At 47.3% G+C, this 140,775-nt stretch overlaps 3 protein-coding genes across 9 annotated transcripts in view; all 3 read left to right on the top strand.

Annotated features, from left to right (window-relative positions):
- MMP17 (matrix metallopeptidase 17) overlaps positions 1-14,223 on the top strand; it is a gene marked incomplete at its 3' end in the record, with an annotated part of 23,590 nt that extends 9,367 nt beyond the window's left edge. Inside the window, exons 3-9 of the mRNA XM_082491741.1 lie at positions 3-286; positions 3,239-3,415; positions 3,550-3,649; positions 5,812-5,894; positions 9,973-10,125; positions 12,416-12,673; positions 13,895-14,223. Of these exons, the coding sequence (XP_082347867.1) occupies positions 3-286; positions 3,239-3,415; positions 3,550-3,649; positions 5,812-5,894; positions 9,973-10,125; positions 12,416-12,673; positions 13,895-14,223 (1,384 nt within the window). The remainder of the gene's footprint in view (positions 1-2; positions 287-3,238; positions 3,416-3,549; positions 3,650-5,811; positions 5,895-9,972; positions 10,126-12,415; positions 12,674-13,894) is intronic.
- A 24,028-nt stretch (positions 14,224-38,251) lies between these two features.
- ULK1 (unc-51 like autophagy activating kinase 1) lies at positions 38,252-121,836 on the top strand. Of its 5 annotated transcripts, none has more exons than XM_082491682.1 (30): positions 38,252-38,419; positions 38,585-38,788; positions 39,683-39,775; positions 39,865-39,906; positions 54,944-54,976; positions 55,760-55,796; positions 58,109-58,186; positions 62,697-62,870; positions 64,593-64,666; positions 67,453-67,554; positions 75,788-75,846; positions 79,673-79,755; positions 84,519-84,569; positions 91,839-91,927; positions 94,019-94,184; positions 95,491-95,551; positions 95,861-95,950; positions 100,057-100,182; positions 103,777-103,928; positions 104,774-104,857; positions 105,448-105,710; positions 106,385-106,569; positions 107,384-107,499; positions 108,088-108,231; positions 110,606-110,793; positions 113,555-113,733; positions 113,876-113,994; positions 116,216-116,373; positions 116,590-116,725; positions 118,645-121,836. In XM_082491682.1, exons 1-30 carry the CDS (start codon positions 38,366-38,368, stop codon positions 118,698-118,700), a joined length of 3,396 nt encoding a protein of 1,131 aa, XP_082347808.1. In that variant the 5' UTR covers positions 38,252-38,365; the 3' UTR covers positions 118,701-121,836. The 5 variants fall into 5 exon arrangements, with proteins under 5 accessions (XP_082347808.1, XP_082347809.1, XP_082347810.1 ...); XM_082491685.1 differs by having other exon boundaries at positions 38,321-38,419; positions 38,638-38,788; XM_082491683.1 differs by lacking the exon at positions 58,109-58,186.
- A 6,085-nt stretch (positions 121,837-127,921) lies between these two features.
- On the top strand, positions 127,922-134,964 carry PUS1 (pseudouridine synthase 1). 3 transcript variants are annotated; one of them, XM_082491468.1, is made up of 7 exons: positions 127,922-128,072; positions 128,402-128,626; positions 130,108-130,245; positions 130,962-131,064; positions 131,331-132,028; positions 134,393-134,447; positions 134,556-134,964. In XM_082491468.1, exons 1-6 carry the CDS (start codon positions 127,977-127,979, stop codon positions 134,441-134,443), a joined length of 1,311 nt encoding a protein of 436 aa, XP_082347594.1. In that variant the 5' UTR covers positions 127,922-127,976; the 3' UTR covers positions 134,444-134,447; positions 134,556-134,964. The 3 variants fall into 3 exon arrangements, with proteins under 3 accessions (XP_082347594.1, XP_082347593.1, XP_082347595.1); XM_082491467.1 differs by having other exon boundaries at positions 134,393-134,964; XM_082491469.1 differs by having other exon boundaries at positions 127,923-127,990; positions 134,393-134,964.
- Positions 134,965-140,775: the final 5,811 nt, after the last annotated feature.

The following is a 140,775-nucleotide window of genomic DNA, read 5'->3' as shown; positions in this document are numbered from 1 at the left end:
AGAGTTCGCACTTTCCCGAAAGAGTCCCGCCTGGGCCACGACACAGTCCGAGCCCTGATGTACTACGCCCTGAAGGTCTGGAGCGATATTACCCCACTGAATTTCCACGAAGTGGCAGGTAACAACGCTGACATCCAGATAGACTTCTCCAAGGCAGATCACAACGATGGCTATCCCTTTGATGGACCTGGTGGGACAGTGGCACATGCTTTCTTCCCCGGAGACCATCACACGGCAGGAGACACTCATTTTGACGATGATGAGTATTGGACCTTCCGATCATCAGGTAGGTCAGGGTGGGGGAGCTGCAGCCAAACTCAAGGGCTCCCAGTTTCCCTCTTCTGCTCTGGTGGTGAGAGTGGTTTAGCCTCTGGTACGCCTTCACCCCGGGCTTGGGGACCCCAACACCTTCTGGTTCCCCAATCAGCCTCGCTAGCAACATGACAAGACCCAGTGTTGAGGACCTTCTATGTTCCTGGAAGCTTCAATGGCATCCCTGTGTTTCTCCCCATTGTATCGGCAGTTGCAGAGCTCCCCATCACCCACCCCCAGTCCTCATCTCTTCTGGGACCTGGAAGGTCACAGGTTGGGTGTGCGGCTGTTGGAGCTCTTGGATGGGGACTCTCTGGCTTTGGTGTCTTTTGGGTGGCTTCACTGCCACGTGTCCTGGTTTCCTATTTTTAAAGCATATTTATTAGCTGACCTGCTTGGAAAGGGCTCTGTGTTCCGCAGGGAAAAAGCCCCCTGTGAAGGCTGGGTTTTTCCTGCCATCTTGTGTCCATTACCTGACATCAGGATGGTTACAAGTTACAGTCTTATTATTTTTTTCTTTTATTTCATCTTACCTGGCTAGAGCAGAGTTTTAATGAGCAGAGGGACTTTCAGAAGCGTGTGTGCCTCAGCTGCGCCAGCCATCTGTGGGGATCAGGTCCCCAACCTTCGTGTTGAGCACGTTTTGACAGAGTATCTCCTCTGCAGTCGCCAGCTGCTAATTTACTTGTCACACCACCTCCTCCGCCAGCCTCCCCGTGGGCTCCTGCTGCCTCAGCTTAATGATTTCGTTTAGACCTAATCGTCTTCTCTGAAACCAGCTAATACCTTCTTTCTCCCCACCCTTCTCCTCCCTTCCCACCGGCTGACCTCTGTCCATCCGCACTGAGTGTTCACGGGCAGGAGCATTCACCAGACATGCTGGAGGAGGTCTGGGGTTAAGGCTAAAGGTCTGGACAGGCCAGTTCTTCAGGATTCAATCTGCTCCTTGGTTCCTGCCGCTGTGCCAACGCCAACCGATGTCTTCTGGGGAAGGGAAAAAAGAGCAGCTCTGCTCTGCAGACATACAGGGCAGAGGGAAGTGCTGAGGTCTGGTAGCTTGCTGTAGCAGATGTGTTAGGTGATGAAGTAAGGAATGGTGCCCCTGTCGTAGCTAGTGGTTGGCAACGCTTGTTGTGAAACAGGCTCGCGTGGAGGAGGGAGCTCAGGGCCGGCAGGATCCCTCCAAGCATCACCAAGGGATGAGGGGACGAGCCTGACGGGGAGAAAGTTGCCCTCTATTTTGAAGGTCTTGGAGCCATCCGAGCTTCATCTTTTATTTATTTTGTTCTCCCTAGCGATTCAAAAATAACAACTTGGTAGGTGATATAAAAATATCCCCAAGGTTGTCAGTTTGGCATTAAAATGTCAGAAAGCATATGTCTTGTTCTCTCCTAGTGCCGGGGAAAACAGCACAGGTTATAAAAATCCTGGCTGTTTACAGACACTGTAAATAATAGTCATCAAGGAAAAAGCAGAATTCAGCAAAAATATCCCCCCACACACCCTCTAAGCCCGGTGGGGAGCACTAAGGACTGTGCAGGATCAGTCATAGCTGCTTCTGCGCAACGTCTCCTTTGGCCCCAGCCACAGCTCAGGGAGCATGGGGCTCCCCTGAGCTCCACCGAGACCTCTCCCACCTCACCGCCTTTTTATTACAATACTTGCAGTCGTGATTTTTGTAAGAACCGTACTTAAAATCATTGCCACCCTCTGGTATCGCTCTGCAGGGCATTGCTGTGCAGCGAGGGGTGCTTGGCCCAGCTGGTCTGGGGCCGGGTGGTGGGAATGCACCGAGCAGGATCTGTCCCAGCCAGCTCCTGGGAGCAGTTCCTCCTTTGCTTTGGCAGCGGTGGTGTCGGTTTGGAAGCGGACATTAACCCCCATTGGGATTTGACCTGAGCATCAGGTTCTGAAGAGTATGGGATGGCTCCATGTGTGGGTCTGAGGCACTTAGGGTTGGGTTGCAAATGAAGTAATTTGGGGAAAGAGAATATAGTAGAGAGAGCCCAGACTGAGGAAAAAAAGTCATCAGAGGAGGTATCAGTGTCAATAAAGTCTCTCTGATGCCCAGTGTGGTGTGTGAGGATCAGAGTGTCTGCCTAAGGGAGCAGACCCCAGAGCTGTGGCCCCACCAGCACAAGGTGGGGAAGGGGAGAAGATGGGCAAGTCCTCTGGAAACAAGCTGGACGTGGCCACCTTCTGCCATTCCCTGTCAGGACAGCAGTTAGATGAGCAGGGTTGGTGGTGATGAGCAGGCCAACAACTCTGCATCTCAATACGTGCAGGAAGGCGCTTGTGGTGGACTTGGCCAGGGCAGCAGCGTGCGAAGCCAGCGTTGGGCAGGCAGGGAAAGCCCCGCCGAGCGCCGTGGGCAGGCGGGCACTGCCGGGCGCTCACCGGTTCCTTGGCACGTGGCTTTGCTCATTATCACAGGCTTTGACGAGCTTCTGGCTAGCGGCTGCAGAAATTTGGTATTCTGGGCATGACAAAGACTGTGTCGGCAGCTGCTGCAGGGCAGGCGGGAGATGCGGGAGACGGCTGCTCTGGCCCAGCTCCCGCAGTGCCGGTTAGTGGGGATGACGGATGGTTGTGCCGAGGTCGCGCTCTCAGCCGTTTGTCCAGCTCTTTCTCAGGTGCCATTGGCTATCTGGAATAAGAGGGGTGATTCCCCAGCCTTGTGTGGGGCTGAGGACTCCACTGCGGGCTGATGTCTGCCTTGCTTTCCATTTTCACATGAGACACTTCAGTCTCCTTTTTCCAGCTGGAGAAAAATGTCTTTTTCAAACTTCACCTATTCCAAAGATTTTCTTTCCAGTTCATCCAACATATACCCATACTTTCTCTTACAGCCCTTAGAGCCTATCTAACCCCCCAAAATATGATCAGCATGTAGTAACTTCTATTTCGATTTTGTCTTTGTTTCCAGATGCTCACGGGATGGACCTATTTGCTGTAGCTGTCCATGAGTTTGGCCATGCCATTGGCTTGACCCACATCTCTGCCATAGAGTCTATCATGAGACCCTACTACCAAGGTCCAGTGGGGGATCCTCTGAAGTATGACCTACCTTACGAGGACAAAGTCCGAATCTGGCAACTCTACGGTAAGTCTGTGTCCCTCAACTGGCTACGTCCCATTTCTGCCATGGGGCACACAGGAATAGCTCTTTTCTGGGGTGAGTGGAGCTGTTGGGGAGGATGGTGTTCCCCACTACTGCTTCTTTGTCTTTGTGCACAGGAGTCAGGGAATCTGTGTCCCCCACAGCCAAGCCTGAAGTAAGCAAAACCGATGACCATCCTATCCTGCCAGAGCTGCCAGAGAACCGCTCCACTGTCCCGTAAGTCAAGTTTGTTTCTGTCCTGCGAAGAATACGTAGTAATGAAGCTCCACTTAAGCATCAGTATCTTGCCTGCTCGCTCTGTCTTCGATATCTCCCTCTTGACCTCTTGTCTTCTGGAAAACATATGCACACACAGAGGGCCCCTTCTTCCTCACGTCTCCTGATTACCTCCTGCATACGCTGTTGCTTTTTCCAGGCAGTGTGTGCGGAGACTGGCCAGCCAGCCCACAGCTGAAGTGGTTAAGAGCGAGAACAAGCAACAGTTGCTATTTGTCCCTTAACTAATTTTTATCATTCAAGGCATGTCCAGAAATTCTGTATCATCTTGGAATTCTTTGCATTTTCCTAAGACTCAAAATTTTACTCACGTTAATGGAAATTCGTCCCCATCACCTTTAGGCAAACTCATCCTTGCTGAAATTTTAATCAAACTTCTTCTGCAGTATCCTGAATTGTGCAAGCGTAGCTTACCTAAATCTTTCCACTCCCTAATGTACCTGGGGGGGTGAATATTGGAACAAGTGGACCGAGAGTCTGACTCCAACGCAGGTTTGCATTGGCAAAGGACTGCTTACGCTGAGTGTCATCAAGCAACCAGCGTGCCCTCATTAAGGGAAGGTCTGGTTCTAGCTCATTAATAAACATTGGAGTTACCAAATTGTTTTACTACCAGGGCAGCAGGACAGTTACGAGAAGAAGGGGCACTGAACAAAAAGGCTGGAGTTTGTGGTCATGCACATTTTTGCCAGATACCAGGAGCGCCCCGAGGGAGAGCAGCAGAGATGGAGCAGGTCACCTTCACCTCCTGGTCTGCCCCCATCTGGAGTGTGACCTCGAGGAAGTCACTTCATCTCGCTGTGCCTCAATGCCCCATCTGCAAAGAAAGGATAACAGCACTGACGCATGAACAACCGGATTATTCCTACAGTAATGGGACCAAGAAGAATCTCATCTTGAAAAAATACTTCTGTGCTGCAGTTGCTTTTCCCACTTCAGCACCTTCTTCACCCCACTTTGCCCTGCTTGGTGCGATGCCCACAGTACAGAGGTGCTGAGCACCTGCTTGTGGTGGAGGTGTCCCAGCTGCTGGGGGTTGCAGAAAAGCCACGAGGCTCCTACAGGACCCTTTTCCTTGAACCTGCTGGATGCCATTAGTTATCTTTCTTCCCATGTAGCTTCTAACGGAGCTTGTCCACAAGACTCTGTACTGCTGTGTTTTGACCTAGAGACGTGACAGCATTTCTCCCTGCTGCTGTAGGACACCATCGTCTCGCACCAGCAGCAGGAGGAGCAGGAAACTTGTTTGTGCCAACCCCTTCTTCCTGCCCCATGTGTGACTGGGAGGGTGGATGGGGTTCACCTCCACATCTCTCATTTTGTGGCCAGAGAGGACTGAGAAGCTGGTGCTGGTAGCCCAGCACAACCCTTCTATCAGCAAATTAGATTTATGCTTCCCTGTCACCCACAGCAGCTTTTCTGTGTGTGTCCTCAGCATCCTCTCCTTGTCCTCCATCAATCATCATTTCTCACATGGGCTTCATAGCTTTTTTTGGCCCTTCATACTCTGTGCCTCCCCCATCCCCTTGTTAAATGCAGCTCAGTTTCTCAGCGGTGACTTGCCAGGTGGCTTTCACCAGGTGTCACATGGCATCATCTCACACGTGCCATCATCTCCCCGTGTTTGGTCCCGGCTGCTTTCTGCTTTGCAGCTCTGTCGCTTCTCAGTGGCATTTCGGAGCTCAGCCTTGGAGCAGCAACATCCCCAACCGCTGGAGCGAGATGCTACTTGGCTGTTATCCATCACGTGTCCTGCTGCCCGGGAGCAGCCAACCGAGCCACACAGTGCCACCGGGGAGCGGCAAGCCAGCTCTGCCCTCACCGGTTACGCTAACTGGTAGATGTAGAGCATGTCCTCGCGTGACTCCCAGCGATGGTCTCCGGTGGCCCGGGGAGTGCGTCTACCACAGAGCTGTCTTCAGGCTGAGGGTTGCCCAAGCTCACCTTGGAAATCCCTGTGCATGCAGTTGGGTTTGAGCGTGAGGAACGACAGACCTGACGCAGCCTGTGGTTTTCTGGGGACAGGGGAGAGGCGGTCCATGGGATGGGGGACACCAGGGAGGACACAGCCCCTCGTCGCTCACGTGGGCGTCTCTCCGCAGGCTCAGGCGGGACGTGCCCAACAGATGCAACACTCACTTCGATGCGGTGGCCCAGATCCGGGGAGAGGCTTTCTTCTTCAAAGGTAAGTGCTCACTGCCGGCCCTCTTTGCCCGTGTCACCCTGTGGTGGCATTCATGTGACAGTGCAGTGGCGGTGTCAGACGGGCTGGGGCGGGCAATGAGGATAAGCTGGCTCGGGGCTTGCAGGGCTCCGACCTTTAATTGTCCCACAGAGGCTGAGGATGGGTGATAAGGAAGTGTTAATGTCAGTGCGAATCCCGCCTCCGACGCAGAAGGAAACTGCCCGGCTCGTGCCTGGTCTGTCACAGCACAGTGGAGGAGGTGCCCATGTGGCCGATGGCCGGAAACATGCGGTGGCATTGCTGGGGGACGGGCAGAGACCGCAGTCAAATGGAGACTGTGAGGGAGAAGGAGGAGGAGGGACGTGGTCAAGGTATCCAAAAGGCTGAGCAGTAAATTGAGCATTTCTTTTATCAGTGGCAGGAGCAGGTTGGGGCTCTGGTGGGTGGTTTAGGAAGGAGAGGCCATTGGAGACAAACCCACCCGCCCACCCAAGTCACCGCAGGGCACAGCCAGTGTGGTGCCCACGAGGGATGTGTGTCCTAACACCAGGGCAGGTGTGTGTCCGTGTGGCATGTCCCAAGGTTTAACCCTTCCCTCTCAAGTGGCTGGGCTGGTGACAATCCAGCACGGCACTTTGTACCGTGCTGCACTGATCCATCGCACTGCACTGTCCAAGTGAAGATCTAAAATCTGATATTCGCGCTATCCGAGTCAAAGTCTGGGTTGAACCAAGGATGAGCAGGGCAACAGCTCTCCACTGTTTTTTTCCCTGGATGCCTCCAACTTTCCTTTCCTCCCACGCTTCACCTTCCCTAACGCTGCTTGCTGTGCATCACTCAGACACCCCGTGTGCGATTGCAGAGCCGTCTGGTGGCATGTCAGCAAACACTTGCTGGCAGCGTGTCCCCGGGGGGGCCGGCTGTTCACGAGGGTCCCATCGGCGCCTTCTCAGCTGCACTGAGCCCGTGGAGGCTGGACTGTGTGGGCTTTCTTCCCCATCTTTCCATGATGGAAAAATGCCCACTGGGTGCTTTTTTCCATCCCTGGCCACTGTCTGGCCACCCCAAAGCCATCCAGCAGGGAAGCAGAAGCATCTCCCCCAAGGATGGGGAGCAGCGTCCGGGCGTGTGTCACCCATCTGGGTATCACAGTGCGAGTCTCGGGTCGCAGGCAAGAACGGCAAAAGGGCTCCAGAGAATTCGACGTTGTCTGTGCCCGCGGGGGAGCACAATGCGGCGGCTGTTCCCCTGCGGTATTTGTTCAGATGTCGGCTCCAAAAAGCCACAGTGAAGAAGGGAAAATAAGAAACAAGAACTGCTGTCCAGGATAAATGGCTGGCTGTCTTTCAGAGGGGGGGGGCGGGGAGGAAAGGGTGAAAAGTAAAGAGAAATCCATCTCAGTGTCTATTTTTGGATATATTTATTGTGGGCCAAAATGCAAATGTGAAGAGCACAGCGGCTGTGGGTGCCAGCTGCACGGCTGCCTCTGGAGCCCGGCATCTCCCTCGGAGCCCCCATCACTGCCACCAAACCAACCAGAGCACCAAGGAGCGGGGATGTCACCTCCAGAGCAGTATTTTAATGACCTCCAGTGATGAGCTCCCTCCATCGATGAACGTTTTATTCTGAGCTGGTCCAACTGGTTCCCTAGCCAGAGAAGAGCCTCTCCCACCGCAAAGGCACTGCGACTGGAGCTCCCCGGGGCTCCCAGGTTTGTTGGATTGAAGGCGACGGTGGGTTCTCCGCACTTCGGAGACGCCGCTTGCTTTGATTTAGGTGCCTCACTACGGACTCCTGAAGTTTTCAAACGACTTTGGCCTGCGTGTGTGTCTGCACGGAGCGTGCAGCAGTCTTGCCAGAGGCAGCCAAAGTACAGAGAGCGCAGTACACAGCTGGGATCAAAATCACCTGGTATTAAAGAAAGCAATTGCCTCGACCCATCATCCATATAAAACGAGACGCTCGGGACAGCAGGACTTCACACTTGGCTTTCATCCTGCTCAGTTTGCCAGCTCAGAGGGTGGTTTTAAATTAAGCTTTTTAAACAAACACAGGGTTGGGATTTTTTTATTTTTCTTTTTGTTATTATTATTATTATTATATTTCTGCATGCTAATGGCAGCAATTCCCCCACGGCTCTGGCTTTGGCTGATGATGGTCCGAGCAGCCGCAGCACTTTGGCGAGCAGGCTTGGCCGTGACAAAACGTGAGCACAGGCAGGCGGGGGGCCATCACGTTAAGAACTCCTTGCTACTTAATTGCTTTATTTGGGGGCTTTTTCCTGATAGCTTATTAAATAAAAAAAACCCAAAACAACCAACCAAACTAACCAACAGCCCAGGCTTTGCCTGACTGTGAGGGCAGATTTAAAGCTTGCTCGCTGCAGTTGCACACCCGCTGAGCCCATCGCTGGCAAAGGGTTGAAATGTCAAAGGCACTGAGGCTTTCCTCCCTGGCTCAGACGAGCCCAGGGCACTCCCGACTTCAGATGCTTATCTGCTAAAGAAGGAATTATGCCGAGCTGTATTTCTTGTTAAAAAAGTGAAAACCTGGCTTTGTCTAGTGCCTCACTAATTAGAGATGCAGAGATCATCTTTATTTAATTACATGTGTTTCCATCGATGTACAATGGCCACCAAATTTGAATCCTCTTTTTTTTTTTTTTTTTACATTCTTGAAAAGAATCTGTAATTATGGCAATTCCTACGACATTTGAATGTATTATTCATTGGTGGGTTTCAGTCAGATAGAGCAAATATGCAAACTGGAGCAGAAGAACAAGAATATGATATAAATCCTTATAATTAGAATAAAACCCCCTCTCTGCAGATGTTTAAGTGTTAGAGTTTCGCCTCCTGTATTATTAGGCTAAGATCCAATTTCCATAAAATTTTAAAAGACGGTGTCACAATCTGCTGGCTCTGGAGAAGGGGCTGAGTGTCGTGAATACAAATCTGAAGACGCATCTTTGGTTTCTGTTGCTTATCCCTCCTTGGGAATCCATGCAAGAGCCGATGTAAATAACGTGCAGTAATTTCTAAAAGGCAATAACAAATATGAGACAAAGTTGAGAGTTGGCTCTTAGACTTCTTGCTCCGGCTCAGATCTCGCTGTGTGGAGCTCTCGGGGGAAAACGCAGCACGAATTGTGCTGCAAAATCTCAGGCTGAGAATCCCAGAGAGAGCGCAGAGTCAGGTTTTGAGTTGCCCCTAAAATCATTAAGACTCCTCAGGAAATCCCACGTAAGGCTCCTTCAGCATCCTTCCCACAGAGGACAAACCTGTTTCCTTTTCCATTACCCAAAATATTCCAGAAATACCCCCAGAAAGCCACACTTTTTTCTAGCTGGGGCAGCGTTGCTGCAGGTGCTGGAAGAGCGTTCGCTTACACCGCTGGTACTTACAGCCCCTGGGAGCACCACGGGACCGAGGTCCCCTGCTTATCCTACACCTCGAGATGGTACCAAACGCCTTTATTGTGCCTCCTTCCCCACCTCAGCCTCTTCCAGTGTTATTAATATAGTTTCTTCCAGCTGTATTCTCTTACTCCCTTTCTTCATTAAAAAAACCCTCTGATATCTCCATGTTTCATCGTAACGTCATACGCATTTATGAAAGCAGCTGGGCACCCTGTGCCCAGGAGGATGTGGGTGCTTCAGGAGAGGAGAAATAGCGAGAGATGTTTCTTCGGAGGTTCTTGCTAAGAGCTGCTGGTGCCTGGTATAGCTTCAGCTGCTGCTTGGTCCCACCAGCTCCCAGGAGGTCCCAGGGAGGGGGGAGATGAAAGGCTCCTCTCACCTGCTCCGGCTCAGCGGTGCAGTTTCACACCACAGCCAGCGGTACGACGGCTCCAGCGCAATGACCGGAGGATTATTTTGATCCCGAAAAGGGGATTTCTTCTAATGCCTGCCAGGAATAGAAAGCGCTAGCAGCTGCTGCTGGAAAGCAGGACGCCTGTAATGCATAGCTCCCATCTCACGCGCTTGGCTTTCTGCTGCTGCCCTGTGCCCGGCACTCGCCTCTCCCCCGGCGCAGGTGGGTTGCAGTGTGGTTCAGTAATGTCCAGTCTGTTCCTCCAGGCAAGTACTTCTGGAGACTGACTCGCAATAAGCACTTGGTCTCCCTCCAGCCGGCTCAGATCCACCGTTTCTGGCGGGGCTTGCCGCTCAACCTGGACAGCCTGGACGCGGTCTACGAGAGAACCAGTGACCACAAGATCGTCTTCTTCAAAGGTGAGAGTGAATGCAGTGCTGGAAGCAGCACTCCCCGGTGTAGAGCCTGATGCCAAAGTATCTTGGCAGCATTGTGACTTCTCCCACAGGAGACACCAGCGTCAGCCGTTGAGCATCTCCCGGGGCAGGTCCAAGGTCTGTTGCCCATGAGCAAGGCGAGGAGAATCGTAGAGTAGAAAACAAGCTTGTAGGGAGGGCAGGCAAAGAACAGCAGTTGAATTCCCCAATAATGAGGGAAATGTCATTGAAGAAAAACTTCAGCCAAATCTAAATGAAACCTTAGCCTTTCGAGAATAAAATAAAGGCAGGAACCACCCACATACACGCTTTACGGGGTTTGTGTTCCTTCTTTGGCCTTTTCTCATTTTAGTATTTGTTGCTGAGAAGTGAAGAAGCTGCAGAGGAGACAAAAATGAAAACCTGAAGAGCTTGGTTTTGCTGTTTATATTTGTTACTTTTTTTTTTTCTTAAAATAAGTGTTATGATCTGCTCTGTTTTTTTTAAAACATCTCACAAGTTTCTTTGACAAGAGCTGGAGGAAAGAGATTAGCTTGTGGTTCCTACACAAATGTCCAAGTCCCCCACAAACTGTCCGCCCATGCTGGTTAGATGTTACCCATGTGCCGAAAGTCACCCAAGCCCTCGGCAGGCACCGGCTCTTGTTTCAGAAAGGTTGTGTGCTTGAAGAGCTAAAAACATCCCGGCCCTCCGTGACCTCCAGCTGGAAATTGCTTTTTTGTCTCCCGACCACTCTGCTCTGAGCGCGGCGCAATTATCGGTTTCAGAAGTGCTGAACCAAGCACTTCTGAAAGCAATAATTTGGGTTTGATTCCTCCAGCAAGGCTGCAGGGATGGGTTACATCCTGCGCAAGCCTTTGCGCTCGCAGAAGCATTTCCAAGCGCAGCCGAAGCCCTTCCAGGCTGCCCGAGCACCCCAGAGCCGTGCCAAGCCCTGCGTCTCCCCGAGGAACGGCCTTGGGCAGCCCTTTTGGCTACTCCGGAGGGAATGGGGCCAGCTGGAGCGTGGCAGCCCCTCTGCCTGGCACCAGACCCTCCCAGGCAGGTCTGGGGGCCACAGCGGCGCTCGCCCACCTCCTTCCCTGCTGGGGCCGGACAGACTCCCGCAGCTCAGGTCCTGGGGCTCCTCCTGCCTGCTGGCTAAATTTGGCTCGTAAAGCCAAAATTACAGCTGTGCCACAGCTGGGGTCTTGCCCCCGCAAGGCACCACAGCGCTCCGTGGCCAGGCGTGATGTCTGCATTAGTCCTGCCTAGCTCCTAAGATTAAACTTGAGATTTTCTTTCCAGCTATAAAATGCTGTCTCGTTCTCTCTCTCCAGCGCTGTTTCATTGATCCCTGGACAGAAACCAAAGCACACAAATTACCCCGGCCTCGGAGGTTCTGCTGCTGATACATGGGCATGTATTTAAGTGCCTCTTCAGATTTTCTAGAAAACCAAGGGAGGAAAAAGCCTGATCTTTAAAATAGGTTGTGCGATACCCAAAAGGAGACTGCAGGTTCCCAGAGAGATACCGTACAAACAGAAAAATCATCCTTTTCAACAGGAATTGAGAGAGCTGGGTTTGTTTTCTTCTTCTGCCACAGACCATGGGCCGATCATGTCATGCTTAATTTTTATCAGAAAAAAAACCCACATTGACAGTTGTCTCCTGCCCAGGGCAGGGCTGGGAGATGGCTGTGTAGGACACTTGCCGAGCAGGGAGCTGCTCAGATGGGATTTCTCCAGCCCCTGCGCATCCTCCTTACAACGCCCTTAAAATCCAGAAGTCCTTCAGCCCGGCTGGCTCTAAAAAGTGTGGCAATTTCTCTCCCAAAGTGGGACTACACTTTGCTGCTTAGGAGTCGAACAGCAGGCAGGTAGTGCTCAATTTGCCCACAAAAGCTGCAGGTAACTTGCTGTTTCTTGCAGCTGGATATCGGGCAGAAATCAAAGGGGCAGAAAACCAAATGCCACCACCAAATGCATAAAAGTGACAACCGTACTAACGCCGTCGGCGTGTTCGTGTCCCAGGACCGTCACGCCTGCAGCCGTTCAGGAGGGGAGCGGGGCGATGCTCCGTGGAGAGCCTGACACGTAAAAAAGCAACTGTTCAAAGACTGAGGTTCCCCACCGGGCTGCTGCCTCCCCGTCCCCATCCTTCAATGCCAAGAGCTCAGTCCTGAGGATTGTCACGGCAACAGATAATGAAACATCAGCTCGTCTGCAGGGGAATGCTGGTTTCAGCTGTGAAACAAATGTGATTTTGCTCTGTGCTTCTCTCCTTTCTGCAGGAGACAGATACTGGGTCTTCAAAGACAATAACGTGGAGGAAGGATACCCACGGCCGATCTCGGACTTCGGTCTGCCACTGGGAGGAGTCGACGCCGCTTTCTCCTGGGCCCACAATGACAAGACTTATTTCTTTAAGGACAATCTCTACTGGCGGTACGATGACCACGAGCGGAGGATGGATCCCGGGTACCCTTCAGAGACCATCCTGTGGAAGGGAATACCAAGCCCTTTAGATGATGCCATGAGGTGGTCAGATGGTGAGTCTATGTGCCAGTTCAAAAAACACAAGAAAAAAAAAAATCAATGCTTCATTTGCAGTTGAGCTATAGCCCCTTCTACCGTGTCTGCTGACATAAACTGCTCAGGCCCAGGTGGGACGGCAGATCCCATTGTCTGAAAGCTGAAGAGGGAGGTGGGCTTCCAGCCAGAGCTCCCTGCGCTCCTCGCTGAAAGACTTTGTAATTTCAAGCAGGCAACAAAAAATATCCTGAGGGCCTAATAATTTTATTTTATTAAAAGAACACATTTTATGTTGCTTTGCCGTGATTTTCATCCTAATACGTGCTGGTCTGCTTTTCACTGAATTTGTTGTCATTGGATTTTTAGCTAGATACGTGAGGATGCGCACAGAAAAGATTTTTAAAGGAAATGCCTTCCCCAGAGTTACCACTTTTTTTCCGGGGATGGGACTTCTCAGTGGTTTCTTCTCCCTGAAAACACTGCAAAAATTTTGTCACGGGAGATGTTTAAAACCAGCCATTCGCTCACAGCAAAGTGGCACTTCCAGATTTTATTTACCGGCCACCTAACAGTGTAATAGCAACTAATAAACCAGGCAAGGGAGGAACATTTCCAGAGGCTTTCCAAACTGAATTCCTGAAGCTTTTGAGAGATACCGGCTGTTCACACAGGTAGGAATCCTTCCTGAGCATGGGACCTGCTTAGAGAATGCACAACCCTCCAGTTCAGAGTGGAATAAAACGCACCCAAGAGCAGAAGGTTCCCAGGGCCCTGCCAGGCTCAGGTTATTCATCTGAGCCCAGGGGCAGCAGCACCCCAGATCATTAACAGACAGGTGAGGTCTTCTTCAGCCTTACCATGTCTTGTTACAAGATTGTCCACTGATGCCCATTGCGAGATGTGTACGGTGTGTGCAGCCGTGGGTTTACCAGGGCTTTCACCCCGCACACCCTCAGTACCAGGGGGATGCATCTGCTCTAGGACCCACCACAGAAGAGGTGACATCTCACTGTCCACCTCCCTTTGGTGGCTCCTGCTTGGTGTGAGAGATCCCAGACGGACACAGCATCATCTTGTAGAGCATCCCACCAGCAGCTGGTGTGTTCCTGTGCCTCTGCTCCCCAGGGCTTGGCTGGGGTGGGAGGGCTCCTCTGCTGCTCCAAGTGCTCCTCAGCCCTTTCCACTGGGAGAGTAGCCATCGCTGCTCATTTTGCCTTTGGGTTTTGGTCTCTTCGCAGGTGCAAGTTACTTCTTCAGGGGCAAGGAGTACTGGAAAGTGCTGGACAGTGACCTGGAGGCCCAGCCTGGTTATCCCCAGTCCATCGCTAGAGACTGGCTGGTGTGCAGCGACATGCAGTCCGACTCCCCAGAAGCAGCCGGGAGCAGCAGGACTGGGGCACGCTCCAAACCAGGGCAGCACGACGAGAGCCGCTCAGAAAACGGCTACGAGGTCTGCTCCTGCACCTCGGCTTCCCCGTCCCTCCGGGCTTGCCCCGTGCTCAGACTGTCAGCCAGCCTCCTGCTGACGAGCGTGTGGACAGCAGCGCTGATGCGCGCGGCCCTATGACATCTCATCCCACAGACAAGATGCTGCCGCGGTGCTCCAGGGAGGGGAGGTGGATACGATCCCGTGATGCGAACTGTTGCAAGCAGAAAAACATTCCTAGGAACATGCCAGCGAAGGGTTCGAATTCTCCATGAGAAATGAACAGTGGTTTTTGGTTTTCTTTTCTTTTTAATTTTAGTTTAAAGGCCTAATATCAGATTTTGAGTTCTGCACCTTCTTATTCCCCCATCCGGTTAAAGATGAGAGCAGCCTAACGTTGAATTTAGAAATGTTCCATAGAGATGCGTTGCTTCGGGTGATTAAACACAGCAAACGAGGGAGGGGAGAGCCTCTGTGATTGAATGGGAACAGAAGAGATGCTGCCGAGACAGATGGCAACGTCCCGGAGGAAAGGCAGCAAGGCTGTAGGCACGGGGCGGTAGTTATATGCTGACACAACGTACACATCCTATTGGATGTACTAGGTAGAGAGAAACGTTGACTCCACTAAGATTTACTGCGAGGCGATCATTTTACTGTCAAACCTGCTGTGGCCACTGATGTCTCGGTAACCTGTATCAGTTTCTACGGGGCAGAAGCACCTTTGCCTTTCAGAGGGCAGTGCAGTTTATCTTTGTATCCGAGTCATTTGGATTTAACAATTTCTCTAATAAACCTTGGCTGCCTACGGAGAGATCTCCCGGTCCTCTGCCAGACCAAGCCTGCCACCTGCAGTAAGGTGCTGACTACTGAGGCTCGGGAGCCGTCTCGCCTTCACAAGGACCAACCTTGCTTGGGTGCAGCCAAACGAGATGTAATTACACCCCTCGCCCCAGCCTAATCCCTGCACGTGAACTCCTGCTCTTGGAGTTCCTGTTTTATGTTGTTTTGGGAGGGATCGAGATGTATCATATTCATCTGTGACTCTGTCAGACCCGGCTGCGCTGCGGAAGATGGGCCAGCGGGGGGAGGGATGCTGCACAGTCAGCCTCAAATGCTTCTCGATGCCTCTGCCAGGAGTTTGGAGTGACAGAAGCAAGGTCAAGGGCTGCATTAGGATGTTACAGGGTTTTTTTCTCACTGCTAATCCATTTCTTGTGGTATAATTTGGGTATCTGAGAGTCCTTGAAAATGGTGAGTGAGAACCTGAGCTGGGAATCGTAGAATCACAGAATCGTAGAATGGTTTAGGTTGGAAGGGACCTTAAAGACCACCCAGTCCAACCCCCCTGCCCTGGGCAGGGACACCTCCCACCAGCCCAGGTCGCTCCAAGCCCCGGCCAGCCTGGCCTTGAACACCTCCAGGGATGGGGCAGCCACAGCTGCTCTGGGCAACCTGGGCCAGGGGCTCATCACCCTCACAGGAAAGAATTCCTTCCTAATACTGAATCTAAATCTCCCCGCTTTCAGTTTACAACCATTACCCCCTGTCCTATCACTACACCCCCTGATCAAGAGTCCCTCCCCAGCTCTCCTGTAGCCCCTTTAGCTACTGGAAGGTCCCCCTGGAGCCTTCCCTTCTCCAGGCTGAACCACCCCAACTCTCAGCCTGTCCCCATAGCAGAGGTGCTCCACCCGTCTGATCATCTTCGTGGCCCTCCTCTGGACTGGCTCCGACAGGTCCATGTCCTTCTTATGGAAGGAACTGCAATAGGATGTCAGGAAGGTCAGGGTCCTCCAGTCTGGTGTTGTCAAGGGGTGTTCAAGGAGAGAAATGGGCACCCACCGCTGGGACACACTGTTCCTCTCCGTCCTGCTTCTGTAAAGCTCCCACAGAAATGCCTCTTGCTGCCTTTGCCAGGGCCAGCTCCCGAGGGGGACCCGGCAGCAGGCAGTGTCACTGTGTCATTGTGGGCCCAGGGCTGCTTCCCTGGCCCCGGTGCCAGCCAGGGCACTTGCCATGGGGCCAGGTATAATGCAAAGCCCTCCGTGGCACAGTGCAGAAGTGCAAAGTTGCCTCCTGAGAGAAGAAAGGGGTCACCTTGAGTTTCCCTCTCTGCTGTTTATATTTTTCAAATAGACCAAATCATTCAGAGCACAGCTGTTTGCAGGATGATGTGCTGCAGTGTGATTTGATGGGGCACGAATCCATGCAAACCTCCCATTAAACCATTAAATATCCTTAAAAAAAGATACAAACCAAAAAACCTCACACATAGGAGCTCCCTCTGCTGAGTAAAGTTGCCTCTGGTGGTCTCATTGCATCGGTCCTGCTCTGCTCAGAGCAGGTCCCCGTCCCACCTCTGCCTGCCAGGCCAAGCAGGGGCCACAGGGACAGGGCGTGGGGGGATGCCATCATGGCAGATGGGATTTTTCCTTCGGTTCACATCGCTTTTCTTCTTCTCCCCTCTTGAATCAAGAAGACATGGCTTTTAGTCCTCGCTGGGGTGACACTGCACAAATGTCAGCATGTTATAGATTCCTCTTGGAGATGAGGCCAAGTGGGAGCACAGCATCTCCGGGAAGACACCTTCCTCTTTTTTTTCCTTTTTTTTTTTTTTTTTTTGTCCTCCTTCACAAAAGAAATATCCAGAAGCTGCACCTGAAAGACCAGAGGAGGCAGGGACGTGACTAGCACTGCTTCCGCAGCTTCTCCAGCCCAACCAAGGAGCTTGTTGTGGTGACAAGGACCAGTGGCCCTGCAGCCATGCTGGTCACAGTGGTGCTGGGACCCACACTAATGGGATGTCAAGATAAATTAAGCTTATTTAACATGGGGGGGACTGTGATTTATAAATAAAGCCTGTGGAAAGGCTTTCAATACACCCTTCTCTACTTCAAATGATACGTTTTGATGATGGAGCTGGAATCAGGGCTCTGCTGCTGCCGGACAACCCTCAGGGAGGATGGAGAAACACTGCTGTCTCCTCCGGGCATGTGGCTTGCTTGGCGCTTCCCCTGGCCACTGGCAAAGCCACCCTGCATCAGCTCCGGATGCGGCCACAGGAGGCTCAAACTCCCTGGGGATGGAAATGGGAGCCAGCGCGTTTCCCGTCGAGGTCACCAGTTCAGCGCAGGGCGGCTGGACTGGGCTGGGGCATCGGGAGCAGATGTCTGCTCCACGAAGACCCCATTATAGTGGGCGCCCCAGTTCTCTGGGTGCTGCACCATTCTCCCATGGGAACACAGCAGTCCCACGTGGGCAAAGCAGTGCAGATCCATCGGGGAAAGGGTTCTAAAGCAGAGAGCCCTGTGCCCAGCAGGGTGGGGGCTCTGTGGCACCCGGGGGGCGGCTGCAAAGGCTACGAGGGCCCCGAGGTTCCCACACGGTGCCTCTGCAGCCGCCCCTCTGGGCACAGTGTATTCGGAAACCCCTGGCCAGTTTCCACCGCATTTGCAGATCACTCTTAGGATAAGGCAATAGGTGCAAATCACAGCACGAACCTGGTACTTGGGGAACTTATTTTGTTTTCTGGGGTTTTCCTCTAAAGTCAGGCTCACCACGTGGTCTTCTGGGTCTGGGGAGGGTGGGCACTGTCTCCAAGAGGGGCTGAGCGGGTGCAGAGCCAACGAATGGCAAAGCCGTGCATGGGCTGGGGGAAGGAGCGCTGCCGGCGCTGCAGACCCCTCTCCCGGGGCCCGGAGGAGGTCGGAGGCTGCAGCCGGGTCCGGGAGGACAGCAGAGACAGTCGCTGGCACCGCTCCCGGCCCCGAGAGCTCTGCCTGCATGGACACAGTCAGGCATCCTAGCGGCTTAAAAATAAGAATGTAACATATAGACGCAGTCTTTGTACCCAAAACTGTTGGTGATGCTCTGCTGCCGGGCTCCCTGGCACTGCCCCTGTGCCTGGATTCCTCCGGTCCTACCCAGAGTCCCTGGGCCAGCTCTCCTCCACAACAACATCCTTAGTCTTAGCTGGAAAAGCCACCTCCATCCTCCGAAAAAAATAACCTGAGCATCATATTGCTATTGCACATTGCCCAGTCTGGATATTTTCCAACTATTTTAAATTCTCAGAGGATCTTGTGAGGTCATTTCAGAATTGAAATACTTCTCCTGCGTAATAGGAGGAATGGGAAGTTAAATGGGGGTCACTGGCCATTTGAACCCACAAGGACTTAAAGCTGAAAACCTGAGTTTATGGCAGCTGTGCTGGCTGGGGCTGGCTCCAGGGCCCCAGTCAAGGTTTTTCCTGGCTCTCACTCCCACCCATCCCCAGGCTCAGCCGACCCTTGAGGCCTTTTATGTTTTGCTACCATAAAGAAAAGCAGAAGGGAAAAAAAAAAAAAAAAAAAAAGAAAAAGAGTAAGGTGGGCAGGAGCAGCTTTCAAATGACAAAGCCATGGCAATACCTGGATTAAAAAAATTAATAACAAGTCATCTCAGACAAGACCTGGGATTTAACATCTTGAGAAACACAATAAAGTTATTGAGAAGAGGCTCATCTTTACTTGCTGATTCAAATCAAGACAGGCATGTGTGCTGTAAGAGGTTCCTCCCATAGCCCCTTATAGCTGAGGGGAAGACTCTCAGCCCTTACCCCAGAGGGCTTTTCTAAAATGGGACTTTCTGCTTTATTAAGAATGACATTTCTCTCCTCAACCCCCAGTTTAACCAGAAAATGCCCTTGCCCAGCTGTGGGCCTGGAGAGTGGGTGGTGGGGATCAGCCCCAGAGCTCACTCAGGTGGAGCTGCTCTGGATGATGCCCTATATCAGCAGGTGGGTACCTGCTTCTGACACTTTCCTGCAGCTCCTGGAAGTGGAGCTGTCTTTTGTTTCTCAGATGGCAGTTTGGGAGAGGACAAATACCAGAGTTGCCTCCAGCCCTGCCACCTTGCTTTTTCCATCTTTTCTGCCAGGTGAGTGTGCTGCACGAGCTGGGGCTGAGCCTGACGCTGCTGTAAGCAGCCCGGGGGATGTTTTGTCCAGGGGGAGGGGACTTGTCCTGGCTCTCCATGTCCCGGCAGTTCCTGGTAAGCTTGGTGCTGTGGATCGCTTACTTGCTTTTCTCTGAAATTTCTAGACAGGGGGAGTTGGCTGGCCTCGTGGGACTGGAACAGGGGAGGGATATAGGATGGCCAAAACCAGGGAGTGTGTAGCTGAGTAATAGTCTATAAGAAGACCAGCCTGGGCTAAGAATAGGAGAGGGTATTAGAGCTGGATGGTATGTGGAGGATTTCTGTAGGCATGTGCTAGGGCTGTAAATGGGGAAGCGGAGGGGCTGTCTCTGGATCCTCTGTGGTACAAGTGCTTACTGACCTAGTGGCACTAACAAAATTACTACAAGAGCTGCCAGAGCAGTTCTGTGTCCTCCACCCAAATTTTTGGTCCATGACTTAAAAAAGCAAATCCCAAACCTCTGGGATTTATGATGCTGTCAGCAGTGAAACCCTAACTCAGCACTAGGTTGCCAGCTCTGGTGGGCTTATTTCTCAATGTTACGGAAGGATCGGGGCTTCTGTTTTTTAAAGGGCTTCGGGCTTGACTGCACACCCAAACCAGTCAAATAAAATGAGACCCAGGCCTGGCTTTTGCTGGGACAGTGATCAGTCTGCTCTGAGCAGCTTTCAGCAAGCACGGCTTGGCCGCGGAAGAGCTGCGTTGACAACGGGACCCCTTTGTTGCAGTGAGGACAAGACTTCACAAGCTTCCCAAGGAACCACGTCAAGATTTATATGTTGTGCTGCTTGGGTTGTGGTAACTCATCTTTGGGCTTTGTGTGAGGAAATGCACATCCTGGGGAGAAGCCTTCCCACCCCACATCTGTCAAGCCAAACCAAGCCAATGTGTTGTACAGCTGGAAACCTTGAGAGCAAGAGGGTCTCTCACCCCAGATCAGACATTTGGTCTGTTCTTTTCCGTCAAAACAAGAGGAGGGGTTTCGGGGGGCACAGGTGATGATTGTGAAAGCAGGGCCCCTCCACTAAACTTCAAAGGGTGGAAATGCCCTATTTTGTTTCCCACCCCATCCATACTGCAGAAGCAGCCAAGCCAAGATGGCCCCTGGCATGCTCTCCCTGTGGAGTAGGGCAGGGAGCTTGGTGGTTACAGGACAACTCAGTGACAACATCTTCCTCTTCCCAGCCTGAGAAATGGGTAGTTATTCTGGATCTAAAGCTGTGTTTGTCTGGGGAATAGAAAATTATGGTGTTGGGTGGTCTTTGTGCGGCAATTGTCCATCAGCTGTCTTAAAGCACTATGGCCATCTCAATCCTGCAGCTCCTCTGTTCCTGGGGACTTGCCCTGCTACTCCGTGTTTACTTGGATGACAGCTACACACTGCACGCATCAGCCCCTGCGCCGTGGGATGGGTTTGCGTGCTTCCAGAGTTGCCAGGTAATGGAGTAACTGTGGCCAATGAGGGCTTGTTGTGACGAAGCTGTGCTCCTGCCTTGGCACCCTGCCTCTGAGCGGAGCTCACAGGGAGAGGTTTCCACGCAAGCGTCATAACTCTTTGCCCCGCTTATTTGCATTGCTGTGCTTGAACTTATCTGAAATGTCATTGCTAATGCTCAACCCAGGCTCTTAACTGCTCTAATTTCCTGAGCATGCAGAAGCAAAGGGCTCCACGTTTTGCATCAATTATCTGCTTTCACCCTCCCTTTTTTCTGCTGCTGTGTTTGTTCTCCTTTTTTTCCCTCATCTGCTGCTGTGAGGTTCTCCCTCCCCATTGCAAAAACGCACAGGTCAGGCTGGAGTTGATGGTCTCTTAGGAAAGAAGATCCTGGAGCTCTGCAGGCACCAGTTGGTAGACAGCTTCTCGTATGTCTGTATAATGGATGACCACCACCCATCAGAGGATAGCACGGCCTTAGGCCAGGGTTGTGAGGATCAGAAATACCACATCATATTTGGTGGATCTCCAATAGTCTGACCTGGGAATATGAAGTTGGGAGAAAGCAGGACTGGAGTGACCTGGGAACATCTACAGAAGGGAGATCTGCATGATAGGATTTAACAGATGTCAGACATCTGTCCAGATGTGCCTGCTGGGCAGCAGCAGAGTTTCTGGGCTGTAATGAATGTGTGTGTAAGGAAACAACGGAGCGGAGCAATTTGCCTATATCTCTAGGTGCTCAACTGTCTTTCTCCTGAAGAACCCCTGCAAGCGAGTGAATTCCTGCTTCTCCCAGCCCTGTGCCTCAGAGGGGTGCAGATATTTGACTTCCCAGGGAGGAGAGAGCATTTCTAGTACTTAGCAAGAGGCTGCACTGTGCCCCCATGCCCAATCTCCCTCATAGTCTCCCTTCTGTCATGGGGGATGTGACAGGGGGACTCTGGGGTGTCCTTGTCATGTAACTGCAGCTTGCAGTAGGTCCTGTCTGGAAACAGGACACAGATCCTATTCTAGTCTCGTAAGCTCCACAATGCCTCATGTAGGCTGCCAAGTCTTCCCCTGGAAGAGAGGGGACTGACTTGGGAGGGAGCAGCTCATCAGGAATGCAGTTCCTTCATCTCTGTTGGCTCTGGAAGGCTTTCATGATCATGTACAACCAGGATAAACAAGTGAGATCAGAAACCCCCTAAGCAAAAGCCACGCTCAGGCGAGTAGCTCTTCACAGGGCCCACGCTAATCCTATTCTGCACAGCACATGCCAAACACTTGGCACCCCTTGCGCTTATCGGAATGAAGTCATGTCCCTACTGGCCTCCATCTCCTTCAGGGGTAGTGGTGGGCCCTACCTTTCAAAGCTCTTCTCCCTGCGAGCCTGTCAGGGCAGCAAGCTCATGGCTGCCCAAGGAAGCCTGCCTCTAAATAGTTTCATTCTGGCAGCACGAGGCAGTGGAGCCTGATTGTTATTCTTAACCCTTGGGTCAAGCAAGGTAGCAGTGACGTAATGGAAGAACTTTGCTCTGCGTGCTCTGTCCCGGCAGCTCTGAAGTATGGCTCATCCATCAACTGCCCCGCTGTGATCTGCACCGAAACTCGTGGTGTTCTGTTTGCTGCTGCAAAGGGGGATGGCTCCAGTGCTTCTCTTCCACTGGCAGAAGCCATTTCTCATTAGCAAAGTGAAGCACTCTTCTCCACGCTGCCAAAGGTGATCTGTTTATTTACCGTTAACCACCCTGCTGGGAAGCCAGCGCAGGCTTCTTCCTCGCCTCCCGTGTTAGCGTAGGTGCTGGGCTTTGTGGTGTGCCCTGTTCTGCCGGTCCCTCTGGCATGGGCAGATGGGGTGACTGCAGCAGCGTGAGCTGGCACGTCTACAGGTCCTGGGCAAAGCCATTCAAGGATAACGTCTCTCCCTCCACGAGTATCTAAAGACTGATACAGGCTGACTTGGCAAGCGCTTGCTGGGGGACGTTGACCCCTTAGTAATTCCTGTCTCCTTGGGTCCCCACAGGAGGCCGCCAAGAGAAAAGGCCCTGACAAATATCCAAAGGGGCCGCTTTACTAGTGCCTAAGAAGAATCTGTCTCCGCTGCGCTTCCCAAAGCGTAGGAAACGCTCTAATGCTATCCTGAGCCTTGCAAACGCAATTAAGGCTCTGCTTCCAACTTGCTTCTCTGTGTCGCTAAGGGTGAGCAAACAAACAATTGCCAACCGACTCCACCAAAAGGCACAGCCGTGTGACCGCCTGCCCGGCCTTGTAACGCGTGTGTGTTTACGTACGCGCTATCTCCAGCTCTGTTTGGCCGGGGCAGGTGTGCCCGGCCGAGCTCCTGGGGCTGTAATCCCGTTGCAGATAGCAGAGAGAAAGTGCGGCATTGTTCTCTGCCTGGTGGCAGGGCTCTCGCCTCACTTGAACCTGGCTTCTGAAGCGTGTCGGCAGAGACGGATGTGAAGAGCTCTGATAAATGTTAGGAAATAATTCAAACGCGTATCGGGGAGTATCCGTCACAGCACTGAACTTCTGAAGGCTGGTATTTCGGGTTGCTGCTCCCAGCGCTGCAGAAGCAGCTGAGCCGCAGTGGAAGACCGGTTTGTGCGGCTGCCGTGCCTGGCTGGGCCCGTGGTGCTGTTGGACTTTCTCCTTCACGTCTTTCTTCCTGAAGCCATGAATGCAGAGCAGACTTTTTTTTTTTTTTTTAATGCCAGAACAAAAGCCTAAATGCAGCATTTAGCAAACCATGCTGAATTAGGGCAGGGTGAGCAGTAGGAGAAATACAGTAGGAGTTAATTATAATCTTGCTTTTTATATTGATGACAAGTTATGTCACTAGGGACTCGCGCCCTAAACTGGCGACAAGCAGCCCCTTGTGATGGCTGGTGAAACCAGCGCCAGGAGTGGAGCGTCGGCCAGCTGGGGAGATGGTGCCTTCACTGGTGCTCCTCGGCTCAGTCCTTGTCCCCTGTGCAGGTCACCAACCTCTGTGGTGGGTGTTTGACTTGAGGGCTGTCTGCTGGCCCCTTTGCTCAGTGCTCTCCAGCTTCCCGCCTTGGGCTGGGAGCCAGGGAATTGGGCCTATCCACCGACAGACTGTTTGTTTTTCCACAGGCTGTTTAAATTGCCCCAGTGCTATCGGTGAGACCAAGTCTGCTCATGGCCTCTTGGTCTGCAGGTGGTGGAGGCCTCTGGTCTCAGCTCCTGTGCTTTTTGAGGGTGGGAGAATGTCTTGCATATGGTTTCCACAGCACCAAACACAAGGAGTGACCTCACTGTAACTACTTGTAAAGACAAACTAGTCCTACAACACCAGGGCTGTGTACTTGGACTTCTAACAGATGTAGAAATGGTGGGGGCAACAACCATGTGGTCGTGCAGCTGTGGTCACTGAGCTTTCCAGTGGTTCTGCCCTCGCTCTGAAATCAGGACAGGAAAATGCCATTATTCTGAAGGTGCTGTTTGGCTGGTGAATCCTTTGCTCTGGTCCAGTGGGATGTGACCAGGCTGGAGCAGTTCTGAGGAAGGTCCAGGTTTGGGCCACCTGGCTTTTTGCTCGGATCTGGGGTCTTTTGGGGGGTTGGTTCAGTTCTGCTCATACCCCGCTGGCCTTTCTGCCCTGTGCTGCTCTTCATGATCAACAACCACCTTTGATCTATACCCTGATAAGGTTCCAGGAACCAACTCACTCTGCCTTGATGCTCCAGCCCTGGGAACAGCATCTGCCTCTCCGGTGCGCTGGAGTCAGCTCATACCCAGCTCGGTGTCTATTGCTTCTCCCATCCTAGCAAAAACAAATGCAATCTGCCAGCGTGTGTGCTGCAAGAGTCCTGCCAGGAACAAAGAGATGTTCAAATATTTGCGTTGGGTTGTTACTCTTTCCATTCAGGCGATAAATGACAGGCTTTAGCAGAGTCTGTTGGTGCGGAGTGCAGGATTTCCACCGCACTGGCTCCAGCTTCACCACCTCACCGAGATGAAACACCCACGATTAACAGTTGGGTTTTAGCTGGGGGGGGAGGAGGGGAACGACGACACACAACTGAGGGTGATTAAAATATGACCTTTAAAAAAAACAAACGAAAAACAAACAAAAACAACAAACACACAACCAAATGTCAAAGTCATCAGACTTTCCTTGTATCAAATAAGAAGTGTCTGGTCCTTGTGTGCAGTTTCACACAGAACAGCATTTTCACCACGAACTTTGGAGCTCTGTTACCGGTTTCTGCCTGATGCCTGGGATGCAAGCTGTCAGTCTGCACGCAAACCTTTCGGAGCTGCCTTTCTTTGGGAAGTCCCAAGCTCAAAGCCACGTGGAGGCCCGAGTTCCTCTAGGACGGGAGCTCTTGTTTCCCTTTGGCTAAGCTGATCAAGGAGCCAAAGATGTTTGCAAACAAATTAATTAATGAACTTCAGATCTCTCCTTCTTAGTATCTGGGAAGCTGCTGTGCTTCAGCACTTGGTAAACCCAGGAACAGACTGGTGAAGCAGCACCAGGTAGGAGCTAGACCCAAAACCAAGCCGGTTTGGTGTCACTGGGCCTGTTCAAAACTCAGGGGATAAAGAAAGGAAAGGCATAATCCAGCCTTGTGGGTTTTCATACACCAACAAGCCAGATCATAGCAAAGCATCGCAGGGAACGCAACTGTCCAACGCCCTGGTTACAGCAATACAGAAATGTTATGTAGGTTAAATTCTGTCTTAACACGGCAGGACAAGGTAAGCAGCCATCAGGGCCATGACTGATATTTTGATTTTTTTTTTTTTCTTTTTCCCCTGTCATATTAAAATAGATGTTGCACAAGGCATTCATGAGTTGAACATCTGCAGTTCAAAAAAAAAATCCTAAGGAAGCCCATGCTGCTCTGTCTTTTGGGGTCTGCTCGGCTCTGCGCAGCTCAGGGTAGTGGTTCGAGAGCAGGGCTCCACCACAGAGGATGCCACAGCGGGTGTTTCTGCCCTGGGGCAGCGTTCGTGCTCCACCTGGCTCAGTTCAGAGGGACAGGTATGATGTGCTGATGGCACTTTGGCTGTAAAATTACCTGGGAAGGTCTCACTTGTTTGGTTTTGTAGGATACGCAAGCAGTTTTTGCCAGTTGCTGCAAAAATGATGTAATCTGTGGCAAGGCTTGATCTCTGACCAGCTGGCATACGTCAACAGCCCAGGCTTGCAGATCATGACATGCTGGTTTTTTGTGAATTCTACTTTTCTTTCGTTTTCGCCTCCCCTTTTTGATCTCTTTCTCTGTATTACTTTGGATCTTCTATCACGCCCGGACTGTCAGGGTGCTGCTGGTATTTCCTAGCATCAGTCTGGACTGGATAACTTCACGTGCTTGACAAACTTTGATTGCCTTCTCAAGTTAATTTGGGATTTTCCATTAGTCCCACCATGAGTTTTCTGGCTCAGAAATTTCTTATCATGAATTCATTAGCCCTGAAACTTAAAGAGCTGACTCTTCAGGCTTAAATACCTTCCGTAATTACCTTCTCTTTGTGCTGTACTTTAGAAGATCTCTAGTGTTTCCTTTTACATAGCAGGCAGGAGTCCTAATATTATAACATGAAGTTAAATCATGTCTACTTCAGGTAACTGAAAAACTACCAAAAAATTTCAAGAGCTTCAGAAAAAAAAAACCCTTGTGTCAGAGATGAAGCTTTTTCTGGCTTCCTTTTTTGTCCTATTCTTTATATGCAACAGGGATGAGAAAGGCTGTTTGAGTCTGCTTCAGCTGCTGTCTGTATTTCCAAAAAGGATCCATTTTGGCAGGCTCTTTAAGCTCCTTCCTTACTTAGGTCGCTTCTGAGATCGTGTAAGAGCTGAGGAATCTCCCAGTAGCCCGCTTCTCTAAGTGCTCCCTCCTGTTTTGCTTCCAGGCTCAGCCTGACGCTTGACAGTCATGCCTATTGGGGCTGGAATAAAAGTATGTATGAAAAAGTAGATATTCCAGGCAGAGAATAGAAGGTGGGTAGATGGTATATTGTCCACATTAGAAATGCTTAAATTCAATTTATTAGTATAGCCTGACCCTAACATTCACTGACTGACGTTTTTGAGGGGTGGGTAGCAAAGGGCTAAATCCTTTATTGTCCCTGGGTCTTTAGCACCGGCAGAGGGTAGAGGTCAAAGACACAAGGGCACAAGGAGACAACTTTGCCAAACATATTTCCTTTTTCAAGATAAATGAAATGCAGGTTTAAAACAAGCCTTTGCAGAAGCTATGTATGCATCACTGTCTAGTTAAAAACAGTTGATTGATAACAGTTCTTGCAGTCAGTACAAGGAGTACCACTGGAAACTTCCTGGAAAGCACATGTACACAACAACCTGGTATAATGAGCTGCACGATAAGAGGTATTACACTTTAATGAAGTTGGTGGGTAAAGAGCAAAGAGGCCTTGGTATCTTGGATAACAGGAGAAAGAAGAAAAAGCAGGTATTATGCAAGTCAGCAACGTATAAGCCAGTCATCTTGTGTAGTTACAGAATCAGTTTACTGCTGGCTTTAATCATTGCACACTGAACCTGCAACGTCTTCGTTGCTTATGTTCTCCTGAAACTTTCGCCTCTTCTCCCCTGCTAGAAGTAACCGGGCAGGCGTTCCGGCAGCCTTGTGGACAGCAGCCCAGTGGTTTTTCATTCCCACTTGCAACCTCTGGCATGGAAGTGAGGAGGCGTTTGTATTGAAATGGCCAAATGTCGGCGAGTCTCCTCTTAAAAGCTAAAGAGTTGGCAAGAGCTTTGCTGAGGAAAAGCAATGAATGGTTAGCCCAAATCCCGAATATGGTGTGCTATTCGGGACCTGTCGGCAGGGAGGGTAAATAACTGGCTGCTGCTGCGATGTGTAGTGCTGCCCTGACACGGCCGATGCTGTGCTGACAGCCAGGGAGAGGCAGGACGTTTCCCGTGGGATGCAGATGGCGTGTGCCTCCTCTCTATCACAAGGGAACTGGCTAAACGATTACAAGGAGGACACTTGATTCATTACGTAACAACAGATCCTCTATGATTCAGATAAGAGTATACTTACGTTCTTAAAATGGTACAATTTGCTCCAGGGCCTATATGTGCATGGTCTTTCCAACTGAATCCAACCACAAAGAATTCTTCAGATCAAATTAGGCAGGTTGGCTTGATGTGGGTGGGACTGTGGGTGGCAACTCTCATCCCCAGTGACAGTGCTGACTTGCAGTAACTGGTAATGTTTGTGTTTTGATTGTTTCTGGTATATTATTTCTTTCAGTGCTGTTGTGGTATCCTATTTAGATACGGGATGATCAGAAGGAGTATGCGTGCATGAGAGAAAATGAGTGTGCATCTTGCTACAGCTGTTCTTCCTACTCACATACAACGGCTTATTGTGTGTCAGAGTCACAGGGTTAGCCCTTCTGTGCCTTACCCATACAGGTATCAGACCTTTTTTTATCATGGCCTTAATTTGGTGTCCTGTGACACATTAAACTGATGCCACAGTGGTTACACATGTCTTTCAAGTTGATTCTCTTCCTAAGCATGTTGGCTGTCATTAGCCAGATCCTCTGCTGGTACAACTCAATATAATTAGAATTGTTTCATCTGGCTCAGGCTGTCGGCCCCTATAGGAGTGTGACATTAAATTGAGACTAGTTGACTGTAGTCTTAAAACACATGACCTGAGGACTACGAAGTGCTTGGAATTTTTCATGAAAGATACTATATTAGTTAAAAGATTAAGACTGTTGACAGAAAAATCTGATTCTCAATATAAACCCTGAGATCTGAAGGAAGTTATGCCAGGCAAATCCTAGTCTTATAAACTACAGGATAACATCATCAAAAAATAAACAAGTTCTCTTAAAACAAATAGTTCCAGTGTTCCTCTCTTTCTCTTAGACGGCATTTAAACTGTTCTTCTGCTTATTTTCTTCTCTTTATTCATCACATATAGCTTCTAAAGGAGAAAATCTCTTAACCCGTAATCAGTATTGTTGGAATGCTACAATGCATGTTATTTAAACCAAAGTGACTGTGATGTTTTCAATGTGAAATGTATTGTATTGCTCCCTAGACTTAGGTCTGTATTACGTCTATACATGAGAATTCAAACAAGCCACCAGGATCCCAGATACGCCAAGGGTCAGGCAAGACTGAATGCCAAATTAAAACTAACAGGGCACTTTCTATCCCTTGTAAGTCTCACAGTGAACAGGCTTTCCACTGCCAATCCCTTTGGGCTCCTCTGGAACTTATACCAGTTAAACCAGCAGCATCCCAGGCCTTTCTATGGCCTCTGCTACTGCAATCAATCACCGGCCCCACGATACTTAATGTATTTCATCCTCTCTACTCCGCAATTCCACTCACCCTATTTTACAGTGAGAACAGAGGCATGGAGGGATTAGAGAGGTTTGTCTACGCTATTTAATTTACCAGCATGATTATCTTGCTGTAGTTGCAGAGGTGCCCACAGATTCCCAGGCAATTCATTGCAAAGCAGGGAGCATGAATGCACCCAGGACTCTGGAAACGTACATTCAGATTCCCCTTCCGTGCCCTGTCCATGGGGTCAGACTATTTGTATTAGTGTTAAGCAAGTGCATAACGTTTTGGCAGAAGGGGAGACAGTTAACCTTGTTTACTGTATTTTATCATGTGGTTTACTTAAGGCTACATTTCTATGCATTTGTCTGGTAAACTTGGTTTATTTGCAGTAGAATGGAAAGGAACTGCATTTAAATATAAGCTAGTATTAATAGCTTGTTGCATGTGGTCATGTTTTCTGTAACTGGATTACATTAACGTTGCTATTCGAGCCTTGAAGCTGCAAAAAGTGTCCCATCGTAATTACCTAACCTCAGCTGAGGTCCCTTGGTAATAAGTGAGTGGATAAAACCCTTCCTTACGAGTTTCTCAAGAGTCAGAGAATGGTGGTATCCTGCTTATTATGCCATGTTAATTTTAAAAGGCTCTTGTCAACAAACTACCCAATAGCTTTTCTTCCCTTTGGGTTTTGTTAGGTTACTCCATGAGTCATGGAATATTTGACTACAGTTTCATGAGTCATGGGAAAGCTCCATAGCCCTCATAGCTCTGGATGATCTTGCTGTCCGGTATTGCCCGGTCAGGTGTCTTCCCAATGCCTAGATATACATCACAAATGCATCCTGCAACGTTTTATAGTGTCGGTAAAAACAAAATCCCCTACTGGGAAACATTAGGGTTAACCTGGCATATGAGCAGAACAGCTCTCGCAGCTTCTACCTAGCCCAAGGGAGAGCATTAGTTATGGACAGAGAATTCCTAAATCAGAGTTAGCCTTTTTCCTCCTGCTTTCATTCAGGTGTTTGTTTTTATTAGTGATAGTACCTTGTTGCATTTGACAAAGGGCAAATGGCAAATGCTGAGATGTGTACTTTTCTGATCTTTAATTGGACGTAACCATTACTGTGCTACAGTAATACCAAAATCAAAGTAGTACAGAAATAACTATAAGAAATTAGGTCTTCAAAGACCTTGCCATTTACACAGATGAGGGAAAGGAAGACAGTAATCTAGGGGAGTTAAGTACCTAAATACCTCTCTGAAATGCATCTCTGGTTTGTCAGGCAGGAAATCAGGAGCTAGATATCTTCAATCCCAGTGAAGTTGTTCAGCTAAATTGCATTTCTGGGCAACTGCCATGTGAATTAATGGAGCAGAAAAGTCAGATGTGCAAAAAAGAGGGAAAAATAAAAAAAATCAGGTTAAAAATAATTCTTTTTTCATTGTCTCATTGCCTTTGGGTCTTCCTCTTTGCTGTGGGGCAGTAAGTGCTGGGGTACAGATATAGGCAGGTCTGACATCTTAGCAGATCACTGGGGTTTGGGTTTGGTGTTTGTTGTTTTTTTTTTTCTTTTTAACAAAATGAGTTTGAATGCACTAAAAACTAAAGAAACTTCTCTGATACTCCCCTGGAAACTCTTCTTCCCTGTCACTCATTGCTTCAGGCTTCCATGCTGGAGAACTGTCCCTCTGGACTTCTAGAAATGTGCAAGGACGAGGGATCATTGGTTTGGAGTGTTGTGACGCAGGTACGGATCCCAGCTGCTGCAAACAGCAGTGCCCAGACTCACTGCAGGGTGCGTCTCTGCCGAATTTTGCATCTCTGTGAGGCAGCCTGTCCTTGTCAGTTGAAAAAGCTGGCTGATAACGGGACCAGAGGAAGAGCTGGAGTTGGTGGTGTTTTTTTTTTTCCCCAAGTGTTTGCTCTTTGTATCCGTAGGAGTGGGACTGGAATGATAACTTCCAACGCCTGAGTTAGGAGTAACTGCTCGTCTTTGGCTCTTACGGGGAGAAACTCTCAGCCTCTGACCGAAACCGCAACACTGAAGGCAAATCACAGAAAAGGGGGACAGAGCTGGGCGTGATGTAGCTTGCTCGTCCAAGGCCACGGTTTGACCTTGCTTGTGTTGTTCCTGCCAGGTGTTTGCCCAACCTGTCCCCAAAAGGTTCCTGCAGTGACAGTGCTCTGCTGCTCGCTCCCCTCCTGAGGTGTCTGGGGGAGGAAGAGAGCTCCTTCATTGCTGCTGAAACTCATTATGTCTTGTCCTATCTCCTCTGGACATTCCTCACTGTTACAGCTGTTATTTACACAGGTCTGTAAATAAAGGAGACTATAATTTCTGCCCTGGCTTTACATGGGATGAGTAAGGCCTTGGCTGGAGCAATGCCTACTTGAAATTGTATATGCTACCGGTCTACTTGAAAACATAGACACGGCCAAGCCAGTTAGTCATAAAGAGGAAAGTTTCATTAAGAGTGCCTTCCCAAGGCGAAGCTGAGAGCTTGCTGGTAGCAATTGGCCATCCCCAGGGAGATGGGCCTGGGGGGCTCCCGGCCGTGCCTCCCCTCCCCGGGGGCAGCAGTGCTGATGCACCAAACCCCAGGAAGAGCCCAGCTGCAAAAAAATGCCTGAGAATCCTATTTTTAAGCCATTACAGGTCTTGGCACTTCTCAGGTTCACATCGGAGAGGAGTAGGTGCCTGTTTCTATAAGCACTCGTGCTTCTGTGGCTCTTTGCCTTAAACCAGCAGGGAAAGAGTGTTAAACCTACTTGCAGATGAGCAGCTTTTGGAGCAGGAAAAACAAGGAGACCTCTGATTCCTAACAGGACAGGCGCAGACTGCTTGGGAAATCCCTGCTGGCTTCTAATATTTTAGTTTTCATAGGTGATTTTTATCCTAAGGCTGCTTTTAAGAAGGTCAAAGACAGATGAGGTGATAAATGTGATTTCACTGTTCACCTGGACTGCTTTGGAAGGACTTTCTTGGGCTGAGAGGTTCTTTCTGACTGTGATTTTTTATTTTTAGCTCTTTCCTGGAGCAGCAGGTGATCCTTAAACCTGGAGATTTCCCCTATAGGAGTCATGCCCCCTCCTCATTCCGCTCTGGCCCTGCCCTATGGGGCAAGAAGCCCAGGCCGAATGCTGAGCAACCTTCTTCCAGCCTCCTAAACTTATGACTCCATGGATGTGAAAGATAAGGGGTGTGACACTCCTCCTTCTCGTCCCCCCACGAGGAGAGCAGTTATTTTTAACACAGGTCACCAAAGCAAGGGCTAGTGCTGAACCCCGTTGGAGCTGCTGCAGCGGATCCTGTTGACTTGAGTGGGCATTGGAGGGGGTCCCAGAGGACCAGGGTGCTGGCTGAAGAGCGGCCTGTGCCCCCTCCCAACAAACCTTGGCTCCCTCAGGACTGATGTGAGGTGGCCCATGGATGGCATGGACCAAATTGTGTGTACAGAGGGGGAAAGAGGCTGAGGGGGTGTCTGTTCTCATCTGGGACGCAGATATGTCTTACAAGGAACTGTGTGATGATACCTCCTGATATACGGACGAGCAGTGCTCTGGCAAGAAATAGCTTCCAATTAGCCTGAAAACAGACTGCTCTGGGCGGAGATTTGCAGACTCTCTTATTTATTGGCAAACCTCATTTTAATATAATCAGCCGCTTGACAGGCGGGTTAGGTAATGGTCCTTGATGTGAGCACTAACAGATCTGAACAGTGAGTACAGCCTTTAGTGCCCAGAGCCCTCTGCCAGTAGCTGAAATGCATCTGATATTAAAATGCAAGGGGGACCTGGGAAGCCCCTTGCCAGAGCACCTTGCTGAGTACATTAAAATGGCACCTTCAATAATTCATAAAATCTGTTCAGTGAGCTCGTGTGTATGTGTGGGGAGGGGGGGTAATAAAACATCTCAGACCTTGCCTGCCAGGATAATTGAGTGGCTAGTTAAATCTCTCAACAGTATTAATCAATAAAGGGGCCCAGAGCGTAAATAAATCCAGACTGTAATGTGATAGGGCTATGAAGGTGCATGGAAAGCGATTCCTCCTCTCCTGTGCACGAGGCTAGGTGCCATACTGCTCCAGCAACTGGTATTTGAATAACCTCAATGCTCTGATAGTTCAAACATCCAGGCTTTCCAGCTGTGTATTCCATGTTTGGATGTCACCTAAACCCCTTTAATTCAGCTGTGCCTGTGAGGGAGGGAGCAGTTGGCTGTGAAAGGTAGGGAGCAGATTGTAAACTCTGTCACTTAACTGAGTGTCTCCAGTTTGACTGATCAAGAGCTGATGTCATGAGCAAAGGATCGCTCCCTTTCTAAGATAAAAGCATTTTGCCAGAGTTGGAGTGCTGTTTCTGCAGATCCCCAGTGAGGTATGAACAAATACTGTTGACATAACTTATACCACTACTGTAAATTTACAGACGTTTTCAGGGCTCCAAATTAATCTACTCATTCAACCTCTCCAGGAATGCAACAGAACGTAGCTGTGTTCAAAACTCACTTATCCTGGTGGGACTTTGGTGCCATTCTACTGTAATCTGTGTCTTACCCTACTGTAACTTGAGCCAGAATGTAACCTACTAATAAACATCTGAAATGGGTATGATTAAAAGACATAATTTTAATTTTCCATTAAATTCAGCCTGCAGCTTGCCTTCTATTCATTAATGCTAGACTAATATTTACTTCCACCATTTACAGATATTTATAGACCTTCCACATGTTTCTTCCACCAAACTGATTTTCAGCCAAGCACTGCATATTCAGTTCCTTCACTCCTTCCTGATGAATCTGGCAAAAATTCCAGCATTCAGGTTAGTGTGGTCTCTGCCCAGATACTGGCGATTATGCTCAGCTATTAGCATGTTGGTGGAAAGCAGGTGTGTAACTGTCTTAACATGTCTGAATTTGAATCTGATTTTGAAACCGCTTGAATACAATGTCTTCATCCAGATGTACTCTGAAACTAAGCCATACTTGATCTTCCTTCTGCTGCTCTGTCCATCTTTTTTTGGCAATAAAGTATCTGGAATAAGTTTCAAGCATCCATTTCTGTGAAGAAAATAAATTACCCAGCAGCAGCACTACCTACAACTGTACTACAGCTCATCTTGAAGCTTAAGCTTTCATTTCATGCAAAGAGGAGATGTGTGGCCAATTAACACGCGCAGTCCATGTGCATAACTTGTTCAGTCACATCTTGCTCATGTGCCCAAGCCTCACAGCTTGGCATTTCCCTTCCTCCAGAAACACTGATTTGTTTTCCTGGCCCTTAGTGCCTTTGTCTGTGTGGCAACCACTGTAATAAAACGATTACACAGGAGTGCCTTGGAGAGTCCCTCTCTGTCGAGCAGAACTTTGATTTCAAAATAGATGTATACAGAACTTGTTCTTTGTCATTGTATCTGGCCAAGGATTCCCCCACGCCTTCCAGATGCAGTGGTTCAACTCCGTGGGTGGCTGCTGTGAGGCTTCTGGTGTCTCATGGGACAGTGTGGGGAACACTGGGATGGAGCCACTGAACTGGAAAACAAAGAAACATTAGGACCCTGGGAAAGATAGCTGTCTGGCCCACAGAGGATGCTTGTGGTATCCAAAACTGTCTAGAACAGCAACAAGAAACATCTGGCACAGGTTCTTTGGGATATGTGAACACAGGTCTTTCCTACATAGGAGCAAATGTAAAAATGTCACTTGTCCTAGAAGACATAGTCAAATGGATACATCTTGCTCTTTGGGTATATCAGGATGGGACTGAAGTCTCATGTAAGTATTCATAGAAGCTCTGGTACCTACAGCAAAGTACATACAGTAGCAAGAAGCCCTCCGTAGCATCCACCCACCTTCCAAGTTAGGCTTTGCAGTCCAAAATGAAGTCTATATTGGTCCCGGTTACTGGTAAAAAGAGTTAGCTTGCTTAAAACTAGTGTAGTTGTACCTACATGAGCTTCTGTGACACCTTGAGCTACTGGTTAGGTACATACATAATGTATTCCATAGGTTGGACTATGATGGGAACAACTTAGTCCTAGATGGAAATCTTTATTCTGCCTTTATTCTAAATCTTTATTCTGAGTTTGATTGTTCTTGCATAATTCCCTCATACTTCTGTAGCTTTAACCAATTCCACAGCATAGATGTGGTGTCAGAGGTAATTATATTGTACCTCTGCAGCCCAGAGGTAAGGATGGCACTCTTGGATTCCGGTAAGTAGAAACAGCCATATTTATGACTACTGATTAAAACATGGTATTGGAAAAGAGTATCATGTGAGTCATCAGGATATCAGTTGTCTGTTGCTTTCCTTCATGTGTGAAATAGAAAAAAGATTAAAGCTGCATTAAATTAAAAAAAAAATTAAAGAAAATATTCAAAGGTTTCCCACAGTTGGGTGTATGCTTATATTTTTCTCCACCCATCATAAATCACAGCAGTAGATCTTCCCCCACTCATGTTTTGCATTAGTAAGTTGAACTGTCCCCTCAAAGATTAATGCCTCCATCTGAGGAAGTAGTTGAGTACGTGCTGGTGGTAGTACTTTCATCATTAGCAAATGGGAGACTGTGGGAGGAGAACAGAATTTGCATGTGTTAGATGTTGGCCTAAACATTCTGGACATCAGGGAAAAATTGATAGAGCATAAGTATTTAATCAGCAAACCACAGGAAAAAAAAAAAATCAAGGAATCCTACTTTTAGTTAAAAAGCTTTTCAGCTGCCATTGTTCCAAAACAAACAAATATTTTGCTAATACCATGTGTCTGCAGCGTGCACTCAAAACCACATTTGCTGTCAAGTGGCATTACATTTATTAGTTGTCCTTGGGTAAGTTTTTTAATCTCTGAAGAAGTCTGAAATCTTTTCACTAGCCTGTTTTTGGAAGAGACATTTGGGAGACATTTAAGTGCTACAAACGTTAAACTCTCAGTTCAAAGAAAGTGTCATGCCTCATATGTGCTCATGGCACCCAGTACAACTTGGTCCTGATCGCTGAAGAGACCTCTGAGTACCTTCACAATACTTACGCTCCTTTGAAGTTCCACTTATTCACTAGACAGCTACCCAGTGAGTCTGCTTAAAAGCAAACCCAGTTTGCTTAGAACAAAAATGAAATGTCACCAGAGAGGATGCTGACTTTGCCACCTGGCTCTCTCTATAGCTGCCTGCAGAAAGCTACCTTAGAACCCACGTTTAATCAAAACTGATTTAAGTTAAACATTTTTTTCACAACCAACAGCGTGTGAAGGAACAAACAAGCACACGCAGTACAGAACAAAGAACATTCATCACTGTGATATTTTGGCCTCTAATTGAACAGCAGTCGTATCAACTTCCTCCCTCGCCCTGTGCTAGAACTGCGTGTCTGCTGTGCTAGGAAAGTAAAGGCAAAAACACCTGTGGTCACTAGAGATTTTACCGCAGTTCTTGCAAGAGTACACTTGCTAACCATGGTGCCCTGGCTGTTTTCCAGCAAAGGGGGATACAAGATTTTGTCTGCCTAGAAATCATCTAAGAAGTTTCAAAACATTTTTTTCACTTCCTGCCTTAAACTTTTGCAACTGTTAACGCTCTGCATTACAGACGGTGGGTTTTAACAACTGGTAAAATAAATTCCTGTGCCTGTCATTTGCCAAGCAGCTTGATTATTTTTTTTTTTGCAGGTTTGATGATGGTTGCCATTTTTACTGGTTTCTGTGTTAATTTTTTAATTAACCCCTTGTGACCACTAAAAAAAGCCAGAAATTTTAAATCTTGTGGATGGCACGGGCCTGGAAGTGAGAAAGAAAACAAGTAGTTAAGTATATTGTATTTTTTAAAAAAGTAAATTTTAAATTCATTTCTGCTGAAATCACAAAGACACTCTAGTCTTGTTTTGGTTTAAAGGCTACTTCAACAGATGCTGTTATCAAATTCCCATTGAAGGATACCCTTATCGCTTTTACAGTTCTCACCAAGCACTAAATAACTGCTGGAATTTGAGATGCAAATTACCACTGGTCAGGCAGTGATACTTGTATATCAGTGTTTGGTATATGCTGTAATTTTTTCAAGAAAATGGTAAGTGCAGGATGGTACCCGAACATGAGTTATCTAGCAACCAGGGGCAGCAGACCACAGGCCAGACGTTGTACCAGTCACCCGCTGTTGTTGTGTAGAAAACAAGGTCCGACACTGTGAGGTGTTGCTTGTTCCTAATTTTTGCTGAAAACAGCGATAACTGCAGACGCTCAGCGTCACAATACTGAGCACCCTTTGCATCGTGTCCCTGCAGAGCCGCCGGCATTCTAAGAGCAGTTCGTGTTTGGTATTGCAGTGCCCATACAAGGCGATACACAGGTCGATACCACGCAATTGTGTAAAAAGCAAACTTGAGACTGGAGCGTGCAAGCAGGGGTGCTGCCCGTGAGGTGCGTTATCTTCTCTGCAGCTGGAATACGATGTTCCGCTTTGGACCTTTTGATAAGGACGCAGACGAAAGACGCAAAGCGGTCTAGATACCACCACGGCCGGTGGGAGTGGGTTTGGGCAGCCAGGCGCGGGTCGAACTTGTGAGAGGTTCCTGCGATGGAGGGAATGACCCCCGTGAGAGGGGGCACCCGCACCCCCAGGGCACAGCCGGTGGGTTACTGCACAGATGGCCAGACCGAGTACCGGGCTCAGGCCGGGAAAGGTTTCTCATGGCATCAACGCTCGCACACCGAGCCCTGCAGCGGGGCGTCGAGGGGTTTCTCAGCGCAGAGCCTCCTCAGGGCGAGCGGGAGGTCTGGGTCGGCCCCCTCAGAGGGGCGGCGGGGCCGTGGGCCCCCACCATAGCGGGCTGTGGAGAAGGGCCGGGGCCTGCGGAGGACCCGGGCCGCTCTGGGGTGCTGCGGACGTGGGGCCCACCTCCACCCCAGCCCCTGGGGTCCCGCCCGGGATCCGTCACCCATCCTGTGGTGAATTTGTAACAATTCGCCCGAGCGGCCCCATTTCTTTAGTTGTTGGGATCATTTCTCAAAGGGCGCGGGTGGGGGGCAGTGACAGGAGCCCTCCTGTCACCGGCTCCAGGGGCACACGGGGCCGCGCCGCGCCGCTGACTCAGGGCCGCCCGCGGGCGGCGCCTTTAAATGCGCCGGGCTCGGCCCCCTCCGCCTCAGGTGCCGCCGCCGCCGCTCCGCGCCTGCCTCCCCCGCTGCCGCGCACCGCGCTTGCGCCGCGGCCGGCACCTTCCTCCCGGCCGCACCGCGCCGCGCCGCGCTCCGCAGAGCTTTGTCTGGGCCCGGGCGGGCGGTGAGGCCCCGGGAGGTCGGCGGGACCCCGGGGGTAATCCCGGCCCCCGCTCTGTACCGAGAGTCGGGGGGCGCAGGCGGCCCTTAAGGTGGACTCGCGCTTAAGGTGGACCGCTCCCGTAAGGTGGAGCGGGCGTTAAGGTGGCTCGCGCTTAAGGTGGACTCTCGGCCAAGCCGCGCCTGCCGGGCGGGGAGGGCCGGGGCTCGGCATGGGGAGCCCCGCCTGAGGCGGCCGCCGGAGGAGCCGCGCCGGTCCGTCCTGAGGAGGAGATGGGGAAGGCCCGCTGCTGAGGAGCCAACTTCTCCCCGGCCTCCAACAATGACCCGCTCCCGGCCGCTCTGCAGGAAGAGGCAGCCCATGGAGGAGGGCGAGGTGGGGGAGCGGAGCCCGGGGCTGACAGGAGAAGGGGCTGCGGCTGCTCCCCGGGGGGAGCTGACAGGAGCGGGGCCGCGGCTCCGGCGGGGGATGGGGGGAGCGGTGTGAGGGGGGGGGTGACCCGTTGCGTTTGGATCGGGAGAGGTTTAATTTTCTTTCAAGGCAGCTCCTTCATCACCGCCATCCTCCTCCTCCTCCTCCTCGTCCCTTTGCAGTTCTGAAGCCCTCCCGGCCGCAGCCCCCCCGCCGGCTCCGGGGACCCCCCGGCGCAGCGCCATGGAGACGGTGGGAAAGTTTGAGTTCAGCAGGAAGGACCTGATCGGGCACGGAGCCTTCGCCGTCGTCTTCAAGGGCAGGCACAAAGAGGTGAGTAATCTCGTCTTTATCTTCTTCTTTTTGGTTTTTTTCATCCCCTCTCTGCTTTTTATTTCCAGATGTGTGGGGTTTGGGCCGAGCTGGGCACCGCGTCCCGCTCCCCCCCCCTCCGCGCTGGGCCTGCTATTCTTAGCCTGGGCATCAGCCCCGGGCTCTGGGGCAGCTCTGGGGATGGTAGACATATTTATTATTATTTGTTATTGTTATTCGGGAGGGTTTTTTTGGGAGGCAGGCGTGTGTGCCAGCAGGACCCGGGCAGGCGGCTTTGCCTTGCCAGAACGGTGACCCGCCGCAAAGCCCTCCTGGTCGCCAAAACTGGCCCTTGCCTTGAAAACGAGAAAAAAAAAAAACCAAAAAAACAAAAAAACAAAAAACAAACAAACCACCCCAAAAAACCACCACCACCACCACCCCCGTCTGTGAAGTGTGTAGAGGGCTCTTGCTTTGGGTTTGGTTTTTTTTTTTTTGTTTTTTCTTTTGTGTCTATGAAGTTTTCTCCTTCTCCACTTAATTTTTCCAAGAGTAGGGGGAAATCGCCCGCTGGTAAATAAAAGGAAACCAATCCGGCGGTGGATTTTCCATCATTAGGGCTTGGGATAAGCCATGGTTCCCACAGTGCGTTTATTTCTAGTGATTAAATAAGAGGATAATCGTGGTATAAAGGAGTAACAAAAACCCAAACCTTGGGCTGACAAGCATAATTCAGGAAAGGGCAAGTCTGAACAAGTGAGGGATAGGCATTAGGATATAAAGTGAGAGGCCTTTACCGGTGCTGCAAGACACTTCTTTCAGTAGCATTTGTGATCTGTTAAGAAGCTGCTTATCCTAATGTAAATTAATGGTGAAATTTACATTTATTATTGAATTACATATTCACTCTTTCAGAAGCCTGAGCTGGAAGTAGCTGTGAAATGCATTAACAAGAAAAACCTTGCAAAATCTCAAACTCTGCTGGGCAAGGAAATAAAAATACTTAAGGTAAAAGTAGACTGACTTGTTTTCTTCAGTCTTTGTTCTGTATGTCCTTTGTTGCTCCTAGCTTATGGCCTTTGTTTTACTTTTTCTAGGAATTGAAACATGAAAACATCGTTGCCTTGTATGACTTCCAGGTAAATACATTCAGTTATGGCAAAGCATTCTGGATTTGGGAGAGGTTGAATGGAGTTTGTGGAATTTCAGTTTTTAACAGATGTTTATAATCAAATGTGTTGTGGGGGGGGAAGTCTTCTGATAAGTTAGGGGAAGATAAACAAACATGGCTGAGCGGATCATGTATTAGTTGTTGTCTGGACCACAGAACTCTTATGCAGTTGGGAGTTGGGGTGGGAGCTCCTGCTCCCAGGATGTTATGCAGTGTCTGGTGAATATATCTGTGTTGGTACCTTATAAGTTCTCAAAATTTTAGAAATAAAATTACAGTAGTTATTCTTGGCATGCCTACCTTTTATTTTCTTTCTCTGGTCTGGATATAATCCCTAAGAAAATTTCTTTGTTTCCTGAGTGATGTAAAAATAGTGTGAGCATGACTTTGTAGCATATGATTGTCTTCAGTTCCAGAGGATTTTCAGTTGCATTTTTCTGTTGTCCTTGTGGCAATCACTAAGTGTTAAAAATTGCAGCAGACATTTTTAGATTATTGTGGTTTCCCACAGTTGCTTTTTCCTTCAAAGTCAGCTCTGAAGATCTAATCTAAGGGGCTAAAACTGATCTGCTCTGAAACCCAAGTTATCCAATGACTTTTTTTTGTTTCCCCCCCTTGAATTTTTAGTTAGAAACAATACTGCTGGGTCATGGCACATGTTTTCTCTGACATTAGCAATGCTTTCTTTTTTAAAAACAAAACCAAACCAAACAAAACCACCGCAGGATCAAAAAGCCTAAAATGGAGCCCTCATGTTCCTGGATGGAGGGGCTGGCGTGTGGTGCATCGGTACAGCCTGTGTCGCCTGAAGGTCTGATGTTTGCCAGCGATGGCTGCGTGACCGCTGGCTCTGATGGACCCCCCCCGGGTGGCCCTGGGGTGGCTTATCGGGAGCTGCCTGCCCTGTCCCTGATATCACATGTCCCGCAGGCCGCCGTGTTTGTTGACATTCCTCCTTCTCCCGTGGATTGGCTCTGGTGGCCTCCGCGTCACCCCAAACATGAGTCCCAGCCGGTTGGTACAGCCTAATTGCAATGCCTTCTGGGTGCTGTAGTCTCCCCGCGTCACCCGGGTCCCTGCAGCCCCCCCTGGGCTGTGTCACCCACTGTGTCGTCTCTGCTGGAGCAGGGGGTGATGGCAAGGCGCTGTGGGGGGCCAGGTCCCTGGGAAGTGTGGTGTGCCTGGCGTTGTTTTGGCGAGAGGCAAATGTGGGGGGTTTCGGGCTGCTCTAGGATGGATGCAAGGCTGCCGGGAACAGGATTGCTCCTTGGAAATAAGCTTTGGTTGCTCCTGAACCACCCTTTAGAGCTGGTCGTGCAAAGCAGTGATTGCCTTTGGCCTGACGCGTGCAATCTTAATGTAGCTCAGAGAGCTGGGGAAGTTTCCTCTGGGCACAGGCCACTTGGGGGATTAGATCTCGTGTTTGTTTTCATTCTCCTCTGTACCTTCAAAGTTTACTTTAAACTTTTCAGTTGAGGGAGTGAGTGGCTGCTCCTGCACTTCCTCTATAGTTTGCATTTGTATGAAGCATTATGCTGCTGGATTTGCTTATTGCAGATCTTTCAAAAGCTTTGTTCATGTTCTGTTCCTTGTCCTGCTTCAAATAACTGCTGGGTAGGAAGGAGCTCAAAGACATTTCCTGCAAGAGGAGTGATTTCATCACGGTTACAACTGCAGCAATGCATTTTTCTCCTTATGTGATGGCAAATGAGCTTTAGTTAAATTCTACGTACAGCAACAGAGCCTGGTGAGGTATTAGCAAGAAGCTGTGTAAGATACCACAAAACAGGAACTTGAGAATGGTCCTGGGCTCAAGGCATGCCCAGGTATATGTTTAGTTACCAGCTTTGTCAGAGAGTCCTTGTGTGACCTGGGTAACTTGATTTCTTGGACAAAATGAGATGGCTTAGGTGGCAGTGGATGTTATATAGTGCTGCCAGGGTGTGGAGTCTCCTCTGGTGTAAGGTGATCGGTCACCAGACAGTCTGATGCCGTCCACCCGCCTAGGTTGTGTGTGTAATGTGTCCCAGTTTTTGGCCTCGCTCTGTGCCCGCTTAGGAGTTGTATGTGAGTAAATTACTGCAGAGGTAAAAGTGCGGTTCTGTGGAAGGCTGCCCACCTCTCCCTGCTTTGTGGAAAAGACTACTTACTACTCACCTTGTTCCTCTGATACTAGATTGGTTGCTTCATTCATAGCTGCGTATATATTTACTCTCAAAAATGTCATAGTTGCAGTTAATTGAGCCCTTACTTTTAGGCTTTCTAAAACTGAGGAGGTTAATCCTTCTATTACAACATCATAGAGCAAAAAGGAAAAAATATTTCCTGTGAATCTCCATGTTGCTCTGTAGCTTTGTCTATTGCTGCATTTTGTGTTGTCCCTTCCCCTGCACCTCCTGTCAACGGTGACTTTAACTTTTACTCGTGTGTGCTTTACACACAAGGAAATGGTTGCCAAAACCACAGCGGCTGTAAGCAAGTGATTACACTCAATGATGCTTTCGTTTGCATTTTCCTGGTTAAAAGCTAATGCTAACCAGGCCTTGTACCATTCAAGATTTTTGATGTAATGCTAGACTTGCCCCAGACAGACACTTGCAGTGCTGATAGTTAATACTGACAGCAGCTCTCACCCTGGCACACTTACTTTACCCGTGAAATCCAGGAAAACGTCTTGTTTCATAGATCTTTGTGATATTGGCTCATAAGTAGTGACAAAATAAGAAGCTTCCTAGGAATAAATGATACTGGTGAATGCTTAATGCATAAAAGTGCAGTGTCTGGACTTTTATAGATCCCCTCACTGGTGTCCTAAGAGCAGCAGCATTACATGAGAACAGCTCACAAAATGAAATATGCATATTCCCATTATTATGTGCTCATGTATTAATGAGAGGTCCTGTGAATATTCTAGGAGCCTAATGCGAGAACCCCTGCTCAAAAAGAGGATAAATCGTGTTGTGTTTCTAAAAGTACTGTCTGTTTAGTGTGTGTATGGAGTTGCGGTGTGGACCTTTCCTCGGCACAGGAGATATTGGCATAATGTAGAAACCGTATTGCACCATGTGGAGTGCGTTAGTTGCTACTGAGCAATCCCTGACTTGCAGAGGGGCTGGAGTTGGGGTCTCCAGACTGCAGAAGTTGAGGGGAGCACAGCAGTCTAGAGGGACATCTGGATACCAGAAGTCTCCTTGCTCAGTTTGAAGACAGCCAAGTGAGCTTTTAGCCCTTAAAGTGGAAATCGGTGACAACAAGGATACAAATGATAGTTTCCGCCGGGTGATGACTTGGTCGGGAAATGGGGTTTCTTGGAAAATGGATTTCCAAAACTCTGAGGATCAGCTCAACTCTTCACGCATGATGATGCTGAAAGCTTAGCAGTGTGTGGTCTGGTGTGTGGGATTTGCTTCGGTTTCTTTTGTGACTCGGGATGTTGAATCTGAACCTGTGACCAAAGGCCACTTGATTAGCCAAGGGGATTCAATGGTAGGAAAGTAATTCGTGAACTTGTGAGGACCTGGGAGCACTGTGCACTAGGCAGCTTCATGCAGCACTAATAAGAAGTAGGTTCTTACCTGTAAATAAGATTTTTAGGGCAATGGGAGGTCCTGGGCATGTTTTCCTCCCTGCGCTGTGCCAGCTGCCTCAGGAAGGTTGGTTGAATACATGTCAACTGAAGATCTCGCATGTGGCTATGTTGGTGCTAGGGCAGAAAATCTGCTATTGCTGGACATAAATCATGCTTTGGATATTAGAAAGTGTTTTTCTGCATGAAATGGGAAGAAGGATTATTTTACTGGCATGTTCTCCATAGTTGTATGCTGTGATCTGAGCTTGCTTCTTAAAGCAGCCTAGCTATGACTGTGCTTGTGCGGGTATTAAGTGGGGTTTGTTTTTTTTTTTTTTTTTCTAGTTTTTGCACAGGTGAGATAGACTGGTTGTGGAAACGTGGCTGTTAATGTCACACAAGGCACTGTGCTGCTGAATTTCTGGCTCAGCCTAGGTTACCTGAGGGTCCGCTTTCTGTAATTTTATGTCGAGTTGGCTTATTGTACTCACCAGCTTGGGATGAGCTGAGAGGAATGCTTAACTCGTGCAGTGTGGACTCACCAAAAATGTTTTTGCTGGGGTGACTGTATCACCTGGAGCTCCTAGAGACAAAGAACATAGAGTCCTTGCAGTGCAGTTTTTCTTGTGCACATGGATTAAGGCATGGGTAGCAGAACAAACATGTCTCAGCTTAGCCATCAGTCACCCTGGGCTGGGCTTGAGAGCCAAGTAATAACAGGCTTGTTCTATTCCTGCTGTATAGAAGGTCCTTGTGATCAATAGGACCTGTCTGCTGGGCTGTGGTATTCTGTTGTGCTGTCTGCACCATCACCCTTTTCCGACATGGAGCCTTTAGCTGCTAGTCCACATCTTGTGTACGTGCCTCCTGCTGTCCCCTGGGACCTCCGGAGCTCCGTGTGCGGCAGTGTCCTTTGGTGTGCCCTCCAGCACCGCTCGCTTCTGCTGCAGCACTTTGCCGATGAGCGTGATGTTGGATGAATCAGTGTTGCTGCAGTGTCACCTCCTTGCCTCGCCACCTCTCGTGCCACCTAATGCAGGATCTTCTGCTCCTCAGGCACTGCTGTTGGGGTGCCCTGTCTTAGGAGGCAGGGCTCCGCTGTGACACTTGGAATGACTGAGGAGGCACTCTGTGCCTGGGAGATCACACTCCGGGGTCAGGCTGCCTGCCTGGTTAAATCCTGTTTTAATTCCATCCCCGAGCGAAGCTGGCAAGCTGCCTGGTGAGTGGGTGTAAAGTGCAGGCTTCTCTGAACTGCCAAGCAGTCCTCTCTCTCTCTGTTTGCGCTGCGGACAAGAATGGGGTGTCTGCTATCCTGCTCTGTCAGCATCCTCGCATCTGTTGAAGCGAATCACTCTGTTACCGAAGATTGGATTCGGCTTAATTTAGAGCTAGAAGGGGAAAAGGACAAAAACCCAACCGCCCTCTGCCAGTAGTTTTGTAGGATGAGGCTTGAGAGTTTAGAGGACCAAAATGGCTGTGTTTATGGAGAGTAGAGAATTTTATAGTCTTGAAACTCTGTTTAATGTCGGCTTCACTAGCTGAGTACCCCGCTGTGCAGGTCACAGAAACATCTAGCAAATGCTGACCACTAAATACAGACCTCAGAGGAGTCATGGGCTTTTTTTAGAGGGAGTGGTCTTGTTGCATTTCTGAAATCATGATCACTGTTTTACTCATGCTGTGTGTAAAGCACATACCTGTGTTCCTCTCACATGATTAGGATGTCATGGAAGAGCTGGCGACGTGGAAGTTAATAGCCTCTAAAGCTCCTGTGGAAGGTAGCATTACTCAGACTATAATGACAGATTAAGGAATGTTTCCCAGGAGTAATCGGAAACTGGTAGGCTGTTGTGTTCACAGTTTGACAGCAAAGCTCTGGTAATGGCTGAGGTGCTAGTCGTGCTTCTCTTCTTGAAGCTCCATCAGTGTTTCCATTATGAAAATTTCCATGGTTTAAATCCTTGTGATGATTGAATGCATTTGGTTGGAGTGAGGAAAGCAAGGAGGTGGAGATTTGGAAGATGGAGGGGAAGAGGTGCCTCCTCATCAGTAGCTGAATTCAGATGGAAAACCACTGTTTGAATTTCTTTCAAATATTTATAGGTCCAAACCGAAGCCCAGTTGAAAGATTTAATTTTGTGGCTGGACTGGATTTGACCCTAAACTGTGAAACTGCAATAAAACTGTGTGTTTCAAAAGCTCATCTTAATGCTCAAGCCTGTGTAGAGAAATGAGGATACAGTTCACTTTCGTGTGTCTTCCTTTTTCCTCTCCCTTTCCTACACCCCCTGCCTTCCCACCTGTTGATACCAACTGAAAAGCTGTTGTACAACAGGCAGGCTAGCAAACAACAAACGCAGGGGTGGTGGTGGTAGGAACCTGAGTTGGATGGCTCTGGTTAGCTTTGGGGAAGCTCCTGGAGAAGCTCTGGTCTTCTGAAGTGGACTTCTGTGTCTTCCCTGAGGCAGAGTGAGATAGAGTGGGAAGTGAGAAGCCAGACACAGGGGTGGTCACCAGAGGTGGTGGTCTTTTGTCTGCAAAGTCAAGGAGAGGAGGTTTTTGGTTTTGTTTTGCTTTGTTTTCAAAATAAGTATGTTGGGTTTTTTTGCTGTTTGTTTTTTCTTTGGTTTGTTTGTTTGGGGTTTGTTTGTTTTTGCTGTTACTCATGTTTGTGTAGCAGTAGTAAATGGCAAACTTGATGGAAAGTGTGGTCTTCCAGGGCAATGTTTCTCAGGTACAGACCTAAACATACTTTGCTGAAGAGAAGCCATCTTTATTGTTCTCAGATGTTATGGTTATTCTCTGAGAAATGTAGTAATAAGTGTCCACAGCAGAATCCAGGGAATAGCTCTATCAACAGTTAGCTTTAGAACCTCTTTTGTGCTTAGTGTATAGCAAAGAGGTGCTTGAGCTGTGTGATGGCTCTTGCTTTATGACGTGCAGGCCTTAAATACCACCATAAACATAAAGAGATGCTCTCAAAATGCAAAGTGAGGATCTCAAAGCTGCATTTGTTTATTAAGCAAGGTTGTTGCAAGGGGGACTGATGGAAATGAATCAAATTCTGCATCACTGGTTGCTTCGGGCAATGATGTTCTGTCTGGCTGCGGGAGCACCTGGCTTGTCTCCTAGCATCAGAATAACAGGAGGAATTAGGTCAGCTGAGCTGCTGTACTAGAGATCAACCAGACACTGTGGTTCCGGTGGGGGGGAGTGAAAGATGCAGAATTTTAAGTCATTAGAGATCCTATTTAGCAAAGCGTCTTACGTCTCCAGGAAGGAAAGGCCTCCCAGCTGGCTTGGTACGCACTGGTGGCCCAGCGTGAGAGCTGCTGGTGGGATGGGACGGCACGGGACGGGACACCCTGGCTGGCAGCGGAGGGTGAGGTGGTTTCGGGCAGGGCTGGGACACAGCCCCCTCAGGCTGATGCCCGGGTCTGCGGCACACAGGCTGTGTGGTTCCCACGCGTGCTGCTTAATGTCACGGTGCACACGGCCGGGCAGCTGGGTGGCTTTCTCTCCGGAGGCTGCTTCATTGGTGTTTCACTGAGATTTTTTTTTTTTTTCCATTTAGTTGGCAATTGTAGCCAGCAATTGTTAAATATCTTAAAACATACTTGCTTCTCTTTGTTTTCTAAATACTGCAGATTCAAACCCATGTTACTCTGGCTACCAGTAATTGGATTTTTTCCTCTCTTAAATTAAGATCATTTTTATTTGAAAGAAAACCCATACTTTTTTCTTTAAACTCCTTGTTATAACACTTGTGGTGTGTGTTTGTTTTCTTAAATCTGGTAAATGGAGTATGAAATAGGTGGATGTAAAACAGAAGACTTGTAAAGGCCAGTCCATTGTGCAGCTGCCATAGAAAACCCCATGGAGGTTGGGCCTCTAATTTCCGAGTTCCTTGAAAAAAAAAAAAAAAGAAAAAACAAACAAACAAAAAAACCCAACACAATTCCTGCAGGGTATCAGATTGTGTTTGGGATATACCGTTAAAAAACCAAGCCATTCCCAGGTTTATTAGTAGAACTACATTAATTGGTTCTAAAATCAGACTTCCGGACTGAGTCATTTTGCTTGTATTTACACATAGGTCAATAAGTGAATATGTCTCGGTGAGTGTGTGATTAAAACCGAAATGTTCACTCTCGTAGCTTGCCTTATTGTCCGCCGGGACCCACAGCACTCCTCCACTACTACTGTTCTTTGGGCAGGCTCATAAAATGTGACTTTATGGTATGCAAGGATTTTGTTCCAATACATGTGACTGAGCTTAAGGTAATGGGGAATTCAACCTGAAATGTTCATTTTATAATAAGCCTGTGATACAGAAAGGAGATGAGGGATAAGTATACAAAAGCAAATCGGATCTTTAATATTTTTATCAATGTTTTTAGAATTCTGAAGTTTCCTCTCTTGTTAGCGTTAACATAATGCATTGCCATTTGCACAAAGGAGCTTGCTTTTGTTTAAAGAAGCTTCTGGGTCTTATTCCGCCTGTTGGCAAAGGGGTAACTACTTTTTTCCACTCCATGTCACAAAGTCCAAACTTTTTCAGGCTTCTGCTGCTTTCTTTCTCCACAATCTCTGATCCTTGCGGGGCTGCTGCAGCTGCTGCATACAGATGTGACCTGTGGTGTGTGCTGTCAGGCAGCAACGCCTCCCTGAGAGCTGACCGGCGGGGGGCACAAACTGGTGTGGCTGGTGCAGCATTTCCCCCAGACGCACACAACTGCTGTAAGAAGTGATTGCTTTTCAGTGTCCCAGCAGCACGAGTCTTCAGTTTGCTCTGATGCACGCCTTTGGCTTCATCTTGAAGCTCTGTGACTTGTGGAACCTGCCACTTTGTCTCTATGCTCTAATTATGACATTAATCCTGTATTTTGGTTTCTGTGGTTAGGGTCAGATGCCGCTCTCGGCTTTGACTTGCCGTAGTGTGTTGCTCTGCAGAGGCCCGGTCTGCCTCCGGAGGAGAGTCGTGTTTTCCTGTTTGAGTTCTCTGCAAGCGCTGTAGCCACCAGTCACCCAGCAAGTGTGTTGAATCCCAGGGCTTTGATCAAGGCCTGCCGTAAGCTTGTGTGAAGCCAACAGCAGAGTGCCCCATCAGCGGGGCTGTGACAAGCACTGCAGCCTGCTACTGCCTAGAGGTAGAGGTGGAGAGGAGAAGAGACCCTAGTATGAAGGAAGCTGCAGAAGGCTCATGTCCAGTGGAAGAGATGAAGTTTCTTCAGGTCACTTGAAGATCAAGCTGTTTTACTAGCTGTCCTACCGCTTGTCTGTGGTGGTATTAGCTGCCTGGCAAACAGTAGCTCCATGGACATGGCGTTGTCTTGTTTGTTTTTTTTTTAAGTCACACAGCCAAACTTTAGGACTGTTGCCAGGGGGATGGGAAGTACTTTCCCTCCCTTCCTGTAGCCCGTGTAGAACCAGAGGACAGCTTTCCTGCTGTTTTTAATCTGCCCTGAAGTACGACCTGTCCTGAAACAACTCATCTGTTTTTATAAGCAGAGAATACCGTAGTGCCTGGAATAGAGTAATGCTGGCCCTTGGTGTCATTGTTCTTCAGGTCCTACAGACATATACCTACTGTAAGGCTGGCCATAAACCACTTCTATGCTGCAGGGCTTCCCTTCTGCTTGGCCTCTGCATCTGCTGGTGCTCCGCATCCTGGAGTGAGCTGACAGGTCTGTAGGGAGCTGAACGCAGTCAAGAGCCAATGCAGAAGTCTGTGGGTATCTCTGGGTCTTGCTTCTTATGCTTATTCCCTAGGATCTACATGAAGAAATTAGAAGCCCTCATTCTTCTGAGAAGTCAAATATCTGCTCACCATGGTAATAATGCTTTCCAGTCAGTAGCACTAGGTTTTATTGCTGGACCTGGATGTGCCAAAATGGGCAAAGATACTGAGTAGACTGTTGGATGATGGTATTTGTTGCTTGCATATCATCTCCTATCATGCTTACACGTGACTGCTACTGTAGCCCAAGATTTATCACTTCCAGTGTAGCCCATACACAGGAGGAAAGTGGCTGCTGGTTCCTTATGTGCTAAATCTCCTGGTGCAGGACCTTGCTGGCTGCATGACTTGAATCCAAAAAGTCTGTCCTAAAATGTGCTTTTCTCTGGCTGTGAAGCTGTGTCTGGGTTTCAGAAACATCTTGTGGTATTGCATGTCTGTACAGACAGGAGATTATACTGCAGTGAATGAGTACTTTCCTCTTCTTTCCTCCTTTTTTTCCTTCATCTGAGTTAATTGTTGTCTCTTGAATTGGAAACCTGCTTGAGATGTTCCCAAGTTCCTCATTGGTATCGTTCAGGAATGAAGAGAGCGATGAGGGCCAGAGAACAGAGAAAAGCAATAGGCTCTGAGATGTGGTTTTCTTTTTGCGTGAAGTCAAAAGGCATGTGAATATCTTCTAGCTATTTGCTTTAGATCTGTTTTCCAAAGGGTCAACATTGGTAGGTGCTCCCACAATTCAGATTGATGTTACTATTGTCTTTTATCTTGCTTCCGTTCAAATAGTTGCGTCAGGAGATAATCCTTGCATAGCATGACGGTTTTCCTTTTTCTCTTTAGAGGTTAGCCTGCTCAAGCCAAGCTATGAGCCAGTGTGAAATAATACTTTCCAAACAGTAAAATCTCTTGGTATCTTCCCTCTCTTGAGAACCGTGGGTTCTGTTTCCCAAGCCCAGCCACCCTGGGAGCCCCTGCTGCAGCTAGAGGTTTTACAGGTGCTGTTGACCTAGGAATTGGTTTCTGTAAAGCAAAATTGTGTTCGTTACAGCCCGTGTTTGTGACTCCAGTGTCGCTGTCAGAAGAGTGATGACTAGAGAGCGTAGGCCAAAAGGGCAATGGCTCCATGAGATCCTACTGGCAAAACAGGAGGATGCGGTGTGCTGTGGTTCTGCTGCAGTGAGTGGGGGAAATAACATTAAAAAACAACAAAAACCAAACCCCCAAAAAACGCAGAGTGGAAAAGCTTCGCTTTCCGTTGGTGTCGAGTTTATCTTTCACTGTCAGATCCTCAGCTTTATTCTGTGCTTCTGTTGGGTTGGTACAATTGATGAGCCCTAGCCCCGTTTACAGAGATCTGCATGCAGCAGTTATCTTTGCTCAGCAGCTGCTCCAGGTGCTGTTTGAGAGGCAGTGTCGAGCAGCTCATGGTGAATATCTTCTGAGGAACCTTTGCCATTGGAGGGGCGACAACAAACAAATGGTGGTATTCTCTCCTTCAGGAGAGTAACAAAACCAGTTTTGAGGACTCGATTCTGTAGGGCTCCTCTTCTGTGGGTGGTAGGAGCCTTGTCAGTGATGTGCTCAGCACATGGGTGTAGCAGTAGAGCTACGTTCATCTTCAAAGTGTTCCTCCTTCATTCTCCAGTCTTCCTAGAAAAGAGGATTTCTGTAAGGTGGAAGCCGTTCTTTGCTGTTTTTACCCCGGTGTCTTTTATAACACTGGTCCCACACAGATTGGTGAGAACACTGCACTGCTGAGACAGTTTTGGAGTGTTGTGTAATTAAACTTCAACTTTTTTCCCTTCCTAAATGCCTTTCTAAACTCGGTGGCAGGCTAGGTGCTGGGGTAGAGTGCAGAGGAGGATTTCTCTAAGGAAGTTTCCTCTCGTGAACTTTTTAAGCTGTGGTAGAAGGATGACTAACTGTGGGTACACCCAGACATTTCCCTTTGGACACACCTAAACACACACTTTCCAAGAAGAGGATCATGCCACCTTCCAGTATGGGTGGAGAGAAAATTTAAAGGGAGACAGGACTGCTGGATCTCTGTCTGTAACGCCATCTCTCCGAGCGTCCCAGTGAGGCATTTTAACACAGCGCTGTCCTGGGGTGATTTATGCTGTACTGCTAAATGAAGTTTCTTCATTTCTTTGTCCTCTGTCGGCAGATGTGCGTTATTTGTAGACAGTAGAGGCTGTTGCCTATTTTTACACTCAATTAAATTGTAACTTCATCGCTGGGTCTCTGCTGCAAGAACTACGAGTCAGGCAATGATCCAGACTGATTATCAGCTTAATGTCTTTGGCAGAGGCAGTTTGGTGCTGTTGTGGAGCATGGTCAGGGTACTGCTGCACTTTGAGAGGAAAAGTTAGGGGGTTGCCTCTATGCTGTTCCCTTCGTCAAGCTTGTTTAATGACAGGATTAGCCTTGGCTGCATGGACAGGCATGTGTGAGTAAGAGGTCCGGAGTAAATTATCTGTAGTGCTTCTTGGACATCAGCCTCTGCAGAAATACAACAAACATTATTCTTATTACTGATGTGGAAATGAGTGGGTTGCACATTTAGTTTCTGTTCAGAGAGACTGGTAGCCTGCAAAATTTGGCTTGCAGTATTTTTTCCTTGTTTTGTTAATGAACAAAACGTAAATACTATGGAAGGATAAAAATGGAAAAAAAAGTAGTTTCTGCTGCTGAATCAACTTGAGGGAAGTCCATCAGCCCATTTGAGAAACCAGAAGTCTCCTTGGACAGTTGTATGCGTTGTATCCACAGTAAGCTACTGGCTGAAAGCTTTTTCCAAACAAGAGCTTGTTTCCAGGGCCCTCCCTGAAATAAATGTTTAGTTTTGTTGACAAAATTCCTACAAGTCTCTATCTGGTAAGTGGGTCTTGAAATGCTGAAGCTGCAAATGTGGAAGTTGTGTCATCCCCACTAGAGGCATCTGTGATCTGACAATATGCTTGCTGAATGTCCCTCCGCTGTGGTGGGTGTGCGTGTGGCAGGCTGGGGACAGCTTCCCAGTAAGGCTTGGATGTTCAGAGGGTGCTGTGGCCAGCAAATGGTTGGGGGAGCCACCTACTTCTCTCCTAGAAGCCTCTCAGGCATTGTCCTCTTATCTCTTCACCCTGTGTTGGTGGGATAAAACCACCAACCACCAAGGTCACTTTGTCGAGCAGAGCATCTCCCTTGGCTGTGTCCGTCCTTATTTAACCCTAGTCGCTGTACACACTGGCTGCCAAAAATCAATGACTTGCTTGATGAGTTTTGTTTGCAGAGTCTTTAAATAACATACAGTGGAAAAATAACCAAACTGTGCAGTGTACATTAGATATTGGCCAATAACTTATTACAGATATCTTTTGGACTTAGTTTGTGTAAGCTAAGCTTCCCCTTCATTTTCTATATAGGTAATAATATATTAATCTTCCCCAAACCCTGCTGGCACTATACGTCGTAATGCGTAGAGGTACTGAGCTGCAGCGATCACAGCACGTTTAGACAAGAAGCGTCTCTGAAAAATGTTGCTGTGGCAGTGATGAGCTTGGGGTGGGCTGCAGAAACCACTTCAGACACTTGCCCCGTGCCCAGCAGTTGCCCTGTGGGAAGCCCAGTGGCTGCAGTCCCACAGCCATTTCCTCAGCAGCTGCACTGTGCTTCTGGGTTGTCCTTGCATCTCCTGCTGTGTCTGTGGCTGGAGTTCCGGAGAGGTGAGAGGCCTGGGCATCTTTTCTAAACCTCGGCCTTCCACTGCTCTTGCCAGGGACAGCAGGAGCTGGTGGGCTTTGAACACTTCTGAAAACTTTTTCCTGGTGCTTCGTTAGGTGCAAGGCTTGTGATGGTGCCTGGGGTTGGTTTGCTGCTTGTGCTGCTTCCCTGGGCTGGTGTTTCTAACCACAGACTGGTTTCCCACTTCATCTGAAGCGCCTGTGAAAGTGGATGACTTAATGTGTGCCGCGTTTAAATGGCGGGATCGGAAAGCAAGGCCTATTTAAAGCAGTACTCATCATGCAAGGAAATGCAGCGAACGCCGCCTTGAAGTCTCACAGAAAACTGCTTTTTTTTTGGATAAACAAGGAGACCTGCAAAAAGCTCAGTTGGGCCTGGCAGTGAGAAGAGCTGTAAGAGCGGGGATGGCCAGCCCCAGGGTCTGGTGCCTTGAGCCCCTCGGGGGGAAGGTGGATGCACACAGCTGTAGCTTGAGCCTCTTAAATCACAGGTAGTTCAGCTTCTTCCCCCTTCCCTTCCTCCAAGCAGTCTTCCAGCAAGCATCTGGAAACACAGGTGTCCCGTTGTGAGGTTGAGGGCTGCAAGAGAAATGATGGGAGGCGCTGAGGACTTGAGGCGTTGACAGAGGCAGTCAATTTGGAATGGGCTTGAGGTAGAGACCTGTGGGCAGACCGAGATGACGGGCTGAGAGCAGATGGTGGAGACTGCTTGGAAGCTAGAAGGCTGGTAGGGTGGATGCTGAGGCGTCTTGAAATTGTAGTCTGGCTCGAAAGAGGAATCAGGTGGGCAGGTGTCTGAACAGCCTGTAAGTAAAGGCATGCTGCCCTGGAGCTGTGGAAGTGAAGTCCCTTGTTCTGCCGCTGCTGTCAGAGCTTCTTCATTCACCCAGGCGATTGCTGCCTGCGCTTGTCCAGGAGCGGCCCTTGAGTTTAGGAATGACTTCTAGCATACAGGCTTCTCCATAGCAGGTCTGCTTCTGTCTGACTTCTGCTTCAACAAGAGGGTTTAGAGTCATTCACCCTTCTGGGTCTATCTAAGGTTGAAACATCTGGCTGTTCTCATGCTTGTTCTCTGCTGGTGGCTTGACGGCTCTGCTGAACAAGTGCCCGGCAGCCACTGGTGCCAGTGTGTGTGGTGCACAGCCACCAAAGTTCCTAACATGGCTCCGTGGTGTTGGATGTTTGTGGGGTACTTCTACACAGTATCTTGTGCTTGTATGGGGTATGTACTGCCTTGGACATGCTTCCTAAGGCCAGGGAGCCTGTGGAGAAGATCAGCAAAGGCAGGAGGTAAACTTTCCAGATTGGAAGAAGCATCACAGTGCAGCACCTGGTAGCAAATTTGGCCTGGAGTTTGCTGGTATTGACCCCCATGATAATCCAGAAAGCTTTAACCACCCAGTAATAGCACTCTGTTAATGCACGTGTAGAAATTCATTGGCCAATGATGCATTTTTGACCCAAGATCTGTCCTTTTTGCCCTCAAATCAAAGGTGGATCTATTAGGCACTTTTCAGCCGTGGGGTTGAATTCCAGGTCCCAAAGTGGTGTGTGGCTCTTATCTCTCTGTTCAGACTAGCGCTGTTCATGTGGGCATAGCTACTATAAAGGGCCAAGTTAAATGTGGAAATGATTAAGACTCTAAGATAGGAGTGTGCCAGCATCTGCGTTGTGTGCTGCTGTTAATCCCAAGAGCCATGAAAGGAACATGAAGGCTCAAGCCACAATACGGGAGATCTGCTTGGTTAAACAGATGCACGCTCAGAAAGCAATAACGTGCTTAAATTCCTGGCACTTTCAAAGTAAGCAATCTTCCAGGAATTAACCTATAATGAAGTTTTTACCCTCTGTTCAGTCAGAACCATAACAGAGCACGGTTCACCTGTTTAAAAGGAAATGCAGCAGTTGTAGAGTGTGTGAAATATTTCAATTCATAAATCTTTTCTTTTTCCATTTTCTCTTTCCCCAGGAACTGGCAAACTCTGTCTACTTGGTTATGGAGGTGAGTGTGTGTCCTTTTTGGTCTGGTTTGGTTTTGTTTGTTTTTTGAAAAACTTCCAGCTTGTCACACAGGTAATGCTTTCTGCTCACAGTCTCACCTGTGATGCTCTTGCTAATCTAATCTGCAGCTGTGTGCCTTTGAGAAGTGGAGCAGTGTGGGTGAAGATAGCAGCCAGGGGGATTTTTCGTATTGCCGCTGGCAGAAGGTCGTGCTGGCACAGGTTTAATAGGTCAAACACCTCACCTCAAGGGTCAAATGGGTGTTACTGGGTAGGATCTGCTTCAAAGATACATGGAAAGTAAATTATTCTCCACACAGCTTGGCTGCAAAGCTTTTGGAAGTTTTCTTTTGTCTGCAGTCCTCGTTCTGAGGTCTTGTTGACTTTCCCTCATGATACGGAACATGATGTGAGGAATTTCAGTGTTCAGCTGTGGCTTCTCCCAGGCTTTCCTCAACCAGCTTTCTGGTGGTGTCCCCAGCAGTGACCCTTCTGCTTTTTTCTGGGTCTCTCTGATGTGCATGTACACGGCTGTACACGCGCATGAGAGCTGGTTGATGCTGGTGTATCATAATGCAACGTAATGCGTTGGGGAAATGGGACAGAAGAGGAACCTACTGGAATGGGGCTTTCCCTGTCAACTTCTGAATGCATATTTTGACACGTGATTTTTTTTTTTTTAATGTTTAAATACTATGATAAGCCTGACATCCTAGCGAAGCTTACTGTTTTTCTTTACTGTTTCATTTGCCTTGCATTTACTGAGCTTTCTGTTCTGTTTGCAGTACTGTAATGGTGGTGACCTGGCAGACTATCTTCACAGTAAGTAGAACAATATGGACAATATCCTCAGTATTCAGAAGAAAACACTGACCGTTTTAGCTCATTACGGTTGCTGGGGTTTGTGGAAGATCTAAGCAAGCAGATGGTCTATCTCTTTTCTTTTAATTCCTGCAAAATAAACAGAGTATCACTGCTCCTCTTCTAAGAGGTTTGACCTTGATAATAGTTTGAAAACTGAGAATCCATGACAATAAAAGCTAGTTTTGTATTCTTTCCTATGTAGGTCAGTGGTGACTGTCAGTAGTTACGTAGTTTAGTTACAATGGCCTTATAGATTAAACATATTTTAATACTGCTAGGGACATGGTTTGTCTTTTTCTTGGTCACCGGAAAAAAACTATTTGTACTGAAGTCTCGCAGTTCTGTAGGGCTGAATTAAAATAAGATTCCCAACAGCGTATTTTGCTTTCTTGAAGTTTTCCCCTGAGGGTGTCCCCACATCTAGGATGGAACACATTTCTTTCTTCAATGTTTTGAGGGTGACTGTGGTCTAGCCAGTAGTGTTGTGAGGGTGATGACAGCTACTGACTTTTGGGCCTTTTGGAGAATATAGCACAGGTATCTGTGGCTGTGGTGCCTTGAACCTTTTGGTGAGAGTGAAGCGTGTCTTTGCCATCAAACCGAATGAAAAATGCTTTGCATGTTATCCCTCGACATTGCTGGGATGCAGACTTCGGTCTCCCAAGCTATTTTTCAGTACAGCCCATTGCACAAGTACGGGATCGTGGCCTGTGTGAAAATCACATTGCACCTGCGTACCTAAGCGGTAGGGGAATAACATGTTTAACAAGTTGCTTAGCGGCAGTCAGACACAGACCTTATTTTCTGTTGACCTGACTGTATTTTTTTTTTTTTTCTTTAAAGTAGCTTTCCCATTGTTTTGCATGTTAACTAGAAGATTACTAAATGTGAAGAGACAACTTTAATCTCGTTTCTTGTGTGGCTCTGGGTCATGGTTAAACAAAGTTTGTTCACGTTGTTCAAATTAAAAGCTAGTCAGCTGGATAATACTTCAGGCTGCTTATTTGAGGTACACGATGCTTAGAAATGGCAAAAATTGAAGGATTAAAAGCTAAATTTACATTTGCCCTGCAGCTAGTGTTGGTATCCCTAGAACAATTATTTGGGGCTTGATGCTAGTATGTTGCACTCTATTCATACAGGGTAATGAATTACGTTGGTGGACTTTAATTTTCAGAAAGGATTTAGTACTTAAAGGAAAATGAAGGAATATTCTGCCTTTCATGTGTGTGTTCTTGGTTGTTTTTTTTTTTTTTTTTTTTGTTTAAAACATGAGTGAGAGAGAAGTGCCAGGCTTTTGTTTTTTAAAATCCAGGTTTAGTGTGCTTTGTCTGAGATAAGTGGTGTTTTGCATCCTTTGGGTATTGCTGTGCTTTAAAAGGAGCATCTGTGGTGGTGGTGAAAAATTGTTAGGAATACCAAGTGAAAAGATTTTGTATTTGATACCTTCTTTTTCTACTTGAATACAAGTGCAAATTTTAATGAAATGCTTTTAAAAAGTATTGGTTTTACCCGTGCTCAGGCTTTGAAAGTTCAAGTTTTTAGCTTTCATGCACATGAAATGAACCTTCATGTTAAAGCACAGGACTAGTCACTGTTGACAAAGCTATGTATGTAAACAAGAACACAGGTTCTGGCCAAATGATTTATAGAAACATGGGCTCATAGAAAATCTTCCTGTTGATACCACTGCTTCTATGCGTACATTGTTGTCGTCTCCCTTCTACCACCCCACCCCAAAAAGTGAAGCATACTGTGCAATTAGCTAGGCTATTAATGCACCTCACTTCCTTGTTTATCAAATGAGACTACTCAGGAAAGTGGTGGCTTTGGGAAAAGGGACAACAAATTCTATTTTCCAAATAAAATTCAGTTGTACCCCAGTTTGGTTGTTTTGAGTGTTAGCTGGGGTAAGGTTTGATCCTTCTTTGCCTGAGTTAATTTGAAAATCTTACCTTTAGCTCTGTTTTTACCAATAAAATATTTTACCTTGACAACTGTAAAGAGCAGCTGCTGTGACCGGGAAATTGGTGCTTTTATTTTAACTCTGACCGTCTGTGTGACAGTTGCCAGTAAAGAAAGCCCGGGAGGCACAGAGTTCCAGAGGGAGCAGTCAGTAAGGGACTGCAGCGAGAAAGGTAGTTACTGCCATCACTGTGGCAGAGATCTGGGTCTTCCAGATCCCAGAGCTGAGGTACAAGTGTCAGCTTTTGCATCACGTGGCTTTCTCCATTCCACCACATGCTCCTTTGGGGTATCTTCTCTCCTAGCTTCTGCAGGTGCTCGGAGTGCTTTTGATAATGATTTCGTCCTGAAAGCTCATCTTGGGAAGTTCAGATTTCTTCCAGGTATTTCACTGGTATGCAGGAGGCTCATCTCTATTGAACGGTTACTGTGCTGCTTCAGTTATTTTAATAATTGTGTGATGGTATTTAATTACAACATCTACTTTCCCACTGACTCCTCAGACGTTTCTGCTGGTAGTTCCTGTAACACTTAAGCAAGCCGCGCATGCAAATCCCCTGTTTCTCATTGAAGGAGATGCTTGTAAGCTTCCCAGTCCATTCTGCCCTCTAATTACAAGCGTTAGGCAATATGGTAATTCTGTGTTGAATCCAAAGGCACTCTAATTCTCCTTCGTAACTGGAAGACGTGCTTATGTGCACGTTTCAATGCAATTTGAGTTTTGGCTGGGCTATGTTGTCCATCAGCCCCGTCTCTTTCTCGCAACCCAAAGCTGTGTGTGTGTGTTCTGATAACCATAACTTCTGTGGTGGTGTTCTTTGGTATGAAGCGATTTCCCTTCTGATAGATCTCTGTGGATGTTGCTTTCATTTAAAGCCCATCACAGGGTATGTTTTGAGCTGAGAGTGGCAGAGTGCTGCGGTGTGTGGTAGAGCTGTGGGAAGCATTACAAAAGTGACCGTCCTCAGTACGGGAATAATTGGAATTCTGTGGCCTTGGGTACTCAGGAGGTCAGAGCAGGCTGATCTAAAATTTCTTCTTGAATTCTGTGAATTGGCATTGACACAGGCTGTTAGGGACAGTTCATAAGTTTGTTCATGACCTCCTTAAAGCTGCTTCTTAGAGAGCACATCTCTGTGAAGAAAACTTCATGTCAGCAGGGCATTTCTTGGTTTAACCATGACACGTGCAGGGAGCTGTGATCTTCTAATTCATCCCGAGTGGTGTGGGGACCCCTTTCCAAACAAGAGGTGTGAGACACTGCTGTGTAACTTTTCACCCTCTACAGCTATATAATTAAGAATATAAGATAAGAATAGACCTATCTGGAATAAGCCTTCTGACTTGTACAGAAGACCACAGGAGTCTCACGGGCCACGCTCTGCATGGGTGGAGCTGGGGGCGTTACAAGACGGGCCCCAAATAAATCAGCTTGGATGTGGACTGGGCCCATCTTAAAGAGAAAATTGTGGCACCTGTGGATAAGAGAAGTTCTTTTTCTTAAATAACTTTTCCAAAACGGTGGTGTTGTGTAACATTAGCGAGTGTACTTCAATGCATCTACCCTTGGATCAGCTGACAAGGGCTGTGCACTACAGTTTACCTGGCGGGTTGAACATCCACAAGCCAACCAGGGCAGTTTTTAGGTCGATTCATCCTTTTCCTACACCTCAAGAGCTATGAGGCACACGGGCCCCGCGCTGACCCGCAGTAAACATTTGCTGTGATCTACTGACCTGCGTAGCCGCTGTTCCCGAGGCAGTAAGCTGAGTGCTTCGTCACTGAAGTGGAGCCCATGAAAATAAACACAGGGATATTATTACTTCTCAGTAATGGCAAAGTAAGGCTTGTGAAACAGCCTTCTCTGCAAGAACGTGTTGCTGACCACAGACCTCCATGGGGATACCCAGACTTCAGTGCAGGCTTAGTGTTTTGCCAGCAGCTTTCTGGTGAAGATGGGAGATCTACTTGTCCCTGTAGAAAGGGAACAAGTTCCCTATTTGGGATGTAGCGGGGAAAGTGAGTCGTTTCGTTCTCTGCATGTCTTGGTGGGTTTTTTTTTTTGGTGGCACCTAAATTGAATGAGTCTTCTGTATCTTCTCCCTCCCCCTGCCGATGGTAGCTAGTTTAGAAGATCTTTTGTGGACCAATATCCTGAAGTCGCTGAAAGTGTCAGTTGTATTTATGTCTCTGTCCTTCAGCTGGAGATTGCTGCTGTCGCACAGTAGACTGATGGGCTGAGCATGAGAGATAAGGACTTTCATTTTCCTGTGTTACAGCCTGTTTGTTCATGGAGGGAGGTAAAAGGGTATCCCCCTGCACTCCGTAAGAACTGACTGTCCCTTCTCTGTTACTGAGGGCAGCGCCTCAATTTCACAGTCCTACCTTGCTGTGCTACCTGAATTTGTGAGATTTAATGCTGCCAGAGGACCCAGCAGACCTCTGTCTAATTTTGCTGTGCTGCAACATGGTAGCTCCACTGTACCACAGCAATTGCACTGGGGGAATCTGTCCGCAGGCTTGGGACACCAGCTTAGATTCTGTGTGCGTCGGGAAAACAGTACCTTTGCAGGGCTGAGAGCTTTGTACAGACTTCTGTGAAGTAGAAAAGCTTAAACTCTGCAGAAATTAGTAGCTTAGGGGCCCTGTTTTCTTTGGGTGAATGGATTTTTCTGGTCTTGGTAGCAATGTTGTTTTCAATATAAAGAGTAGGAGCCCACATTAGGGAGGTTTAGCTGGTTTGCTGAGGGATGGTGGCCAGCACTGTGGTAGCCTTACTGCCACCGAATTATATAGAGGAGAGGGTAGCGCCTTAAAGATGTGGCGTGCTGTTGGGACTGCAGGTCAGAACAGGGCTCTCAACAGCGCAGTTTCTCTGCTAGAGGCAGAGTGCATTTATCCAGGAGTTTGTAATTGCCTGCTAGCTTAATGATGTTAACAACTGCCAAGTTTCAGGTCTTGCTTCATGTTTGGGGGAAGATGAGGCAGCCTGTCCTTTCCTGGGCTGAGCTGAATTGGGCAAAAAACTTTGGAATTCTTGTTGTTTTATTTAAATATGTTTTTTTAACCATTCCTGAATAGATTTCCTTGAATAGGAATTGCAGAAATATTGCAGAGACCTTTTGTTGGAAAGAAGATTGAGCACAGCTAAGATGCTGGACCTTTAAAAGACAGAAAATAGTACAGGACTGAGTACGCTGATGTATTTCAGCAGGAGGTCGGGGAAAGCCTTGTTAAAGATGAGGCAGTGCTTTTTTCAGAAGGTACAAGTGGGTTTGGAAAACTTGTATCTGAGCTGCCTCTTTATGTCCTTAAAATACCTTCACAGAATCTTCCCCTTCTTGCAGAGGAGTCTCTTGAATTCCAGCTGAGTGCCAGTTCATGAGCAAAAATGCCCGGTGAGGGGAGAGACACTCTATATACATGTGCAGTGGTCTCACGTGTCTGAGTCCCAGACCAGCTGATAGCCCTGGTGACATTTTAGCTCTGCTTGTGCCACCTCCTAGAACACTGAGGTTTGGGAGTGGTAGGAGTTTATTTTCTATTCTAAGTGCTGTTTAACTTATCCGTGTCCCTTGCTGTTTCCCATGCACGTATTTTAAAAGTTAGATTTTCTAATTTCCTGTATTGTGTTAAAGCCGCATGCAACCTCATCTGTGTTTTAGCAAGGATTCCTCCCTTCTAGCTGACTAGGTAGAGTAGCATTTTGAAGCTCCTGCCAATTTCTTTCAGTGTCTTACTAGAGAACAGCTGGAAAACCACTAATGAATTCCTAAGTAATTTACAGGAACCCTTTACAAAAGAAATTATTTTATTCAAGTGGAATGGTGCTTGTTTTAAGCCTGACTTGCTCAGGCCAGCCAGCACTGTTGGTCCTAGGGTTTGTTCATCAGGCTGCTCCCAGCTTTGGCAAGAGTTTCATACATATAGTTCTTAAAATAACGAGAGCTAATGTCACATCACTGATTAGAAGAGCCAGTTGAACATTATTGTAATCCCTTCAATGTTTATTTTCACACCACTGTTCTCGGGAAGCCCCTATCTCCTGAGTGCAGTTCAGAGCTTCCATATTTTCAGATTTTTGTTACTAATACTGTTTTTAAAGAAAAAAACATTGCTTATAAAAGCATTCTGAGGTGGTCTTCCTGCTCTTTCCTACCTATGGATGCAAGATGGAGGATGTCAGATGGCAGTTTGCGGGGGCCATTTGGTAGGGGTATGTTGTTAGGTGTTGGACTCTGGTTCATCCTAACAGCGGCTGTGGCATTACAGTTATGGTTTGGTCCAGTGGGTGATGGTGCACGAGGGTTGGGTCTAGACTTGGACTCGTCTCTAAAGTTACAGATCCCTGCTGGTCACGTACCCTAACTGACTCTGAACTTAACCTGCCCAGCCTGGGCCTTAATGATTCCTGCAGACATAAAGCCTAACTCTAACTGCCTCTTCTCTTAGCTCTGGGTTTAGACGTATTTTTTGTGATAAAGCTCTGAATTTATTGACCATAGCTCAGAGGTAGCAACCATAGGCCCTGCCTAGTGCACACCTAGAGCTGTCTCGCAGCTTCTGCCGAGGGAAGCCCTAAACCTCACCAAATGGTACTTTTTGGACCCAGTTGATAACCCAGTTTTAGCTCCCACCACTGGCCTGAGCTCATCATGGCAGACTTGGGGCTGAAAACAGCCATGACCACAGAATAAGATGGGAATGCAAATGCTCTCCATTGTTGCCTGTAGGAATCATTCAGAAATAGTGTCTGGAAAAAAATAGTATGTGGAAGTAAAAATGCCAAATTATGGCTAATTGCTGGGGACAGTTTGCCCCCTGGGCTCTTCAGAGAACTGGCATTGTAATTGAATTTTCATCTGTGGTTATTTTTTTTTTCCTCCTCCCTAGCTATGCGGACACTCAGTGAAGACACCATCAGGCTCTTTCTCCAGCAGATAGCCGGTGCCATGAAAATGCTGCACAGCAAAGGCATCATCCATCGGGACCTGAAACCACAGAATATCCTCCTTTCCTACGCGGGAGGCAGGAAATCAAATCCCAACAATATTCGCATAAAGATCGGTAAGACCTTGCTGCAAACGTCTCCATAAGTGCTCTCAGGGGCGTTTAGTGACGGATACATGGCAAGCCACAATCTTTCTTTGGGGAACTGTCTGGGGGGAGGAAAGAATTGCTACAGTCTTTTAAAATGCCGGAATGTTTTTCATCTCAGTTCCTCTGCTAGACATAACTGTTAGCTGGCTCCAGGCAGGAGGAGCGAGAGCTTTCGGCTCTGCCAGGACACAGACTAACCCAAAAGAAATTGGGCAGGCCTTGCTCCGCTTCTAAGCTGAACAGTGCCTTGCTTGGTAAAAACAAGTACCAGCCTGCCCTAATTGGCTTGTAAGCTCCAGGTTTACCAAGAAATGAGCAGCTGTTGTGACTTTTGTCTTCAGCTTTTTAAAGAATTGAGGTAAACGCTGCTGTCTTAAGGCCTGAAACTAGCTGCTCTCCTGAAAGCAGGCGTTTCCACAGTCCCAAATTAGAGGCAGGCTTCTGGGCTGCATCTTGAAGAAATTAATTTTTTGCACGTTAGTCAAGTGGCATAGATAGAGCAATAGTTAGGTCAAATGCTCCAGTAATCCAGTTACAGAGCACATGTATTCCCTGTGGTCCCTCAGAAATGAGAGCTGGATGATACCTCCCTCAACACTGAGGGTGGTGTCCGTGATTTTGGATTATGTTACAGTTCATGAGCTGAAGCTAACGCAAATTAGATAAAAGTATTCCTCACCTGGACCCTGTGCTGTGGAGACAGTGTTAATGCTTTCATTCAGATGAGAAGTGTGGTCTAGTGGAAAAGTTTGAAGAGTTGCTGCCCATTTAGCTGAAGCGTTTCTTTGTGAAGCGCAGAGTTACCTGGAAGGTGACTAGGAGCCACAGACACAGGCAGGAGGGCTGTGGGCACGGCTGCTCTTGTGTGATGTACCCTGCAAACCCCTCCATCCCACGGTCCAGGGAATAGCTCACTGTACCAATTCATTAAGTGACAGATGACAGTGTAAACAGCTGTGTCAATCTGCCAGCTGGAAATATCTGGTAACCTTGAGAGAACCTCTAAGTATCATATGATCAGATGCTGAGTAACCTGCAGAGAATAATTCATCTCGGTGTTCCTTGTCCCTGGCTTTTCTAGCCACCAGGTGAACTGTGTCTCAGCTTTCTGCCTTGGTGCTGAGGGTTAGCACTGTTGAAACTCTTCTAAAGGAAGAGAGCAAGACTGTTTTCAGTAGGACTGGTCTAGAAGTGTGGGTGGTGATGAGTAGTGGTTTCTCTTGGATGTCTGTTACACTGCAGCCTTTTCTATGGAGGGGAACTTTCAGTTCCCCAAATAAAAAGTTGAGGTAGCAGCAGATGAACTAGCTAGTATGAACTGGCATGCTCTTACTGTTGAGAGCTTTACCAGCTTCCAGCAGCTGACATTTTGGAGTGCAGGTAAATGGGTACTGAAAGAAGTGACTGTTTATCTCTGAAAAATGAATGGGAGTTTGTTCTTCTGAATACGTTTTGGGGTTTTGTGGCTTGGTCTATCCTTTTCTAGTGTCTGTAGTGTGTATTAATAACTAGCACAAGGATGTTATTGCTCAAGAAGAGAGCTATCAAAGTCTTTTTAAGATGGAGTACTTCACTTACTGGGAAATTTCATGAGAAGTGAAAGGAAAGTAGGGGGAATGAACTGGGAAGGGTGCAGGCTCTCTAGAACTGGTGTCTAATCCTGACCTACCTCTCTGTTTCTCTTTGTAGCTGACTTTGGGTTTGCCCGATATCTGCAGAATAATATGATGGCAGCAACATTGTGTGGTTCACCAATGTACATGGTAAGTGTGTTTTGCCTACAGGTTTTTCTGTATTGTTCTTGCTTTCCCCCCCAGAAGTAAGGCTTTGTTTTTCACTAGTCTTTCCCCCAAAGATGAAATTTTATTTACTTGTCCGAAACCAGCTATTACACAGGGGGGCTTCATAAAGTTCTAGCTGCTGGTAATGTCAGACAACAGGTGCCTGTGTTGTCATCTAACTTTCAGGTGAGCTGTTGATAAATAAAACTGAACAAAACAGAGTATTGATTGCTGTCTGCTCCCAGAAACAGCATCTTCCAGAGGGGACCAGGGCCTCTCCACTAAAGGCGTTGGGAAATTAAGTCTATTTTCTCTGCTGCGAGCAAAGAAGCAGCAAGAGAGAATGAGGGCTGGGATGATATTTCACACATCTGGCTATATTTGAGGTGTTGCCTCCTTGGAGAGGAGCCTCAGTAAATCTCTGCTTCAGCAGGCCCTTTGGAGACAGAGTGGTTCAGCAAGCCTGCTGTTACGGCAGGCTTTGCAGTTGTTTTTGCTAAGGCCACAGCATCAGGAACAAGGTCCCTTTTTAAAAGCAGTTTTGTAAAATCTCCAGCTGTTTTTAGCTCTTTGGTCTTGCAAAATCCCTTCAGAGCCATGGTCCTATGGAGGCAGAGATTTTCCCATGCTGGCTAACTTACTCCGAAGTGTGCTCTGCTGTAGAATGCAGCAGATGGGTATAAATGGAGCTCACCTGCTTCTGTTTGCAATTTGTTTTGCGCGTTCCCCACTTCCTAACCCTCCTCCCCCCACTAATTCTTTCACCAAACCAGCTGCTTCCAGGATGACTTCTTAGCTTGCGAAACAGATGTGTTTACAAAAAACCAACCAACCAAACAAAAAAACTCCTAATCCCTTTCACTCCCCTTGTACTTTCCATTCTGGGACCAGAATGTGAGGAGGTGATCTTATATGTGCTCATGGAAGCAGTCAAGATCTCGGTGTCACATCAAGTCAGTGAAATTAAAAATGACAAAACCAGGGCAGAAATGAAAATGTCAAAGCCAGCCGTGTAATAGTTCCTGGGGATGTGGGTGTCTGAGCTCAAAGTAAAAAGATGATGCTGATCAATTTAGGTTTAATTTTTTTAACAAGTGCCCTGGGGGCAGTAGGCACCTGATTTTGAACATGGTCTAATCCACTCTAAGTGTTTCTTTTTTTGCCTGTACTCCTTGGGCAGAGCTAGGCTGGGCTGTGCTGCACTGCACAGGGGCAGCGTGTTTGGTAGTCTGTTCCACAGTACTAACTCAAGAAAAACAGACTTCCTCTCTCTCCCTTTTTCTGAAGCCTGATGTTTATTTGAACTATGCTATATGTGAAGATGATGTAATTTTTCTCTCCTGTGAGAGTTTCCTGAATTGTCTATTTTTAGTGATACTTTTTCTTTCAGAGTTTCTTGTGAAAGTAAATGAAAACACCCAGCTTATTTTTTTGAAAGGGCTGGAGGAAGCTGGTGATGACCTTTTTCCATTTTATTTTTTTATTTTAAACAACTCTGGACATTACAAAGAACCTCAGAATGTTTCATCTTGTTTTCTGTTTACTGATGGATTTGAAGGAAGATGAGTAGGGAGGGTTCAGTTGGGACTCAGGAGGCGTTTGAAGTCTGTCCCTACTGCTATTGTGGATTGTGTGCGGTAGCCCTGGGAACGTTTGCTGGCGAGGCAGGTCCTTATTCCCTGCTTTAGCTTGCAGCTCATTGCTGCGCTTTTCATTTTGCTCTTTTTAAAAAGAAAGGTGTTTTACCCACACCGGAATGAGCTTTCTGTCTGATGTGATCCATGTCACGTGAGACTTGAAACCTCCTTGTGCAGTTCTTGTCCTGCTTCCTTGGCTTTGCTTGGTGTCGTGCCTGCTTCCCGTGTGGACAGGAGCTCGGTCTGTCCCTAACTTGTTTGCTGCCTTTTTTTTTTTTTTTTTTTTTTTCCCTGTTACATGTGGCCCTTACTCCTAACAGAGCTAGGAATTGATCCTGTTCCATGCTGGCAGCAATGTGATAAAATCTGTTGTTATAAACACGTGGGAATAGCAAGCCTGCCCTTCTGTCCTTCTGCTGCTACTTCTAAGGCACGCTGCCTCCTGAGCCACGGGGCTTTGTGGGCTTGCACCATCTCCAGCTTCTGGAACAAGCCCGGGAGGGAGCAACCGAGGGCATGGTGTGACATTAGAAACTGGAGTCTGAAGCACAGCAGGGCTCGAGCTGTTGGACTGAAATGTGCAGATCTGCCTTTGAACCCAAACTGTGACCTTGGCAGCAGGAGCAGGCTCTGGAGCATAATTAATATGCTGCCATCTTAGGCTAAATGAGGGAAGTGCTTAAGTGATGCAGATCAGGATGGAGGCTGAAGCGTACCTGTGCAGCATGAGACTTTGCTTTTCTTGATCATTCACCTGTTACTTTCTTCGGTTTTGAAGGTCTGTCCGTGCTATTTCAGTGGGGCTTCTGAGCACAGGTGGATTCAGCAGAAAATGGTACTCTGAGAAGGGAAAGTACTGAGTTTGCCCAAAGTAGCAAAGCAGCTTCTGGTGTTTTTCTGTGACTGAGTAAAAGTCTCTGTTTCCCCCGCTTAGGCAGGGAATTGGCCCTTTCAAGGTAGTGTTACGGTTGTCTTGGGAGCAAACCTTTCATGATTACTGGCGAATCTAGCTCGGGGGTTTTTAAAGCGTAATAGTGACTTCTATTTCTTTCTTGCAACTGCCTAAAAAAAAAACCCAACCAAAGCTGCAACTTTTTTTGTAAAACAGATTTCTGTTCTCTTCCCAAAAAGGCACCAGAAGTCATTATGTCTCAACACTACGATGCCAAAGCTGACCTCTGGAGTATAGGAACCATCATTTATCAGTGTTTGACGGGAAAGGCTCCTTTTCAGGTGAGTTGCTTAGATCTAATCTTTCTGACTCATGTTTTTTTTTCTTTTTTCCTTTTAATCCAGTTACTCTTAAGGCTTCTGTCATCTATAATACTAACTCCCATAGATCCAGACTCATGGAGGTCTGGCTGTCCAACACCTTGACAATGTCGTGCATTATATGTTGTAATGGTGGATGTATTACTACATGTGACTCTCCTTCTCTGGGTTGTATCTCAGTGAAAGGTATTTCCTGGTTAGAAATCCTTAGGAAGGCTCATCTCTTCAGAAATTACCATGAATCGGTTAAAGCAGTGTGGGCTTTTTTTCCAGGCCCACACTTAAAATCGGTTTCTGTTTGCAACTGTACTCAGTGTGTAATTTATAATTATAATTCTGTTGGGTATGGAAGGACAATAAGGAAGATTATAATTGCAAGTTAATGTTTGGGATGATTTGGTGATAATTGGTGTGTTGCAGCTAAATTGACTTTGTTTTTAGAGCAGTTAAGTATGATCTTATCAAAAGGATCTTATCTGTCATCTCACAGCAATCCCTTTCAGTCTGAAATGTTTATGTTCCTCAAGTCCAAACCCCTCCAAATATAACACAGTCCAGTAAAACTCCACCCTGTAATTTATGCCCTAGCTTCTGGATGAGCTAGAGCATATCTTTTGTGAAAGGTATTATCTGACTTTAAATTTTTGAATTATGGAGAATTCATCACAGCCTTATGGAAGTTGCTTCAGGATTATTTCACATATTTAAAGCTTATATATAGCTGGAGTTCATCTAGACTTGGTGCATTTTTCTTGTTCCAATACACACACCGTGTGTATTACTCTTCTTCCTCTGTGCTCAGTGAAATCTGCAGACTCTCCCTTGCAACCACTGTTTTAAAGTACTGTACTTGTCAGGTTTTTTTCCTTGCTGTCTTACAACAGAGCAGAGAGATGCTTGAGTTGCTGGTACTTCTTTGCTTCTCTAATGTGTGAGCTCTGTAGAGCTCGTCTCTAATCTATGGGAAAAGACCAAACCTCAAATTGGCATACTGGTGTGTCAGCTGATGCCAACTCTTCAGCTTCTTGGATCAGTTAGGGCAAATGTGAACTGTGGCCCTCTTTTCTCATGTTCTGACATCTTTACCCTGACTCCTTAACAAAAAAACAAAACAAGACAAAAACAAAACCGAACAACCAAAAGCTAACAACCCAAACAAAAGTCAGCTGGGGTTGGGGTGGAATCTGTGCTCTTGTAACAAGGCAAATTTTATGAACTGCAGGATTTTCTGAGCTTTAGTTCCACAGCTCTTTTGAATTTCACACAAGACCTTGAATGTTTGTACAGTTACATCATCAGGAAGGATAAAGTGAATTCTGAATGTGTTGCAGGAAAGAGTGGGTAAATACAGAAGTAAACTAATGGTATGTTTTGATTTTGTCTAGAGCCAAGAACACTTCTCCTTCAGGGTAATTTTTTACCTGCTGCTGTGAGAATCTTCCATTCCAGTGCTTTATATTCTGTCCACCAGCTTGCTCTGTATTTAGAGCAAGACTTCATTTCCTTTGCATGTTTCTTTTTTTTTTTTTATAAACACCCTTGCTAAGTACAGTGAAGCTCCTGAATGGCTCCTGCTTACTGGCTGCATCCACTTGTTGTCAGTGTTGGTATCTTGTTTGAGAAGAGGACTGTTAGAAAAAAGAAAATAAATATTTGCGCATTAAGAAAAAAATGTGGGGGTGGAGAAAGCAAGCTTTGATTCTGCATGCATAGGAGAGCCTTGCACTCGTTCTGTCTTGTAACTTGGTGCCTTTTAGTCTCTAAAGGCACCCTGATACCATACTCATTCAAATGATTCAGTTATCGTTTAACATGGGGACTTTATCATTCTTAGCTTAGTAGCTCACAGGCAAACTTGGGGGATCTGATTTCTTTGAAAAGAATTAGGTGGCTTTTATCATTGGTCATTGAAGAATGTCACAGAAATGTTCTTCTGGAAACGCTTCTTCTTATAGAGAAGACATTTCAGAGGAAATAAAACTGAATGCTAGTCAGCTTCATTCAGCTCTCCAGCCAAGGTTTTGAAAGGGCAGGCGGTCAGAAAACCATCAGCTCTCTGCCTGTGCCTGTGTCCTCAGGCCGTTGTGACCGGGAGAGCAGTCCTGTATGCCCGAGTCCCTCTGCCTGAGACATGGCAATACCCTGCCTTGTGGTGGGCAATGAAGGGACGTTTCAGTCCCTGCCCAGCAAGTCCTGATCCTTGTTTTGTGCTTGCCTGTCTGGATGACTTCTCCCTTCCCTGCATACATCCAATGTCTGTTGGGTGGGGAGCAGGGGGTCACTTGTTTCTCTATTTTAATTTTTCCCCGGGCTCCTTCTTCTTCTGGGGTTTGTATTTTGAAGCAAAATGCCAGGTCCCACGTGTTACTGCAGTAGCAGCTGTGGATTTGTTTGATCAGGGAGAGAGGGGAGCTCAGCCCAGATGGTTCTCTCTGCCCCATCTATTTGTTTTGACCGTGTATGTCACAAATTGCCTTCTCCTAGCTGTAGGTTTCAGGTGAGAGAAGCCTGTCTGGGGCAGATGTTGGAAAGCTAGTTAAAGGTTAACCGGCTTTATTTCTTTGTTGGCATGACTGTGTTGTAAGAATTTGCTGATGGTCATTGAGCAGGCAGAAGCTAGTGTTTACTGGGCTTTTGGGAGGAGGGCAGGGTAGTGGACGGAGGTGCTGGGGAGATGGTGAATAGGAATGAGTGCTTTTGGGAGGGACATCTACAAATGGGTGGGGAGATAACAGGCTGATTCCACGTAGTGCCACCAGCAGACCCAGTTGTACAGGGCAGCCAGGAACTGGATTTCTAACGTTAACCTCTTCGGGCTAAGTCCTCAGAGTGCCTTCCCTCCCAGGCTGGCAAGGACAGCCCCTCACCTCTGTCTAGCTGAGATTCCCATGGGAATCTGGAGCACGGTGGCCTGCGACGTGCTGCGTTTGGGTGCTGTAGCTGTTCGCTGCATGAGCCAATTAGGCACCTTCACGGGGATGCAAACCAAAAGGACTCCAGTGTTATCTGCAGCGAGGAGGAATGAGCTGTCTAAAAATAAAACAGGGCTTCAGGGGACTGGGGTAGATGGAGAAAAGATGGGATGTGTGGAAAGGCTGAGGCAGCTGTCAATCCAGAAAGTGCGTGTAAATCCAGAGATGTGTGTATGTGTGTGAATGTGATTTCTAGCTGTCTCAAAGTTAAAATTAACTATGGCCAGGTCACCCAAGGCAACTTCCCAGAGCCATTCCTGTCCCTTTCCTGCCTCACTGCACGCAGACAAGAAGCTGCTGATGCTCAGATGTGAACAGTTGGTAGGATGGCTGGTGAAGCTGTCTTAAGGAGCTTTTTGTATTAAACATGCCCATAAACAAAACAGTGAGACTGTCATAGGGATGAGATTAATGGGATTCATAATCCCTATAAACAGATTTGCTGAGCATTGTATTAATGTGGAATTGTTAATTTGCCTTGCCTAATAAGTGGATGCGCTTGCATCTCTTCATGTCTGTTGCTGAGGACAGGACTTGAACAGTGTGTTTACTGGTCTTGCTGACCAATGCTCAGAAGAGCCTTGGGAGTGTAATGGTTTTTCCTTGTCCTTACCTGAGCTGAAAAGGTTGGGACCCAGTGCCCACCATGAGGTGATGTAGGTTGTGTAGACAATGGACAACCAGAAGCAAGACTGGAGACAGATTTACACAAGTTCTAAAGTATCTCCCCAAAACAATCTGGTCTTTGTCAGATGATGTTTTGAATATGATTAGAATTAATGACCTCAATCTTTTTTGGGGGGGGGGGCGCTGGAGGAGGGGATTGGTTTGTTGTGTGACCCTTTTAAAAACTGGGCAGCTTGTGATAAGCAGGCACACAGCCAAACACATGCTTCTTGTGTCAGAGCTGTCCCTGGCAGTGGTACATGTCCATTTGGCCATCAGATCCTGCAAGGACCATGAAACCTGGTTGCCGTCTGAATGCAGTTGCGTGAATCTTCTCCTAGCTGCTTTGTGGATGTGGTACGCTATGTGTGGAAGAGTGAGCCGGGGAGCAGGGAAGTGGCAAGAGAGGTAGTGCAAGTTTTGCTGGCTGGTCTGACAGCTCTGAAAGAGTTAACCTGCCTGCGTATGTTCTCATCCCAGCTAGCTACTAGGTGAAAAATTAATTTCTAAGCCTAGTGTACCAGGTCCACTGCTTTATTTCTGGGTTAATTCTGCCTGCGTAAGCACTAGGATTATGTATCGCTGCTATGCTGTGAAACGGGCCTTGAGGAAGATGAGGGGAGGGAGGATTTTATACCCAGAATTTGAACTCCTGGTTTATTTGTTAGGCAGGCTGCTCATACGTGCCTAAAGCTGTTCCTCTGGAGACTGTCCTGTGTCAGTGGGTACAGGTATCCCTGGTGGTGGTAGGTTACTCTGCTGAAGTTGGGTGCAGTGATTGACTTGTTGCGGTAGACAGCGAGCCACTGGCTTTTGGCCCAGTGTTTGTGGGCCTGATCCTGATCTGCTGGGAGCAGAGAAAAAGGTTTGTAGTTTGTTTTGGGTTGGCTTTTTCTTTTTTTTTTCTGGTTGTGCTTTCAGGATCCTGTGAATGCCAGTCATTTAGTTGTGGGTTAAAATATCAACTGTAAGACTGCACAAGCAGGAGGTGTTTGCAGTAGATTTTCAAGCTTTTCCCTACAACTATCAAGCTAGAAACATCATTACTTATTTCTTTATTCTTTCTAACATGTCTGAATCCCCTTTCTGCACCTCCAAATCCCCAGGAATCCCAAAGGAAAGGATTCAAAGAAAAGAGCAGATACCATACACCTGCTATGAAGTGTTGACTAGACAGTGGTGTTCGAGGGTGTGAATGTCTTGAGCTCTTCGGACTGAGCACTGGGCTTTTACATCCAGCCTTTGCCCAAGCATGACAAATCCAGAGCTGAGTGCTTTTGGAAACACCACCCTGCGTGCTTTTCGTGTGCGATTCACTTGCAGGCAGCCAGAACCAAGTGGGATTTGGCAGGGTTACGCTGAATGCCTTTGTTGGCTCAACATATTTCCACTGCTGCTGAGGACAAAGTAACAGAGTGGCGGGATTGAATTTGTCCAATTGTCTTTATATATAGAAAGGACAGACAAGAACAGAGCCAGTTACACTAATGCAGCTGCTCCATGGTAACATGAGAGGGGGAATAAGGGCATGAATTGGCCTACTGCTCCGTCTCCTGTTCTGGGGGAGAACTGAGCCGTCCATTCTGCATCCCTGTTTCTGACGGATGGATGCTGTGCTACAGGTAGCAGCTGGCTCTGTGCATCTTGAATGCTCTACTTGTTAGGTGCCTAAAATGTGCTTTTTGGCGTTTTTCTTGGTGTATCTGCCTGGAAGGTAGATTCCAGATGAAGTCCTTAGCTCCCTAGAAGAAGGAATTCATGTGGCATTTTTAGTGTCTAACAAACACTTCTGCATTTTTTCCCATGACACTCAAGAGAAGCACTATTTATTGAAAGACGAGGTAAGCAAAGTGGATGCTGACAGCAGGAGAGCAGTGGGCATGTTGCTGCGTGTCTGGGAGCCTGCTGCTGGGAGCAGAACTGTGTGACCTGCTTGATTAATAATGAAGTTACATGAATCATAGAATCATAAATGGTTTAGGTTGGAAGGGACCTTGAAGATCATGGAGTTCCAACCTCCCTGCCATGGGCAGGGACACCCCCCACTAGACCAGGTTACCCAAGGCCACGTCCAGCCTGGCCTTGAACACCTCCAGGGACGGGGCCTCAACATCCTCTCTGGGCAACCTGTTCCAGTGCCACACCACCCTCACAGTGAAAAACTTCTTCCTAATCTTCAAGCTGAACCTGCCCTCTTCCAGTTTAAAGCCATTCCCCCTCATCCTAGTGCTACATGCCCGAGTAAAAAGTCCTTCCCCAGCTCTCCTGTAGGCCAGGCCCCCCTTTAGGTACTGGAAGGCGCATTTGGTTTTACCAAATTGATGGCGGTCCACACGCGTCTGTGCTAGGCACTCACTAAAATGACTCTCTTCCTCAGCAGGCAGCCACCTATATCAGAGACCAGCCTTGAGGTGTGGGCTCTTGGGGACAGCCCTCGTGAGGAAGCATGATCTGGGTGGGTAGGAGCCTGACACCCTGGGTACTGTCCTTGCAGAAGAAGTGGGAATTGTACCGAGACAGCAGAACGTGGAGAAACAACATCCCTACAGGGATATCTCTTTTAATTTGTACAAAGAGGAGGGGAACTTCATTGAGGATTTTGTTTCTATCCAAGCTAGCGCTTAGAAACGCTCTCTAATGAACTAGGCTTTGCATGTGTGCTGCTTCTAATATACTCTGTCTTTATTGCCAGGAAAATTTCTGACAAAACAGTGTTTGAAATAGATCAGAGCTTCATTGTATTTGTGAAACAATTGAGTTGTCGCGACAGGAAATGAACAGAGCAAACAGCCAAGGGTTGTATCTCTCTGATGTGAACAAGCACTTTGCTTCCCTGCGGTGGAGTTCTGTTCTCCCTTGTACATTGTGTCTGTCAGGCATATTTTTCATCACGCAGAGGGTGGTGGCCAAGCCATTTGGTGCAGTGTGTATGCTTGCCTCCTTAAAGTTTGCCAAATATTAAGAATCTAATTGTGGGGCAAGCTCTGCAAGGAGAAAGGTGTAAAATGGCGTTTTACTGAACCAAATCAAATTGAGTGGCAGTGATTGGAAATTTTGATGCAGTTTGGCATCTGTGTAGCAAGGTGCTTTGAATAACATTCATTTTGAAGGTTTTTGAATAAAGTATTTTTGCAACTCCTGTTTGGGTCCCTGAGGTGTCTGTGAATAGCAAAGGATACGCTATTGCAGAGAGGAGAACGAGGACATCTTTCTTATTTCCTTCTTTTAGGAACCCCGTAGCTCTTGTTGGTACAAATTGATAGGAGAGCCGTGAAGCTTGGGATGCGAAGACTAGGCAAGAAATACTGTCCTGACCAGTACTACACGAGTCTATTGATAGTAGCAGCTTTTGAGACTCTCCCTTTGGTTTCTCTTGAGGTTTTGTACTGAGCTCTTACAGTTATCCTTAATTTTCATCTTCAGCCAGAGGGAGTAGGTGATGTTGAAACAGCATCTTGTCTGCTTTTCCAGCCATGCTGTGTTAGGGGTATTTTGATGGCCATCTGCAGATTGCCTTGTCTGATTTGCCTTTTTAAGCATCTTAATTGACCTTAAATGCTTCTAATTTAGAAATGGAAGTAGGTGGAAGGCTTGAGGGTTTTTTGAGCCTGCCCTGAATATCAGGAGAAGCTGCCTGTTGCCTCCTCGTTCACACTTTCCTACACACTCTGCTGCACCAATAATTGATTACCGATGAATCTTTCTGATCTTCCTTCCCTGTTTGTGTACCTTCATGTCTGTGTCATGCCAACCAGTCTGCTCTGCCTTTGACTGCCTGTGCAGAAACGCTTGAGACACTAGGGTTAATTTACTGGCCTGTATTATTCATTGCATAAAAACAAATGGAGAAATGACGTTAGGAGACTTTTATGTATCTGTGCTTTTATACTGGAGATTTTATTTTTAACCTCAGCTGTAAACCTCTTGTTCTGCCTAGTCCCTTTTTTTTTTTTTTTTTTATGTTTAATCCTGTCTCTCAGAATTTGGGATGTCAACATCCCCAGCGGTTGTGTGTATTACTGCACAAATAGGAGCTGTGGCCTGAGACCTTCTGGCTTCCTGGAATTAAAGTAGAAAATCCTAATTCAGTTGCTGTTTCGCCATGTTCCTGGTCTCTTCAGAGATCCCTTGCCCATCAACAGGCTCCCTGCCCCTTTTCTAAATGCCCTGCAGCACTAATCCATGTTCTCAGCGGGAGCTGCCATTCATCATTTGGGAGTCCTCACGTCTGCAATTATTTAGCCTCCTGGGTGAGGCTATTAGGCCAGCTCAGACCTGAGCATCAGAGCCCACTGCAGTGAAGCTCAGCCCTTGGAAGGGGGGAGCAGGACGGAACCAGGTCAGGGACAAAAAGACAGCAGGCTGAAATAGTGTATTTTCACTCTAGCACAGCGCTGGCTTTTCAGCCTAAAGCAAGCTGCAGGTTCTCATTGTCTGTGCTGGTTCAGCAATTGAAAAGTGCCTCTCTGCTCTTCAGAGTAACTGTGAAATAGAAATGCTAATCCCTTTTCTTCATTGTCCACTGCTTCATGCACTGGTTTTCCTTCTCCCTACAGGCCAGCAGCCCACAGGATCTTCGCCTCTTCTATGAGAAAAACAAGATGCTGATGCCAAAGTAAGCATTTTTCCAGTGTTGCCGTTTGTATGCGCTTGTTTACTGTGCTGTATTTACACCTGTCCTCGCATGCTCCTGGCTTGTCACTTGGGGAGGTGACTGTAAAATATTTGGCCATATGCCTTCCCCCGATCCTTAAACCAGCAGTGATGTGGCCAAGAGAAAGTCAGACAGCAGCAGATTGCCAGAGTTGGTCTTCTCGCTTTCCACAGATACTACTTCTCTCTTATATTGCAAAAATTCATGATCGTTAGTGATTTCAAAAGCCAGCTAGTGGTCCTGTCCCACGTACAGCTTCCCTGAGGCTGGGAGCCTTGGAAAGAAGCCATGGCCGTTCTTGAATCACGCGAGCAGCCAAACTGCAGTCTCTCCTGTAACCTGCCATACCTGACTGCAGATCACATTCCCATTTCTCACGTGTCAGGACAGCAACTGCTTGTGTCCATCCTGCTAATAGGAGGAAATATTATAACCTTGATGGAAATGGACACGACTGCAGTTTCCAAGGGGAAGAGAACTGCTTTCATCCCATCGGGGTGTATGTTACCTAGTGAAGCATCTAGCTGCCGTTCAGCGCTGTGATTTGTCAGTGTATTTTGGTTTTGTTGCTGTGGTCTTTCCTTTTGATCTCTGAGTTCTTAAAGCAGAACCTCATGCCTGCTCTTAAAACCTGAGCCTGGTATAGAGACAGGACTGAAGTTCTAAGTTTATACACAAAAAAAAAAAAAAAAAAAACCAAACCCAAACCAAACTCCATATCAGTTTAGACAGCTCCAAGAGATAGCAGAAGGAGCGTCAAGAAGCTAGAGCTCTTATCGGTGACTTGTGCTATGCATTTAATTTCCCTTCAAGTACTTCCTTTTTTGATTTGGGCAGAAGGGGCACATTTCTACCGGGATTAAATTTGGGGCATCTGCCTGCTCTTTGGATTGAACCAGAGGGCACGATGGAGTAAAACAGCCAAACGAAACAATTCAAAGCAAAACCAGTGCCACATGGTTGGAGCCACATAGCCTGTGTGAGCAGAACGTAGGGCTTCTGTTTCCCCTACACAGCCTAAAACATGGCTGCTCACTTTTGAGGTAGTCCCTCTTACTAAGAGAGAAATTAATCTGAATAATTAATAAGCTTCCTTGTGCTGATCACGCTGCCCGGCTGCTGCTTTGGCTTGTGGGGCAGGCAGTAGGAGGCAGGCAAGGGGAGAAACGAAACTCAGCTGTAAGAGGAGAGCGTGTCTTTTCTTGTAGGGATTACTCCTCCTTTGTTGGGAGTCCTTGGTACGTACTCTGCATCTACCATTTTCACTCATCTCTGCTTTTTAACTACCAAATTCCTCCAAAATTTAGATCCAAGCGCATTGGGTTTTGGCTTTTTTACTGTAGAAGTCTGATCTGAAGCATCTTCTGTGTAAATGCTGGTTCCCTGCTTTACAAAGTCAGTCTCTCTCTTTAACATGAGCTGAAATATGTGCTATTTCCTGAGTAAACATGAATAAACTGCCTCCGCCAGCCCTGCCAACACAGGATGAAACACAAAACCGCTCTAGATATCTTCTCAGACTGCAGCAGTGCCAGGATTTGGTTTCATTCTCCTTGGGGCGAGGCAGGCTGGTACCCACCTCCCGGGCATCACCATGGAAGGTGCCATGTTTTGGCTTGGGAAACAGGGTGGGGAAGAAAAAGCTCCTGAAATGCTCAGCAGTGGTCCCAGCCTGCCGGGCCGGTGCTGGTGCTGACAGGTGAAATGCCATTCTGAGGTGGGGTGGCCATGTCGGCAGGAACAAGCCCAAAGGCATCACAACTTTAATAGCGCCGATCTAAATAACTAACGTTCACTGTGCTGATTTGCATGGCAAAGTATATTCTAGATCACGGGGGGAAGGAGGCAGTTCTATTGCTTATGTTTAAAAAGACAGCCTTTGAAAATAATAGCAAAGCTTGCTGTTTTGGATGTTAGAGAGAAGAGGAGGCAAACAGGCTGTTAATCTGCACCGACTTCAGTCTGTGTTGTGACGTCTGAGGTCTATTACTTGACCTTCCTGTTTCTTGGCTTTAAAACCATACAAAAGCTAAAGTCATTGCTGGGAAATGGACCCATTTTGGATGAGAGCTTTACGTGTCATGGATAAATAAATTATGACGATAACGCTGGAGGACTGCAGGTCTCCCGCACTAATGTATTTTTAAGGAGACTTTGCTAGCAGTGGTATCTTGGGTTATTCCGTTATGCAGTGTACTTCTAAGGCCCACCTTTTTTGACAAATGTTTTTTCTTGGCTCAGGCTGAGTCTTGGTTTAACTGTATCCCTTCTGGAATGCTGGTGGCCTCTTCCTCTGTCAAACTGGGAAGGTGCACAAAACCATTCTAGTGTCTGGGATGGAAAAGCAAGTCCTCCAGTACAAACAAGGATGGGGGATGCTTGCCATCATTCTCGGTTCTAGGAATTGCTGGGCTCACATTCCTGCGCCAGCAAGGGCTAGGGCTTCGCTGAAAAACAACCGGGTAGTACTGAAACCTATAAATACACACCTTGCCTCGCATCTCTAGTTTCACTGAACAAGAGCCTCTTAGTGCCAGCTAGCACCTTTTTTTTTTTTTTTGTTTTTGTTTGTTTTTTTAACCCTGTCTGTGTCAGGGGTGGAGGTGGTGGAAGTGGTGCAGGAAGGGTTGTTTCTCCGGCATCGGTGGGGCTTGGCTGCGGGGCGGTGAGTGATGCCAGCCCAGCGCAGTGGAGCCCTGCCCGAGCGAGCCGCATGCTGCACTGCCCCCTGCGCAGTTAAACTCCTGTGCTGAACACACGTGCCATTACCTCGGCTGACCCGTGCATGGGGAGAGGGGAAAGCCTGGCAGACAGTAGGGGCCGTGCTGGCCACGGCTGTGATAAACAGAGTCAATACTGAAAGGAGTTGGAGCCACCTACGCTTAATTTGGAGAGCTGTGCTCTGGCTGAGCGGGAAGGTCTCGGCTGCTACAGCCCCTAACAGGGCTTCTGGTTAAGGAAGAAATTTAGCTAAGCTGAATCCACTTATACAGTATCTGAACTCTGCTTTCCCTGCCTTAATCTGTTCATTTATTCCCTGCCTCTTGCAATCTACTGGGCTTGTGAAGAGCTGCCCTGATGTGTCCCCCATCTGCTTGTGGGCTGAGAGGGAGTGTAATGGCTTATTGGCTCTTCTGTGCTGCAGTGGCCACCGAAAAGAGTGTTTTCTTCCTAGCTATACTGGGCAGTGGGGTAATAGCTGCACTAATTTTAGCTTGCTTGGTTGGCAGTTGCTCACGTCTTAGTGGTCTTTGAATAAATGCTGTATATCAAGGAAGCAAATAGACAAAGGTCACTTGCTAGTCTTACATAAGCTGCACTGAAAAAGAAATGCCTTAATAAAATGGTAGTAATTGGTGATGCATTTCACCACCAGTGTCTTAATTGGAAGCTTCCCCTTGGTAACTGCTTCATTTTAATGACCTCCTTATTCCCAGTAGAGCAAGTAGAAGATATTTTATTTACCATCTGCATAATATTGCATGTTGAACGAACTTAGCTGAGAATCAGAGGGATGGCATTGGCACCACTGTGGAAGGGAAGGATGCTCGTGGGAGAGGCCACTACAGCTAGATTAGCTGTAGCCTTAACAATGACAGTGGGGAGTAAAAGCCGGAGATGCAAACAGAGATGTTCCTGTTCAGCCTCTCTGCAGTGAGCTCGCCTTATGTTCCTAGCCCAGCAGGCACAAAGCGAGTTTGCATTTGCAGGTTGCCTTCCTGAATATGTAAAAGCAGATTAAATAGACTGCAAGTCTCTCTTACTTTGCTTGTGTTTTCAATCCTAGCATCCCCAGGGAGACATCAAGCCACCTGAGGCAGCTGCTGCTGGGCCTTTTGCAGCGTAATCATAAGGACCGCATGGACTTTGGTAAGTCCTCCTTCCAGTTGTAGTTCTGCTGCCTGTCTGTCATCTTTTGTGCCATGGCATTGCACAACCCTCCAGATTTTTGGCTGGTGCTAGGAGAAGCATCCGATCACCTGTGTTTCGCCTGTGCCTGAAAGATTGCATAATCTCAGGGCTTTTACTGTATGTGCTGATTCCAGTACAGTTTTGTAAACCCAGAAATTTGGCACACCTTCAGCAAATGTTTCTTACTTGCATTCTCTCTTCTGGCTTCTGCCTTTATAATCTCTTTGAACTTCTATTGTGTAAAATATGCTACCAGGTGAAATGTGCATCTTGTCCATCCATGTTCTTGCTCTGTCACAGTTCCTTCCCAAAGCTGCAAGCTGCACCCATTTAATGAACAACTCAGTCAATACCCTCTGTTTCTCAGGGTCTGCAGTGATCCAAGCCAGGAGACCGTTGCTGCTTGCAAACCCTTCACTCCTCCAATTTTCTGTGGAAGGATGCTTTGCTCAAGATGCTAGTCTCTTGGCTCTCCGTGTAGACCTGTGTCTCAGTCTCCTGACTTGGCTGGCATGAAGTTTTCCTCTATATTTTTTTTTTTTTTTTGGATGTCTTAATTCCTTCTAAACTGAGAACAATCATTATGTGCCATGTAGTTCTGACTTGGGTAGCCTCTCCCAGATGTGTCTGGCTGAGCCAAAAGGTCTGAAGAACCTCTGGTGAAGCCATGCCCTAGAGGAAAGCAGGCAGAGATGGAACATTTCCTAGATCCCCTGAAAGGACCAGGTCATCTGAAGGCAACTCTGTGGTCTTTTATTCTTCCCCTCACCTCTTCCTTCCCATTGGGCAAAGATAGTCTAGACCTGTCTCAGGTAAAAATCAGGATGTGAATATTCCCTCTCACCAAGAAGTTGGTCGTGGTGGTGCGTCTCCTCTGAGCGCAGAGGAGAACAGCAGGAAGCAGCTTTGCTTCCACGGGCCAGTGCTGCTGGTGGAAGGGGTAAGTTTGCCCCTCAGCCTCTGTGTTTGAATAAGGTTTGGTGCTGGGCAGGCCTGTTCCAGTGGGTTTCCTGAAACAAAGCTGTGGGGCCAAAGCCCACAGATTTGTGTTAAGTATCAGGTGGGCAGTATCACAGCAAGTCATAGAGCTTTCTGCTTCTGGCACAGGCATTACCTTTTTTTACCTGAAAATGAAGTGTGCTGCTGTGTGTTTTCAGGATGTTGCTTTTTAGTCAGGCTTGGGGTAAAAGGGTTTGATATTTCTGTCTTTTGGGGGTTGGTTTTCTGTTGTTTTTTTGTTGCTTGTCTGCTCAGGTGGATTGTTTTTTGCTGGGTAGCATGTGCTAGTTAATGAAGAGAAATTGTTTTGCAGCCTCTATTATTCTTTTGGCTTAGAGATACTGGGGACACTGTCACCTGGGCGAGGCAAGTGTGTGGATTAACTGAGGCTGATCATAATTATCCAGCCCTGAATGTAAAGGACTACTGGTTACTAGGGTGCAGAAGTGAGAAAACAAACCTTTTTCAAAAGAGCGTTGTAGAAGCTATTGACTGACTTGGATATAAGCACCTCTCGGTATTATTCCCTGCAGATCTTCTATCTGGGCTGTGGATCTTCACCTCTTCTATCATGTTGCTGTGCATTTCAAAAGAAAATATCTTTGAGGTTCCTGGTTCCCTGCTGTCAGACATTGAGTCTGGTAAACCTTTTTAGCCCCCCTGTAAGCTGTTTTTGTACCTCTCGGGAGTAGACTGCATGAGTCAGTGTCTAACACTTGGAAATCTGAGATAATATACTTTGATTTCACTCAGGACAACAGTTAGAGCACATCTTGCTGCAGTGAGATTGTTGCCTGCTCTTAATTGCATGTGGGATCCTTTTCTCTACAAGTTGGCATGTCCTCCTAAGATGTAATTGTTTCTCAGGGAGGGTGTGTGAATATATTCTATACAGAAGCCTGTATTTGAGATGTTCCTTGTGCTTTGTAGAAGGCAGATCTCAATGTCTGGTATCCCGTGTCATATTATAGTATTTCTTGTTGGTTGAGAGGAAAGCAAGTGCCCGGGGCCTTGATTTGTTTAGACCAATACACTTCTTCAGCATCCAGTTGCATTCTTGGTCTCATCCACCCCTGCCTCCTCTCCTCTGACTCCTTACAAATCTGCTGAAGCATCTGAGCTTCCTCCCTCCTTGTGACACAACTGTTTTCCTTTCCCTGCCATCAGCTGATGCTAAGTCTTCATCTCATCTGTGTTCCTGAGGGCTTGGAAAGGCTCTGACCTACACCTGCTGAATGGAATCTTCTTCCTTTCTTTAGGAGTGTCAGCTCAGGAGATGTCCAGATGATACCCCTTGCCAAAACAGCAGCAATACTTAAATAAGAGCACTCCCCTGTGCCCAACAATTGTCATGTTTTCAGCGGCTGCCTGTGGCCAGCTGTGCACAAACTGTTGATGTCCCTCGGCTCCGGATCCCATCTAAAGCAGATCTCCCCCTTCTCTTAGATGGCTCCCGGTAGGCAGGTGCTCTGTCCTGCTGCTGGCAAACTAACTGTAGGCTGTTCTCTTTACCTCCACCACTTATAAAAGGTCTACTCTGGCTGGTTGCCAGTGCCTTTGTTCACTGTTCCTTTACCCTCCTGCGCTCTGTAAGGTGAAGATTGGTGTGTGCTGCTGGGTCAGGGATGATTCCTGAGCCACTGTCCCCAGAGGAGCGGGATGTCCTGCTGCTCTTTGTTCCCTGAGGCCCTCTGGAGTCTACCCAGAGATGCACACAGCATCCTTCATGGAGCTCCCCCAGAGTTTAGTCGATTCGCACAGGAGCAACATATAAGCTTGAAACTTCATTTACAGAATCACAGAATGGTCAGGGTTGGAAGGGACCTCTGGAGATCGTCTAGTCCAACCCCCCCGCCATTTACTTGTTGTATGTCTCAGCTGCTCTTCTACTGGGAACTGATGGTGTTTGCAATCTCAGTATTATCTAGAGGAAAGCTAGGAGGGTTTCAAGTTGCAAGTCTCCTGCTGATGATTACAAGCAGTGTTGTTAAAGTTTGCTCTGCAAGCATAACTAATAAGCAGTTTGGAGTGGGGAGGGGGGGGGAATGAAAGAAACGGTCATTTCCACCCCCTCAGCTGAATCAGCTCAGCTGAGGGATGGTACCCAGTAGAGGCTGCTCCTCTACAGGGTACCATCAGCCTGCTGCTGAAGAAGCAGCAGGAAACTCTGCAGCTGAGCAGCTCCAAGCAGGATAGGGATGTTCTCCATCCACAGCAGATCTAACCTGCAAGATTCTTGCTTTCCCTGCCAGAGATTTCCATCACTTGTGCTGTGTTGAGCTCCAGACAAGTGTGCTCTGGCTGCAGGACCCTGGCCTGGCAGCGGCGAGGAGAAGCTGGGGGAGAGAGGGATTGTTTAAGTTTAGAAAGCAGACAAAGGAAAACATCCAGTTGCTGCGTTCTGGAAAGCTCACTGGCCAAAGAGGAGCTGTTTACAGAAAGCAGAAGTTTGTAAACCTTGGGTGTTGCAATAGGAAATCATGCTGGGAAAACAAGTTGAACTGCCTGCAGTTAACCAAATAATCAGTGTTGATCCATGACTAACGCTCCTGAAAGGCTGAGTTGCTGATCGTGATAGGAGAGGGCTCGGCATAGAGCTGCAGTGGATTGGAGATGGAGGAGTCGGGAAGGGTGGCTATGTGTAGATGTGGCAAACATGTAGAGGGTCTCCAGCAAGCCGGACAGAAGCTTCTCTTGGCCTAGATCTGTAGAATATCCTCCAGTAATGAGTGAGGAAAGCAGTTGTCTGGTGCGAAAGGGAGGGAGTTCTGGGCTGTAGTTCTGTGGTGGCCTTTTAGAAAATGCATTTCTGCCTTCAGTGTGTGATGGGTTTGTGTCTGTGTGTGATGGACGATCACTCAGTGGAAGTCCTTTTGTCCATCATTCCACTTCCGTGGAATGAGTGGCAGCACAGTGTGATAAATACACTCTCCTGCATCCCTACAATTAGGGTGACTTGCCATCCTGATCAGCCAGGGACTTTGTCTTTTAGTGCTACTTTGTGCCATAGGATTTCTCTTTCTTGCTGATAGGAGCTTTTGATGCACATGCAGAGATGTGGCTGTGCCAGGTCTTGACATAATCACACTATCTGGCCCTCAATAACTGATTCCCATTCATACAAGTGTAAAAGCTGTTGCAGGACAAGAAGCATTAACAGTTAATTTAACATTCATCCCTGGCAGCCCAGGGTTGTAGCTTGCAGCAAAACCTTACTAAGTTCTTTAATGCCCTGTGGGGAAGGAAAATCCACTAGTACTGGTGGTGAGTCCCAAGGTACAAACCTTCATGTCCTTTGGGCATGCTTTTGGCAAAGATTAGTTTTGGGTTTTTTCTTCCCTCCCTTTCTTTATTCATTTAATTGCCCCAGCTGATTTCCCTTCTCTTCTTCCCCCCCTCCCACTGAGCTGATTTTGCAGAGATGGCTGGTAGCAGAGGAGCCACATTTCCCCCCCACCCCCCCCAACTTATGTAGCAATCCCTGGATCCAAATAATTTCCCATCTTTTTTTTATTAGTAGGTTCTGCATCCAGTCCCTATTCTGCATTCTTGACCACTACTATGTGCAACTGCAGTCAGTCAACTTCCATGGTTGACTGGATTGCATGGAAAAATCACTGTAAAATACTGTAACTTGCTATGCTTTAACTGCTTTGTAAACTCCTTACAGTCATTTCCTTTCACTGAGTCATTGTTCCTGATTTTTTTTTTTTTTTTTTCAGATGAATTTTTCCATCACCCGTTCTTGGATGCAAGTGCCTCTATGAAAAAATGTAAGTGTTGCGTTTTTGATTACAAGTCTTTTTGAACCATGACATGACTTCCTTTGCTGGTAGTTCAAAGGGAAAGGAAAAGGCTTCTTTGTGTTTTCTTAGTTATTTAGGCAGGGATTCAGCATTTGTTACTGTGTCATGTCCAGATTTTGCCATCAAAATGTATTCAATTTTGCTGAGCTATCTTCAAAGGGATGATTAGGGGGCTACTGGGAAGTCTAAAGCAGAAGTAAATGTAGCTTTGAAATTTACTCAGCTGCTTTGTAAGAAGTGCTTGGCCAGTGGGGATGCTTGTAGCTAAGCAGGATTATGCAGCATGATCTTGCTTTTCATCCACATCTGTAGGACAATTCAAGATAGTGAATGGTGGAAACTGGCACTCTTGTCCCCGCTTGCCAGGTGGTACCTTAGGTTGGCTGTGCGAAACAGCAGGCTCTGGTTACCAAATCTTGTTTCAGCATTACCTCCGAATTCTTGATACGTTTTGTTTTAGAAGTGTTAAATTTGGGTGCTCAATGAGAACTGCCCAAAACAAAGACAGATTCCCATTGAAGGTTCTTTCTTTCCTCTTTTGATTCAAAACTTCTGAAAATTTCCAACCACATGTACTATGTTTCAGAGGTTTGTTTTCAGTGGAAAACAATTCAGAATTGCTTCTAGTGTATGGGATATAATAGTCCTCTGGCCAAGAGACTTGGTTTAGTGGATTTGTGTATGGTTATAATTTGGAAGGATCCTCCTGGGATTTTAATCTCCTGAATAAATGATAAAGCCAAGAATTTTCATCAGTGACTGATTTGGGGTGCCCAATGCAATGGCTGGAAGTTTTGGAGGAAGCACGTCCAACGCTTTCTGAACACGGAGCCCCTCTTGGATGTATGCCTCGAGTGGACACCCCTTGTCTGATGTCCATGTCACTCCTGACAGTCTCTTGCTTTCCTGGTTCCAGAGCAGGACTTTTCAGTTGTACCTCATACAGATTTTAACTGTGTATTTAGGTGACCGTCCTGTGGGCAAGAAAAGACGCTTCTGGTTTAGGGGAGCATGCAAGCCAGCCAGGCCCCTATCTCCATCTGCGCCAGCAAGATGTGGGGCGAGTCCTGTTAAACAGGACTGCTCGGCAGGCAGGAAAGGACTCTGCCTGTGTAGGACTGCTCCTGAGCCAGCTCAGCTCTCAGCACCTGCTATGCCACTGCCGTGTAGGAACAGCCCTTCAAAGTCTGATCCCCCTGTGGGCAGAGGAGGGCTCTCTTGGGACATTCTTGCATGCCCACCAGCTCATCTCTTACCTCCAGCAGTTCCATTGCTTCATTGGCCAGGGGAACAGAAAAACCTCTGCAAGCAGGAGAGGGTTCTGCTGACTTGGCCTCGGTTTCCAACTTCTGCGTGTTTGCTGTGCAGAAACCAGAGGCACCGTTACGAGCTGAGGACTGTAGCTCAGCCTTTGCCCCTGGCTGCCCCAAAGTTAACGGTGTGGGGTCAAGGCCCAATAAAAAGATCACCTTTACGGGCAGGTAAGGACTATACACATTTTAGACCTCTCTCCTGACCTGCTGGTCCTCACCTCCGGACACATGTCCACAGCCTGGAGTCCTCTCCAGGCAGGAGAGACCACTGCTGGTTTTGAAAAGGTGAGGGGAGAAGTATCTCCTCATTGCTGGAGGTCTTCAAGTTGTGCACAGAAATCTGCAAGTGGAGAAGGTGGCTTTTAGAGTCTGCTGTGGAGGTCTCTACTACTGCCAGATGGCAATGATGGATGAAGGGCTCTGGGAAGTGCAGTGAAGAGCCTGGTTGAGGCAGGCTGCATGTGGGAATGGTGGTCCTTTTGATTTCTGAATAGGTGAGGGAAGAGCCAGTGTGTCAGCAAAGGTCTCAGTGATGGTGATCTCAGTGAGGAAAAATCACCTGAGATGTATGGAATGCTGTTTAACATGGTAGCATGCTCAACACTTGCACAGTTTTAGCTAAAATAGATGACTTACCAAGGTTGCGGCTGCTTAGGGGCTAGCTCCCCTGGCTTTGCCTGCACAACTAAGATGAGTCCGAAAGTTTTATTATGCTACTTCATCTCAACACGTGGTTCAGCATCATGAATGTAGAAAGTGTCAGAGAGGAGAGGAGATACAGCTGTATCTGAATGATGATGGTTGTGCTCAGACTGAATTAGTCCTCAGGCCTGCAGTGGAGGACTGAGGGATGGAACAGTGTGCCCTCGTGTTTTTTGTTCTCCTTAGGAGCTGATAATTGGGCTACCACTGACTTCAGTGGAAGCAGGATTAAGTCATTCACATTAGAGTGTGCAAGTTTCTCCTAGGAGAGTTTGTTGGATGATCTGTACCAGCATTTGTGTTGTGGAGTAGTAGCTGTTGTGTGATGAATGCACCAAGACCTCAGCTAAGCTCAGGGACCACTGTGAAGCCTTTGCCTAAAGGACCTTCCATTCAGAGGCACCTGCGCTGCAGATGCAGGCAGCCGTGCATCCATTTAGGTCCAAAACCAATTTTAAGGTAAGATGCTTCCTTTCCATACGAGAACATTTTGCAGTCTGAGCAGAGCGTGGTGGTCTCCGTGCCCCTGCAGGCAAATCTGTCCTCAGGTGGCAAGGGCAAACGGGAGAGCTGCCACCAGCATGCAGAGCTGAGCATGTCACCCGCGCTCCTGAACGCTCCTGGGGCTGGTCCAGAGCTGGTCACACAACGGTTAGAAATAAAGTGAGAGCCAGCGGCTAATCATTCTGTGTGGATATGTGTTACTTACTACGCCATCTCACAGAATTAGAAATATTTTTTTTTAAATATAACACAATTTTGGAATTCCAGAAAATTGGGGAATCCTCAAATATGGATAACTTTGAAGTTTCTAAGGTGGGTGGTCCCCCTCATTTAAACAAACTTGCATGTTTTTTCAAGACACTTCAGCAAAATCAACATTTCTGTCAAAAAAAAAAAAAAAAATCTTTAAATACAACACTTTTGACGAGCTCATCCTCTCCACTGCAGTTTCGAGGGATGGTGGTTGTTCTCACAGCCCTCCTCTCATCTCACTCCTGTAGTGAAGCAAGAACCTAAGTCTGCTGCCATCCAGGGTGAACTGCAGAGCTCTGTTTGCCACGGGCTGTAGCCTGGAGAGCGGGTTCAGCGCCTTGGGCTTTAACTAAAACATGTACTTTATTTTTTGTTTGTTTGTTTATACTTTATTTTATATTGTGGGCTTTGTATCTGTGACTAAGCATGTACTTTAAATGTGGAAAAAAAAAAATAATATTAATAAAGTCTTTCAAATACTGTGTCTAGTCAGAATGTCGTCTGTCTGTAGCCAGGTCTGATCAGCATATGGTATGGGGCAGTGTGTTACAGTAATAATGCATGAGAAGGCATAATTAGATGCTTGTGCAAGTCTTCTCTCAGTAAACACATTGTAATTGGTACCCATGCAGAGTACTTTGGAGGTTTTTTGGCTCCTGCCTTTAATGAATTGTAAGGTGGTACCTCCTTTACTCTGAGTTAAGAGAGCAAGGAACGTGAGCTGTTATGGTTCAGAAGTGGTGGTTCAGCGTCTGGAATATTGGTCAGGCTTGACTGGACTTCTACCATCTTTGTAATCTTATTGTATGTAAAATACTCAGGTATAAACTAGCAAAAAATCACCATGACCTCGGCATAGAAGAGATTTTAATGGTGCAAATTTTTAGAGTTTAAAAAGCAGCTTATTCTTTGGGCAAGTCCTTTCAGTTTTTGCACTCAAACTATTGCCTTGTCAGACTGCAATTAAATAACTTTTTGATGACTGGTTTTCATTGAATCCAGATAATCACAAAAATGCATCTCTCCAGTGTGTAAAACTCAAATTCCAAATAAAGCTTTTCTGGAAAGCTTGAGGCTCAGGTATTTTTAGGACAACCGAGCCCCTGGTAGGATGATTTGTCGGAGTGCTCTTTTTGCAGGTGTAGGATGCAGTATCAAGATCACACAGCTGGAGCACAGGCTTGCCTTTATGGCTCCCAGCTCTCCCATTTTGAAACCAGTTGGCATTGGTTATGCAAGGTACAGGATGACTGTTTTGTTGCTGGAACAAGTTGGAGAGGACAATTATAAAAACAGACTTATTTACATTACAGTTGCAATCCAGCAATTTCTGGATTTGGGTGGGGGCCTACAGTCCCTGTTAACATTCCCTGCATTCAGACTTGAGCTGAAAATATGATGAGCCAAGTGTTTGCACCCTTTTTAATTTTAAACTGGGAGTGCCTGGGTGTGTGGAGGAGATGGAAGCAAGTGTCTTGCTTCAAGCTGTCCTACGTGGCTGACGCTGAAAAATGCAGCAATGGGGATGTGGTGGTCAGAGAGGGTTTGTCGGAGCCAACCCTCACGGTTCCACGCGGATCAAAGTCCGGTTTTAGTGTCAGAACCTTTTGAGTTGGACCTCACAGCATGACAGTGTGGATTTGGGGAGTTTACAGGGCTTTAAATAAGAACATGATTAATAGAGGTGGTATCTAATGGTGTGCTTCGTGCAGATAGAGTTTTAACTTGGTTTTAGATGACAGTGGCAAAGTCTGCTTGCTTGTCTTCCTAGATTAATAGAAAGCTGTCCAAAGCAAATAGACAAAAATAGAAAAGTCTCGATTCCAGCCAGGTTTAAATCAATAATAAACATAGAACCAAAATAGAGTGGAGGGGACCCTGAGAGCGAACCGAAATGACTCTAACAAAAATACTAATTCCAGTAAAAATGAATGGTGATGCAAGTCTTGCAGCAGGCATGTGGGGACAGAGTTCAGAAACCACTTACCTTTTCTTAAAAGCACTTTTCTGTAATAGGAAGGTCTGTCTGTACAAGGGGGAAGGAATTGTTCTGTGACAGCAGGATAAAAATGGGGAGACTTTTTGTATTGTATTTCTGGTATTGAGTATCTAGGGACGGTAGTAGGGATTGCTGTGCAGGCTCTGTGGGCAGGTCGCGGAGATCAAAAGCCATGTGGTGGCGGCGGGACAGAGCGCTCCATTTGACAGGAGAGTTCTCGGACCTCTGTGTGTGTTCCCAGAGCGTGGGGAGTGGGAGCCAGTCCTGCTGGAAGAGTGCGTGGGGTACGGCTGGTGTAGCTCTCCATGCCCACCCCCTGACCGACCTCCCAGAACATCCATCTTCAGGGTACCATCATCCCTGTTCCTTTACTGCAGCCGGGGCTGTGCCTTTCAACAGCGCAGTCCATCGAGGGCGCAAAATCGAGTGTAGAATAGGTGCAGAGGCTAAAAAGTAGCCTCTCGCAAAGCTTTGGAAAGATTTATTTCATTACAGACCGAACCCCCAAAGCACTGGCGGAGCGGACGCTGCCAGTGTGGCCCAACGCAAGAGGGGGAGGCATCTGCGTGTGTCACTGTGCCCTGGCCCCATGTGGCTGCCCCCACCCCATGGCTTCTTATTGCACAAGCCCCGGGACTCTGCTGAACCAATCTCTGTTTGCAGTATAACTTAACCTCTTCAGAAAAATATTTGGGTTTTGTTAATATTAGCAAAGGGTGGAGGAGATCACTGTGACCCTGGTTAAACTGTTACAGTGGTTGATTACTTATGTTAAAACTTACATTTTAAGTCTACACTTCTTTGGCTTCATTTTCTGGTTGTTAGATCTTGTTAGATCTCTGTCAGACTGAGGAGTTCAGCATCTAAGTGATTGCTGTCTTTGTGCTAGGAGACACGTCCAGTCACCCTTTAGCCGCCTTTGATAGGCTACGTGGAAAGACTTCTTAAAGCCTTTTATTAAAAGGCAGTATTTTCCTATTCTTTTATCATTAGAACACTGTTTCAATAGTTAATTGCAGAGACATGTACTTCTATTTTTCTAGCTGGTTGAATAGAGTAAGTAGTTTGCAGCTTCTGATGTGATTAATGACAGAGGTAGTTTTAGTTCAAACATAAGCATTATTCTTCTAGGTGTTATTAACCTTCCTTGTATTGAGGATGGAGTCATTAGCACAGCTCCTGTAAAGGTAGAAATCTGATACAAGGTGCTAATTCTCTGCCAGCACAATGGAAGAGAAGCAAAGTGTTCTTCTCACTTAAGCGTTGCCTCTGATCTCTGTCTTAACTCATTCAAATGCCAACATGGTTGCAGAGTAAAATCTGACTGCACGCTGCCTTCAAGTGGGGATGTTGGGACTCTTCTGCACCTTCTGCGCTGTTCGGTCTTGTGCGGGTGGACTGGGGAATTTGAACCACTAAATACTTCAAAGTCCTTTAAAGAGCCTGTGTTACCTTTGACTTGTCTCCCTCCTCAGCTGAGCTAAGCTCTTCTAAGTTATTTACTGAACCTCACTTGCATAAATTGTTGGAGTTAAATATTCTTTTCTCCTGTGATGCCTTAATCATCTTTTCTGCCTGAAGGTCAATGCTAACCAGTCCTTTCAGTGGGAGCTTTATGCCTCTGTGAGAGTTACAAACGCCAGTTCAACAATGAAGTGAATAACATGGGCAGTTCTGATATTGAACAATAAAACATAAAAGGAAGGGATGCAAGAATAGCCTGTGCTGTGGAACAATTTCTGTACAAAGAGATTAAATAAGCAAAACCTCTTTAACATGCAGAAGTGACAGAGGGAAAAGCTGTTGAGGTATAGGAAGCAATTACCTATTTCCTTGTGGAATGTTTAATTCTGTGGGAGTTTGGTTGTTTGGGTTTGTGGTTGGGTTTTTTTTTTTTTTTGGAGGGGGAGGGGGGGTCGGTGTGGCCTAGGATGCCCAAGTGAGTGTTTTGGCATCAAGCTCATAGGGCTTGAGAAGGCACATGTTTAACTTAGCGCAGACCTCCCGATGTTTGTAAGTGTTTGAAGCCACAAGGTCTGATGAAGAAGAAACTGTAAGGGTATGATCTAGCTTCTAACCTCTGCCTCTGACACGAGTAATTCGCACCACTTCTCTATTTATCCTTCTCTTCATTTGCAAAGGTGCTTTGGAGGCTCTTTCAGGCAGAAACCATCTTGCTACCTGTGTAGGTCAGATATTCTGAGACCTTCTGCCCCAAGAGCTATAACTGAAATAGCACAGGAAGGAGTGGATGGATGGATGGATGGATGGATGGATGGATGTGAATCATATAACTGAAGAGAATGCTAGTTTTTCTTTTGTTCTTCTTTAATTGGCCACATGTGATACATGAGATATATGATGGTACATGAGATAAACCTGATGGGGAAAGATGAGGAAGACCTTTTATTATTAATTGATCTTAGTTTGACAACTTCTTTTGTTTTTGTCTTTTGCTGTTTTTAGCTGCTTCTGTGCCAATGCCTTCTTACCCCAGTTCAGGCTCTGGTAGTTCCTCCAGCAGCTCTTCTACTTCCCATCTGGCATCACCTCCCGTAAGTACAGCTCAGAGGATGCACTGCTTGTGTTAATGGTCTCCCTGCTTTCTGCTTTGAAACAAGGTCTCTGCTTTTGCTGTCTTTTGCTGCAAGTCACTGAACACCTTAGTTCTGTCTGGGTTTGGTTCAGTGTCTTCAGTCTGTTTAGAGTTTGGATCTTGAAGGTTGTCTTTCCCTCCACAAGAAATATTTCAATTTGCCATTGCCTATTCTATGAAAAGTCTTTATGAAAGAACTTGGTATTAATGACACTAGCTTGCCTTGGCAGAGATGGAAAGCTCCTTGGAACCAAAAAACTGTTGCTAATTCAAGGTGTAGCGCTGCTTACTTGGCTGCAAGTTCTCTGTTTTCAAGCACAGTCTCTGCAGCTATGGCAGCGTATCCACCCTCCTTTGTATGGTGACCCCTCCTCCCTTCTGACCAGCATTCCCAGGCACCACAGGGGGACACTCAGCAAAGCTCTTTGCTCAGACCGGACCTGCCACAGGCCGGTGGTCTTGCGAGAGAGATGATCTGAACTGACGGTTTTTCTCTCTGGTTACCTGAAATGGTGAAAACTTTTCTGGAGGGCAGAATATTAACTGACCAGTGAAGTGACATTCCTCCAGCTGACTGAACTGAAAGCTTGTTTTCAGAGGTTCTTGGTGAAAGCTGTATTTTGACTTTGAACTCAGGAATGCTGATGGTATGATGGGTAGGGGAAGGGAGAAGGATTGAATTTTTTTCCTCCCTGGCGTTACTGCTTTTTTGCTTTGTTCTCTAAGTTTCCCTGGGCCAGGGTGTCTCAACCTGGTGTGGGGAAGGCTGAGAGGCACTCTCAGAAGGTGATGTAGGTGCTTGTGATGTGGGCTGTACAGAGAGGGGACGCCGGCTCTCCTCTGAGTGTCACATAACTGCCTCCCTGAGAGCTTCTTCCCCCCCTGCAGCCCTGAGTAGAGGGTTGTTGGCCGAGGCCTTCCTGACCGTAAGACTCTAGGAATTGGTAGATGGTGTGAAAAGGAGACTCTCTCCCTGAGATTTCCTGGTTTGGGAAGCTTGGGGATGATACAGACTCACTGCCAGACCGGGAGTGGGTCCTGTATCAGAATCAGTCCCGTTCTGCATTTTGAAGTTTTGCTGATGGAGGTGTGCTGGCTCGGCACGTGAAAAATGCCGCGTCTGCAGGGCAGAGCTAGCAGGTTGGGTGGAAAAAACCAACTTTGACAGCTGGAAAATTCCTTCTGCTGTACTGCATGTACAGTGAGAGAGAGTCCCACTGGTGCAGCAGGAGAGTCTTTGGAGGGTGAACAAGGTCTTAACAGGGCCCGAGTGAAAGCTGATTGAAGTCTTTCTCAGCCTAAAAATGCATTAGGATAAAGATTGTGATCTGCTCTGTGGGCAGTTCAGCTTTCTTAAAGCTCTCTTAAACCTCCATCATAGCCTCCTCCATCTGTCTGCAAAACACGAGGATTGTGGGGCTGTTCACCGTTTGGCTGAAGGAAGCGGAAAAATAGGACTTTTTAGGGTCTGTCCTGCCTCTGATGGCTGCGAGGTGTTGATCTGTTGAACGCTTAGCCTCCTTCAGGCCTTTCTTTAACTCCTTATCAGCACTACAGCAAAACAGGGTTGTCCTGAAAGTTCAGGGATGCTTATGTACATGTTCCTGAGTGCTGCTTACTGCAAAAGCGCGAGTAGAGACGAGATGTTTAAGGTTTAAGAACAAAACCAAAAAACGTAACCCAAAAGAACAGCCAAAGCTCTCTCTGAAAGCTCTTCTCTGTTTCACAGCCATACTAAATTGAGTTGGTAGGGAATGCATGGTTGATCCAGAAAGCCTTAGCAGAGGGATGCAATACCCCAAGTGAATTTTTCTTCTCTGGGGAGCATCAGACATGTTGGTAGTATGTTTTGTGTAACAAAAGATGCTCTGTTCTAACATGGACATAAAAGGCTGTTCCTTTTCAGTAAACTAAACAGCTGCTTCTGGCAAACTCTCAGCCCTGGTTCATCATCAAAATGCTGTTTGTAGCCTTGTACAGCTCAGTGTGAAGGATCAAGCAGAATGATGAAGTAGCTGTGCTGAAGCTAGTGTTTTTCTCCTTGAATTAGCAGTCCCTTGGAGAGATGCAGCAGCAGCTGCAGGAGAAGGCGCTGGCATCTCCCACCCAGGATTCCCCCGGCTTTCTGCATGGATCGAAGGAATCTGCCGGAAGCAGCAGTAAGAATTCATCCTGTGACACAGACGACTTCGTTATGGTTCCAGCACAGTTCTCAAGTAAGCTGGTTTCTGGAAATGCAGACATTCTAAGCAAAGGGGGATGTGAATGATAAGGATAGTTACCAGAAAGTTGAAAGAGCAATTAAACCTGTCTGTTTTGACTGAATAACAGGAATGGGTTTGTTCTCAAGCTGGAAGAGACATCTGTCTCCCTGGCTAGTTTCATAGGATGTTTTGTAATTACCTTCAAAGATAGGATTTGAGAGTAAAGTTTATTTGGGGACCTCAGTAAGAGATTGAACCTGGAAATCCCACTGGAAAAGAAGATAAGTAGGCTCAGAGGGAAATGTCTTACTCTCACAGAAGCTGTTCCCATATCATCCTGTCTTGAGTTTCACTCAGCATCACAGTCCAAGACAGGATTTTGGCTAGCAAGATGGATTTTATACTTGCTTTAATTTAATTTTAGCACCTCTATGTGTTTATACTTCGATAGGAACTTCTTGAAAATATATGTGTACATAGAGGCCAGCACCCCAGTTCAGCCACATGCCTAAGTATGTCCATGCTTGAGTCCTTAATTAACCAACAGAAGGATATAGTTCAGCCTTGACTGTGTCTGATGCTTTACTGAGTTAGAACTTGGTGATAAAGGCTGTGATTCCTCCTTCCACAGTTGTACCGCTTGTATTAAAACAGGAATTCGGAGGGGTAGAACTGGCATCTGTGAAAGTTTTCAGCTGTGCAGTCCTTTGATAAGAAAGAGCTCAGTGTTGCTTGTATTTTTCCTGGAAACAGCGATGGGACCAGTGTACGCTTGTCTTGTGCTAGTCGTGTTTCCAGTGTTCAGATGTTTTGGCAAAGGCACAAACTGCCCTTTGATGTGTATCCAGCAGCCAGCTCATTTGGCTGTCGTGGATTTTTGCCACGTAGTGCACGGATGGTTCGAAGCCCTATGGGCAACACATACCACTGTCTTTTTACACAGCAGCTAGTTGCTTGCACCAAGTGGGCATATACCTATTGGCCCAAATGTTCTGTCGGGTTTTGGCTCCCTTCTAAAAGGGCTCCCTTTCAGCCTAAATTTTCCAAAACTTTGGGGTATAAGGATCAGCAGCATCTGCATCAGTTTCAGCCCACATTTATTTGGCAAAATGCTGACTTCAGAAGCAACTCAGCAGGTCTTGGAGGAGCTGGAAATGCTACCCAAAATCTCAGTTGCTCTGAATATATAAAGACATATATAGGGACATGGTTGGACTCAATGGTCTTAAAGGTCCCTTCCATCCTAGACGATACTATGATTTTAAAAAAAAAAAAAAAATCTTGAATTAATCTGTTTCTGCACTTCCTTGTTCCTCAGGTGATCTAACTGCTGAGGCTGCAGGAGGGAAAGCAATCCAGGACAGCCTGATGTACAGTGGGTAAGACCACCAAGGCAGCTGAAATAGTTTAGCCACTAGAGCGTACTGTGCATTAGGGACTTTTGGGTTCTGGTGGATGGGAAGGAAGATGTTGCTGAGTTAACTTTTGTTTCAGGGATAACCATCACCTGTTGGTGACATCATCAGGATGTGGCACCTGAATACCAGAGTGTATGTGGGGCAGCATGACAGTCCCCAGGGGTTCCTACAACTAGACTCAGCAGAAGGTGCTGGGCAGACACAGATCTGGAGGGAGGAGCAGGGTTGGTTCCCAAGCTCTGACAGCGAGTTCTTTCTATCTTTCTTCAGGAGCTCTCTGGTGACTTCGGCAGGCTTGGAAAGCCAGGGAAGGACACCATCTCCTTCGCCCCCATACAGCAGTTCTCCTAGCCCGTCCAGGTAAGAAAGACTGTTCAGTGGTGACTATGAAGCATTGATTAATTGAACACCCATTGGCTTTTAAGAGGGGATTTTACAGATGTTGCCATGCTGTGCAAGATCCACATCTCTCCTTTAATTAGAGTAACAAGAAACACCCAGCAGAAACTCCCCGGCCTGGGGCACTGATCAGTCCCAACTACAGAGCCTGTCTCTCCCCCTTCTGGTCCTCAGGAGGGGCCAGGAGAGAATGCAGTAGAGCTGGAATTAACCCTGTTCCCTGGGGAGCAACGATTATTCTCAAGCAGAGAGTAAATGTGCTCCACTGGCATGTATGTGCTTCTTGTTCCCTCTGTGCTCAGCCTGCGGAGGCAGTGAATATTCCAGCAGAAGACCCTTGCTCCTAAATTAATGCAGTGAATTAAGAGTAGAACGCTTCAGCCAAGGCTGAAACTACTATGGGCTATGAATTACTGGGCAAGGCATAGGAGAGCAAATACGGAAGAGCGTTGCTCATCTCTCCTTGCTGTTGAAGGACAGATCTGGGCCGATGTAGTTGTTTGCAGTTGGCTTGAAGCTCCAAACAGCTCGTTGCACTATGTCTGTATAAAGTAATGCTGCTACATGGGCCTTGTTTAGTAACAAGGTGCAGGAGTAGGAGTAACAAGTGCAAACAGGTGTGGTCACAGGTTTATTTCCAACTAAACCAGTTGCTATGAACTCATCTTTGGTGTTCAGAAATGGCGTAGGTGACAGCTGCCGACGCACAACAGCCCCAGCTGCCTGGCACCACCAGTGCCTCCAGACACATTTACGTTCAGAAGATGTTAATGATCTGTGGAAGGCAATCCCATTGACTCTAGAGCTTGAAGCTTTAGGGTATGTGCTCAGCTTACAGGGAGCTAGCGGTGTTCCTTCCCATCTCATTCTTGCCTACTGGGGAAGCAAGACAGCTTTCATCTTCTATTCTGTCAATATGGCACCTGGTGGGGGAGGACAGTTGAAGGGGATTTCACACTGGGATGACCCTAAAATATTTCTTAGGAAGAATATGTAGTCCCAGGCTGTTGAACACATGTCACGTAAATGGAGCCCAGAAATGACAAAACATAGCCTCAAAGCATACAAATGTAAAGGAGAAGACTATAGCTCAAAGCCTTGCTGACGTGATCAGATTAATTGCCAAGCACGTACCACAGTGTGGAGTTTAATTGCATGAGGCTTCTTATGCCATCGCCTGCTAAGCTTTTTAACAGCTTATTCCTTAACTGATTCCTTTGCATTCTGGGGATCAGTCTTTGTTAAAGGATTTGGCCTTGTTTCTGGACAGCAGTGAGTGGAAATTCATAGAAGTTGAATACAAACGCTGCCTGCTTTTCGCTGTTCACCACTGTCTTCACCAAACTGGCCTCATCATACTCTGCTGGATCACAAGATGGCAAATCAATGCCAGTGACTATGATCTAAACATGTTTCTGCTCTCGCTGTCTTTCCTACTCATTCCTACCAGCTTCTGTGGAGCAGATGCTAAACCCTCTAGGGCGACTTCCCACTGCTCTACCTGCTTTGAAGAAACACTGAAAAGTTACTTCCTACTCTGCCCAGGATGGGGAATAAGGCATAAGTAATGAAAGATTTGAGTGGTCATTCCAAATCCAGAGAGTAAAGCATGATCTTTGATTTGTCCCCTGAAAGTGCTTTGAACTGGTGCCACCCAGGGTATGCCCTTACTATTAACATGGGTTTCAGTGCCCTTCACTGTAGATGTCATGAGGCCCGTTGGTTCAGGACTCAGCTTTGCTGGTGCAAGGGACTCCAGATTTTCTCTGCCTCTGTCTTTGCTCACTCCCAAGCAGCAGTTCTCCCTTCTGCATGTGGCTCTAGGCTAGCAAGTAATGCTGGATGCACTCCAACTAGGACAGAAAGCAAAGGCTATTTTAGAGTGGCCAGCAGTGGGGTTTCCTCAGGATGTCATGGTGCAGTCCAGAGCAGCTCTCCTTGCTCTTAACTAAGAGGGTAAGGGCTAGGCAGAATTAAAATACGCTGATAGTTGATCTCTCTCTCTCTTTTCCTTATTTTTTTTTTTATTATTTTAAAACGCTTCTTTGTTGAAGATGCTTAGTAAGTCTCACGAAAGGCGGTTCTTTGGATGTATCCCACAGCAATGGATTTAATACCATTTTCAAAGAGCTTTTAATAACTGGCAAGTAATTAAACTTCCCATCCCAGCTTTATCTCTAGGTCTCTGCAAATTTATGGTCAGTTGCAGTCTTTAAGGCTTGAGGCCAATTAGCAGGTTTAGTATATGTCACCTCATTTAGATGCTTTCTTTTGCAACTTACACCTTGTGGAGAAGCCTGGCTTCTATAAGGACTTGGTACAACTCTTAGAGTGAGGATCCTTTCACCCAAGAACTTCTTTTCCTCCAGAGGATTTTGACTAGATGGAAAAGATAGCATTTGAAATGTATGTTAAAATTCAGGATATGTACAAAGTTTGACGTGAACCCTCATATTTCTTGGTTAAAGCTCCGTCTGCTTTATGTGCATCTTCCCACCCTGTCCTACACTGATGGAAGGCAGAGACACCAAAGCCTCACCTTTCTGCTGAGCAGTCAAAAACCTTGAATGCCTTTGTTTTATTGTTTGTCAATGAAGAATCAAGGCTTCCATGGTGCCTTTTAGAGACAAACATCAGATTTAGAGTCTGTTCTCTTGGTGGAAGAAATAAGAGTGCACAAGGAAGGATATATGGAACTTAAGATTAGTAAACCTGTTGAGAGAGAAATGAAGAAATAGGAATCACTTTTCAATCTTTCAGCCTTGATGAAAGATCTTTTCCAGTTATTTGGCTCTCTAGTGATGGAGGAGCATCTTCACGTGCACAATGTGGAGGTCCGCAGACACATTTCTGCAGGTCAGCTTTGTTCAGTACAGTCATTGTAAAATACAGAATGCTACTGACCTTCCCCAAAAAAGAAATGCTCGTAATGGGATGTTCTGGACTGCCAAATAAGTCACAAACTCTCCTCTCTTCCCCTGTGCATGTACGTACATTCTTGCAGAATTAAATATCTCCTTTCAACTTATGTAAAACACTTCCACTCAGAGTGTTAGACCCAAAGAAGCGATGCTTCCTGCTTCTCGGGGGCAGACGCAGGCGTGTGTCCTCGATTGACAGCAAGGAAAACTGCAGAAGCCTTCATTACCAATAAGGTCTTTCTGTAATTGTGCAACATCCCTGCAATTGGTGTTGGCAGTTGTAAATAGCATTGCCATGACAATTAATCCTAGAATTCTGGAGCCTTTGGGAAAAGACTTTAGGCGGCTACTTAGTTAAATGTGGTATTTGCATGGTTTGTGTATAGCATGGCATACAGGCTAAGAGTAACGGGGGAAACTGTCACCCGGGGGCATAGATATCAGATGTGAGCTGATTAAGCTTCTTGGATGGAACTAGAAAGAAGCCTGAAGTTTGCAGAATGGGCCTGTCCCATTTTGTGTGTGTGACGTGCTAGCTGACCTTCATGGGTATATAGATAACGGCTCCTGTCCCCCAAAATTTACTCTCTCCCAAGTTGCCTTCTCCAGGCTGTAGTTAACTTGCAAATACTCTTATGTGCACCACAAGTTTGTGTTCTCTTCGTGGCATACTTAGACTCCCGTGGAGATGCCATTGCTGCAGCAGTGCCTCCGCATGAATCGCAAGTAGCTCTTGGCAGCAAAATCTTTGCTGGTGTCCTTTGTGAGCCACGAAAGTTTAGCCCCTGTTCAATGATGCGCTCTTTGGCTGCAGATCCGAGGTGTTGGAAACTAGGCCAGTTGTGGCCTGGAATAGCAGGGCTCCAGTTTTCCTGGAGGGAGTGGTGCGCTTGGGTGTATGTTTTAACTTCAGTCTGTGGGTGGGGATCGTGCTGGAAGAAAGGTGCCTGTTTTCAGGAGATGTGTGGTGCCACTTCCCTTTGATATGACTTTGAACTGCCTCCCAGTATAAACCCGCAGCCTGAGAGCAGCCAAGGCGACGCTCCCTGTGTTGTACAGTTGCTTTACGAAGATAAAAACCTCCAATTACCTGGCTGAAGGCCCACCCCTTACAAGAGCCTTTTTTTGTCTGTCTCCTTTCAACAGCCGGCCAGGTCAGTTTTCTAGCAGCAAGTACGGACACTCCGTGCCCATTCCGGTCCCAACGCAAATTCATAACTACCGTCGGATTGAGCAGAACCTACAGTCTCCCAATCAATACGCCTCTCCACGGTAAGTGCTGGGGCTGGAAGGAGGGGGTAACGTCGGTGCAGGGGTTCTTGTACTATAGCCTGGGGCATGTAAAACAAACTGCCTTACAGTTTATTCTCTGTACCTCTACAAATTTCCCTCTGTGATGGGCTCTCCCCCTTGCTGTAGGGAGCCAATGTGGTGTGCGTTATGCGTTAACATAGTTTGGGGGTATTTTTGTAGCGCTGTTGAGATTTATTTGTTACCGTTGTCTGTGTATGTGTATGTGAGAGAGCTTCTATCAATTTTCAGTGCAGGCTGAGCTCCTTTGAGTCTGACAGCTTTTCCCATGCCAGCTATGGGTTGGGTGTTCAAGCAGAGAGAACCGTCCGTCTGGCAGATGCCTTTATAAAAGGAAAAAGTTGAGATAAACAACTAAAATAGATGGGGCTACAAAGCTTACCTGACTTTACCTTAATTGGTTCCTGTAGCTAGTCACACCATAAATGATGTGTCTGACACGAGTTGCATATTAATGTGGTTATGCAGCCAGGACTGATTAAATCATGAGCAATTCATGCCTGTGAGGCAGCGCATGTTTTGTGAAGGCCGTCAGGAAGACCCGGATGCCAACCTTGAGCTGTACAGCTGACCTGAGTTCAGTGGTAATGCCTTGCACATCTCAGACACAAGGGACTTCTGTCTCTTCTTATGTATAATTTCTGGTTCTTACAGGTTTGAAATCTGGGTTGACAGCGGCAGCCCAGTTCATAGACTGGTTGGAAGGAGACTTGTAGAGGATCTGAAGGAGTTTGTACAGCAGGGGCATTCAAACAGAAGCATCTATGCTGTGTCATGTCCTTTTGTTTTTTGGTTTTTTTTTGGATGAGTTGCTTTGGTATCTGGATTAGTTAAAGTTTAGATTTCAGAAGTAGGGTAATACCTGTGTCAGCCTAAGCTTGGGCTTCAGCCAGCCTAATTCAGGATAAGGTTTATTTGAAGTGGACCCAGAAGTAGAGACATGATATGTTGATATTAATCAGGGATCAGCAGAGAGGTTGTTTGGTGCCGGTGTTACTTTAGTGCTGTTTTATGTTCACGTCTTTGAACGTGTGGCAAGTTTTGTGGTAAGCTCCTTCCTGTTTCCTACATGCCTTGTATTTTTTACAGCAAAACTTGTGGACCCTGTTAGCGTTGGAACTCACAAGAGGGTCCTGGTTATCCGTGTGACGTATAAAGCGAGAGCTCTGGAGAAGGTGCAGCGGATGCCCCTGGGCATGCCGTGCCTACCCCAGCCCTGGCGATGGGCTGCTGCGTTTGGGTTCACAGCCTGCAGCTACCAGTCAGGGATCAAACTGTCGTGTCGTGTTCCTTTTAGTCACCGCCGTGTAATGTTGAGATTAGCATCGTCCCTGCAGAGGAACTCGAGGAATGGACACAATCAGGATGATTCAGAGTCTGCTTTTAGCATCTTCTCAAAATCTCTGGCGTCATGGTTTTTTTTCTGCCCCAGGAAGCCATATTTATCTCTCGCCATCACTTCCTCTAATCGGCACATTCAGTAGACACCCTTCAGGAATGGAAGGAGAAAACTTCATCAAGCATCTAGTATGTGATTCCGCTTCTCCATCAGGTGTATCAAATAGGCCATTAGAGCCAAGTGCCTCGTCATGTTTGCTGAGTCATTTGACTACAAACCTTGACGTATACTCTTGTTTCTGAAAAATTGACCGCTGTCATCTGACTGGCTGCTGTACGCCTGTGTAACGTAGCTTGTTTGCGGGTAGATATGTTGCTCATTGAGGTGGTAATTACGTGTGCGTAGTTTTGGCCACATCACCTGTCCTGCTCGTCTGCTTGCTTGCTTATCCCAGGTCTCCTAGGGTGGCACTTGACATTCCACATCTTTCAGCAGCAGCAGTCAGCTGGTGTTTTTTTCTGCAAGTTCCTGATAGATAATATTCAGCCTTCTGGATGGCTCATGTTCTGGAGAGTTAAGAACATGGGAGAGCAACATTTTCTGCCGCTGAACATCTAGGTATCTTTTCACCTTGCCAGGCATTGGTTTCCTTGTTGTGTATTCATTTTGCTTCAGGGCCAGGAACTTGAGCATTAGGCCTCTGAATCTGGAGCAACCCGAAGAGAAGTGATTTTTAGGTTAAAATTTTAAGATTTCATTTTTTTTTTCCAAGCACGTGAATATAGTATGGATTCATTTGGCTCAGAAATGTAGTACACACTGAAAAGGACGGGGAGGGTGGATCAAATTCTTATATCTCAACTACTGAAATAGATTATTATTTATTCATTTTCTGAAATGTGACCTAAAGTAAAGCATACACATAGTAGTGTTGTTGAGTAGATGTATTGATACGTTATCAGGATGACTTTGCCATTCCTGGCGAATGTAGCTAGCCCTGCTTGCACTGCTGAAACCCATGTGCCTTTGTTCCTTCTGTTCAGATACGTATGGACACCTTAGTGCAGCGTCGCCGGGAGAGAAGGCAGGGTACCTTCGTGTGGCTTGAGCACAGAGGGGGTTTTTCAGCATATTCATTGATTCCTGTCCAGAATACCACCTACTGCCTGAGACTAATGTTCTTTTAACAAGGGAAAAAAATGTTTCCAAATTGAGAGTAGAATGAAGGACTTGATGAAAAGACTGTTTTCTCATACGGAGGAGTGTAATGAGAATCTTGGGGAAGGAGCCTGCAGAGGCAGAATGGCATTTCAGTAAACAGAGTTTAGGTTGTGTGTTCTTAACGACTGGTGAAGGCGTTAAAATATTGAGAAATAATTAATATACAATAATCCCTTCTCTCTCCAGAGTCGTGGTGTGGCTGTACTCGCGTTCCAGCTAGTCTGTTTCCTTTTTTGCTTTATTTTAGCAGCTGAGTAATACTTGAGGTTCCTGCATGTGTGGGCTGTACAAGCCAGTGTTAACTCCCTAAGGTGAGCCTTCACAAGGAGTTTGGAGCCCAGACAATTCTGACTATCCAGCCCAAAGAGAAATTCCTCTGGGTGGTACTGAACTGCTTCAGATCTGACAGCCAGATGCTGCTCTGTGTTGCTCTGTAGCTTCTGATTTGAGTCAAAGCTGTGTTGCAGAGCAGTGCCTTTGGCACAGGTTACCTCCGCATCGCATGACCTGCACTCGCGGAGCTTTCTACCTAAATGGCTGCTCTGACAAAAGAGCGAGTGGCTCAGCACAGGAGGAACACTAGAATAAAGCCCTCTCGGGGCATTCCGAAGACACTGCCTAAAATAAATGCCTTGGACATAGCAAGATACGAAACTGTGTCTTGTTTGGGATTGATGTAGATACCTGAAAGCCTCTAAAAGCGCCTTCTGAAAAATAACAGGCTTTCCTGCTTACAACTAAGCTAATCTCATTCTTTCTTTTCATTTGTTTTGCAAAATTTTGTTTGGATTGAAACTCTTGAGAACAAGGATTATCATCTTAATCTGTTTTGGTGTGGTCCTAGAACAGTGGGATTTTGATCCAGGGTAAACAGCCATGAAGCTCAGCTTCTGTGGAAGTAGCACTGTGTGTGTGTGTGTCTGGTGATACTGTTCTCCTTACTCTTCTATACTGGCATCTGGTGTAACGTGTGTGCTGCTGCTGTTTCCTATCAGGTCCGGTACAGTTCGGAGATCTAGCAGTACGAGTCCTCTTGGTTTTCCTAAAACTGGTGCTTCCCCTCCTTATCCTGGAGAGCATGGATCTGTGCCCAGCTCTAGAAAGCTCTCCTTTGGCGGTGCCAAGCCGTTTATGCCATCACCGCAAGGTAAGATGTCAACCGGCATGTTGCTGCCCTAATAAAATCATGTGCCTCTTTCCTGTAAAGAGTGAGGTTGTGACCAGCTGTAGCTGCCAGGTAATAGGGAATGTGTAATAGGGTTGTGTTCTCCCATGGCTCTTCTCAATAGATTATTTGACAAGTGTTTGGCCTCAGTAAAATGGAGAAGAAAATGCCTATTAGCCCCAGGAGAGGCAAGCTTTGATTTGGTGTCTGCATCAAACATTTTGCTGCCCTCTGAAGAGGGCTTCTGTGAGTGCAAAGTAACTTTTTACTGGCTCAGGCTGAGGTGAGAAAAAACATAAGCCAATTGTTGCCAGAGCAAAACTCTGACCAGCTTTGGAAGGGCTTGAACTTTACTGTTCAAACTGAAACGTAGCTGTCTGAATATCTGCTATCCTCATCCAGATGCTAACAAGCAATTCAAGTGCAAAGGCATAAGGAAAACCCCAGTGTGCAACTGATGCAAATTGCTGTTTTCTAGAAAAGAACAGACTGATATAACTAGCTATTCTAGTGTCTCCTATCTCTAATGTCTCCAATCCTATATTATTAGTATCTGCTGGTAGGAAAATGCAGAATAGTCATATTCTGTTCCTCTGAATTAATATCATTGCAAAGTCAGACTAAAATTGGCTAAACTAAAACCAGACAGAGTATTTTCCTCCTTTTACAGGAGTTGTTGATCTTTTCACTACACAGCTAGGGCTCGGACTGAGAAGATGGAAGAGATAACTAGCATCTTTCTATAAAACAGGTGGTGCATAGTGTTGTTATTGCCTATGGAAACTTAATACTGAATAAGCTTTTTTTTTTACTGTGTTCTCTCAAAGTTGGAACAATTCCAGAGCAGCCCAGCCAGACTGTTATCCCCTCTTCTCTTGGAGCAGAAGTGAGAAGCCGGATTCCTGTCGCCGGTGCGTTGGTCCTTACCTTCCTTCATTATGCCTATGGATAAGGCCAGAACCAGTCTCAGGGCACTCAAGGTTGGGTATTGTCCTTCAGCAGCTTCTCTCGATGCTTGGCCAGCCAGGATTTCTGTGTGCTGGTAGGAGTCAGGGTTAATATGTTCACGTCCTGTCAGCCAGCCTCTTCCAGTGCTCGCAGACCCTGTGTCACAGAAACTCGAATTTGGGACTTTGAAGTCAATGGATTGAGTGAAGGAAAAGTGTCTCAAGACCCCCGTCTCCCCCTCTGCCAAGTAGCCTGCTTGACGCGTAATGTCCTTGCTGCTGAACTCTGGCAGTCAGGGTCCCTTTCTCTGTCAGGGCTGCAGTGAAGGAAAGAAGTGACACTTCTATGTCCCTATTGTGCCTGTGCCTTCCTCCTGTAGAGTCAAAGCCAGATCACGCCTAGCAGATTGTGGCGCTGATCAGAGTGTCTTCCTTAGCCATCCAGTGAAGGTTTTGATCTGTAGATGTTTTAGCAGTGGGTTCTGGGATCAGGCTGGCTTTTTGTTGCAGAAACAGTAAATGATGTGATTTGTTGCTGTGTTTGGGCCCTCCAGGTTCCTCGGCGCCTGAACACTCTCCTCGAGGGATGGGATCCCGGCTCCACAGTGCTCCCAACCTGTCAGATTTGCATTCCTGCAGGCAGAAGATAACCAAGCAGCACTCTGATCCTCTCGTTGCTCATTTCGGTCATACACCGGTCAGCCAGCCTCTGCAGATCCATGGCTTGCAGCACTGCCGACAGCTCAGATCCTCACCGAAGCTGTCCGAGTTCATGCAGAGAAGCCCTTTGCCAACTATAATGGGCTCCCCTACAAAGGTATGTCAAGGAGTCTGCTTTTTGGGTTTCTCATGGCTCAATCTTTTGGGTTATTTGGGGGTGAACCACTGCGCGGTTGAATAACTCTGACCTGGATTTATCACCGCTTGTTCGCTTTTCTTCAAGGGCTGTTTAGTGATCTGTGTGAAATGGGGTAGTGTCCTAGTTCTTAGTGGACAGATCTCACTTGGCAGCAGCGTTCACCATCTGAGCAGAGTCCAGGGTTTTAAGCAGGCAATGAAAAGGGGCTGCCCAGATTAGGCAGAAGCGCATTAGTGAACTGCAGTGCCTGGGCTGGTTTGCACACAGCGACCCAACTTGTGACACAAGTGCGTGTCCAGTAAGGAGTCCCCAGCGGAGATGGCAGACGGTTAAGCAGGTGACAGCCCTGGTGTCTCATGCAAAGCTGGCACTGTGACAGCATTCTTTCTGCTTATGTTAGGCTGCCAGAAATTTTCAGCAGAGTTTGTTGTCCTTTCATTTCAGTCTTTCTGGGATCAGGGGTAAGTAACTGCATGGGGTGGGATTTCTGCCTCTCCATTTCAAACAGGTTATTTCAGACAGGTTATTAAGTGTACAGTTTTAATTTTGATAAACCAATGGGGGGTAAGGGGAACCTTTCTCCTTCACTTTAAAGACAGATCTCTGGTTTTTTTTTTTCCTGTTCTTCTTAGGCTGTGTCCCCGTTTGAGTTTCCCAAAACCCCAAGTTCCCAGAATCTCCTCACCCTCTTGGCCCATCAGGGGGTCATGGTTACTCCAACACGAAACAAGACCTTGCCAGATCTGAAGGAGATGGGTCATTTCCACTGCCAGCAAACTAGCTTGGGTTTGAGGCCCGTGGAAGAGATCAAGGGCAGGTGAGCTATAGTCTGCTTCATTCCCTAATACAGGACAGATGCGGCAAACTTCAAACCCCAGCTAACATTTAAGTTGTAGCGTAGCATCTGCAAACATTCTGCAGTTATCTCCTAGCACCCTTGGGTTACAAGCAGATAGGATGCAGATTTTTAAAGTCTTCCTCTACAGGGGCAGGCCATGCCCTATATTTTATAATATGAAAGATTGTCTGCAACTACACACTGTGTTTAGTGTCCAGGGTTTCATCAAGTGGGGTTCAAGGATTTTGTTATTAGACCAGACTCCCTGCAATTACGCAGATGCATGCCTTGCTCTTTGTGGAGCCAGTGCCTGTCATGGATGAGAGGGTGTTGTGAGTGTTCCTGATCTATGAAATGGTGGGCACCGATCCTCAGACCAGACATCTGTTTGAAAGCCACGTGCTGGATGTCATGAGCATTGCAGGATACAAAGTCGCTCAGGTGTTAGCGTTAAGTTTTTCTAACGTGCCTCTCTGCAGACTGCAGATTTTTGCAGTGATCTGGAGGAGTCCTCTGTTACTAATCTTCCATCAAAGAAAAATTGTGTTAGAATAATGCTGTAGTCAGTACTTGCATTACCGCAGTTACTCACGGCAGTTGTATGTTTTCTGCAAGTAGCATGAGGTGCTTCAGGTGCTCTGTTGAAAGAAGAGGAGTGGTTATTTCATCTCCAGACTGTTTACTGTGTAGTGTTAAGTGGTTGTGGACCAGCAATGGCACAAACTGGAGTGGAAGTTAGCTGAAAGCTTGCAGCTGTTGACTTTCCGCATCATGTTGTGTGTCCTCTTTTTAGATCTCTGAGCACGGGCAGGCTCACTGACCTGCTTCTGAAGGCAGCCTTTGGGGCACAGATCTCAGAAGCTGGCAGCAACGACAGCCTGAACAACGAGAAGCCAATGGAAATCGCAGGTAGGTGGGGAGGCCAGGCAGATCTGGCAGGATGTCCCGGCTTGGGGCGAACAGTTTGCCTGCATGGCCCCTGCGAATGGGAGGCTGCTTTTCTGATGGCTTTTGGCAAAGGAAGTGACTGCCGTGTGTGAGGAGTGCAGTGATGTTTGCTTTCTTTTGTGGAGCGCTCGAAGGTCTGTGGGCTGCGCGTGCTGTGTAATTGCTGGCTAGCGGTGTGATTTTTTTTGTAGGCAGGGCTTCCTCTTTTGGCCCCTTCTGAATGTGATAACATGTGGAAGTGGGGATTTTCTGCCAGGCGGCTCGAATACAGATGGCTCTGCAAGGGTGGGTCTTCCTGGGCTTGCAGGCTGGGCAGTGAGGAGGGGAGAACAGCTGCAGCAATGCGTAACGCAGCTCCTGTCCTGTAGTCCATGCCAGCCTGGCCCGGTCGTGTTCTCTGGGGATGCCTCCAAAGGGAGCGCTGGCCTGTGCTGGTAACCACTGTCTTCCAAGAGAGTCTGCAGGAACATAAAACTGCTGGGTGAGGCACACCATGCTCTGGGTAACTTTCCTGTGATGCCAGTCTGCACCTTTCAACTGTCTCCCCAGCTCCCTCAGGTGCTTACGGAGGGACCCTGCACTCTGGTGCCCGGGCTGGGGGCTCTGCCAGCCCATCCCCAGTGATTTTTACTGTCGGATCCCCTCCCAGTGGAACAACCCCCCCACAGACCACGAGGACCAGGATGTTTTCAGGTAAAGGGCTGATACCTACCTGCCTGTTCCAGTGGGAATGCCTGGGGGCAGAGCGATGTGTTGAATTCCTTACTGCTGAACACTGGTGGTGGCAGAGGGCTGCTCAGAGCACAGTCCGTAGAGCTCAGCTGGTCTAAATTCTAAATGCCTTTGAGGTTCTCATTCTGGCTCCTGCCAACCCCAGTTATTGCTGGTAACCATTTGCACTGGCACAAGGGCTAATGCCCTGTAGTGGTTTTCCAGTATTGGAAGAAAGAGGCAAACTATTCTTTTACTTCATTTCTCTCTGCTTCAGGAATGATGCTGCAGCTGTTCGTAGACCCACTGTTGCTGATAGGTCAACAAACGTAAAGATTGTGTTGTGTTCTCATTGTTTTCCCCATGGGTTTTGGATGAGCTGTAAAAGATGAGCGTGACCATCCATGCCCGACAATCTCGGTGCATGAGTACTGTTAGGAAAGGGCCACGGTGGCTCTGTATGCAAAATTATTAGTGGTGTTACTTATGCTCTGATCTGCTTAAGTAGGAAATGGGGAAATGCACTCCTGCTTGACAGATACTTCTTCTAAGATGCCAGTGCTCTGGCCTCATCAGCCAACAGTTGAGGCTGTGGTAATTGGCCCTTTTGGGATAGTGTGTCTGGGAGCTGGAGTCTGTGTACAGTTTAAGAAAACATTTGGACACTTTTATTTGCATTTTTGGCTGGTTTGTGTTCCCATCATGGCTGTTTGCCATCTGAATGTAGTCGCCTCTGTTGTTCCTAATTACTGCAGGGAAGGTTTGTATGTAACCCTGAATAAGCTGCTTGGCTGGGATGGGGGGACACATGGGCTCAGTTCCCGGGTATGGCATGGATTTCCATCCTAACTAAAACCACTCACACCCTTGATTGTCTGGAAAGTTGGGACCATAATCCTTTCTTTGTCTCGTATATTTGGAGGGTAAGCTCTGCAGGGCAGAGACTCTTTGAAAGTATCTGACGGGCCTGCAGCACAATGGGGTTACTATGCTGGCTACTGCCGAAATGTTATCAGTAGAGAGTTCAGACTGCCTGTATTGCTTTTGTGGGGATAATGGCAATTTGGAAGCAGATCCAAGCACCACTTTTTAGCAGGTTGATATTTGGATGCTCAAGAGTCTACGGAACGGTCCAGATCTCAGATGGGATGGCTGAAGGAGAACACTGTTGAATAGTGAACCTACAGCATGTACACAGGATTGGGTCAAGGCGGTCAAAGCAATGCTGCTGGACAAGCTTTGTTTATCAGGGCTGTGCAGTAACTCCTTATGTTATAGTTATAGTTAATGCACAAAGTTAATGGTGAAAAGGGGAGCTTTGCAAGCTGAAACTCTGCGCCCCAAGTGCTTGGACACACTGTGAGTAAGATCACTTGATAGATAGAAAGGCAGAGCCTTCTCATGAGTCATCAGAACAATTTCTGCAAACAGCCTCTTGGAATTACAGGGTATCCAGAATGTGATATTGTTGGTCCTTTCCTCTTTCTGAAAGATCTGAAAATACTCTGCTAGTCTTTGATGATCCACTTAGCTTTGAAGCATAGGTCCCAACAGGGAGAGAGCTTTGGGAGGAGAGGAGACCGTGCCTCTCTGCAGATCGGTTGTGCATTATATTGCTGATCCTTTGGAAGGCAGGGTAGGGCAGCAAATTTAAATTCATGGGTAGAAGAGAAACATCTCCCTCCAAAGGATCAGTAACAGTGGAGAACATTACCCTGGTAGAATTAGCAGAGTATTGTAGCTGGTATTGGCATCCTGCTGTCAGGCAGAATATATCCCTCTGTGGCAGTGTGTCAGGGGATATGAAGCCCTCTGGAAGTGGTGAATGTATTATGAATACTCTTGAGACAGAAATTCCTTTTGAAGTGTCCATCTTTCATATGCAATGTGCTCTTAGGGTCGATTCAGGGGAAAAAATTATGGTGAGGGAATTGTCTGATGGACGCTGTACCTGGTAGGGAACCAGGGCTCAGACCGTGCTGATCCACGATGAGGAAGTTGGCTATGGTGGTGTATGATAACAATCAGCCCAAGATACCATGGCAGGATTCAGAAAGTGTTTGGCCAAAAAAGAAAAAAAAGAGTGTTTCTGAATTGCTCCATAAATGACAGAAATTGTGGAAGGTGCATTAAGTCTGCTTGAGCTTGTGAGCTGGTCTACCTGAGTCGCTAAAGAGCTTATGTTGGGGGGTGCTTATTCTGCCTCAAGAGTCCTTGCATCTTCCTCCAAAGTACCTGTTGCTGGCTCCTATCGGAGCCAGGATCCTGGATCCTACAGGATTGTCCCATCTGCTGGGCGAGGAATACCTGGCCTACTATTATCTTCAGTAATTCCTTTACCTATTTTTCTTCCCAGTGGGGTCTTCCAGCTCTCTCAGTTCTGGAGGCTCATTCACCGGCAGGCACTTGGCAGTGGGAACTGGTGGGGATGCTGTGGAAGGCCCCTCAAGTCTCCGGTACACTTTTGCTGATCCGATCACTGCCAACCTGGAAGGTGCTGTTACGTTCGAGGCACCAGAGCTGCCCGAAGAGACGCTCATGGAGGTGGGTATTTCCCAGGGACCAGTTAGGGGCAAAGGATGGGGGAATAAAAGTAAAGTGAATCCGGAGGTCGGGTGATTCTGTGTTTGCAGCCAAGGGGGTTGCTTCTGAAGATGGAGCAAACTGGTTTGAAGAGAGCCAGGCCCGTGCAGTGCTCAGAAAGCCCAGGGCGTATTTAGCACAGTGACTTTTGAGCCCGCTGCCAAGCGGTTTGGTCGGTGAGACAGCCCATGGCTGAGGTTAAAATTCACCATTTCCAAAGCTGAAATTGCAGGTTGGAAACACCAGTTTATATTAACTGTCGTTCTATATTAACAGTTTCTGAAGAAAACCTGGGTACTGTGGGCCTTTTCCCTTTTAAAAGGCTGAAGAGTAGTACTAGCTGACTTGCGAGTAGCTCGGTGTGTCAGATGTCTGCCTGCTGCGCGCGCCTGGGGAGTCGGGCAGCGGCACGGCCTCTGCTGAAAGGGTCCGAACAAAAGTCACCCTGACGCCTGTGCCGCTGCTGAGGGCGGGGGGGCACCACGTTCTGCACCAGATTGCAGAGCTGAAAGGCTGCCAGGCTCCCCTTCTCTGCAGGCTGGAGACAGGCTGAAGCAGAGCGGATGCTTTTGTAGCTGAGATATATTTGAAATGTAGGTCAGGCTGCCCGTTTGCGGTGGAGGTGGGAGGCGGATTCAGTCACGGTTTCAGCTCTGCTCGTGATACCTCCTTGGGCTGTCTGGGACTGGGGAAGGCTCTTTCTGTCTGAATTTTGCTGAGGTTGCTAAAAAAACCCAGATACCTGCAGAGATATGCATACATTGTTCTAAGGATGTGGTTTTGCTCTTCTACTTCAGAATTTATTTAGCTCAATTTTTTTGTCAATTATACATTGAATTGCATTCGTTTGCTTAATTACCTGCAGAGCCACAGGGCTGGGACTGCCAGCATTGATCTGATCGCAATAGTAGTGACTTTAATTGAGCATCCTACCTGTGCGAGGTCCCAGAAGTATGGGGCCCTGCCAGCTGCCACCGCTTCAGACACTGGTCTGAAGAGAAGTGTCCTAAGGAACTATCATCAGCTTGATCTCGTTAATACCACTCGGCTCAGCTTCTGTGTCAGTAATAAGTCATTTGGGTTCGGTCATCATTTCTGCTGAGTACAGCGATCCATTTGCATGTCATAAAACCTTCTGGCACCAAACCTTTACAGCATATTTTGAGATCCTTTGTGCTCCGAGTTGGCCAGAATGCAAACCTGGCAGATTTTCTGATTTCTGCTGATACTTTCAGGGCATTGAAATCTTGCTGTTGAAGCCCCCCCTATTTACCTTGAGCAAAGCTGTTGCATTCAGAGAGGTGGTTCTCCCACCTTTCAAAAAAGTTTCTCTAGGTGCAGACAAGGCAAATTTAAGGCCAGGTTTTAGTTTGTTTTGCATTGCTTTGAAAACACAATGCAGAGATGGCTACGGAAGGAAAGACTCTTGTGATGCCAAATAAGGCCACAAATACCAGCAGAATTAATAGAAGCCGACTGTGTAAGCAGAGAGGAAGGGCTGTGCGTTGGTTAGAGAGGCCAGGCTGAGACCTGCAAGATCTCAGCAGCTTCCTGCTTTGCCACAAACTTCTTGTATGACTTGGCAATTACTTAATCTCCAGGTTCCTCCTCTGCTTTTAAAGAAAATAGAGGAAGATGGAGATAACGCTTCCTTACCTTACTGGACTGTCCAGGTAGCAAGGTGGTGGGAGGAGAGATTCATGTTTCAGATAGTCAAAACTGCCTTAGCAGCCAAGGGCCTGAGCCAGTGAATGAAAAACAAAAGCTTGCAGAACTTGAGCACGGGGTGGGTTTTTTTCCAAATTCATGTAGCAAACATCCTTACCAGCCCCCTTTGAGAGAATTGAGCTACTGACTGTTTGAAGATCAAGCAGGTTAGCCACTTCTCTACAGACAGAGTAGGAACAATGGAGTTGTATCTGATCCAGACAGCAATTCATTTTTTAGGACCCACACGCATTCAATTTTTCCACAAATACTAACTTCCCAAAAACGTTTTCAGTTTTCAGTTAAGCAATGCAGCTTCCCAGAAATGGGATAATCCCCTTTGATTTGTAGTAGCAGAGAAAAAAACTGCTTTGAAATGAACGTAGCACGTAGTGTGCATGCCATTGACTAAGTGGAAAGGTGTTGCAGATGAAAGGTGGTCCTTGGTGTCTCTGCAGGGGACCTCACCCGAGGCTCACTGCTCTGAACCGGGCGGATACAAAGACCAAGGGCTAAGTGAGGGCTGGGCTGCAGGGTGGGGGACACTGTTTGTGGTTTTCTGTGGCGTAGGAGGTTGTCACTCTCGTGAAATCCAAACCGGCTCTTAGTTTTGTACCAGCATTGCCATGGTGTGGACCAGAGCTGGGCCCGTGGTGCAGATGCTTTCTCCCCCTTCCTGGCTGACTTCTGGAAGAGTCCCACAGAGCTGGGATGCTCCTTGGGAAGGGGGCATGTCATTTTTGGAGCAAGTCTCGCCAGCTTCTCCAGGGGGCTGCCTAGAAATTTCTGGCCTGGGGCTGTCACAGCTGTTACCGTGGAGCAGGAACCAGTGCAGTGTGTGGGCTCAAGGCTGAGTTTGGCTCTCCCTGCCCAAAGCTGAGGTGTTAGGGGGGTTTGGGGCCTGGGTGTTACTTCTGTTAGCTGGGGTGAGTCGCTGGCACAGCTCTAGGTGAGCAGCCCTCCCTGGCCCGCCAGCTTTCCCTCTGTAACTCCCACCTTGGTGTCCCTTCAACAGCAAGAGCACACCGACATTCTGCGCAGCCTCCGCTTCACGCTGGCCTTTGTCCACTACGTGATGGAAATCGCTGCCCTTAAAGGCAACTCCAGCGAGATGAGCAGTTCAGTGACATCGGAGTACCAGCTCCAGGAGAGCGTGGTGGCCGACCAGATCAGCCTCCTCAGCCGGGAGTGGAGGTAAGGACCGGGGAGAGAGCCACCCAACTTCCATGTCTTCTCACTTCCTCCCACCCCATGTACCGTTACGTACCGGAAGTCCTTTGGGACACTCACCCCTGTCCCATCGATCTATTTGCATGGCAATGTGCTTTCTTTGCAGCTACGCAGAGCAGCTGGTGCTGTACCTGAAAGTAGCGGAGCTTCTGTCCTCGGGGCTGCAGATGGCCATAGAGCAGATCAAAGCCGGCAAGCTGTGCCTCTCCTCCACCGTCAAGCAAGGTAAGGGGCCGCTGGGCACACGGCGCCAAGGGCTCGCCTGGAATGCAAGTATTAAAAATATCGCAAAGGGTACGGAGGGGGTCGGGTGAGTGTGAACCCCCACCCATATGCCCCGGGGCTTATTTCTTATTGTCCCCTTGCACAGCCGGGTCTTTTTCACTCGCACTGAGGGGAATGTTCCCCTCCTCACGTTGACTTTAGGTCTCAAAACTCCTGCTCGTGCCCCTGTGAGAATCTTCAGCGCTAATTAGTGAGAGGGGAATGTATCTTATCTGATTCCTTCTACATCTCTATCTCAGGTGCTTATTTGTACTTGATGTAAGTCCAACTTAATTATACAGTGCATGTCCTGGGAAGTGCTTACTTGGCAAAAGGAGACCTGTCTTGGCAGTGATGATTTTTCAAGTGAAACAAAAACACGGGAAGTAAAATACTGGTAATGCCAGAGTCACTTCATTGCTGGTGTTACAGCCTCACATTTGCATCTGACTGGCTGGTTTGTGATGTGAGCTGGCTGTGATTCAGTGGTTAGAAAAAATAATTTTAAAACTCCCATTGTAATGTTACTGAGGGAGCTTTTTGAAGTGCTTGACCCATCAGCTGCCTTTCCCAAGAGCTTAGTCTTTGGAAGTACTTGTGCTGCCTTGGGGTGGGGTGTAAAAAAATAGAAGTTAAATACAATAAGCGCATGTACGGTGTAGCAGGCAGTATGGAGCAAGGTGCACGGGTTTGGCTACACGTCTTCCACATGTCCAGGCTAACAGGAAGGTTGTCATAACCCAAATACATTATTCCTCTTCAGAGCAGATTGCAACTTCTAGATTTGGAGTGTGATTTGTCCTTCAGCGTGTGGGAATTGGGCAAAGCTGTCTTTTTCTTGTTTCTTTCCCCACAAAGTACTGTTCCCTTGAGGTTTTTCAGGGCATAGTGAGGACACGAGGGTTTTAACAGTACTTCTGTCCCATGTATATGGAAAAAGCAGGGAAACATGACAAGAGACTGCCCTGGAGTGTCCTTGGGCAGTGTGTGCCAGGCAGGGTCCCTACCCACAGCCAGAGCTCTGGCATAGCTCAGAGCTCTGATTGAATTCCATGGAGGACGATACTGCTGTATTTATGTGTTGCTTCAGTTTTTAAATAGTCTCTCTCAACTCTTCTCATGGAGTTTTTTGTTTTGCCCCCCTGATGTCGCCCACGAGCTTTGGGGTTCCCACTCCCTCTCAAATTCCTTCTGAGCAAGGGTGATTTGACAGTCTGACCCTGACAGGATCACGGTTTTGTACCTCGGTCCTTTTCTCTGACGAAGAGTTGGCAGCAGCCTTCCCTCCTGGAGGCAGTCTCTTCTCTGCTCTTGTCTCTGCCTGGGAAGGCCAGATTTGGTGACAAGGCTTGGCTGCCATGTGAGGTTGCCCCTCTGCGTTGTAGCTGAGAGAGGCTGATTTGTGGTACGGGTTAATTTGCCTCCCCCAGGAGCAAATCCTGCAGTGTGGGTATTCTCTGCTATGTGCACGTAGCAGTTAATACTCATGAGATGTTGGTGGGAGTTTGTGTTCAGTGCATTGTGGAGATCGTGCCATGCAGCTAGGGAGACTCAAGCCTGTGGCACTACTCGCTCTTTGGGATTGTTATTTAATCCCTCAGAATCATATTTGATTCCTGATTCTCTGCCCCGTAACCTTCCTGTCCTAGCTGCTGTGGTTCAGGAGAAGAGGTGGCCTTTTGCAGGCATCAGTGTCTTTTCTTTCTGGGACAGCAGAGTCCCAGAAGGGAGATTCTCTTGCTTAGTCAGTGCTGCTCATCCGCACTCATCTCCAACAGCTACCACAGGCAAGTCACGTACTTCTTCACTGCACGTCATCACCCATCAAGTAGCAGAAGCTTTCTATCTGGCACGTCTGTTGCTTCTGGTGGTGTGTGAGACATCTTTCACGGTGCATAGTGCTCTCTGCCTTGTGGCAGCTGAAGGAAACAAAAGTAGACCTGGCCTCAGGGGAACCAGGCATATGTGTAGGTGTTGCCATGTGCAGGCTTACACCTGGAGAAGGTGACAGAGGACAGGAAAAAGACCCTGCTGGTGCAAGTACTTCCCTGCCCGTTTTTCTTTTGGCTTTAATGTAACCCTGTTGTCTTGAAGTTACTCATTTGGGGCCCTGTGCATGGAGATCGGGAGGCACAGGGAGAACTGGAAGTAGTGCCTAAAGCATTTCTTTCCTTTACTCTAGTTGTGAAGAAGCTGAATGAGCTTTATAAATCCAGTGTATCATCCTGCCACTGCCTCAACATGAGACTCCAGAGGTTCTTTTTGGACAAACAGAAACTCATGGATCGGATCAACAGCATCACTGCAGAGAAGCTCATCTTCAGCTATGCTGTGCAGATGGTAATAACCGTACGGTGCCTGGGAGCAGGGTTAGCACATAGCCGGTGTCGGGCAGTGACGGTTCCTGCTGGTGGCCTTAGCAGACGGTTTTACTCGTGATGCTGTGTGCAGCCTCTGGAGGCTGGCGAGGGAGGTGTTCGTGCAGCTGAAGGGCAATGCTGGGAAGGCCAGGTCTGGTCTGGGAGTAACCTCTTGATGCGGGGTTGTTGCCTGCAGGTGCAGTCTGCAGCCCTTGATGAGATGTTCCACCACAGAGAGGACTGCGCACAGAGGTACCACAAGGCTCTGCTGCTGATGGAGGGGCTCCTGAACATCATCACTGAACAGGGGGACATAGAAAACATCAGTAAATGTGAGTGTTCAGTGACTTCTTTCTCACACTAGACCATGTGTTTTTCTAGCTGCATGGATCAGAAATTTGAGTACCCGGCATCCTTTTTTCCTTTGGCTACATCTTGGTGGACATAGCAGAGATCTCTTGGCTTATTGTAGCTCCTCGCAGCCTGGCCTCTCGCTTTCCCAGCGGGAAAACTGTTAGAAATGCAGGTCCCTGTTCTAAGCCGGATTTTGAGAGCTTTCCATGCGGAGTGATTGCCAGCGCTTTGTTGGAGCTTTTGATGTGTGAAAGAACTTGCTGAAGGAAGTGGTTTGGCAGCAGCAGCAGGGGCCTGGGTTTGCTTTCCAGCCGACACCATCCCTCTGATCGCACAGAGCACTTGGGAACGTGAAACTGCAGCAGCTCTCGGGCAGAGATGACCCATCAGCACAGCGAGAGCTCCTTCCAACACATCTTCTGAAACAGGACTGCTCACCTGCCTGGTTCCCCAGCCCCGGGCCTGGCTGAGCAGAGAGCAGACAAGTATTTTTCTCATCAGCAGCCGCTTGCTGCAGCAGTGAAAGCTGAACTCTTACCTACTTGCTATCGCTTGGCATCCTCTCCCAGGGACAGATGGACCCCTCTGTCTGCTGCTCCGAGCTGTCACCTCTCTCGCGCTCTCCCTTTGTCGTGAGGGGTGTTACTCTCAGCTGCTGCCAGCTCCGCAGCTAATGCGTGTGGAGTGGAAGGGAGAGACCTCACTTGCTCTGAGCGCGCTTTCCCTGCCCTTACGGCTGGGGTTTAATCACCTCTGCCGTCTCTCTCTACAGGAGGTGGGCGGAGGGATGGGGGCTGGCCGTTGTCTGCTAGAGCAGCTTGTCTCGGCCTCGGCTCTGCTCCACCACAGCTAAAGCAGCCCAGCCGCAGCGGTCCCTGATGGCGTGGGTACGGCCGAAGGGCAAACCCTGCCTCTCCCCTCTGCTGGCTACCAAATGCCTTTCTGGGGCCGGTGTCCAGAGTGCTGCCAGGCTGCTCTAGTCGTCTGTGTAGGCAGAGCGCTTGGGTAGGTAATGAGAGAAGAGATTTCTGGCTCACAGGCAATCAGTCAGTTAATTATCACCAACTTTCACAGTTGATGTGAGGCTCGCTGAAGGAGAGCAAAGGGAGATTGGCAGGTGGTGTGTGGTACTAAGTGAGTAGGGAATACTAAGCAGTTTCTATTGTACTGTTTCTTACCAAACCTAAATCGCATATTTTGTCCAGAGACACAGTTAATGCATCTAATAGATTTCTTTTCCCAGTTGATAACCTGGTATTCTCTGTTTTACCCTATGTTCCAGCTTCCTGATGGGGCTGTTCTCTGGTAGGCTGTAGTGGGTATGCATTTCATTTTACATCTTAGGTATATGATTACTTATTTCTGAAAAGTAAAAATGATGAATCTAGAAATACAGCAAGTCTTCCTGTGAGAGGAATTAATTTCGCCAAACATTTAGCTTTTGAGAGAGTCTTGGGCTCAGACAGTGAGAATCGGGACTGCCCGTGCTGGGCTGGGCTCAGTCTCTCGGTTGGAAGCCATGACAAATGGCACTGGAGACCACAAGCCATCTTACCTGCTGGCAAAAGCCTCTCCCGTAACTAAAAGGGAATAAACTGTCCTGGCAGACGGTGGTTCTTTATAACGTATTAGTACCTCTGTCAGAACCGCTGCCTCCTGCCTTTCGTTGTTGGATTTTCAATTATTCAGCCCCTTGACCTGTCCCTTCCCTGCACGGTGTTTGCAGTCAGGTCCTCACCTAGTCTACATCGGTATGTGGTAATGATTCTTGAAGGGCTGCTTAGATTTGCTGAAGTTCTGCCTTTTTTTTCCCCCCCTTAATCTCTCTGTTTTGTTCGTCTTTATATTGCCAGGAAAATGAGAAGTTGATTTCTTTTGTTGTCTCTCTCTCTCCCAGGTAAACTGTGCATCGAGCGCAGGCTGTCAGCTCTGCTGTCGGGGTTCTGCGCCTGATTTCAGTGGTGGTGTTCTTCATGCACCTCGCCCCAGCCGATCACTTTGTTTCCAACGGCCTGCTGCTGTGGTGGGAAATGATGTCGGCAGCAGGAGACCTGGAGGATGAACTGCTCGATGTTTTGTATTTTGACGTTTTGGGAAGTTGTTCCACAGAGTCGGATTCCTTTGCGGGGATGTGTGACTGCAGCAAGCACAAACACTTCCCTGCCCGAAGGCCCGGGCAAAGACGTAGCCGATGTGGAAAGGTTTCCCTCGTTGGCAGAGAGGATGAAGGATAGAAGTCCACTTCTTCCCAGCACTTTGAAGGATAAGACTGCTGCCTGCCCCTCTTGCTTAAGGACAGGGTATTCCAGTGCTGTGTCCGTTGCAGGCAATGGATGTGCTGAAACTGCTGGCTGCAGTTCACCTTGGAGGGTGTCATTCAAAAAATCAAGGCCAGTTTGTGTACTTTCCCCTACCCCGGCTGACAGCCAGGCATCTCCAAGCTTCCCAGCAACCTGAGGCTCCTCTCCTTTCTCCCTTCTCCTCCGTGTCTGTGCCTGGAGGGCTTACTGAATGGCAGAGAGGAGGGAGTCCTCTCCCTTTTGCCGGAGCGTTGCTGAAGTGGCTCCCACCTCTGCAGACTTCCCAGGTGAGCAGAGGACACGCCGCTGCTGGGGGAGTTTGCATCTCCCGTGGCCGTGTGTGGGCTGCCTCTCCGCCTGCATGGGCCAACGACACGGGGAATGAGACTCTGCGCAGGAAACAGGAGGACGACGGAGGGCGTGATGCTCCTGTGTTTGTAAGAAGCCAAAACCAATCCGTTCCTCCCTGGGTCCCCGAGCTCAGCGGGATCAACGTGAGGGGCTGCCGGCTGTTGAGCCCGGCCTGTCAGTACATATCTCCCAGGAGGAAGCCCCAGCGCTGTCCTGCTCTCGGCTGTTGGCTCGGTGACCCCTCTCCCCGCCCCCCGAACTGCAAACACTAGCTTTGTGAATCAAAGGAGCACTTTACACACTATGGGAACTTTGAGAAGTTGACTTTGCATCACACGACAACCCAGGAACATCACGACTGTTAGGAATGCTGTTCTTTTTATTCCTTTCCTTGCTTCCTGGTTGTTTTATTGCACTACGTGTGTGCGTATATTAATATGTATTCCTAAGGGTGAATATATATTGATATATATATATGGTTTGTGTGTAACTGTATGTATTTAACTGTACTGTATCTTGTGAGTGCGAGGCAAAAAGCACTGCGGAGTCTGTGCTGCTCCTCCTCCACACCAGGCAAAGCTGACTGGCAGTACCAAGATGTGTTTTGGTTTTGTTTTTTATTTAAATGTTCTTTTAAGGACAGTCAGTACAAAGCTCCGTACTTTTTAAGAGCTCGAGAACAGGCGTTAAGATCCTACACACTTACAGTTGGAAACGCATTTTTTTTAAGACGTTTTATTTGCTGCTTCATTTTTTTTTTTTTTTTTATAAAGAAATCTTGTAGTGTTCAGTTTTATGTTCAGCATTTCTTTTAAGGAGACTCTGTAGCCAAATGAGACTGAGGGTGCGAGTGGCTGGAGTTCTGGTTGAGGCTTCGGATGCGGTGAGCATGTGCGTGAGAGGATAGCTGGCTGCCTTTCCGTCTGTCTGCGTGCACGCGTGTGTGTCTTAATTTATCAGAGTCATGGCAGTATTCTGTTAGCGCTGGGCAGAAAAGTATCTTTGAAAGCAACTCGAAACCTCAGGCTTTGTTTTTGGGGATCTAAAAATATTTTGCACACGGTGGTTAAGTCCTCATTGCTTTTTTTTCTCTCAACATTGGCATGTTCAGTGTGATACTTTACAAGGGTTTCAGGAGCAACTTAATTGACTTTGGAGCTGGCATCATCTTTGGCAACATGAGTGTTTCTGATCGCAGAGCAGAAATGCCAATACACAAATTTAAAAAGATTTCCAATTGCCCCAACCAGGGAAGGTTAAGTGTAGCTTTCACAAATGCTTCGGTATTGGGCCGCTGTTACATCATACGTTCACAGCCTGCTGCTTTTGTGGCCATTTGTGCTTGTGCCTGGGAAAAAAAAGAATAAAATAAATCCAAAACAAAACAAAAAAAGACAACAAACAAGAAAACATCCAACCAACCCCCCCAGCCTGTGGCCAGAAATGCTGAGAAGACCCAGACTGCTTCCGGAAGGATTGTACCCGTTGTGCAAAGGGCTACGCTGTGGGTGGGAGCGGCGCAGCGGGAGGCAGCAGCAAAGCACTACGCCAGGACGGACTCCGCAGTACGGACACCGCTACGCGCCCCGCACCCTCCCGGCACCCCTGGGTCAGCACCCGCAGCCACCGCCTGGCACCCACGTCTGCTGCAGGTGTCACCGTCCCCGTGCGCGGCGAGCTCAGCGCTAACCTTCCAGCTGTACTTAATTACTTGAATGTACCAAAATTGTCCACATTCAATGTACACAAGTATATATTGCTCCAAAAAATTTGTGGTTTACAGACCTACAACTGATATATATGTATGTGTTTGTGTATATACATACAAGGGTATGTGTGTGTATGTATATAGATACACACACAAACACAAACGTGTATATATATGTTTTCTCTCAATACTTGAAACTTAGCCACTGTGCTTGAATGAAAAAAAAAAAAAAAAAAAAAACCACACAAAAAACACACAAAAACCCCTCCCAAAAATGGGGGGGGAAAAAAAAAAGAAAAATCAGACAGGTGATTTATTTTGCCATCACTTTCTTTTTTTATCTAACTGCATGTAGTGTGAAACCAACTTTTTTGGTGAAACATATTTATTGCTTTGTAGACAATAAGGTATGCAAAAAAAAAAAAAAAAAAAAGAAAACACCCCAAAAACCAACCCCCAACCATTGTTGAAGTTGCTAGTGTAGGCCACCTGCTATTGTCATGGCTTTGTTACTGTCGCAGCGTTTGTGTGTAGCGTCTTTAATAGATTTCAAGAAACCTCAGTCTAATAAACATGTATCTTCAGGTTTGTGAGAGCGTATGATGATGTTCTTTATAAGGTAATGCTTGATACTTTGTCAACATTTTTTTTATTTGTTTTGTGTGACTTTTTTTTGGCTTTAAATTGTACAACACCAATTTAAGAAAATAAAATTGATTTGAAATTGTTAGTGGCCTGTTTTCAGTCCTTTATTGTTCCAGTTAGTGCAGTATCCGAGTAAGGTATTTAATGCGTTTGGTTCTACCAGCTTTGACTTTCAGGTGGAAAAGTACCGTTGCCCCCTTTTCACAGAGGGTGAAGCTGGGGACAAACCTGGCTATGTTGCCTAAAACCACGCACGGAGCCTTTGAATTTGGAAAAGTTAAAGCCAGTTTCCGGGTGGGAGCTGTCGTCGCTAGTTCATCTCTCCGTTACCTGGCTGCGCTCTCTTCCTGCTGCAGTTGGAAACGGTCAGGAGTTGATAGCAGACCCCTTCCCCTCTATTAGATGCTTCAATTTCACCCATCTTCCAGTGTTCCAAGATCATCCTGTCGGAGCTATTTGTTACTCGGCGCTCCGGTGCGAGGCACGCGGGAGCAGGGGTGTCTGCGGGCTGTACGGAGGGGTGAGGACTCGGAGTACGTCTTTGTAGTCATTGCAGTTTGTTGTTTGAACAGAATGGCACGTGGCTTTGCTCTCTCTTGCCCACCTAGCTATGCAAAACACCACTGCACGTGGCGAAAAGTACGACGAGTATGCTATGAGCGTTGGTCCTGACTTTGGGTGCGAGACGGGTAGTTGTTGTCCCTGCTCTGTCTCAATCAGAATAGTCTAGGACGAAAAGCTGAGCTCCGCATCTGGGACGTGAGCGGTCCTGAATAAATTAGTCCAGTCCTTCCACTCTTACAGAAACTCTAGCAACAGAGGTGTAAACTTTCAGGAGCCGAATACCGTAATTCCAGCAAATATTTCCCAAAACTCCGCTTGCTGGAGCATGCATGTTATTGTTGGCCGAGAACATCCCTGGGGAGAGTCCTGCCCGCTGGCTCCAGTGTGACTCAGCATCACCCCATGCAGTCACTGGACTGTATTGTGCTTCTGTAAGAAAAGACCTTATTTCAAAATCTTCATTTACTGAGCTGGAATTGTTGGGTTTTTTTTTTTTTTTGCTGAGCCCTATTTATAACTTCTGTTTCCTGCCCCTGCCTTTCCCAGCACAGGGAATTGGGACACCACGTGTTTGCTCCGTGAGAACCCGGAGCCTGGCTCTACTCAGGCGTGCTTCACGCTGGCGCAGGGAGAGCCGGTTCCTTTGCCCCACGCCGCGGCGGCGCCACTGTTGGGGACAGCTCTGAGAGGCTGCGCTTCAGTGGGGTGAAAACGTGGTGGTACATCCTGGGCAAGAGCCTACGGCAGCTCTCAGTAAATATAAATGCTGGTGGTGCTTAAAGCCTGGCAGCTCAGCGCACTTGGATCTTGGGGTTTTGGGGATTTGGTGGGTTTTGTGGGGGTTTTCTTGTTTGTTTGTTTGTTTGTTTGTTTTTTTACATGTAAAGCCCCCTTTTGTGGGAAAACCTTGTGTTTGTTCCCTGTGGTATGGGATTGTGGTAAAGAATACATATATACACACACGTTTCTGATGCTGAGGGTAAGGGAGGGGGTTTCTTTTGAAGCTGCCTGTGAAGAGGTTTAAAGGTTCAGGTGGAAAAACTGTAGCCAAGTGAAAGACGGAGCCCTGTGTGTCATGTTCCCATGTGGGCAGAGAATAGTCTGCTTAATCCATGGGACCCTCGCAGGCAGCAGGGCGAAGGGGGAAGGTGGTAGCCGGGAAGCCTTAAACAACAGAAATAAACAGTCTCTTCTAAAAGCACTAAAGTGTGGGGCCCAAACAGCTGAAAATTGCACAACTTCCTCGATGCTGACTGTGAGGTTATGCTGCTGTTGACTCCAGGAGAAAACAAACCCGAGCGATCCTTGCAGGGCGTTTGGCTTCGTTCCCACTTTTTATATTTAGTTGTTGGTAAGTACGTCAGCGAAAACGTGCTCATTCAACTCTGAAAGATCAGAGGTGGCTTAGTGACATCAAGGAAGTAGGAACGGGTGGGTGTATGTTGAACTGAGGCGATACAAAGATCAGCCATTCCCCTTCCAGTTACCAGCTCTGTTACACCTTTATTTCACCAGGAGTTAACTCCTCCGCAGCGTATTTTAGCTCTGCAGTGTTTGACATCGTATCCTCCCGCAGTGCCATGTGGTGGCCACTGTGTGCTGGCCGATGGCCTCGCTCAGCTGCGCGGAGCGAGTGGTCGGCTGGAGGGGTTTTGGTGAAGGAGGGGAAGGGCTGCCTGGCAGGGAGGCAACGCGCTGCCCGAGCTCTGCAGGGCGGGAGATAATGCTCTCCAGACAAATCCTAGCGGTTGGATTTACTTAAATTTATTACCATAAATGTAGCGCTGATGATGGGTGCTGTTGCCTGGATGAGGAATGGCACGTAGCGCGGGGATGCAAACTTCCCTGGGACGTTTCTGTTCTAAAAATGGCATTTTTAGGGACAATAGAGTCGAAACCACCCCCCCTCCTGGGAGCTGAAACCTGGCAGGGGATTTGAATGCTTTCAGAAAGCATGTTAAATAATGTATTTCTAAGAACGAGCTTAAGCAAATCATGTCAAACACAGGTTTCCTCCCTTACTGTGGACAGAGGGTACCTGTGTTTCCGAATGTTCGCAGTTGTCCTTTATGAGCCCCCGCGGGGCCCCAGATGCTGCAGTTTGAGGTCCCTGGGAGCTGGACCCAGCCACCTCTCGGGCTGTTACACACGCCTGGCCGGCTCCACAATACGGCCCCGGATCCAAAGCGCTGGTGGCAAGAAGAGTCAGCTCCCAGAAAGTCATTCCTGAGCCTGCAGCGCGCGAGGCAATGCGCTGCAGACCGACGGCACATGGGGTTTGTGGCTTCGGCTCCTTCCCAGCGCCTGCTGCGCCCGAGTATTCGCTTACGTGGGCAGAGGGACCATTAACAGACCGCGGCAGGGAATTACAAGTCTGCTAGGGTTCCTGCTGCGGGAAATCTTGAGACACAAGTGAATTGTTGCTGAGCTTCTCCCAGTTCAGATCTCGTTTTAGGCAGTTGAGTCACTTCCAAGTGAGAACCTGCTGGTCTGTGTTACAGCAGGAGCACCTGGTGGAGGGAGAACACTTCACTTGCTCTCAAAAGGGAATATTCCCCACAGCTGGAAGAGTTTCCAGTGCTTTTCTCTGGTATTCTTCTGGTTCCCACTAGCACCCTGATGCACAACTGCTGGGGAGCTGCAGACCAAGGTACTCCTCGTCCCTGGCAGCACGGCACGTCTCCAGGTCCCGACATGGAGGTAAAGAGCTTTTAACTACACCTTTTGACATCTCCTGAACTTCTAGTGCCGTGCAGCAAAGAATGTTTGCCCAAATGAGAAAACGTTTTCTCCCCAAACTTGCTTTGGGTTTGCATTCCCAGCACTGCAATGATGATCTTTCCACTGTGAGTCCCCGGGTACGCACTAACCCTCAGCCCCGACTCCTTCCAGGGACGGGAGGGCTGTGGGTTTTCATCCTCTGCGGGAGGCGGGTGGTACACCGCACTCCCCACCCAGCCCTTAAACTCACGAGCGATCAGTTCAGCAGGGGTTTTTTTCTTCCCTTTAATAGAAAGCAGTTTGAAGACAATGTCCTTCAAGGCACAATGTTCCTTCAGAGCTTTTTTTTTATTGATTTAAAAGAAACTATACTTCTCTGAAAATTTAAAGCAAATCCTCTTGAAACAAATATGTGAGTTCTCAAAGCAGTCTTTGTGGAGGAAGATGAGAAAGTTGCTGGGGTCATGTTGCCAGAGAAAGAGGAACAGGCAGCTCCGGGAGGGCTGAGCATCGTGTGTGGCCCGCTCTGCCAGCCGGAGGGGACAGACCCATGTGTCCCCCGGGCGGAAGGAGCAGGTCCCCAGCCAGGGGCTGTAGCTGCGTGTCCCCTGGCAGGGAGCTCTGGGGAGGAGAATGCGGCCCCAGAGCCCCCTGCCTGCAGGCTACCGCCAGATGGTCCCAGCCCCGCTCCGGCCACGGGACCTGGGGAGCAGGGTGGCCCTGGGAGGGAGGAAAGGAGGGAGAAATCCAGCCAGGAACTGCCCCTGTGAGCACTCCGATAAACCAATGTTGAGTGAGGATCGATACTGATGCCGTCATGAAACTGAAATTACTGTGCCTCAAAACACGACGATGCTCGGCCCCCGGTCCTGCAGCTATTTTGCTCCCCGCACTGGCTAGCTGTTTGACCAAGGTGTCATCGGCCCCGAGTCCCCAGCTGCACTGGTACCTAGAAAGCTTTTACGAGGCTGATTTCACTGCTGAGTAACCCTGATGGCAGCACTCTCACTTAAGGCAAAGCGGATGTACCAGTCAATGTACTTTAAGTTTATCAGTCCTATTAAACAGGTTTGATGCGTTCTGCTCCTGACATAAACAGCAGGGAACTTGGCGGATTGTTTGCATCGGTTCCAATTTAATCCTGGGTACACGTGTGAGAGGAATGAAAGCCCTTGTTAACTTAATTCCTGAGGATGCTGGGTGCTGGCTGTGCATTCCAAATCTACTCCAAGCAAGCGCGCTGGCTTGGCAAACCCCACGCGGCGATCTGCCATGGGACCTTCTGCTCCACGCCGGGGACTCCAGCCGTGTCTCTGCTGCCTTGTCACTCGAGATGCACATCCCTGAGGGTCGGGGGTCTCCCTTCCCGGTGCCGGCTCCCACAGAACTGATCGACAGCGGCAGCTCTGGCAAGTCACTTTAATTTCTCCATGCCTTTGGTAGCTATCTGTTTAAAGATAAAATAGATAAATTTGAAATAAGGAGGCAGCACGTGTCGTGGCAGGTTGAGAGCAAAGCTTGTGCTGCCTCTTTTGAAGCTCCTTTGCTGCTCCTGGAATGGGTGAGGGTCTGGGATGCCGAAGCTGTTTCCCTCCTGGGGATATCCATGTAAGTCTTTCTCCTGCCCCACCATTGTTCTTCCATATGGGCTGAGGCCTTCTTCCCTTTCTCAATTTTAGCTGAAATGAGCCAAATTCAGCAATCACAGCAGGGAGGGAGGAGGAAGCGATGGTGGTGGACAGACAGGGCAGCGCAATTGCACAAGCCTCGCTTCCTAAGGAAATGAGACAAAAAAAAAAAAAGATTCAGACACCCTGGTGGAAGTGATAAAGAAATTTGTATTCCCGTTTCCCCTGGCAGCAGTGCTGCACTGTGACAGGCCATCTTTTATCACGTCTCTAAACAAAGTACAGCTGGGACCGTGTGATAAATCTTCCCCTTACCCCATGCCGCTACTGAAATAACTCAGAAGTGTCAGTTCAAAAAAGGACGTGCTGCATTTCTTCCCCTTATTAGCAGAAATAACAAGCCTGCGTTTGATAATCTGGCCTGCTTGGAAACGTCAACCCTTCCATTTTCCATCTGAATGACTACATGGAGCTCTCTTACTCTAATCTCGCAGTGTGCCAGGGAATCCGTGTCCTCTTTGGGTAGCTCCGTCCTATAAAGCACTGAAGCTCGTAGCGTAACAAAACAATTTCCAGGTGCATTTGGCTTTTCGGGAGGTACATGCTGTTGCCTGATAAGGGCGCCTGTTGTACTCAGCTTTCCCCTTAGGTGCATCCCTGCAGATAAAACTTGTTGCAGAAGACACAAGCACAACGACTGCTGGAGGAAAATGGGTCCATGGGGGCCTGTGCTTGATACTGGCACAAGCAGAAGCTGCGTGTAGGGGGGGACAGGGGCCAACATTACATCCCTCCGGGGGCTTTTAACGACGGCGCTGTGTGTCATGCGCAGCATCTCCTCCCACTGTGGCTGCAGGGCTGCTGGCAGTGCTGGTTTCCCCAGGGGGGGTCTGTAAGGGGAAAACGGACCAGTTTGCTTTCACAGCTAAGACGTACCGCAGCGACGTTTTTGTTAGTTTGCCTTTTCCCTGCTCTTTCGCGATTTAATCACTTGACACGCTTTTCGCATGTGCTGGATCCCGAGAGCCTCTGTGCGGCCCCGCCCCTCCGCCTCCAGCCCCGCCCCTCCGCCTCCAGCCCCGCCCCTCCGCCTCCAGCCCCGCCCCTCCGCCTCCAGCCCGGCCCCACCCCTCCCCTCGCCCGCCGTGTCCCTGCGCGGCCGCCGTAGGGCCGCACGTGGCTCTCCCGCGCCGCATCCGCGCGGTGGCGTCGCTCTGCGGCGCCCGCGTAAGTCACGGTGGTGGCGGGAGAGCGGGGTCGGGGCCTCTCCTATCCGGCGGAGCCCGCCCGTCGCGGCCCGCGCTCGGGGACGATGCTGCGGCTGCGGTGGGGACTGAGGGTTGTGAGTTGCGGCCTCTCCGCCGCGGGCAGCGCGGCGTGCGGCGGGCCCTGGCGCCGGCTGCCCCGCGTACGTACCCGCCGGGCCCTGCCGCTGGCGCTGGGGAGGCGGGAGAGGGCGGGTGGGCCGCGGGGGGAACCGCCTCGGCTCGCCCCCTCCTCAGCCTGCCGGTCTCGCCGCGGGCCGGGCTGCGCGGGCCCCGCGGCCCTTCTCCTTGGAGAGCGGGGGCAGCCCCGGGGGAGGTGACACGGCCTCGGAGAGAGCGGGGGTGGGCGCCCCTCCAGCTCCTTACACAGCCCCGGCTGCCCCCTCCGCTGCCGCGGGGGGGAGGGGGGGGGGCTGGCACTTTCTGCCTCATTTTTCTGGCTGAGTCCTGTCTGCTGTTCCGTCCCTTGCAGGTTCTCGCAATGGCTGAGGATTTGAGAGCAGCGGTCCCCAGCCCGACCAAGAGACTGAACAGCGGCAGCGAGGCGGTTGAAAGGGTAGAAGAAAACGGACATAAGAATAAAAGGTTGAAGAGGGATGCGGATGAGGAAGATGCGGAGGATCAGAATAAAAAGTCACCCAAAAGGAAGATTGTGTTGTTGATGGCGTATTCGGGGAAAGGCTACCATGGGATGCAAGTACGTGGTTTGGCAAAACAACGTGGCCTGCTTTTTGTTTGAAGTCTGTTAGGTTTATAACTGTAGTCACGGCGACAGAGTCGGGAAGCAGTTGCAGCTGGAAAAACTGGGGCAGGAGCAGTGCGTGCCTGGATTCAAATGGGTTGGTAGTAACTTGCATTTAAAAAGTCAGTGGTACATCTCTCATGTTTGGTGATTCTAGTGAGTCTGCCTCTAGCACAGAGCTTCAGCAGAAGATCTTTCAAAAATTGCTGCAGACAAAGCTCTTGAGGAGACTGAAAGCACAGGCACTGCAGTTCTGTCAAAACCTGTGGTGCTCTCTGCCCTTCTGACCAGTGCACCAGCTTCTGGCTGAAGCTGTACATTTCAAATCACTGGGGCTAAATTTCTCTTAGGTTAGACCTCAAGTTGTCTCACTGCATGCAGATTCCGGAGAACTGAGCTGCGTATTTGAATGAAACAAATTTGCATCTATGTTGCTGTCTGTTGTACTTCTAAAAAGATTATCTGTACTTGAAGACATTTTAAATTCTTCTTTTGCTGATGCACTCTAACGGGATGGTTTTTAGCAGTTTAGAAACAGGAAAAGTGTTGCAAGACTTCCATGTTTGCACGTGGAAGAAAAGGGATGTTGCTTTGTCACAGCACCAGCATCCGAGCAGTGCCCCGGCACCAGTCTTGTGGCACACGGTTTTTGTCACCAAGAGAATGATGTTGCTCCATCTGCTGCTCCTCTCCGTGTACTGCAAGCTCCATGCACGCTCCTGAGGCGCACTTTCAAAGCTCCACGGGATAATTGATAAGACTGCACACAGAGAGGGAAGGGAGTCTTTCATGCTTATGCAACAAAGTCGATTTGTTCAACAGCAGTAACCCTTAGGCACTTACACGGATGTGCCCAGAAGCATATCGGCTTTATTGCTCTCGTAATTGAATGGTGTGTGTCGAGGGCATGTGCTTTGAAGCCTTACACTCAAATGGAGTTGTGCATTTCTGTTAGAATTCATCTGTGAGTGGAGTGCAGAAGTCACTGGAGAAAATCATAGTCTGTGTTACACGACAGCTCAGGTGAACTGAGCCAAAGAACCCAATCTAATTTCCAGCAGCAGAATTTGCGGAGGCTACGTTTGGAGTGGCAGCTGTTAACTTGCAGGCACTGGAACAGTGTTTTATTGGTGCTCTTTCATGCAGTTGAAGGAATTGTAAAAAAACTCCATTATAGAAGTATTGCACAGTGAAATTAGAAATGATCCCTTACTTGCAATAACAGTAAAAGCTAAATCAGAATATAGATTTTTTTATTAACACTCTGGTAAAGTATAGTTAGTTTTAGAGAATGGCAGTGCTTTTAGAGCTGTGAAGGGGGAAGACTTAAAGAATTTTGGAACAATGTTCAATTAACATTTTTCAGTTATCATCTTCAGTTATCCGATTATTACTATTTGTTCTCTTTCTTATTTTTACTATATGTCTTCTGTTAGAGAAATGTGGGATCTTCACAGTTCAAGACTATTGAAGATGACTTAGTGTCTGCCCTTGTTCAGTCTGGCTGCATCCCAGAAAACCATGGGGAAGATATGAAGAAAATGTCTTTTCAGCGGTGTGCTCGAACAGATAAGGTACGCTGCTTAGGGCCTGTACTCCCAGAAACTCTGGTGTACCCCCACCAGTGCTACTGGGATTGACTGGCAAAGCGTTGTCTCGAGTGAGATCCAACAGCAAATACCATTCACGGTGAATGTTGCTTGAAGCTTCACCTTTCATCCACTACTAAACTTAAGAACAAGCAAATATTTAGAAAGCACAGGATATTGATTAGATGGTGTCTGTAAAGCTGGTGCTTTGTACCTAAACTTTGTGTTTCTGTCATATTCATCTGCTTCAGCCTCCCAACCTGCTGCTGCTCCTCATTGTTGCTGCCTGGTTGATGCGGTGCTTGCGAGTTTAGCTGCCTCTCGGTTGTTTTTAAGCCTGCCACAGTGGGGGTCTAAGTCTGAACTGGAGTTCATGGCTCATCTTACATATAAGTCATTTCTTTTCAGTTGGTGCTTTACTTAATAGCAGTCAAACACAGTGAGATGTCATGGAAGGGAGTGCAATGTTCTGCTATCTAAGATTGCTAAGGTGCTGTATGGCTGTGCAGCACCAGCAGGTCTTCCAGGAGTACTCTGACTTGGATTTCTGCCTGTGGCCTTGCCTTTGCCTTGCTTCAGCCTGAAATGACCAGTGAGAAAAAGGAATAAATTTGTTCTTCATCTATTTCAATTCTGCAAGTGCTGTCCCGGGGCTTCCAAGGTACATAATTATGTGTTTGTGTGTTTTATGGTTTTTATAGGGTGTGTCTGCAGCTGGACAGATTGTGTCGCTAAAGGTCAGGCTAATAGATGACATCTTAGAAAAGATCAATAACCATCTTCCTTCTCACATCAGAATTCTGGGTAAGAATATTGGAATGGGCAGAGAAAATGTCTTCTAAGAGGAGCTTTCTCCCGCAGAAGGTCTCTCCCTTACCATTATAATTTTACTCATAAGCGTTTAGTTTTAATGTAAAATCCATATGTTTGTTAGTTTGAAATTAGGGTCCTATAAAATAAATGTGTCTTTTGATTGTATTTTATTTAAAAAAATTCTTGTTGGTAGGAATGAGATCACAATCAGGTTGTAACCTACTGATTCAAAAACCTAATGTCGCTTTTAAAACAAGGTCTGAAGAGAGTTACTGGGGGATTCAACTCCAAGAACAAATGTGATGCCAGAACCTACTCTTACATGCTGCCAACATTTGCCTTTGCCCATAAAGACCACGACGTGCAAGAAGAGGTTTATCGACTGGACAAAGAGACCCTTGAAAAAGTGAATAAACTGCTTGCGTGCTATAAAGGAACACACAACTTCCACAACTTCACATCTCAGAAGGGACCCAAGGACCCCAGTGCCAAGCGGTACATCATGGAGATGTACTGTGGAGAGCCGTTTGTGAGGGAAAACATAGAATTTGCGGTGATCAAAGTGAAAGGTCAGAGTTTCATGATGCATCAAATAAGGAAGATGATTGGGCTGGTGATAGCTATTGTGAAAGGTTATGCTGCCGAGTCTATCATAGAGCGTAGCTGGGGAGAGGAGAAAGTAGATGTCCCCAAAGCCCCGGGACTTGGGCTGGTCTTGGAAAGAGTACACTTTGAAAAATACAACAGACGTTTTGGAAATGACGGGCTGCATGAGCCACTGGAGTGGACAGAGGAGGAGGAGAAGATTGCTGTTTTCAAAGAGCAGCATATCTATCCTACCATTATCAACACAGAAAGGGAGGAGAAATCCATGGCAAACTGGCTAAACACCCTCTCCATTCATGACTTCAACTCTTCTGCTGTTGGGATGCAAGCTAACAACAAAAATTCAAAGGTAACGATTGAAGCTGTTATTTTATCAAATGGAAGCTGTCAAGTTGAAGTGGCTCTCCCCTTAGTAACATTTTTGTTTGCTATGAATATGCTATGAAAGATGACAGTCATCTGGAGTATGAAATGTGTTTTATCTCTTCTGTCTTCCACTTGATGATAGTGGAATGAACTATACAGCCTGTTATTTTTGCAGGGGTTTACGTGGGGCAGTTGAGGGAGGGAGGAAAGAATGCTTTAAAGCACAGGCCAATCTGCAGAATCATAAACTGGCAACAGAAATTGTGAACATGTTAGCAGCCCTTGCTGTTGTGAAGCTGTTTGAGAGACTAGTTTTCAGGTTGACAATTTCCCTTTAAATACCTGCTGGCTTTTTGTATTCTCTGATTTTTGGGCTAATTCTCATTTTGTGTAATGCCCTGTTCACTAGATAAGGTTTGGAATCGGGGGGGGGGAATTTTGGACCAGCTTTTTAAAGTAAATCTGCCATGAGCTCAAAATGGGTCATCAGAACAACTCCTACTGAGTAAAATGGGATATTGCGGAATCTGATTTCTGACAACAGGAACTGCTGTTAGCTGTAAGTTGCAATAAAATAAAGGCATAGAAAACATTTTTAACAAAAAGAAAATTTCAAGGTAAAGATTTTTTTTTTCTGGTTGAGATGCAGAATAGCCTCACAAGAAAAGAGTGGAAAGATGTTTGGGGCGTGCTAGAAGTAGGTTGGAAACCACATGAGGAATCCTGAGTCAAACTCGCAAAGTATTTCTTTAAATTGACACTGGAGTGACTTAAAATACAGTAGCACTTGATTGGACCAATCCCCCGATCTGACTTTGAAGCAAGCCCTGCTTGAGTGGGGCCTTGGACTTGATGACGTAAAGATACCTTAAAGTTCTGTATGTAGTTCAGATTTTCTTGGTCAGAGGGCTGACAAATCCTTGAACGATGAGTGATGGGCAGGACTAAAACTTCTGTGTAGTATAATTCAGAAGAAAATAATGACCTTTTTTTCACCTAGTAGAGTCCTTAAAATTAGCTTTATTTTGTGTAGATAATGATCCTGCTCTGAGGAATGTTAGGTTTAATCCCGTCTCTGCCATTTTTTGTTTGAGTATGAGAAAGAATTTCAACATATAAAGGAAAATTTACAGCCTCATTGAACAGCACAAGCAAGACAGCAGAAATGTCTCAGGGTTATTTTTGTACTAGTGGTAATTGTTTTTCTGAAGTATAATGCTGTATGAGGACGTTTGTGACAGGAGGTTTTGACAAATGCCACATTAGTTTGGTTAAACGGGACCCAACGAGACCGTGTGGTGCAGAGAGTTTTTACCTGGCTCGGAGTTCTTGATGATAATGTTGACAGGACTTAACTGCTGTCAGGTTCAAAATCACTGATGTATTGCTAGCAGGAGGCAGCTCTGCTTGCTTTAGATAAACTCGACCAAATGCAATTTTGGCATCGTAGTTAGCGCAAGCTGTCTGGAGAAGGATAAATAAGGGATGATATGACAGACTCCTTTGAGACTTTGCAGGCTGTTTGCACTTCAATGAGCTGTGCTTGCTGTTACAAAGGCAACTGTCTTAAGTCTCTCAGAACTTATTTTGTAGTAGGATATTAAATTGTCAATGTTAAATTCATGGGATTGGAGGTTTATATGTTTTCAGCAAGTGGTGGTGAGGAAAAAAAAAAAAGAGTAACTACAGGCATATTGTCATGTTAGCCTTTCTTTATAAAATCCTTTGATGCCAGTCATATCAGTCAAAATACTTGCTTCAAAAAATTACATAAACCCCCCAAATTTATCACACCATATTAACTTAATCCCGAAGGAGTGGCTCCCAGTTAAGAACTCAGACTTCAGTTTCCTTGTACGTTGCTAACAATTTGTAATATTTGCCTAATACAACTGACTTCATTTTTAAAAAGTATTAGTGAGCCCTTCCATATCTCTACTACAGTTTGGGCATAACAGCAAACAAACTTACTTCTCAAATCTGACTTTAGACAATGTAACAAACAGCTTTTGAGGGACTTGCATGAAAAAAGCACTTGTTTCCCCTGCATTCATTTTAAACATCAGTATTTCATGCTATTATGCCACTTTTTAAGTTTCCCACATACTGCAGGTTGTCATCATGCAGTTGTAAATAGAAATGAGAAGAAATTTATTCTGCTGGTGAGTGTAATTTTTTTTTGCTACAAACAGAAGTTTGTTACAATAGATAGGTCTAAGACCTGAAGTTGGGATCTAGCCCCATTTTCTCGTACCTTTGGAGAAGTTTAAAGTCCATGTTTTTGATTTAGGACGATCTCTAGATGTAAATGAAATACTGACAAACCATTTTCCATTTTACTTTACAGAACAGCAGCGATCTCGAAGGCAGCGATGGTTGTGATGATGATTCCGACTGAGCCAGTAAGTGGCTGGACGTGGGACCCTTACTGCTTGCAATTCCCTTTGTCTACAAAAAAGTGGCCTTTTTAAATCCAAGAATCAGTAAAGCAGGGGTTTGTGTGCTTGCAGAACAAGAACCGGATGCCCAGGAGAAACTGGGTGGGGAAGGCAGCGCAGTAGAAAAAGTAAAAGAAGCTTTTTATACCACTGACTGATTCACCTGACTGATATACTTGAAAATAGTGTAACAGGAAAGAAGCTTTCTAAAAGAATCTCGTAACGCAGGATATCTTCATTGCTATTTGAATAATGCTTTTATTATATGTTCACCTGGAAAATAGTATTTTAAATATGTATAATCTCTACATAAAGATGGGGCAAATCATTTTAATATACTCTTATTAGTAGTAGTATTATTATGAAGTTATGACTCCATGAACATTTGATTATTTTTTTTTTTTATTTTCTTCACCTTTACTGAACCTGATCTCTAGAAACACCGTTAAGCTTTTATTCTCCATGTGATCCATGACTTTCCTGTGGAATAACATGCATGGGTTAGGAACTCATTATCATGCTGACTACTGTGAATTCTTTTGGTATTGAAACAAATCTTCTGTGCTTTCTAAAGCTTTGCAAGTCTAAAAGAAATGATTCCTCACTCAGTGAGAGGTCTTAATTTTGGAATGTGGACTGAACCATACATTTCAAGGCGAGACCTTGTATTTGGGAGATGTCATCCTCCCAGTATTGCCCATGTGCTTGGGCAGATTCAGGAGTATAGATCCGCAGCTACGTTTGTAGTTGGGCCTCTTCTACCTGAGGTGTCGTTTCACAGACCTGTAGTTGAGATGTGAGGAGAAGACGTAAACTAATTGTTAGGGCTGCGATTCAAAGTGTGGAGTCATGAACGTTGTAGTGTTGCCTGTGGTGGATCACTAAATGTGTTGCTGCTGGTTTAGTATTTCTGGTTTTAGTGGAAATCTGCTAGCCATCTGTTAGATTCGGAGTTGAATGAGTTTAGTGTGTGTGAAAAGGAATGGTGCTGACTTCCTCTGGGCTTTAATCAAGTCTGCCTTCACTTTGTGTGTGTGAACTCTTCATTCCCATCAAGCTGCTCAGAACGCAGGAATGTGTGCAATGATTCAGGAAGCACCTGTCTGAGGACTGTCTTCCTTTAGGAATTCATATTAATTTTCTGTGTTTTGGGGACGTGCATACTCTGGAGTTCTTGCTCTCCGTTACCCAGCTGTGGTTTGACTTCTGGTTCTTGTTTCCAACTCTCCATGGAGGTGGTAGAATAAAAAAAAAGTAAAGGTAGAAGCCTTCCTGTCCTCCTGGAACGCTGTGGAACGCTTTTGGAAGGGGTGGAACAAGACTCTGTAAGACTTTGGGTACAAGTACATGTGCTTGATATGCCTCCCTAGCTGGGTCCATATGGAGACTTCCTTATGGTAGTTATTGAATATGAAGAGTCAACTCTTTGCTCCTTCATTCAGTGGTTTCTGGCCAAAGCCTCAAATTTTATGGCTCCTTCTGGAATTAGGGTTTTTCTGCCAGAGCACAGCTGTCCCTTAAAAAGGGATTTGCTTGTTTTTCATCTGCATTTTAATTACTGGTTTTTATTTTATCATGAAGGCCTTGCTCCACTTTATCAGAGCAAGTGTGAAGAAGTGTTCTGGAGAGGGAGTCTTACCTGGATTTTCATTTATGTCCCTTGCTGGTTCATACTATTGACCTAATCTGCATTAGTCTTCTATCCAAAGCTCTGTCTTTCTATCCCTTTCAACCTGAGAAAAACACCTTTATTGGCTTATAATAAAGGCCCCCAAACTGACATGTATCTCAGCTGCAATCAACGAGAATTTCTATTTATAGCCTTTGGAGAAAACATAATAATAAAAAAGGATATTTCTTACTTCTTGGTATGCGTGCTGTTTTATTTCATGGGGGTTATTAACCTGGTATTTCAGCTCTGTTTTCAGTGCAGGAGCTGAGTAAAAAATAAAATACAGAGGTGGTTTAACACTGTGTTACGGGGAAGAAAATAAAGACGGAGCGCTGTGCTCGGTCCAGAAGGCCGCTGTCGCGGGCCGAGGCCCGCGGGGAGGGCCGCAGGCTCGGGAAGGCCGAGAACGGGCGCGTCGGACGGATTCCTGAGGAAAAGGGCTGGATTTTAAGGGAAATTAAGATTCTTCGCTGCCGCTCGAATTCGACTCGACACCGCCGTGCAGGGGGCGGCCTGGCCCGGAGCCACACGGGCTGTGCGCATGCGCCGATCTTCGCCGCTCACCCCCGCCCTTTGCGGGTGGCACCGTCGGGTGGGGGCGTGCGCCCGCTCCCCACCCCCCGGTGAGCGGGGAATGGTATCGCCTAGAGGGGCGGGGCCGGCTGGCCAGGGGGCGGGACGAGGGGCGGCTGCCGCCGCAGCCGCCAGGGGGCGCCGCAGTGCCTGTGCCCCGCGGAGCGCTGCGCCGCCGGGAGCGGGCGTACGGCAGGGCGGGGTAGTGGGACACCCGTGGGGCCCGGCGGGGCCCGGGCGTGTGGCGGGGCAGCGGAATGGGACACCCCGGTGTCCTATTAATGGAAGACCATGGGGCACCCCAGTGGTGGGGCCCGGCAGGGGGCGGGGAATGGGACACCGAGAGGTGGGGGCGGCGGAGGGGCTGGGGTCGCGCGGACGCTCTGAGGCGGCTGAGGGAGGGCTCTCCCCCGCTTGGTTCCGCGTAGTCGGGCGGCGGCGGCAGGGCTGCCGAGCCGGGCGTTAGAGCCTGTTTTTCTCTTTCCTGGCTGACGGAGGGCGTGAAGTAAAACGGCCTCCTTCCTACCTCGGGAGCCGCGGCCCCTCCGGGGCGGGCGGGGGTCAGTCGGCGGCCGTGCGGCGGTGGCGGGCGCTGGGCTGCAGCCGGCGGGAAAGCCGCTGACAGGAGAGCGGCAGTAGCGCTGCCCGCCCGGCGCCGCGGGGTGCCCTGCGGCAGAGCAGGTGCGGCCGTGCGCGGCCCTTGTGCCTTCAGGTAACTTTATTTTTGCGCTAAAGCTTCTTCGCGGCCTGGCCAGCAGTGCTGCGGCTGTTACCGCAGCATTTAAAGCATTTAAACCCCGCTTGGGTTTGTAATAATGACATACGTGGCCGAGATGGACTCATAGGATAAATCATTCTGCCCCTCAAATGGCAGTGCTTTATGAAACGAGAGATTTGGGAATTGTATGTGGTGTTGTCACAGCATCCATCATCTCCGGCGCGTGACGGTGTGTGTCTGAGAGCACCGGCCTCCCTCAGTCCCCGCGCTGACGGCCGTGTTGGTGGTGGACAGACGTCCCTGTGCTGGAGAAAGCCCAAAGCACCTGTTGACTGTCCTGTGTTGTCTTCAAACATAACCAGTCAAGACTCGGTATGTGCTGTGGGAATCCCCTGCGTCTGACTGTAGTGATAGGATGAGGGGTAATGGTGTCAAACTGGAAGAGAGTAGATTTAGATTGGACATCAGGAAGAAATTTTTCACTCTGAGGGTGATGAGCCCCTGGCCCAGGTTGCCCAGAGCAGCTGTGTCTGCCCCATCCCTGGAGGTGTTCAAGGCCAGATTGGACGGGGCTTGGAGCAACCTGGGCTGGTGGGAGGTGTCCCTGCCCAGGGCAGGGGGGTTGGAACTGAATGGCCTTTAAGGTCCCTTCTAACCCAAACCATTCTATGATTCTATGACTGCCAGAAATAAAGTAACTGGATAAATCTACTGGAATGACAAAGAATTCAAGTGGTTAAATTGAGTTAAATGGTCAGTGATCGCTGACATGAACTCTCTATATAAAAGGAAGCAATTCTGTGACCGTAAAAACCATTTAATAGCAAAATAAAAAGAATGTAAAAGTGAAATCAAAGGTAAATGTGGACAGAGCTTTGGAAGTGGTAGACCAATGCACTGCTTTATTGATAATAAGATACTTTATTAGGTTAACTTTATTTTAGTTCCAGAATAGTACTTCACACAGGAGATTCATAATTAGTTTTGATAACAATTTTAAAAAAAGTCACGACCTTTAAAATAATGCTGGCACATATAATACATATATTAATAATTTATGGTAAAGTATTTATGATCAAATTTAAGTTTTAAGCTTTGTAATTAAAGATAATTTCTTTAATGAGATTTTCTGTAATTGTAACATTATATCTAATACCAATTATTATGCTATTTAAAAACCCTCTGGAGTAAATCTTAGAAATCTTAGTGAGCACTGCGCGTCTCATTTTCCATGCACTGGGCTTAAATTTGTACCATCTGTGCCTAATTTGGTTTGTGTTTTTTTTTTTTTTTAATTGCTGTTCTTGCATGAATGTTTTCCTTTTTGGTCATTTGATACCCTGATAGAGATTGGTTGCCTAGCTGTCACCTCTCTGTAGGATGTTGTTAAAAAGATCTTTGTGTTGTCAGGTTAAAGAGCGGATAAGTACATTCTAGACTAGCATGCTGCTTGATTTGCTTTTACGTATGCAATTATGTTGTGGTATGGTGTAAAGTTGATTTGACCAACCTGTAACAGTCTCTTTTGCCACTTTCTTTGGTTCTTTTTTTTATATTTCACTATTTTAATTACTGGAATTGCAATTTTTAAAAGTTTCTTGGCAGGTGGAATGCCTGCTGTTCCTCAAGTGTCTCAACAGATTCGCCAGGAGCAAAACCAACAAGAAAATGGACCAAACTTGTCGAGTTTGCAGGAACCCAGCTTTTCTTCGGCAGGTACAGCCAGCAGGCTGTGATACGAAACATGTGATTTTGGTCCCAACTCCAGTTCCTGTGCAACAACAGGTATCAGATCTGAATATTATATTGTATGTGGCTTTGAATGGCTGGGGTTTTTTGTGTATTGTAATTGCTGTTGTTGTCTATTCTGCACTATTAAATAGTCTGTCTGAATATTGGGAAGAGAGTATCTTCAGAAACAGCAGTAACATCTGTCTCGTTAAGAAAGTCCGGACAAGATTAATTTTTGGCACTTTACCTCTACTTTCCCTTGAAATTTTACTTCTCTGACAAACTGTTCATTTATGTCATTTGCAATGTCTACCCAACTCTCAGTTTAAATATTCTTGTGCTGGATTTTCATTTTCATTGAATCAAATTAATTTCATGCTTCAAAATAAATTTCAGCCGTGTGTGGAAGGTTGCGGGTAAGTAAGTTACAAGGTGCAGCAAGAGGGAATGGCATGCTAACCTCTCGCTGTGTCCTGGCAGTGTTGTCCTTTGTGTTTTGTGTTGAGACTGGATGACAGAATTTATTACTCTAACCTGGGGAGAAAGAAGCAAATAATTTCAGTAGGTTTTGCAAAAGACTCTACCAAGCACTAATAATTTGCTTCAGATAGCTGTTGTATAGCACAGCTGTGTATAAATCTTTCTTTACAATAAAACTTTGTGTTCATTTAAATTTAGAATGCTCTGTAGATAGCTGTATCTCTCTTTTGGTTTTAATTAGTGGTGCAGACATGCCATATGATTTTTGTTGAAGAAAGAAAACGAATGAGAAGGAATCATGCAGATCCTCTAGGGAAGTAGAATTTGTTCTTGTAATGAAATCCTAGAAGGAGATTTAATTAAACAGAATCAGTGATTTTAACTTTTCACGCAGGATATTTAGAATAAGGGGGGAGGAATTACAATGAAAATTTGTGCTGCTTGTGCTTACTTGCCAGAGGTTGCAGGTTGCTTACATGTGTTCATAAAAATGCCATAAACTAAATGTATTTTTGCATGAACTTTTTAGAGAATTCTGTCCATCTGCCATCTGGCAGAGCATTTAAATTCTGTGAAAATTCTCACTGAATCAGCCCTTCTCTTCTGATGAGATCTAGAGGTAGGAGGAAAAAATAAAGTTCTTAAGACTGACTACCACTGCATCCCCAACTTCTCTGCTGATTTTACATAATACTGCTGCATCACAAAGCCCTTCAGAGACTTTACATAAGTCTGCACAAGATGTGTTATTCATTATCTTTTAATAAAGTGCAACTTTAAACAGTGTAGAATGTTTCCAAGGACTAAATATTCGTTTCTGTTTGTTATTCATGTAACATTTTTCACAGTGTTTCTGTCTTGTTTTTGTGTTGTGCAGCAGGAAACATAAGTTTAATTATGTTTATTTGAAGGAAAATGAAATTCTGCAGCGAATAACAGCACTGAGGAAAGAAGGTTTATGGTCTCTGAAACGTCTGCCCAAACTCCAAGAGGCCCCCCGGCACAAATCACACCATGATTATCTTTTGGAAGAAATGCAGTGGATGGCAACTGATTTTGTTCAAGAAAGAAGATGGAAGATAATAACTGCCAAGAGAGTAATGTGAATTTGATATTTT

This window comes from Vanellus vanellus, assembly GCF_965231255.1.
Source record: "Vanellus vanellus genome assembly, chromosome: 16".
In the NCBI taxonomy this organism is placed as follows: domain Eukaryota; kingdom Metazoa; phylum Chordata; class Aves; order Charadriiformes; family Charadriidae; genus Vanellus; species Vanellus vanellus.
This window is presented reverse-complemented; position numbering and strand designations above follow the sequence as displayed.

Coding starts and splice junctions, on each gene's coding strand:
- ULK1 (XM_082491682.1), top strand. CDS start 38,366: ATGACCCGCTCCCGGCCGCTCTGCAGGAAGAGGCAGCCCATGGAGGAG. Junction 95,951..100,056: donor AGTTCTCCTAGCCCGTCCAG/GTAAGAAAGACT, acceptor TCCTTTCAACAG/CCGGCCAGGTCAGTTTTCTA. Junction 107,500..108,087: donor GAAGCCAATGGAAATCGCAG/GTAGGTGGGGAG, acceptor CTGTCTCCCCAG/CTCCCTCAGGTGCTTACGGA.
- PUS1 (XM_082491468.1), top strand. CDS start 127,977: ATGCTGCGGCTGCGGTGGGGACTGAGGGTTGTGAGTTGCGGCCTCTCC. Junction 128,627..130,107: donor AAGGCTACCATGGGATGCAA/GTACGTGGTTTG, acceptor GTCTTCTGTTAG/AGAAATGTGGGATCTTCACA. Junction 130,246..130,961: donor GGTGTGCTCGAACAGATAAG/GTACGCTGCTTA, acceptor TGGTTTTTATAG/GGTGTGTCTGCAGCTGGACA.